The 140753-nt window shown below is 42.0% G+C and overlaps 13 protein-coding genes, 6 non-coding genes and 3 pseudogenes across 21 annotated transcripts in view; 13 read left to right on the forward strand and 9 right to left on the reverse strand.

The window, feature by feature from the left end:
• Positions 1 to 4467: 4467 nt before the first annotated feature.
• On the reverse strand, positions 4468 to 10323 carry LOC104440663 (thioredoxin 1). The gene is made up of 2 exons (XM_010053587.3): positions 9747 to 10323; positions 4468 to 5025 (listed from the first exon to the last, which is right to left on the reverse strand). The coding sequence occupies exons 1-2, from the start codon at positions 10012 to 10014 to the stop codon at positions 4712 to 4714; spliced, it is 582 nt and encodes a 193-aa protein (XP_010051889.2). The 5' UTR covers positions 10015 to 10323; the 3' UTR covers positions 4468 to 4711.
• A 1856-nt stretch (positions 10324 to 12179) lies between these two features.
• On the forward strand, positions 12180 to 16400 carry LOC104440669. Of its 2 annotated transcripts, XR_724720.3 has the most exons (9): positions 12182 to 12684; positions 13273 to 13413; positions 13536 to 13628; positions 13712 to 13838; positions 14248 to 14342; positions 14476 to 14571; positions 14821 to 14903; positions 15055 to 15327; positions 15980 to 16400. XR_724720.3 is itself a non-coding variant. In XM_010053600.3 (8 exons), exons 1-8 carry the CDS (start codon positions 12325 to 12327, stop codon positions 15272 to 15274), a joined length of 1215 nt encoding a protein of 404 aa, XP_010051902.2. In that variant the 5' UTR covers positions 12180 to 12324; the 3' UTR covers positions 15275 to 15748. The 2 variants fall into 2 exon arrangements, 1 of the variants encoding a protein (XP_010051902.2); XM_010053600.3 differs by lacking the exon at positions 15980 to 16400 and having other exon boundaries at positions 12180 to 12684; positions 15055 to 15748.
• Positions 16401 to 24647: 8247 nt separating this feature from the next.
• LOC104440680 (GPI-anchored protein LLG1) lies at positions 24648 to 27812 on the forward strand. The gene is made up of 3 exons (XM_010053613.3): positions 24648 to 25040; positions 25171 to 25227; positions 27056 to 27812. The coding sequence occupies exons 1-3, from the start codon at positions 24959 to 24961 to the stop codon at positions 27430 to 27432; spliced, it is 516 nt and encodes a 171-aa protein (XP_010051915.2). The 5' UTR covers positions 24648 to 24958; the 3' UTR covers positions 27433 to 27812.
• A 1277-nt stretch (positions 27813 to 29089) lies between these two features.
• On the reverse strand, positions 29090 to 29899 carry LOC104440686. Its single transcript, XM_010053624.3, has 2 exons — positions 29644 to 29899; positions 29090 to 29426 (listed from the first exon to the last, which is right to left on the reverse strand). The coding sequence occupies exons 1-2, from the start codon at positions 29755 to 29757 to the stop codon at positions 29307 to 29309; spliced, it is 234 nt and encodes a 77-aa protein (XP_010051926.3). The 5' UTR covers positions 29758 to 29899; the 3' UTR covers positions 29090 to 29306.
• Positions 29900 to 33090: 3191 nt separating this feature from the next.
• Positions 33091 to 33163, forward strand: TRNAE-CUC. The gene has a single exon. It is a non-coding gene; the product is annotated as a tRNA-Glu (tRNA).
• A 1085-nt stretch (positions 33164 to 34248) lies between these two features.
• LOC104440695 (callose synthase 12) lies at positions 34249 to 39823 on the reverse strand. Its single transcript, XM_010053628.3, has one exon. The coding sequence runs from the start codon at positions 39598 to 39600 to the stop codon at positions 34405 to 34407; it is 5196 nt and encodes a 1731-aa protein (XP_010051930.2). The 5' UTR covers positions 39601 to 39823; the 3' UTR covers positions 34249 to 34404.
• On the reverse strand, positions 36635 to 36704 carry LOC120289123 (annotated as a pseudogene).
• Positions 39824 to 41131: 1308 nt separating the features above from the next.
• LOC104440735 (bromodomain-containing protein 4) lies at positions 41132 to 45782 on the reverse strand. The gene is made up of 3 exons (XM_039313158.1): positions 45318 to 45782; positions 44069 to 44356; positions 41132 to 42857 (listed from the first exon to the last, which is right to left on the reverse strand). The coding sequence occupies exons 1-3, from the start codon at positions 45468 to 45470 to the stop codon at positions 41598 to 41600; spliced, it is 1701 nt and encodes a 566-aa protein (XP_039169092.1). The 5' UTR covers positions 45471 to 45782; the 3' UTR covers positions 41132 to 41597.
• A 2351-nt stretch (positions 45783 to 48133) lies between these two features.
• Positions 48134 to 53781, forward strand: LOC104440743 (callose synthase 12). Its single transcript, XM_010053705.2, has one exon. The coding sequence runs from the start codon at positions 48273 to 48275 to the stop codon at positions 53598 to 53600; it is 5328 nt and encodes a 1775-aa protein (XP_010052007.2). The 5' UTR covers positions 48134 to 48272; the 3' UTR covers positions 53601 to 53781.
• Positions 51247 to 51326, forward strand: LOC120289107. The gene has a single exon (XR_005547058.1). It is a non-coding gene; the product is annotated as a small nucleolar RNA J33 (small nucleolar RNA).
• Positions 53782 to 58450: 4669 nt separating the features above from the next.
• Positions 58451 to 62779, forward strand: LOC104456815 (annotated as a pseudogene).
• On the forward strand, positions 60405 to 60479 carry LOC120289122 (annotated as a pseudogene).
• A 1159-nt stretch (positions 62780 to 63938) lies between the features above and the next one.
• Positions 63939 to 65017, forward strand: LOC104440761. The gene has a single exon (XM_010053728.3). It carries the CDS (start codon positions 64004 to 64006, stop codon positions 64802 to 64804), a length of 801 nt encoding a protein of 266 aa, XP_010052030.1. The 5' UTR covers positions 63939 to 64003; the 3' UTR covers positions 64805 to 65017.
• Positions 65018 to 65451: 434 nt separating this feature from the next.
• On the reverse strand, positions 65452 to 70806 carry LOC104440753 (mannan endo-1,4-beta-mannosidase 2). 2 transcript variants are annotated; one of them, XM_039313160.1, is made up of 7 exons: positions 70455 to 70806; positions 70080 to 70380; positions 69130 to 69816; positions 67970 to 68167; positions 67309 to 67431; positions 66468 to 66679; positions 65739 to 66367 (listed from the first exon to the last, which is right to left on the reverse strand). In XM_039313160.1, the coding sequence occupies exons 3-7, from the start codon at positions 69496 to 69498 to the stop codon at positions 65962 to 65964; spliced, it is 1308 nt and encodes a 435-aa protein (XP_039169094.1). In that variant the 5' UTR covers positions 69499 to 69816; positions 70080 to 70380; positions 70455 to 70806; the 3' UTR covers positions 65739 to 65961. The 2 variants fall into 2 exon arrangements, with proteins under 2 accessions (XP_010052017.1, XP_039169094.1); XM_010053715.3 differs by lacking the exons at positions 70080 to 70380; positions 70455 to 70806 and having other exon boundaries at positions 65452 to 66367; positions 69130 to 70055.
• Positions 70807 to 73834: 3028 nt separating this feature from the next.
• LOC104440769 lies at positions 73835 to 74759 on the reverse strand. Its single transcript, XM_039307384.1, has one exon. It carries the CDS (start codon positions 74446 to 74448, stop codon positions 73930 to 73932), a length of 519 nt encoding a protein of 172 aa, XP_039163318.1. The 5' UTR covers positions 74449 to 74759; the 3' UTR covers positions 73835 to 73929.
• A 10590-nt stretch (positions 74760 to 85349) lies between these two features.
• On the forward strand, positions 85350 to 90878 carry LOC104456824 (callose synthase 12-like). The gene has a single exon (XM_010071685.3). The coding sequence runs from the start codon at positions 85350 to 85352 to the stop codon at positions 90696 to 90698; it is 5349 nt and encodes a 1782-aa protein (XP_010069987.2). The 3' UTR covers positions 90699 to 90878.
• Positions 88357 to 88437, forward strand: LOC120289115. Its single transcript, XR_005547061.1, has one exon. It is a non-coding gene; the product is annotated as a small nucleolar RNA J33 (small nucleolar RNA).
• Positions 90879 to 99004: 8126 nt separating the features above from the next.
• LOC104456831 lies at positions 99005 to 99571 on the reverse strand. Its single transcript, XR_005545237.1, has one exon. It is a non-coding gene; the product is annotated as an uncharacterized LOC104456831 (transcript).
• Positions 99572 to 108876: 9305 nt separating this feature from the next.
• Positions 108877 to 114503, forward strand: LOC104456837 (callose synthase 12). The gene has a single exon (XM_010071711.3). It carries the CDS (start codon positions 108963 to 108965, stop codon positions 114300 to 114302), a length of 5340 nt encoding a protein of 1779 aa, XP_010070013.2. The 5' UTR covers positions 108877 to 108962; the 3' UTR covers positions 114303 to 114503.
• Positions 111970 to 112050, forward strand: LOC120289121. Its single transcript, XR_005547062.1, has one exon. It is a non-coding gene; the product is annotated as a small nucleolar RNA J33 (small nucleolar RNA).
• A 739-nt stretch (positions 114504 to 115242) lies between the features above and the next one.
• Positions 115243 to 115323, reverse strand: LOC120289110. The gene has a single exon (XR_005547059.1). It is a non-coding gene; the product is annotated as a small nucleolar RNA J33 (small nucleolar RNA).
• A 22666-nt stretch (positions 115324 to 137989) lies between these two features.
• Positions 137990 to 140753, forward strand: part of LOC104440779 (switch 2) — a 6268-nt gene continuing 3504 nt past the window's right edge. Inside the window, exons 1-3 of the mRNA XM_010053749.3 lie at positions 137990 to 138527; positions 138907 to 139013; positions 139497 to 140424. Of these exons, the coding sequence (XP_010052051.1) occupies positions 138102 to 138527; positions 138907 to 139013; positions 139497 to 140424 (1461 nt within the window). The 5' untranslated portion in view covers positions 137990 to 138101. The remainder of the gene's footprint in view (positions 138528 to 138906; positions 139014 to 139496; positions 140425 to 140753) is intronic.

The following is a 140753-nucleotide window of genomic DNA, read 5'->3' on the forward strand; positions in this document are numbered from 1 at the left end:
ATCATTCTCTTATCTTAAACATCACAAAAAATTTGTGCCACTAAAAAATGTCTTTATAGTTTCATTAAACCCACATATGCATTGTGTTTATGGTTAACATTTCTTTATATATAACAAAACATATGAATAAGGCTAATAACCGAATGCCTTTAGCCTTCACTCAAGGTTTATATGATACCTTAAGACTTTTATCAATATATATTCAACATAATGACAACACATTCAAAAAATAATTTATTGAATGCATAAGTTGATACATATCAAACTGTTATTAATTGTAACGAACACAGAAGTAAACTTTATTACAATAAAGTCAAAATAGCTCCCATTAAACAATAACATTTCATGATGCTCTTACACTCATATTAATGACATGTCAATGAAGTCCGTCAGTAGATCTGCAACTATATAATATGTAGAAATATATTATATTATAACGTTACATTTTGTACCAATTCTTTATAGTAAAAAAATTGGCTGTCATATATTTAGACCCCCTGAGACATTTGTTGTTAATAAAAATATTATAAATTTATTATCTCAATACAATCGTATGAATTTATCCATAAAGTTAAATATGGTCAACTCCTTAATGAGGTTCCGAAGTTTAATAGCCTAAGTAACAGCCTAAAAGAATGTTACAAACTCTACTTACATAGTAGAATATGACATAGAACTTCATTTACTACACTTCCTGCTAACATAAATATGCATTACGTTATTGATCTCATGTGATCCTAATAACCAGCAAAGTTTACATCTAAATACTTTATTAACTGTAAGAATTGAACATGTCTGTAAATCGGCATATAATCTCATGTCTATTTAAGTACCTTAAAATCTTCTTGGCAACAACCTAGTAATTGTGTCCTGGATTTAACTGATATTTGCCTAAAAGTCCCGTCGCAAAGATGATATTTAGTCTAGTACAAATTTGAGCATACATTATACTTTTAAGTGTACCTGTCATTTAACTAGATTTTCTCAATTTCTAAATAAGAAAAATGTAATAGATTCAATCCATCACTCTTACTAACAAGAGCAATTCCTAGCTTCTGAGAAAAATTCAATATATATGGTGAGAATGATCCTTATGAACCTCGGTATAAAGGACAAAATATGCCTTAAGGTCACTACTTATAAGCAAAATATCATGTCCATAAAGTACGAGAAAAAAAATTCCTCCCACTGACCTCGCAATATATATGTATTGAATTACTTTGACAACATTATGAAACTTTAATAATATTATCTAAAAACTGACTTAAGACAATGAATGGTTTACTTGAATCATATGTTACAAAAACCTCCGCTTACACTATATAGATTTTGTTATTAACGTGTCCATTTGAAAAGACAGGAGACAATATCTATTTGGTGTAACTCCATGTCAAAAATAGCTATTAATGACATGTTCACTTTGAAATAATCTAATATATATATTTCTTTACTGTCTACCTCTCTTTCAAAGTAAAAACTTTGGCTACTAATTTAGCTTTAAACTTCACAATATTTTTTGAAATTCTTTAAGTATGTACATTTATTTGCAACTAATGAGCTTACAATCTTTAGTCAAATCAATAAGTTTCCAAACACTATAATATTTCATAGAAATATCAATTTCTTTTTTGAAGATGTCCATATCACGAACCGTAAATCTCCACGCTCCCTCGAAACATTCGCCACCAAGAGCCCCGAGCGAAGACGCCGAAACGAGTTGGCAAGGACGGGTAATTTTGGCGTTTTCAATTCGGAATTTTGCTTAGAGGCACGTGCATAGTAATGGAGACATCTAAATGGTGAGGAGGGGGTTAAAAAGTTAGGCGTGTTTTGGCGTTTTCCCAATTTAATTTACGAGCTTTTCTTATTAGGTTTTCATTCTTTCTTTTTGGCTTTTTGTTTTTTAGTTTTTCTACACGGGTGGCTTTGATCTCATAGGAAAAAGAGCTTATCACTTGGTAGGACCGACAGCCAAATAAGAAGTAAGGCCACCGCCCCAGGGACCAATGGCGAATTGGCAACGAGGTATCCATAATGGATGCTGGTTCTTCGTCTTTACTCTCCCACTTGTTCATAATAATTATTTTGAATATTATATATATATATATAGCTTTATCTCTATATGCTGACAAGGTGCTTATCTTGGAGGTGTGGACTTGGGCCAAAAAGGGGGTCAATATGATATATTTATGTTCTTTTTTGCTGGAGACAAATATAATATTTGGCATATGGGAAGCTTTATCTCTATTTGCTGTGCGTTAGATTAACTTTTGGCCGTGGTGACCGGGCAGATTTGAGCAAAAGCTGTCGTACAACTTGCTTGAGAGGCCATCCTGTTGCACTTGCCAATCGTTGAGGGAATCAGCAAGTTTGACCCCGAACCCTTGAAGAACGTCACTTCTCAATAAGTATATTATCAAGTCCATACGGATGACATATGCCGAGAGAGACGGAGTCGGGTGGATTGGGTGATCACGACGTTCCTTCTTCAGTCGCCTAAAAGAGTTGTGTCGAGATGATTCGGTCAGAAAAGACTAGTTAGCATCTGAAGAGTCGAGGGGATAGATCGATGGCATCGCCCTTTTTAATGATCATTCCTAATTTTGATAGATTTGTCACTTTTCGATTGAATAAGAGAATAAGTGGATTAGACTTACTTGATCATAAGCATGTCATGATATCATAATTAGATATAGTTCTACTTCACATTTTTGTCTTCCAGGCAGAGAAGCCTGATGATTTCGTTGCTATAATTTGGTATAATATCAAAAACAAGTAGGTACTCGTTACCTAACCAACAATGTACCTATCTAATTAAGAAAATTTGATTGAAGTTGTCATCCTTCTCATATGATAAGCTATAAAATGCGGATGTGCTTGCACCAAGACTCGCCTCCAATTGTGAGGAAGATGCTTTCTACTTGTATTCCCCACATTTAATTAATTCAATGTCAACCTCCTGAGATATATAGTAAAACTACCAAATTTCAATATAGTTTTCTTTTTTCCTCATTTTCCTTTTCAATTTAGCTAGAGAAGGACTAAATTATTAGTCACCGAACCGTTCATATAAAGAAATTAGAGATAAATTATATAAATTTTTTTATAGCTTTAGCAAAGAGTCAAACCCATATAACAATGTGGTGCAACTAAGTTTGAGGTTTGTTTATTAGGTAGTGGTCTAACTAATGCTTGAATTTACACTATTGAACTAAGCAATTGCTTAAAAATTGATCACGCGGTCCATGTGCGCTTATCCAGATTACAAGTGGCTTCAAGTTAGATCGTCGCCGGTGCATCATCAGAAATTATATATGCAAACCTTAAAATCAGCTAGAACATCGAAAATGCTCGGTCCAATTTCACGAGAGGAAGCCAAAAAGATCTGATGTTTTCCAAAGATCATGTCATGTGGATGGGCGCGAGGAAACAAAGCTCTGTTGGACATAAGCCATGTTGGCCTTTCGGTAATAGGAGATAAGATCGTCCAAGCTGGCAAAACACGGAATCGTTATTAATTTTAGGATAAGGGGGAGAGACTTTTCTTTGTACCTGTGAACAAACATTTTCCAAGGTTCACAAAAAAGTCAAGAGGATTTCTCTGCTGTCTTGTTCGCCCCAATCAATCTAAGGACATGGGCAGCGTCGTATCCTTGTACCTTTGCCGTCACGGATCGGCGCTGTTGAGATAAAGATCACTTTTCGTGAATGTGATGACTAGGCTCTGATGCTGCCTCCATCTCCCACCTTGTTTCGTTTCCCCTCTCCTCCTCTTCCTGTAGTTTTCAAAGCTGCACATGCACGTACACAGGTTCAGACAAGATGGGAATTGACATCGTTCGGCAATTCCCGCGGTTACTGTGCTAATTTAAGAGTGGGAAAGTGATGATGAATCCCATTGTGAGACTTTCTTTCTTTTCCAAGTCACAGTGATTCCATCCCATCACCTCTAAATATCTCGAAACCAGTAGTTTTTCTACTCATGGTTGTGCTTAATATGCAAGATCCCTTAGAATTTTGCATTTGGGAGGATGTTATAATATATGAGGATCGCAGACCGAGGCATGACTCCCCCCCGTTCCTCTAGTGTCCGCTGCTACAAAGTCCAATTTAAAATAGTTATCGCCAATTCAACTCAATATAGATGGATGTGATGACTCTGATCCGAAGAGGAGCTGGACAGATCTAAAATTCTAGATGCGGGGAAAATTGCAAAAGCAAAGTCCTAGAAGAGCCGAGCACAATGGCCCAGGAAGAGTCAACGCGGATTTGCATTCCCCGGTGACGCTAGCGGAGAAACCACTATCCCGACGTCACGCTTAAGTCACCATATAACTAAGAAACCACCATCCCAACATTACGCTTAAGTCACCATATAGCTTAGTAGGGTATTCGAACCTTGGCCTTCACCGAGGAGGGCCAAGGATCTACCATCCACGTCACCTCGGTCGGTGGTGCGGATTTGCATTATTTCAAACTGAAACTTTGACAAAAGGGCAAAGCAGTATCATTTATGCTCTTACAGTTGACAAGCAACCACCACCAAGCTATTGGTATCCTATCAACTTTCTTATTTTTCATGGCTCTATGTCGATTCCCACACCAGACAAAAACATAATTGAATTCTAGGTACACACTAACACAGACAGATGGAACTCTCCAAAATCATAAAAACGTAGCCAATTGACCTTTTACACATCACTATTTGTTTTCACAAGAACTTCTCTATGCAGGTTGTGAGGGTTGATTTGGGCACTGCACCGAGGACCGCGTCTTTCTTCTCGCCACTGCTGAAGATCATGATCGTGGGTACACTCCGGACTCCATATTGAGTTGCGATGGAAGGGCTCTCATCAGTATTCAGTTTGAAGCACTTGAGCTTCCCAGCGTACTCGTCCGCTATTTCTCCCACCACCGGATGGAGCATTCGGCAGGGCCCGCACCACGGGGCCCAAAACTCGACCAGCACAGGCCCATCAGCCTTGAGAACAAGTGACTTCCATGTAGTATCTGTCACTGGAGGAACTGCAGGAAGACAAACAAACGAGTTACCCACTGAATAAAATTAATTCTGATCAGAGCCCGACAGACCAATTTAAGCAATGAAGTCAAACTTCTTTGGAAAAAGAAAAGAAAAATGGTTTAAGCAGCTGATAAATTTCAATATCAAAGAACATTATATAGATGAGAAAAATGATTATCTTATTTTAATAAGGATCATGAACTTTTCCAGACAAAATGGGAACACAAGATTCTAGGGGAAAAGTCACTCATGCTTCTTCAAAATTCACATCTCGCCTGTACTGAAGTAATGGGCAGCCCCAGAAATGCTGGCAGCTAGATTAATGAGTTCAGACAACTACTATATCTGGCATTACTCTGCTGAATTATAAAACAAAGAAATTAAACCTCCACGAGAATAAATTGAGTGCAGATGCAGGACTTGCCAATAAAGAGGAAACCAATTAAGCTTAGATGATCGTCTGAAGGAATAGCAACTTAAAAATTTTAAAGTATATATAAACCAATATCGAAGTCAAATTTATTACTTGCTAGTATATAAAAAAATGAACACCTAAAGCAAGAAACAAAATCCATCTTTTTCTGCGCATGTGCTTGCATTGCTAAGAAGTCAGTATGTGGGTCAATGGGGCCAACAGCAAGAAAAAGTTGTCCTAGAATCTAAATGCCGAGAAATTTGATGAATAAACACGACAAATTGTATTAAACTATAATAGAACAAACTTAGGTCCTCTTTCTAGGACCCATTCTTTCCAGAATAAAGTTAAAGATCCTCGACAATTCAAAGATATGGTTGTAAAGACCCTTTGGACTAAATTCTAAACAAATGGTCCATCAACATAAAGTGCTTTGACCTTTCAGCAAGGATCACGCCAACATGTAGACTCCATTGTAGAATTCTCTAAGTATTGAAAAGCAGGAGAACAAAGTATACATATCAAGATACCAACTGAAGCAGAACTAAATCCCCATGACAAATCCTATACTTCGCTTTGCACCAAGTACAACGAAAATGATCAGATTTCCTTTCCATCACAGAACCTCTCTTATTTCAAATCTCTTTTTACTCCCTTAAGATTTTGTCTTTCCATGCTTAAGTGTCCAACAAAAAAACAGAGCATCCTAAACAACACACTAGTTACATCAATACATACCACAAGAGTAGTTGATCTATGCATGGCACAGTGTTTTCCAACATCATTCATAAGTGTTTATATAGAAGAGCATCTTGAACATGAAGTAACAGGTAGGTGGGATGAAGTGTCCACTTCTGATATTAATTTTCCATTAACCAGCTTTCTACCCTTTGATAGTCTCCATCAAGAATTGCTTCCAGTCTGACTTGCATGAGGTTTTCACGCTGCATGTGCGTCAGCTGCATGACTTTAATGATGTTGTCTTAGTCCATGAATCAAACATGAACTTGACTTCTAGATTAGGGTGATATGATGTTAAGATAGCACAATTCACTTAATTATTAATGACGACACCATGCTTTATTCTTAAGAATCTTAACACCATTACCAAGTGTCCAGGTGAAAATGAAGTGAAACAAGCAACTTGCCAATCTACCTTTTATTTTTTCAGGTAAGTATAAACCCACTCCTATCTCCGCCGAGTTTCTTAGTTCTTTCAAGATACTTCGAGATATTAACCAAGCCCAAATGCAGCTAGTACAGCAAACCTTTTCCCCATTACTTGAAGAAGAAGACAAAAATATAAAAGATGATTGCTTAAAGTGTATATTCTATGTCTAAGTGCTGTCATACTACTGTGTTCTCCAGACTACAAATGTTAATGTCACTCCAACATAATTGATCTGATCATGTTTGAAGATGAATTCTAATTATTTCAACATAATTTTGAACCGAAGTTGAAAAGAAAATTGCAAATCCTGCAGAAGACTATGAAGGCCTGAATTTAGGCTGTATTGGACATGAACTGCGGTTCATTATAAAGGAAACAGAACCAAGTCACTATCCAAACACACACTTGGAAAAGAACTTCGTGTTGCTCCTAAAAGAGACATCAAACAAACTTATGATAGGAGTGGAAGGGTGGAAAAAACCGGCCAGCAAACAATACTTTCAGCGCATAACTTAAAGTGGCAAACTTATGCATTCATATATCCTAGTCCACAGCTCCACATTCATAGAACTACCCACTACCCAGTAGCATCCTCAAAGCAGCCACAGACCCAGAAAGATGGGAACATCTTTGACATTTCAGAAGGTTGTATAGAAATGTGGTCAATGATTGCAGCACTGCAATAGCATTAGATCAACAAGTTGAACGTGGATGAGGATCACCAGAGGAATTGCTGGCTCAGGGATCAAAATCTATTTCAATGCAAGTATGCGACTTAAGGAAGAACCAGGTTGAAGGATCAGGTTCCAATAGTCCAAGAAACGTAAGGTCTCCTTCCAGCATTTCCAGCAAATTTAAGCCAAAGCTTGAAAATAATCTAGCTGAAGAGCATACTCTCAGAAAAGATTTTAAAGATGAATTCCAACAAAAGGATTTATGCTACCACACAAACCTTACACAATAGAGCAACCAAAACTAACATACACGAATATCAGAGGACTCGTGAACACACATCATTTTCTCCCTTGGAGCTGACTCGGGCAAAGAAGTTACAAATACTTTCATTTTATGATGCTACCAGATGCTTTATATTCATCAAGATCACTTGATCTAAAATTTTCCTCCATGCATCAGTGAAAGGACACGACAAAAAACTAAGACCTCATCAGTCACGCCATCCAAACCATAGACAAGAATTATTGGGATTATGCTTGAATGAAGAAAGCATAATCTAGAGAAAGTAAAAGGAGGATGGATCCACAAGTAGACAAATGTTTTCAGGACATAAACTTCCAGACCTATAACTAAGGCTAAACGACAAGACTTAAGAGCATCCAAATAACTTTTGGTGCTTAGGCTGACAAAATGATCAGATAGAAGTTCGATCTTTTACAACTCCATTACTTCCTCAATTAACAAAAACAGTAAGGAATGTGAATTTACATTAAACATTAACTGGAGGAACTGGAAAGAGCTCATTCTAATCGTGTAAAGTAAAAGTGCATACTCATACCAGCTTCAAATAAAACAGGGATTCTGCTTATCTTCTGTTTTAGCAATTAGAAAACTTAATCTAGAACATAGAAGGCTGTCATATGCTTTGAGATGGAAACAGGGTTATACTTAGGGACCAATTAATCAGACTCAGCAAACAGGATGCTTGCAGTATGAAACATAGTTATTGTAAAGTAAAACCAAAAAGGTTGAGAGAAAAACCTATCCTATATTAACTAAAGAAAGTTTACGGGAGTGTCAACGACTCAGTCAATTGTCACCAATCACCCTCATTCACATTAATAACAAGTGCTTGCAATAGCATGTTTGGGATTTAATGATCTTGAGATGCACATCTTCCATTGATGGAACAGAAGAAAAGGAACAAACTTTTAATGAACTATTGAATCGTCATCCAATATGAGTGGGCAAACACATTCGCAAACATCTAGTTGACCAACAATTATAATTCACTGTTTAAGCAGGTCAAAGGTGTTCCAAGTCTACAGGGACAATTCTTCCCTTGTCAAACATTAACTTCACGAAAATCACTAGCCAGTCTACTAGCGCATTCATTGATCCAAGTCGTGAAGATCAGTATTCATGCATTACATATATACAAAATTCTGTGGTAATGTGTTTGAAATAAGAAGATGGCGTCACTTTGTTATAATGGCAAACATATAAGTGATTAGTATCAAAGCAAATGCATCCCACTGTTGATACTATAGTTATCTTTCCATTGTGAAGAATCTGCGAAAGTTTGAGGTAACAGAGCATTTAGAGGAGACCTTAAGATAATTTGAGGTTTTGGGAGCATAGTAAATGAGTTCCTGAACCATGGCGCTGACTAATCCAAATTCTCCTCAAGACTGCTGGTCTATATCTCAAACTTGAGCATGTAATTACGTTTTTCAAAGTTCTACCCAAGCAAAAAACATGGTTATTAGCATATGTCAGCAATAAGCTGATATTCCAATGCAATCAAAATAAGGGATGGCGCGAACTATTGGACTTTCTCTAGCTACCAGCAAGGACATTATCGAAGAGAAAGAAGGACGGGACTCCGCTTCTACCTTTGATTCCTATAAGGCCAACCTATATATCTATATGGATGCGTACTCAGCTATAGCCTTCATAAAGAAATATACAGATCCAATAAATCGATCTATTCTACTTACATCAGATCATACTAAATGATGGTCGAGTATAATTCCCTAAATCATACATAGTAATTCCGAGACGTTCCATGAAAATTCAGTGCTTGGTAAAAAGTAGCGAGTTGAACAACTCGTAGACTATGAGAGAGAGCCTATCTACAGCAGGATTCTTGTAGTTAAATTTGCTTCCACAAGCCTTAGTGCTGTATATTAGCATAGACACAAGTCTCTTTGCTTCTTTTTTTTCTCGAGTCTACCGATCAAATGCACACTCGAAACAATTAAGTCTCGATGCCGAAACAACCAAACTATAGAACATATGGCATTTCCATTCAAAAGTCCCTATCAATCAGCTCAATCTAAACCACATCATTTCGCAGTCCTAAATTCGCGAGTGCACGATAAACCGTTTCGGCAAAACCCCCTACGCCAAAGTCTACAATCAACGAAATACAAAAAGGAGGGAAGAGAACGAAAACTCACGGTCGAGAGCAGTGTCCGAGGCTTCGCACACGATCCGCCCATTCCGCGAGCAGCGAGGACCTCTCGAGCTCCTGGAATTCGACGGAGCGAGCGATCGCGACTGAATCCTCAACCCCGCGAAGCCCGGCAAGGCGTCGGCTTTCGGCCGCGAGGGGAGGGAAATCGCCGCCGGGGACGAGGCCATAGCCGCCGCAGGGCGGCGGGGGGAAGGGCGAATCTTCGGCGAGGAGAGAGCGACCGACTCGAGCATTGCCGCCATCGAAGACATGAGGAACGACCGCTGCGCCTAGAGATTATCGAGAGATGATATTACGAGGAAGCGCGAGTTTATATGGGGGAGGGAGGGAGCGCGCGCGGCCGGCAGCGGAACGAGGGATGCGAGAAAGTTAGATGAGAGCGGTGCGCAAGGAGCTGAAGATAGAGAGAGAGAGAGAGATGGAGATGGAGATTCCGGTGGGGACCTGAAGATGGAAGGCGGCGAGGAAGAGGAAGAAGGAAGACGGGACAGTGTGGAAGTGCCGGAGGTTGACGAAAAAGGAGGAAAGTTAGATGGGCTGGAATGGATGTTGCCATTGCCGTCGCCTTGTCGCGCTCGTTCGTGCGATGATTCGGACCATCGACGAGGTGCAAATCATCGACGAAGTACTATGTGACCGCTCGTCTCCGAGAGAAATAAGCCGGACCGGTTCGGTATTTGACCCGCGACCTAAAAATGGCATCGCCTGGTGCGCGCGAACCAGGCGATGCCACCTGGGTCCACGCGACTTCAGGCAGCATAGCCTGGCTCGCGTGGACCCAGGAGATGCTACGCAAGCCAAGTGACATTGCCTGAGTCTACGCGACCTCAGCAACCTAGAGGCTAGATCTATCGGTCCAGCAGTTGGATCTGTCTCCGTGGCCTTAGGCCGGCAAATATAACAGTCCAGTGAATGATTTTGATCATTTTTGTTCAGAAATAAAAAAAGTTAAAAATTTTTATTTGATTTTACTTTAAAAAAAATAAAAATAGCAAAAATTTATTTCAAAAAGTTTAGAAAAATGATAATAATTTTATTAAAGTTTTTTTTTAATGTTATTTGAGATTGCAAATAAAAATTATTTATAAATTTTGGAAAATCCATTTATCTCAAAGTCATTTTTGCAAAATTGAACCAAACGGGCATGAATTTCCTTAGATTGAAGAAGGGATGGAAGATAGAATTTAACTATGTAACTTGCAAACTTGGTGAAGCCCGAATTGGTCCGCGGGTCAAACCATGGAGTGAGTTTGGTCTCGACAAGTGATCCTTGAATCCGGTAGGATCAACCTATTGGGTTCAAAAAAATCTGGCCTGGATTAATCACTTGGTTAGGTCAAAATTTGTCCCGAATTGAACTAGGGATGATTGTTCAGTCTAGGCAAGCGATCTCAATTTGACGAAATCCGCCCTCAATAAGTCTAGTGCAAGTCTAACTCAATTGCATCGTTGTAGAATTAACTAGATAATTAAGATAATTAGTATCTACTTCCCTCCATAAAGTCTCCAAACTAATCGGTACTCATCCTAGTCACCATAGAAATTTAGTCACCACAACGTGGCCTAACCCTTTTGAATCAAATTTCTCCCCATAAATTGAATCACTACTATTTTGGATTTGGTCCAGCCTAAGGACCTTAAACAAAGGCCGTGGTTATCGGAGCCCCTATTCCACGTAAATAAAATAGAAGGGTTAACTGCGGGGGGATTTGTAACCAATTTGGGAACCACCCCTGGCATGATCCTGGCTTTACTGCGCTAGTCTCTCGACGATTGCTAGCCCAATATCATGGAAATGATGGTAGAAATAGGTTACAAATTAGTCACCACAACGTGGCCCAACCCTTTTGAATCAAATTTCTCCCCATAAATTGAATCACTACTATTTTGGATCACTCACTAAAATGGGTTTTTGGATAGGTTAGCCACGTGCATTATTTGGCAATTATGCCACTTTGTTCGCCCTTTTTTCAGAGGATTCCTCGGATCGAGCCTTCAAGAGCTCCTAAATCATGCCCCATGGTCTGTGGAGATGTCTCGAGACAACAAAGAACCGCCAACAGGTCTCCGTGTCCGCAGATCTTCATCAGGGGAAAGTTGCTTCCGTTTCTGTTGGCACCATGTTTGGCTCTAGTACCCTAACGCGGTAGAACCAATCGATAAACATATTTATCTCAGGCACAGCACGTTCACATGGCAAATTATAAGTCATTAATCAAGAAAAACAAAATGCATACTTATATCTATGAAAACCGAATGAAATTCTATTTTTTTAAAAAAAGAAAAAGAAAGTAAATGCATATGTAAAGTTATAAACTGCTGTTTTCTAGAATTTTTGCCGTAACATTTTCCAAAAGGTTATTTCCGTCGGTAAACAGTAACACAGGGCAAACCTAATTCAGCTCATCATTCAGCAAGAATCCTGAAGGACCTGGCAAAAACCAAATGTCGCCTCACCGAAACGAGCGAAACGAGCGAAACGAGCCGACCTCTAATTAAAATATGCGAGAGAGGAGACCCGAAAAAGGCCCCAAATTAAAAAAAAAAAAAAAAAAAAAAAAATGCATCTTTCTCCGAGAACCTTTCCAGTCAGATGCTCGCCCTCCGCCGCAGCAGCTGCGCACTTCGCATTCTCCTGCTTCGTCCAAAGCCGCATGGATGTTAAACCCTGCGCCCTCTCCGGCGACGGCAGTGCCCCCTTGACCTCCGCCGCTCGCGCGCCTCCGCGGCACGTCCACGTGAGCGGCGAAGACGGAGACGCCGCCGCGAAGGGCGGTCCCGTCTCGCCGCAAGAATGGCGGGGGTGGGGGTGCGCGTCCCCGGTGCCCGCCGTGGTCACCGAGGTCATCGAGGACCTGAAGCTCTTGGAGGAAGACATGGACGCCCCCCTGAGCTTCGGCGGCAAGGGCGGTAAACTCCAGGTGGGCTCTCTGCTGTTTTGTTGACGGGCTCTTTCTTGATTTTGGAATGATTTATTGAAATGGGTCTCGACCGGTCGTGTTGTGCTCTGTTTCGGTAGACTTGGCTTGACTTTGATGCCGCCTGCGGTTTCTGAGGATGAGCAATTGGAAAGTAGGAAGCTTTTGTGCGGGTCTTCCCGGGAACAGTCTGGCGGATGTTGCTGTCGCTATGATAAAAAAAAAGGATGCGATTGGTCCTGCGTTGTGCCTTTACCTAGAAAAGATTTGTATGTCATTGAAAGAAGTGACTAGGGGAGGTTTTAGAGTTCGGGAAGTTTGGAACTGCATAAGAAAATCAGCCTCCTTTGGATGTCTACACTTGTATGGCGATGCTCTTGAAATCTTGTCGGGACCATTGCTCTTCGAGACTTAAAAAAGATAAAAATAAAGAAGAACCTTTGTTGTAACAAAAGTCTGCGTGAGAGCTCTAATGTGACAGTTTTTGTAAACTAAAGGATGAAATTTTGCAAATCTGATAGTTTGGATTGAGAATCAGTGTCTTTAATTGCTGTGGATGCATTCAGTTCCTCAATGTTGCTTGTTCTTCAGGGCGAGTTCAAAGTGAAAGAGGACAAGAAGCACAGAGCAAAATATCAGGCATTAGGTGACTCAGAGAAGAAACTTCAATTCTTTGCTGCCCGACAGATAGCATGCCGTTTGCTTGGAAGCAGGAACTACCTTTGCCAAAAGGTACTTGGCTACTTTGCAAGGATAGTTCTTCTACATAATATCAATTTTCATCCCTCTACCAATGCTTCAAAATGTATTCCATTTTGAGATATGTTAGAATATGTTGTCCTATTGTTTTGCAGTGCTGGCTTCCTATGGAAGATTGTATGTGTTCAAAAGTACTTCCCTGTTCTCTGTGGCATGGTATGCGTTTCTGGGTGTATATGCATCCCAAGGTATTAATACTTTGTCATTTATGGTATATCATACATTTACATTGATGCATCGGCCTCTGTTAGTGTGACTAGTCCTTTTACAGGACTTTCTGAGACAAAACAACACTGGGAAGTTGCTATGGCAATTGTTTGGAGTCCAAGCAGCAACTTTGTGCCTCTTTGGAGTTGCTGAAGACGAAGAGATCATGTGGAATACCTTCAAACTTGCAGGTTCCATCATTTTCTTTTTCTTCTGTATTTTTTTGGTGACTTTTCACTTCAGAGATTTCTCAGTCCAATATTGCAGCAACCCAATAATGTTGAAGGGTCAATGTTTGGAAATATTGCTAGTTTGATAATTTTGTTGAGTTGATCAGAGTCAATTTCATATCTTGGAAAGGCCTTTCCATTTTACAATCCAAGCGTCCCTTTGACCTTTTATGTTTGGCTTTTTGGGTGAAATAAACTGATTTTCTGTCTGAGAGAATATTTATTTATTGGGAGAGAGGCAAAGTGGCTATGGTGGCTGGGTAATTTATTCTTTATTTGGATGTGGTAATTGGAGATTAAACATCTTTAAGTCATTATATTACGTTTTATTGTATCCTTGGGACCTGACATGTAATATTATCAATATCAGGGAAGAGTAGGGTTTGGTGCCTCTATCCCAATAAGAGTGCTCTGACTGAATCTGTACAGGATACATTCAGCAGGGCACAATTCCAGTCAGAGAGGGTAGTGCTTCTTCAAAATTGACGTGACGGTCTTGTGCCAATACCAATGCTTGAATCTTTAATTCTTTATTGTTGTCCTTGTCTCCTGATTACAATGGCTTCAGATGTAAATTCCTCTTTTCTATCTTCTCCAGGCTTCCATTACTGAGAAAAATGAAGATAGAATTTTGAATTTTGTTCTAATTGATGGTACATGGAGTAATTCTGCTGCAATGTTCCAGCGTTTAAAGGTAATACTGGGTGGCAAATCCTTTTTATATTACCTTTTTATCTCCTCTGATTTACGGTTTACACTCAACAAAGCATACTTCTCTTCATTGTAGAAATATGTCTTTGTCACCTATGTGTAGTCAGTGCTGTCGGCTTTGACCCTCTGAACGGAATTTACAGTTTTGCATTATTGAGACAACCTAGTGGTTGATGCTTGGTCGCAACTAATGAGTTTATTCTGGCATGACCTTGTATTTTCCAACCTGAAGGAGCAAGCAAAGATCGTTTGGGGGGAAGATGATCTTCCTTGTATATCTCTCGCTACTGGTGCATCTGCAATGCACAAGCTCAGGTGATATGAATGGCTAGAACTTCTCTTCTCTTGATTCTTTCCACTGTTTCCTGTAATTGTATGATTTTTCCATAAAAACCTTGGACTTCTCCTGTTCGTCTTAGAGCATCTAAAACCACTCTTAAGCTTAATAAGTTTTGTCTGAGTTTAGGCCACAGCCTTCATGGGATCGTACCTGCACAGCTGCTGCAGCCATTGCCCTCATGTCTGAGCTACAAGCTGTTCCAGATTTTAGCTCCTATGGTTTGGATAAGCAGGCTGAAGCAGTGGAAGATGCCTTGCAAATGTTATTAGAAGCACTCACAGCTCGACGCCTTCGAATGGGCAGGTCCATCACTCGTAAAGTGAGGCACACCAGTGATATCTGCTAGTATCCAACTAACAAGTAATTTGGAGCAATGGGAGGAAGCTTCAAACTAATGAGGTAATCTGATGTTCAACTCATGCTTGGAAACTTAAGGCAAGGAACACAGATTGAACATATCTTTCGCATATTTTCGAATGAAATTCTATCCGGTTCCTGATTGTGGATCCATAGGCTGACAACTCATATCAGCATACTGTAGTCATGTTTTAGTTTAAGCTATGCCAGCGCCCAGCAGTACCAACCATATATTTTGTCAAACATATTAAACGGGAGTTCCTGGAAAAGCATGCCAATTTTGGCATTAAGATGTTGTCTTGAGTAATCTTCTGGTTCTTTCTTTCTATTTGTACTCTGGATGGTCTCATGGTTGTTGTGCTTAAAGTCACCTTCCCTGTTGTCACAATGGCCTAAAAAAGGCCTAAAAAGAGCTTGTATTTGTGTACAGTCCAATACAAGCTGTGTTACACCTTTATTTCAATTCTTTGTCACCTTTCTATGCTTGTATCATTTTTATTATGATAAGAGAAATGCTAGAGTTACGAAACTGGTTTATGAAATTGGTATGCTAAGTGATGTTTCATATTGTGAGTGGCATTTTAAGCAAGCGGTTCATATTTAAAAACCATTAATAGTTTTGACACATCACTTTGTAAATCAATTTTGTAAACCAGTCTCAGTAATTCTAGCATTGCTCTTACGAATGCTTCAGGGTGGGCCATCAGAGAAAAACCAGTGCAGTCACCAGGAATAGTGCCTTCACCAGGAATACCATCGTGGGTGCGAGTTCAAAATTTGACTCGCTTAGCTTCCTTGCATCAAGTAGCCACACTTTTGCTGGCGGGCAGCCTCCTAGCAGCCTTAGAGATCCTTCCGGAGACACCACAACACTTATGCTCAATTTTCCAGATTTGCTTTGAGCTCCATCAGAGAGAGAGAGAGAGATTCATTTTCTCTTAGCAGCTTTTTGTGGTAAAACTGATGCTGAACTGACCAGGTTGCATTTTTGAGGTGGCTATGCAATACCCAAAGATATACAGAATCGGACAATGTCATTCTTTTGTTCCTTAGATAATCTTCTGTCTTGGCTATTTGCTAGCCTACTCATTTACCTCCTAAGAGTTGCTTGATCATGAAACTTGGTTGAATGGGTTTTTCTTCGCATCAATCCCTCATTTGGCGAAGAGTGCTGTCTCCTACGAAAATCTAACATGTGAAACACATATTGAAGCGATAAAGATTGGATGTTGTTTCTATAATCTTGATGGGGTTGGTGGTCCCAAAACCTCCCTCAGTTGTCGCTCTTCAAATTTCATCGAAATCCCCCAAGCTGGATGATTATATACATTGCTCCTTGTAGGGTAACTTTTACTATCAAGAAAATCGAGTATATTCGTCATTTCTAAGAAAATGTTTGCCAATCTCACTGCACTGACTTCTTCCAAGTTCGATCTTTTTCCAATATTCAGAAAGGGACTGGGTCAACCGACAAAGAATTACTTGGCCGATGGTCAGAGAGTTAATCAGCCAGGACACTTCTATTGTTGACAATTGACCGATGGAGATTAAAACGATTAAGCGCCTTGTCTGTTTATATTTCTTAAAAGTAAAGTATAATTTGTAGAAAATTACGAAAAATATTATATTTAAATGATCAATATTTATATATATTACCATTTAAAAAAAAATATCCATCTTTTTTATTTATTTATTCTGTTCCATCATTCCTTAATAATTTTTTATTAAATAATAAAATATACTATTATACCTAAAATATGTAATATATAGATACTACACACACCCACACACACAAAATATATATTATAGAGTAGAAAGAAATTTAAATATATAAATAAAAATAGGAGTAAATAAAAACAAAAACTATAGTTTTTTTTTTGTTAATTTGAATTGTCTTTTTAATATTAGAATTCAAATATCATGTATATTTAATTATTTTTTTAATCTTATTATTTAAAAATATTTTTATTTGAGAAAATAGCTTTTATACCTTGAATATAAAAATTATTATTTTTCTTTTTAGTTTGGATACCCATTAAGTTTAATATCATAAAAAATCTCAAATTAGTACTAATAAATTTATCCAAAACTAATTTTTTGATCATGAAAACTGTAATAAATTTACAATTAATTTTTTCACCATTAAAAACAGTAAACTGATACACCTATAATAAATTTATTACAGTTTTTATGATCAAAAAATTAATTTGAGATAAATTTATTAGTACTAATTTGAGTAAAGGTGTGCATGGTCCGTGTGGACGGTTCCCAACCTAGAATCGGGAACCATCCGCTAAGGAAACTGGGAACTGTCCGTTAGTTGTATGGATTCACTTGAGAATCGGACTGTCGATCCAATCTGGTTCCTACGTGGATCTATGGAATTTGTCCAACCTCCATGCCTTCCCCTTTTCGCCCTCCTACATCTACTTATTTCAACTTTCTTGACCATGGTAGCTTTTAGCCTCCTCAAGTATCGGCGCTGTGGTGGCCGTGACCTTCATGTCGCTTCCGTCTTGGCGGCCATTACCATCTTCGCCAATGCCTCTACCTCTGTCATCTCTTGCTCCTCCCTTGAGACCGACGATGAGGAGGATGACAAGGACGACGAGCGGTTCTTCGACCTAGAGTTCACCCCTATCCCCAAAGATGAGGATGATGAGGAGAAGCCCGGAGACAAGGAGGAGGAAGAGGGGAGGCAGAAGCGGGATGAGCCCAACAACAATGAGGACGACAGTGAATGTAGAGGTGGCGACGAGGATGGCGACAATATGGAGAGAGAGTTTAAGTTCGAGGGGAGAAAAGAGAATTGACTTACTGTTTCATCAAGTCCGGACTAGAACTTGAATAGGGGTGAGCAAATTCGAAGGTGAATTGAAGAGGAAGAGGGAGCTAGGGGACAATTTGAACTAAGAGTGACAATATGGAGTAAGAGAGCAGTGAACTGAGACAATATAGAGATTAGAGCACTAAATTTTAGATTTACTAATTTTGAAATTATTTTTAATATTAAAAATTAATATATTATTATGAACTAATTTGTTTGGTCCGGGCGGGTGATGGACGGGCGGATCCGCCCATGGAACCGGGAACCGGATCGGCACCCACTCGGTTTTCATAAACTGGAATTGGGAACCGAATCGGTTCCCTTAAGAACCACCAGTTCCGGGCGATTCCGATTTGGTTGGGCGGTCCAAGTGAGTTTCAGTTCTTTACACACCCCAAATTTTGAGAGTTTTAACTGAAGTGGTTTTGATTAATAAGCCCATTTGTCGTGCGACCTTGAGTGGCCTGAATCTAGCTAATTCATTTGGACCGCACTTGGAAATTTGGCCCATCTCTTTGGAGGTCATTCGACCTTAATGTGGATATGAGCCAACAAAATTAGGTTGGAGGCTTTCGGGGAACGCGGATTTGGTCCATATTCGGACCGGACCCGAATCCCTATTTTCGAATTTAAAAATTATTTTAAAAATAAAAATTCAAAAATAAATATAAAAATTAGAAGAAAACTTAAAAATTAGTCTTCTTTTAAAATGTGTGAAATTGACAAAAATTGAACCAAAAATTGAATAAGCTTTTAGAGTTTTACAATAGGATTTTTGAATGTTTTCTTTTCTATAGAAGCAATGCTAGGTCATTGTTTTTTTTTTTTGGATAAAGAATGCTAGGTCATTGTTTGTGCACTTTCATTTCAATTTTACTTGATTGCACTTTTTCATACATCAATTGTTAATTTTTACTTTTAGCATGATTAGGTTAAATTATTAAGACCATAATAAACACTTATTGTTTGGACATCTTAGTAGATAAGAATCTTAGGGCTTATAATTGGTAAAAAGATTGCTTGATCACTTTAGTGAACAAATGATCGAGTTTAGGTATCAAAAGGGATATTAATTAGACAATTAATGTAATCAAGTTCCCAATTTCTAAATTTTTTATTACATAAGAAGTGAAGTATACTTACATACCTCACTTAATTTTTAAACAACTCTAATAAGCTTGTGACGACTCTTTTAAAAATCTCTATAGCATTAATTTGGCTTAACATCAAATATCCTAATGTTGTGCGAGGTAAGGTCATGGAAGAGCTTGCGTCTAATTAAGGGCTTGCTTTTTAAGCAACATTCCTAAACCAATTTGTCTTTTCCTCTTTGGATGAAAAAGATAGGTCACGACAATGGGTAGTTGCGTGACTAGGTGATCAATGTGAGAGATTGATCTGGTTACTTCTTGTGTCCCATTTGTATAAATATGGACAACCGCATAGGGGAACCATATCTAAGAGAATCCTGCCCGCTCAGACCAATTGGGAACCCCATATCTAAGAGAGTCCTGACTGCTTCGACCAAGAAGGGAACCCCATACCTAAGAGATGGATTAGCTGAACAACCCAAACCAGCCGATGCAGCCTAATCAACCATTTCAGCCGGTACATTGAGCTCAACAGCTCTAACAAATATATGATACTTTTTAGGGCAGCGATCTGGAAAGCACGAGAACCCAACATAGGCACACCGCTACATAAGTAATAATTCCTTTCATTTAGAAATTTTGTTTTTGGACTGTCATTGATGTTATTTTATGTCTTCAGGATAGCAGAGTGCCATCGCCAGACTGACACACTGAATAATCTAATTCAAGTTGTTCAATTGATTGACCAACATAAAACCATTGCTTCAAATGCAGGAGATTAAATGAGGGTATTTACCCAATTATTACCAAAGTATTTTGTTAATTGCGGTATGTTTCAAGGGGTGGAAAACGCCGCCACTGTTGGTGTTGGCAACAGCAACGAGACCAAGTGGAGGGTGCGCCACCTGCAATTACATGCGGGACTCGAGCCGAACAATGTGAGTTTCTGGTCTACCTGGTGGGTGGTCGAGAAGAGAAGCTAAGAGTCTTCCTAATTTGACTTAATTTTTTTTTCTTTTCTTAAATTTTTATGTATTCGATGTGTTCCGTTATGTCAAACCATTCAACTATTCAAGTGTGGCTAATGATAGTTGATTATGTCATGCTTGAACAATCGAATCGTCGAAAGTAACACAACACATTGAATACGTAAAAATTTAAAAAAGAAGAAAAAAGAAGAAAAAAAAGAAAATGAGGAGGACACTCTTAACTTCTCTTCTCAACCACCCACTAGGCAAAGTGGAAACTCAAGTTGTTTAGGACGAGTCCCGCATTTAACAGCAGGCAACGCATCCTCGGTCTTGTCGTCGGCGGCAACGATTTCCAACCTTTGAAGCATTCTGAGATCAACAAAATGTTCTAGTAATAATTGGGTGAAGACCTTGTTATATTTAAAACAAGAAATTCATGTTGCTTAATCAATTGGACAACTTGAATTATATTATTCAGCATTGTGGTCTGTCTGGGGGCAGCACTACGCCGTTTTATTGCCCTTAGACATGAAATAATATCGATGAGAATTAAAAAGTAATATTTCTAAATTGAATAAATTAATACTCAGTAGCAGTGCGCGTACGATGGTGCTCTCTAGATTAATGACCCGAAAAAGTATCATACTTTTATTAGCTATTGAGCCCAATCCATTGACAGAACCAATTGATTAGGCTAGGTTGACTGGGTCAAGGCATTTAGGCCATATTTGGTAACATTCTTGGAAACAACTGATTTTGTTCTTTTATTCCTAAGAACGAAAAAAGAACATAAATTTGTTTCATAAATTTTTTGTTCCGGTGACAAAAATCAATTTTTTTATTCATAAGAATAGATTTAGAATAGAATCAAGAAGTAGAAAAAAAGTTATTTATTATTCCCGAAAACAATTCCTAAAACCAATTTTAATTATTTTTTCTCCTCTTTTCTTCTCTTTTTCTTCTTCTCTTCCCTTTTCTTCTTCTTTCTTTTGGTTGGTCGGCCTCAGTCATGAGTAGTGACTAACCAGACGAGGATCGGCGACCTCATCAGAGCGTTGTCGGCCCTTAGCGATGTCCAGCCATGGCCTCGCTCTCGCCTAGATCTGGCGAGGCCAAGGCTCACTTGTGCCTAGTGAGGCTCTAGCGAGCTTGTCGAACCTTGCACCATGGCCGGCGACTGGCTACAAAGAAGAAGGAAGAAGAAGAGAAAGAAAAAAAAAAAAAAAAAAAAAAATATAATAATAATAAAAGTATTAAAAAATTTTAAAAATAAAAGAATTTAAGAATTTTATCAAGTGCATTTCTATTTAGGGAACATAAATTTTGGACAATTAACAAGCGCATTCTTTTATTTCTGGAAATAGAATTGAAAAAAATCATTACTGATCAAAAATTATTTTCGAGAGTAGAATTGTGATCAAACACGTCTTTAGTTAATCATCTCTTAAGTGTGGCATTCACCTATTGATTGCGACGGTGAGACCCTTTCAAGTATGGGGTCCGCCTTGGTCGGACGAGGTCTCATGTTTGTACAAGGGGTCATAATAAGCAACAAGATCAGGTTACCCACCTGTTATGCTGCGGAAGCAGCGAGTGCACGCATTTCCACCGTTTCATGTCCCAGGAGAGATGGATAATGAAAGGACAAGTGAAATAATGAAAGATAACTGCACGAGGGGATGGAAAAAGAGGGAAGGAAGGCGGGTTTCTAGAAAGAGAGGCTATAAAATAAATGAGAGAGATGAGATGGTAACGTGGAATAATTATTTTGTCGAGAAGAGAGAGAAAAAGGCGTGATTAGAGCTTAGAATTATGCGATTAGAGCTTAACACACGGAGGGAAACCACAACACTTGGACATCTCTTTGTACATTAATTTCAAGGGGGTGGTGCGGCTGTCTTGCTCTTCAATCGGGATTCTGTCGCTTTCTTTTTAAATCTTTTAAGCAAATAAAGGTTAATTCATTATTAACCAACTACTCGTGAATGGGGGGCCACACACATTGCTAGTTCCCTCGAACTTGTGAAGAACAAATTATTCCTAAATTTAGAAGGACAACATAATATCTCGTACATTACTTGGACATAACAAAATATATTTAAATTTAGTGAACATTCACGTGAGAAATTGTAAATATATCCTTAGCGACTATATCCTTTCCGTCGCTAATGGATCCTTTGTGTTTATAAAGATTTTCCCGTATAAGCACCCTCATGATTGGAATATCGTTTTCCTCTCTCTTCTTTTTTGTCCAATTCTTATCTAATTTTTATCTCACTATTCCTGGCAAAATGTTATCCTTGATTCTCATTTCTTATTGGCTCGAGATTAAAATTGACGGTTGTCACATGCTTTTTTGAGAAAGTAATTTTTGTGCGGACTTTTTAGGCAAAGTCAGGACATGCACTCCCGGATGGGTTTACTCCTTGGGATTCACCTGCTCCATGACCTCCATTTTGATAAATTTCTTCTAACCCGAACGTTTTACGGTTCTTTTTTTTATTTCTTTTCAAACTTTAAGAAAAGAAAGAAAATGGGTCACACTTTTTCTACTCTTTCTCAAGTTAATACACTCCCTATTATGATGTTTTGATCATATTGTCCTCCATGGATCCAACTTTCAGACAACGATTCCAGTTTAATGTGAAGCTAATTTTATATCCCACTTTCTATTTGATTTTTTCTTTTTCTTCTTGTAAACAAACAAGGCCCTCGACTCGATCGTTCTTCTTACCATCCTATTCAAGCTGCGTTACACCTCTATTTCAATTTTTTGTCAACTTCCTATGCTTGCATCATTTTTATTTTGATAAGAGAAATGCTAGACTTATGTAACTGATTTATTAAATTGGTATACTAAATGATGTGTCATGCTATGAGTGGCATTTCAAGCAAGTGATTCATATTTAAGAACCATTAATAGTCCGATGCATTATGTTGTAAATCAATTTTGTAACATGAATCTTAATAAGTCTAGCATTGCTCTTATGATGTCTCGAGGTGTGCCGTCAAACAAAAACCAGTGCCATCACCAAGAGTATCATCGTGGCTGCGAGTTCAATACTTGCCTTGGAGATCCTTCTGAAGACACCTCGACATTTATGTTCAATTTTCCATGGGGAGAGAGAGAGAGAGAGAAAGAGAGATTCATTTTCTATTAGCAGTTCTTTTGTGGAAAAACTGATGCTGAACTGACCAGGTTGTATTTGAGAGGTGGTTATACAATACCTAGATATAAACAGGACTAGGTAATGTCACTCTTCTGTTCCTCAAAATAATACTACGATTTAGCTATTTGCTGGCCTACTCATATACCTCCCAAGAGTTGCTTGATTATGAAAATTGGCCAACTTTATTTTTCTTCGGATCGTCCCCTTGTCTGGCAAGAAGAGCCGCCTGCTACGTAGATCTAATAGGCAAAACATGCATTAAAGTGATAAAGATTGGATGTTGCTTTTATAATTTTGATGGGGTTAGTGATCCCGAGACCTCCCTTAGTCGTTGTGCTTCAATTCTTCATCAAATTCCCCCTAGCTAGATGGTTATGTACATTGATTCTGGAACGAAACTACACAACTGAGACAATCGAGTATATTCGCTAATTTCTGAGAAAACGTTTGCCAATTTCACTGCACGGACATCTTTCGGATTCGATCTTTTTCCAAAATTTGAGTAAGTACCCATCACAAAAAAAACATTAAATCGTCAGGTGTATATAGTCGGGGTCAACGGTCCGGATGAATCCAAAGACAGAGATCTGGGCGACGGGCATATGAGTGGATTGGGTGTCATTTTGTTTGAAAGGGACTGGGTCAACCAACGGAGAATCCACTTGGCCAATGGTCAGACAAATGAATTAGCCAGGACGCCTGTATTGTTGACAATCGAGGGCCTTGTTCGTTTACTTCTCTACAAAATCAAGTAATGATTTTTATATTTACATTTTCTGAAAATCTTATGATGTTTTGGATTAAAAAACATTAAAAAGTAACCTTTGTCTTAAATGCAAATTGGGGATGATTGGTTCCGATCCAGTCTAATCCAATCCGGTTCAACGGAATTGTTCACTTATTTTTTTTTTCACTGCTATTTTTCTCATTACTTGGAACCGGATTAAGATAGTATTTAATTCATAATTTGTCAATTTTTTGAAGAAATAATAAAATAAAAATATATTTAATGTTTTGAATTGAAAAGAAGAATCAACCAAATACCAATTATATTTTAAGAAATTGAAAATCGAATCGCCACTTCTTAAAATCGGATCTTAAAGTCTTGTTCGGACGATTTCTTACTCGAACAATCCCCTGTGCCCACTCCTAATGCGTACTGGATGAAATATTAAAAAGCAAAATTCTATTCAATCAGAGACGACTGAAGTCACGGACCGAGGCGTCACCGATCAACGGGATGATTCGACTCGGAGTGGGCAGCCTCGAAACCAGCTTTGACAGGCTCAGACACGTACACGTCTAACGCCCCACTCACTCCCACCGCCTCCCTCAATCAACATCGTTCGACAGCCTGACAAAACGCGGCTTCTCTCTCTCTCGCTCGCTGGCTGTCCCTTCTCTCCGAGCTAAAATTAGCAAACCCCCTGTCGAAACGAGCTCGTTTCAAGAAAAACAGAAAAACCGTCGACGGACAGGAAAGGAGAGCACCCCATTTGTTCCTTGGAGATCGATCGACCGACCGACTCGATTTCGAGATTGGTCTCCGGCGAGCCCCGGCAAGAAGCACAGCAGAAGAAGAAGAAGAAGAAGAAGAAGAAGAAGAGTCTTGCGATGGCCCCCAAACCGCTCCCCTGGGGTTGCCTCCTGTTGTCTTTCCTGCTCATCGGCGTGGCTTCTTCCTCTTTCATTCACGGTAAATTATCGGCATTCTTGGTGTTTTTGCTGTTGGAGAAATTCTTTGGCTTTTCCGTTGTTTCTCTTCGCCCACCTGATCCCTCGTTTCCGTTGGGTTTTCTTGACGGTTCTTGCCTGTCTTTTTTCAGATGGCGTCTTCGAATCTCGGGAAGCTGCTGGCCGTAGCCTCCTTCAGGCCAAAAAGAGTAAAGATCTTTCTACATTCTCATTATGGTTTCTTTTTCTTTGATCTCCTTGTTTTACTAATTGCGCGATCTGGTCTTAATCAAAATCGGGAAGTCTGTAGTTTCTGGGATGTTTAGGAACACCGACATCTGTTAATGTCGTAGGGGTGCTGATTAGTGGTATTGGACATTGACCTTGCATTGCAACTACATTTTTCCAAATTGAGGCTGGGTGTGTTTAGTAATTAGATTCTGAAGCTATTTTCTATAAGCAACACGCAAGTGCTACCGAACAAATGCAATTGAGTTGGCATCTTATCCGGCATGGCCGTCTTCTTCCTCCCTCTTGAGCCCAAAAATAACAATTGTCTTCTGGAGCTGAGCGATGCTGATTCCCATCTTTGGAACAGGGAATCAGGTGATAGCTTAATGAAGCAACTCCTTTTTCAACGCCTTAATTGCGTGTAAGTTGGTGGTCGTGTGAATTTATGATATAATTGTTTCATCACATCAGTGAGTTTTCTCCTTATGGCCCTTGAGCAATAAGCTCTCTCTACTTCTTGTTGTATGATTGTTTGCAACATTACCGTATCACCATCAGGTTTTCCCGAGTCCTGGATATTATCAGCCTACGTTTCAATGTTCCATGTCAAACATAAGAAGTTACACCAGTAAGTGACGTAGAAGAAGTAGTATAGCCTGAAACAAAAAGACTTTTCAGAGAGCATGCACCAAATAACTTTGGCCGTTACTTGGTTTTGGCTTCTGAGAAGAAGCTAATAGGTAGCTGAACAAGGTGTTAGGTAGGGTTGAGTTCCACACCAATAACTAAGGTTGTGTAGTCATTCTTTTCATGATGGTCTTCAATAGTCCATTTAGAAACAGCAATGTGCTTGCAATTTGTAATCCCCTCCGTGATCTTTCATTATGAGGTATCAGTCTCTGCTTTAGTTCCTAATTTTGATAGATATATATAAAACTGAATAGAGTGATCCAAAATTAGCATTTTAAAGTTGCTATTCAGTGTTGTTTCACTGAGATTTTGCTAATGTGATAAGAGCTTTAGATTTTGTTGAATAATGCTGCTAGGACATCTCTTTGGCAGAGTTTATTGGAAGATCATTGACTGCTACTTTTCTTCAAGTCACAATGGAGCTATTTGACAGTCGCACTATAGTGTTCCCATCGGTTGATTTACTGTGGAGATGATTGCATATCATGATAATTGATGGACATCTAATTTATGTTGGATCACACTGGTACTGAATTCTAAAGGATTCATATCTTCATAGTCAGAGTAAGAAAACAAGCTGACTGTTTCTTAGAGTTAAGGAAACTCTTCATCATGTCCCCCAACATCCTGGTGCCCAGCTTTCCCACAAAAAGCTGCTATCTCATTGTCATTGTTTTCCAAAATTTGGTTGGTTATTGCACCAACGAATTAATTAGAATCTGGAATGATCCCACTTAATTTACATAAAAGTGCTTTATGCTCTTCCCTGACTAAATCAGGCAGGTTTCTACTAAATTAAAAGGAGGAAGGGAATCGGGAATACTAAGGAGTATGTGAAACATTATTTGTGCAATCCATACCTCAGTTTATAATTTTGTTGTGTTATAGAATCTCATTGCCTTCCATCCATGCCTAAATTCTATTCTGCGTATTTGAGTTGAAGAGATGTGTGAAAGCTCTGCATTTGCTACATGTCCCTCTTTGTACTTGCTACTCGATGGAACTTGTGTTTTATAGGTAGAAGACAAATGGCAGCTGTAATTATATGAGTTTTCAGTGAATGGGCAGTATTTTTAAACCTAAATCTCTTTTTTTTTTCCCTGTTTGGGCTCAAAGGTTGCTCTGTTGACTTCGAGAACCAGAACTACACAATCCTCACGAGCCAGTGCAAGGGACCCCAATACACAGCCAAGCTCTGCTGTCAAGCTTTCAAAGAATTTGCGTGTCCCTTCACGGATCAAATAAATGACCTCACAACTGATTGTGCTTCGACCATGTTCAGCTACATTAACCTCTACGGAAAATACCCTCCAGGACTCTTTGCTAATGAATGCAAAGAAGGAAAAGAAGGTCTCGACTGTAGCACGGTACCACCACCAGCTGCAGCTCTGAAGGACTCTGTCAACACGAGTGGAGGCGAGTTAGTGGCAAAACAGTCTTTGTCGTTGATGTTCTTGGGTGGGTTTGTTACGCTTCTGCTTCAGCATTTCTGAAGTAAATTGCCTGTGTAAAAAAAAATGTGAAGGTATCATCCTGCGGGCTTATATACTTTGTCCAGGTGGTGTGGCCTTTCCTCCCCAATGTCATAGAGCGCTGCTATTCTTTTATAAGAGATGTCTTAAATTATGGCTAGATCATATGACTCTGCATAGTCTCTGCCGATCGTAGTTCCATTGTTTTCACAGGGTGATTGCAGATGGCTTTGATTTCCCCTTTTTGTTTGTAATTCAAAATGTTTTGTCAAGTACCTTGTATTTTCAAGTTCATCTCACACGGGATATTCTTTGTATCTATGGGTGGCTTCTGAAACCGTTTCATTAGTTGATGGAAAGGTCCAATGAGATCTTCCTACTCGCTGAGAAGTGTGTCTGCATTTGACTGTTGTTGAGTGATGGCCTAGTGGCCTTTTTTGGGGCTCTTTCAGGAAAAACAAAATTTTTTTGGACGGCGGTAGAATAAACTATAAACATCTCTCTACTAACCGTCTTTCTTCCATGGTGAGTATGTAAATGCCTGGCCAAGTCAAGACAGACTATGCTTTGCAACTAAAGGAACCCCTTTTCTTAGTGTTATATCCCACTACTTTGATGAACTTAACGTAATTAAAATACCCAATTTCTTGTTGGCATGTATCATGTGAAAAGCTGGCTTGTCTCACGACTTCGACACTGGTTTGCGCATATGGACAAAACAGCTGGGCAAAAGTTAAAGAGAGAGAATTCGATTTGAATTGTTCCTCCACAGGCTTCAGTATCTTTTACGAGCAGAATTGTTGCTTCTGATGGAGCGTGCCACGTTTTCTAGCATAAACAATTGGAGGTGGAGATGGAAGATCGATCTGTCCCGCACGGAAGTTGCCTACCAGGTTCTCGAGCTCGGTCGTCATCACAGAAAATATTATTTGCTCTCATTATTGGAGCTGTATGCTGGTCCACCTCGTGCTGAGCTGGAGTTGTAAAGATCTGAGCTCAAGATGCATGCGCCGGTGGGAACGGAATAAACACAATAAAGAAATGAAGAACGTTTGGTGACAGTTCATGATCCCATAAAGCGTGGAAGCTGGCAGGTCGGTTGTTTGGATTGATCCTAAGAGCTCCGACTTGTTCTTGCTTTAATTAAAGGTACTGGCACGGACCTCGGCGGGATTCCTTAATCGGACGTGCGTCGGGGCACGTAATTCCTCGCACAGGCCGGAGTATAAACTCAACTTGAACCGCATCGTCATTGAGACTGCAGACCGTGGCGGGAGAAAGGGGATGGGAGTAATAGGTCTTGCACATAATGAAAAACCGACACCAAGAAATTCTCATGCCATCGGTCTTGTCTGTCTGTGCTCGAACGTGGGAACATATGGTTTTTTTGCTTCTAACTAAATATTATTCGCTCGCGACAGGATGCGCGTGCTAGGTGAGAGGGCCGCATTTAGCCGGCGCTATACTGCTCGCCGCATCGATGATTACTTCTAAACAATTGACACAGAAGTCCAGTGTCTCAATTAAAAAGAAGGCGAAGCCAAAATTCGAGTTCTTGAAGATGAAATGGCATATTCCGAGTGTCACACATTGGCCGCGAGATTCATTCTTAATGGGTTGGAACCGTCTTCCCTCCGTGCAACTGTGCGTGCGCTTACCAGAAGTTACAGTAGAAGAATTTAACAGGGTCGGAATAACAGTTGGAATCATACCATTAAGAAGTTGTCCTTACAAGAAATAACTTCCTACTCCTAACAGGCTAAAACTAAGAACCACAACTTTACTTCTCTTTCGAAATGAGAAACGCAATTAAAAGCTGCAGTCCCAGGTTGCCACCCTGCAAGAATTCGGGTAAATATCTACAGATTAAAGTCCAAGGATGAGAACTAATGGAGTCATCTGTGAGCCGTAACCAGCGTTTCGATGAAGCGCAGGCCGTCGAACCGCGGGGCGAACTTATCAGCCGAGCCCGAGTTTTGCGAAGAAGCAGCTTGTTCGGTGCTCGAGACGTGTTCCTGAAAGCAAAGTGGTAGAAAACCAATCAACCGAATGACCAAGATCAATCTCGACCGTAACCAGAGGACCAAATTTCACTGGGCAAAATTCCTTTTTTTCCATCTGGGAGCGAAGAAACTTCGCTTCTGTCGGCATAACATCACAGGACAGTCAAACAATTGCGGCTATTCTCAAGAACCAAGAAACCACTTTCTCGGCCGCCAACAGAATGCATACCTGGTTTGGAAACTGAAGCTTGGATGTGCACGAGAAGTTCAAAGAAGAAGAAGAAGAGATGGCAGTAGCAGAAGCAGCAGCCGCCGAGACTGCAAACAATCCCGACTTCTTCATTGTCGGACAAGCTTTGAACTTTCTTCTTCCCCTGTTTTTTCTTGACCCAGCGAAGGGAATGGAACCAGCGAGAGAGAGAGAGAGAGGGAAAGAGCACGAGAAGAGAAGACAAGGTGTTTTGGAGAAACAATGATGGGTTCGGTGCCTACCATCTTATTAATATGAGGTCAGGAGTCGGACAGCTTCCTGGTTAATTTGTGGTTGCAGGTGGTTCGTTTGGCACATTACATCACGTACCAACTGTCTGACCTCTTGTCTAATTTACCGTAGTGCCCCTGCGGCTCAAGTGTTTTTCTGCTCCACGAGAATCACTTGGTCAAATAGCAGTCATAGACGGAAGTTTAGGTTCAATTAGGACCTCAATTTTGGTAGTGCATGCATATCGGATAGTGCAGTGCACTTGCACCAATATATCCATCTTCAGTACGGCTTTTGCCTTAAATTAGATGCTCCTTTAAAGATTGCTGACACGAGAACGCGATTATCTAATTATGACAATACAATTTCCTTAATGTTAATTGATTCCGAATTGATTTGTTAGCTATTTGTGAAATGTCTTTTTGGTTCTTGTCAGTGCAATATGGTACTTCCAATCCCAAAAGTTTGATCACCAACTATTCAATTCCATCCATCATTCCCAAGATCAAACCTCAGGAAACAGTTCATCAAGCCCTCATTGTGATTGCCGAAGAAAAGTTGTGTTTTCCTCCAAATGGGGCTAGTGCAGCTACCTCAGCAACTTTACTGGCAGGTGAGTGTTGCAGCAGTTGGGGCTAGGAGTTGTTAGTACTTGACATTCCCCCGTTGATGTCCTAAAACCTCAAGAAGACATTACAATTCACCTTTCAGTCAAAACTGTCTTTAAGTACGTTTGATCTCCCTCCTTTAAGGTTGGAATTTCATGAGCAGTAATGGTGTAAATAACATGCGACTTACCCGGTGGCACATGTGTGGTGGCTAGCACGTGTCGCTCTTAGTGGTTTACCTCCGACTGCCGGCCGTGCGGGGTTCCTAAGTTGCAAAAAAAAAAGAAAAAATCCCTTTTGACCTAACAAAATATTTGTTAATATGTTATGATGGCGTGAATAAATATTACCTTTCCCGTGAAATTTTTATTCGTAGTCAAATATGCACTAGGTCCACAAGCATCAGGGAATTTATGATTTTTCAATGAGAAAATTCTGTAGTTAATTAATTTGGTTAAGAGGATTGAGCCGTGGCAATTTATGCTTGGTGACCCAGGAAATATTAAGACTAGTGCACTCCGCAAATGCATTAGATGATATGACGAATACTACGTGAGCATGTATATTAATGAGTTTCAACGCGTGCGCATATCACGTCTTTTAATTGAATTAATTCGGTGTCTTAATCTCAACACCTCTGACTTCTAACTTCTTATGATCCGGTTTTCCGTCTGGGCAACTTTCACGGCAACCACCGGCTGGACGACACGTGTGTGGTGGCGGCGGGACCACGTGCGACCCCAGCTGGGACTCCCAGGCTTTGCCATCGGGTGGCCAGTGGCTACTGGCCAATGCCTTAAGCGATCGGCAGGGGACGGTTCATCATGGGGGACCGACGGGTAAACCGATGGCTGACGCACGTGAACTCCCTCTTTTGCCCTCGGCCTGATCGCGTAATTACCTCCCGCCGAGAAACTCCAAAAATCACGATCGGATCCCAATCTCGCCGCCTGCTATCGATCTCCGGGTACTTTCGCAGCTCCTTCTCGCACGTGCTGCAAAAAAGTCAACCCCAACAGCGTAATCCTTAGAATAATTCAACGTTCGAATTAAGGTAATGGCGGACGGTTTCGTGATTAACAATACAATCAACTCTCACAAATTTTTTTCCTTTTTTTTATTCTTTTTTCCAATTTGTGGAATTTTGCTCCCCCCCATGTGCATCCTGGGCAAAGCCGACCAGTGCATCAGCGCGAGATGCAGAGATCAATTATGGGACGCGGCGAGTAATTTTCAATGCTGTTTTCGAGCGGGACGTGACGTCTGCGGGGTTAGGTGGAGCTCGATTTTTGCCATGCCAACTTGTGCCTGCGCGGTCCCCCAGGGAGATGGGATGAGCCGTGACCGACCCGTGCAGCACGTCAATTGCATCACGGTGCTCGTGCATTGCATCCAAAGACCCCAGCGGTCGTCCGCCTTTAAAGACCGACGCATTTGTGACATGAATCGTGCAGTTTCAACCGCTTTATAAAATCCAATCATGGCGTGCGCGCATTCAGATCAACACTCTCTTTTTACTAGTTCAAGAGGAATTATCGTCTGATTATCTTTAATTCATTATGAAAATAGTAATCTATTTCAGGTAAAAGAAATATAAATAATAAATAATTAGAGATTATTGTAGAGTTCACTCTTTCTAAAATTTATGGTTTATAATATGCCGTTACTTTTGTAATAATTCAAGAATTAGCATAGAGCCCATAATTTAATGATGCTTTAATGTTTCTGATGCAAAGAGGCCACTCGCCTTTTAGCTATATCCATAGGTATCGCAGTGATTTGCAACTTATTAATCACTCGAAGCGACCATTGTAAACACTTTATAATTAATGTCCGAGAATTGCACACTGAAAATATAAAAGTAAGACTCAGGTTAAAGTACATAATTGCTCTATGGGTCTCCATGATTGGTTTTGCTAGTGCATTACCCATCATAAACCGGATCTATATTTACGAAAAAAAGAAGATATTTTTAAATAATTTATTTTTTACAAAATAAATATGACCTTATATTAGTCAACTTTTTTTCCCGGCATAAATTTGCCATTTTGCTTCCACCCTTTTCGCATGTTCCATGAGTTTTGTCGGGTTGGCGTGGCGTTTCGTTTGTCGTCATGGCCGAAGAAGCTCCAGCCGACATTACAGCACAAAGAACAAAGAGAAATAAAAATTTAGGGAAATTTACCAATCGGCAGAGACAGGACGAGTCACGCGGAGGAGACAACATGGCATGCCAAAAGAAAAGTCATAACAATAAAAAAAATATAAATAAAAATAAAAGTTGGAAGAATAATACAGGCTGAGGAACAGGATGTTCTTGACAGTTAGAACGAGAACAGAACACGAAGTGCCAAACGTCGTTTTCGCCCGGGGGTGACCCTCATTTGTTTTTTCTTCTTCCTATTTTTTTGCTACAGTACAGTCCAAGCAGAAACGAGGCCAAAAAATTTGTAATTGGCTGAAACTCTCTCGTCCTCGTTCGTTCTTAAAAGTAGAACCCTTGCAAAGAAAACCAAAGTATGGAGGAGATCTGAAGAAACCCATTTTGTAAAATGTAAATTTTTATATTGGTGAATGAGATCCCAAATCCGTTGTAGTCTAGTTGGTTAGGATACTCGGCTCTCACCCGAGAGACCCGGGTTCAAGTCCCGGCAACGGAACATATATATATATATATATATATATATATATATATATATATATGTATTTTTTTTTTTTTGTGTGTGTCTCTTCTCTTCTTTTTCTTTTCTATTTCTTGTTCTGAATCTTCTGGTTTGTTCACTGTCGTATGGATGCAATGAGATCTTGAAGGTCACTTGAGATATTCGCTGGCCTTTCGGGTTTTTTGCCCAGGTGACCAAAAGGTCCATCAATGGTAACTCCTATGCTGAATCAGCTTTTTGTGTTTTTCTATATTGTTCCGGCTGAAGTGACGCTCTCCCGAAATTCCAGTAAATTTTTTCTTTTGACCAAATCGAGCAGGAATTGACATGGCATTTTCAGACCGTTGGAGACAAGAGAGACAAGAAACTGGTCGGAGATCTATCTGTGCAAAGCTTTGTTTTCACATCACTTGAAGGGCCTGCTAGATTATGAAGGCTCAGAGGGATGCGCAACGCTGCCTAGTGCCTACAAGAGAAGCCCCAGTCCCATTGAATCTGAAGATTTCATCTATTTCTCCACAGTCATTAAGCCGCAAAATGAAACAAGTTGGAGCAGGTAAGGTGGCAACTTGAACAGGATAAAACCAGGAGAAGCCAACTCTGCATTGCCGGTGTAAAGCCGAGATATTTTACATGAACAGGTTTCAGTTATCAACCTGGACTAACATCCCAGACTGAGCCTTAGGAAGAGGCCTTCCAAGCTAAGCTCGAGAGAGCTTGATCAAGTATCACAAATCTGTTAATGACTCCGCTTGGCTAGTTTCATTCATTCCACAATTTAACAATGCCTTTTCCAGTTAAATCAAAGCATACCATTGCCCTATAATATAGGAACCATCAGCTGCCGAAGCCACGTGAAAGGGAAACAAGAAATGGCGTGTGTGAAAGAATGTTGCCGATAGGGCAGGTCAAATGTAGCCCTTCAGCTGCAAAACACTAATGCATAAGCGTCAGTTGGTACTTATAACATCCATCGGAACTTAGTTTGCTCGATGGACCGATATTTTGTACTTTATGCAGAGCCAATCCCAAACATTAAGAGAACAAAAAGAGAGTATAACCTATCATGGGGTGCATGGAGATATACATAACTACTGCCATATCAGTAGGGGAGGCCCAATGATTGCAATTGGTCTGCATAACTTTGTTACAAAGTAGCAAGCAACGTAAATGCAGAAAGTAGGGACTGCAAACGTATCATAAGAGATTCCACATTCTAATTACCCTGGGATTACTAGTTACCCGTTTCTTATTATGTTCTTCCCAGAAAGTATTTGGGATATCTGGACTCCCCGAACAAACACCTCGTTGTAGAGAATCCTCGTTTGCATTGACTGAAACCCGGGAAGCCATGCTAATACTGCGACCGGTGCCATGACAATCACTCCAAACAAGAGATCATATAGTCGAGCCGAGGAAACAACAATGTCCCAAAGCCTAGTTCCTTGGATAGAGGACCTAAAAACCTGTGCTATTGAAATGATTCCCCAGCCAGTGGGTATGAAGGCCAGCAGAGCAGTGAAAAGATCAACCAGCTTAAAATTCGTTAACTGCAATAAGGCAACTATTGCTAGAGCCACCGAAACAGCAGTGCCCAACAGAACTTGCCGATAACAAAGGTGATTCCGGATCACGTACTTCTCTCGAGCGCAATATATCACCATACACACTGCAAAAACCCCAGCTATCCATATCCACGACAGTAAGTAAACCAGAATACTGGCACTCCCAGAGGAAATGTGAAGATAGTAAACGATCCCATATTGGAAAAAGAAGAAGCGCAATGCCAGGATTACCTCTAGAAACTTCCCCCAGAAACTTGTCGTCCGCAAATGGTCCTGCTCCTCGTACCACCATGTTTCCCAGCTCTGCGTGAACAAGCCTCCTCGGTCCCCTATCCAGCTCATGAATTCGTTGAAGTCATCAACTGTCTTCAACCAATCAAGACCATAAGGATTAAAAATGAAAGGGGAGAGCATCCACGATGCGACCAGAAACCAGCCCGCAACACTCGTGTCTATGAATAAGAATGCGCCATTAGCTAAAGGGCTATAAATTGTGTATAATGTAAGAACCAGCGCAATCTCCAGGGCCTTGACAAAATGGCTACGGGCATAGAGTCTGTAATTTTCAGCAAAACTCCTGTGCTGCACAACAAAGCCACGGCCAGTCCCCCGGTACTTTGCACCACCATGAAGAACTGTCCTGCCAAAGAAGTGGCTACGAGTTCCCATAGAGAACGTGTAAAAGACAGATGAAAGCTCAAGCTGCATTACCAAAAAATCCCACAAAGCCGATAGGATTCCATGCTCAACTGAACCGTCCACAACCGCTGGAAGGCCCGTGAACAAGATAAGTTGGATGAACTGTATATTTACAACTGGGCCGAAACAGTTCTTGCTGCTTGCTTTGTCTTGAGTTTCTAGGCCACCCAGAGCCATATACAACCTCCCCCACAACAAGCCATAGACAGTCCATATCACCATCATGTTATTGAAGTAGAACCCTACAGTGGAATGAAAGAGCGAAAGCATTCGGAAGAAATCAAGCTTACTACCCAGCCGATATATATCTCTACTGAGAGCTTGTTCCCCACTTCCACTTGCAATTTTGGCTTCGAACATTGATATTTGATTCAACCCAACGTCCCTCCCCTTGCCAATCTGGATGTACTCATGGTGTGTCACGTTGCCACCACGCAAGGTGCAATTAAAGCCCGCGAAAATATCCTCACAGATGTTAATCTTTTTGGAAGCCTTGCTGATCCCACCTCGTGTCAAGAACCAAATCCTGTCGAAAACATCTGGATGGCCATAGTGCATTCGAACCTTCAAAGGGTTGGCGAGGACACGCTGTCCCGAGGTAACGAAACTTGTTTCCTGAGCAGACATAAACCAGGCAAGCGATGAAACTGAACCAGTAAATATATGTTCCCTCAGACCTAGAATAGTGGGATTCCGGGTACCATAGAGCCTCTCAAATTCCTCCAACAAATTTGGCATCTTAAGTGCCTCCTCTATGTAGTTGTCTTGGTTCATATCGATTGTCTGGACTGCATCGCCACGTGTGAAGATAATGGCCTGATTTTGATTCTCCGGTTTACCTTCTCCTAGCTTGAAGGGACCAGGCAACTTAATTCTGTATATTTCGATTTCTTTCCGTAACTGTCTATCATACTTGACAAGAACGGAGAAATACTCCTTTTCTTTACCCTCACTCACCTCATCGACATATGCTACGCGTAGGGCTTCATTGGTTTTCATTAAATACAATATTTCTTCTGCTCGGGGATCCCTATTTGCCTTCTGAGATCCATACTCCTGACAGGCAACAACATAGGCATATTTCATGAGAGCAATACCACGCTCACAGGCACAACCTTCAGAAAGCAAGCTCGTCATGCTGAAACAATCCGCATTGTCATCTAGCATTGTGGAACCCGGGTCCTGTAGCCCTTGGGAGAAATCCATATCATGATGGTATTCAAGGAAAGCTAGCAACTTCAGGGCCTTATAATAATTCATCATTCCCCTGACAGTGCGAGCGAGCGTCTGACCTCTGTGTGATGCCCAAAGCCGGAGATCACGTAACTTGGTTGTCCAGATCTCATCAGGAGACTCCATTCCTTCCTTGCGCATCCTCTCCATGAAATTGTGCCAATCGTTGCCGTAAATTGTCTGCAGGTAAAATAAAGTGGATATCCCATCTTCATTCTTTTTCTGCAGTTCTTCCTTGCTATATAGCACTTCTTCATCATAGTAAGGGGTTAGAACACTGAAAGCTTTCATTTTCCCAACTGGAGGAGCTCGTGGAAGATCCATGACTAGAGAATTGCAGAAGAAGGCAATTCGCCTTTGAGCCTCTTCACTTGCAGGAATTTTTTGCAGCGAACCCACAGGCATTAAAATCATCTGCAGGCGTCGAATTTGCTGACTGAAAATTCCATCTCTAGAATTTGGCAACTGAACAGCATTCTCAAATAGCAACCCTGCACAAGATGAAGCCAAACCATTCTCCTTCAACTGTTGATAGCTTCTCCTTTGCTTGAAAAAGTCTAGAGTAACAACCTTATAAAGGACCTGTAAAGTACACACCACTTCATCAGGATCTACAACAGATCTGTTCAACAATTCAACGAGATGGGTTAAAGTTTCATGAATCTTTGGTAGTACAGTCATGTCAAAAATTTCACTGAATTTTCTGATTTGCAGCGAACGATCAATTTCATCAAATAAAGCAGCAACAATGGAATGCTCCTCAGAGTTGGGCCCTAATATCTTAAGTAATAAATGCTTGACACTGTCATAAGCTTCAATGACAGCACAACGCCTGTACTCATTCTTGCAGATCTTGTGCCAGATCCTAGTGGGAGAAGCATCTGCTAGTTGATACGCCTCACTCAATGCAAAGAGCAGCTCGTCGGAGAGCAGAAAATGGGGCCAGCTTATAACTCGGGATGTCCAAGAAATGTTCGGCAGCTCCAGCAACTCAACTTCTCGATCTGAGATGACATCCTCCTCCCTGAAAGTCCTAATAATCTCATTCCACATCACGGAAAACTTACGCACCCAAAGCTGGTTACATTCGAGTTTCTTAAAGTGTGGAGAAACCCAGTTCCTTGGATCTGACAACTTGATGTAATTGAATTTGTTGCTCCTCGTTGACTCCCTCTCATCCAGCATCTGGTCCTGTTGTATGAGATTAAATTTATTTGCAACTTCACTAATAATATGGTCAAACCACGACCTCAGATGCTGATTGCTTCTGATTTCACCCAACCTCGAGAACAGCCCAACTGCCACTCCAACCAGGAATGTCCAAATCGAATACCAGATTTGCAAATCCATCATATAAATCAAGACCACGGGAAACCACAACAACCCAATGGCAAGGCCATTACAGTTGACAAAAAATTGATGCCATGTATATTTTACATCCCTAAGATGCAACAGCTCTTTTGTAGGATTAATCATGGGTTGGATCTGTAGAAAGTAGCTGAAAAGGAATTTTGTCACAAGAACCAATACCCAAAACGTGGTATACTTTGCATAATCCCTCTTACTTTCCCCCAAGTCACGTCCCACAAAAGTCTGGCTCATCAGCACCTCGCACATCTTCCAATTCTTCCGAACAAGGAAGTGGCCAAAAGAGGGAACACAGGACAGAGCAAATGCTGAGAGCTTAAGAAGGAAATACACAAAAGCCAATCTGAGAAAAAGCAAAAGCCGGTTGTTAGCCTCAGCAGACCACTCCCCATCCCCATTCCTCTGAAACCAAATCCTTACATAAAACCAGCCCAAAGCGCCGGTCCACGTTGCTGCAATGACATTTGTCAGCACCATGCGCATACCGATCCACCACGTCTCTCTAGAGACCAAACCCCATTGCATGACGGAATGAAGCAGCGACTCCAGAAGGTGCAAACCACTCCAAGTCACAAATGCGCTCAAAACCCGAATTTGCACTTCCTTATTTGGCAAGGCCTGCCAAGGAAACTTGTACTCCTCCTCCCAAGCAATGATAATTGCCGCTTGAAGGAATAAAACTAACATCAGCCACAGCCTATAGAAACTCCTGAACAAGTTCCAAAACGACCTTCGTTCAACAAAACCAGTCTTGCCCGCATTCTTGGAAAATCTACTCTCCGCATCCAAAGGCCACCCCCCCTTCTCAAAGCACCTTCTGCTCCAGAAGTACTCATTGATATCATCATAATTCCTCCATTCGTTATGCGGGGCAATCCCATTACGGCCTTTTTCAACCTCCTCTTTAACAACATCATAAAGGGGCTTCACAATACCATCCAAGAATCCATTTTTCCCTGAACATTTTGGCAGCAGAGGAGCCCCAGTTTCCGGATCCATGCGATCTTCCAAGATCATATTCAACTCCCTTGCCGTGTTGTGAAATATATAACAAATGCACTCGGGCAAAAACCGCAAGTTAGCGGACTCGCCCCAGATGAGGAGATAGAGAGAGACATACAAAAGTTCATGGCAAATTGTTCCAGAGTTACCGGGACCATCAATCAGCCTTACCTCGGACTTCTCCCCCAAGAAACAGCACCATTCCTCGTAGTTCTGGAGCAGCTTCTCACGGAAACAGCGGAGAACTCTGGGGTCAAGCGAAATGACGTCGTCTTGCGGCGTTTCGGCGCTGCGCAAGTGGTGGTTGGCGAGGTGGAGGACAAGGTGCTCACGCTGATTCCGAGCGTTGTCCTCCTGGAAGCCAAAGAAGAGAGAAAGCCAGTCAAGAAGGTCGTAGTGACTCTGCCATGGTGCAAGAGGTGGTTTCTGAAGATCGACAGTGAAGGTTCGCAAGGTGGACACCAGGGTGCGGAGATCCGGCGATCGACGGCAGCGGTGATCGCCAGAGAGTTTGCTTAGTGGGACTATATTGTACACCTCTTCTAGTTCTGCTTCTGTCTGGTCCATCTTCACGTGAATGTGGAAGCAGAGAGGCAGAGAACCTGAGCAGTAGCTTGCCTGTGCATCTATATCTACTGGCAAGCAGAGTTGAGAGAGCTGGGGGAGGTCACGATCAAAATTCTAGTGGGTCGGGAAAGTGACACGGAAAGTCGTATGACATGACTTCACTCTGTAGTTTTATTATTAACTAAATCCAACCCCAGAGAAGAGCTCATCTTTTCCACATCCATCGATGAACAGTTGAAGAGAGACGCAAATTCATAAGGGGCAAGAACAAATCTATCTTCGTTTCTGCATCTGGCTGAGCAGAGCAACGCAACACTCCCCTCCAAGTCTTGAGTGAAAGGTGTCTAGACGGAGCTCATTAGCTGCAGGGAGGTACAAAGAACGCAGAACGTTGAATGCACGAATTACCGAATCTAAGTTCATAAAAAAACATGTGTGCTGCTACTACTTTATAAATTGCATATTCGAACTAATGAATAAGTTAGGTGACAACCTCTTGATTCCCATCGCATTTCATGGATTATAATATCTGAGGCATTCTTCAGCAGTCACCAGATAAGAACACAAGAAAGGGATGCCACTGTTACCTGCGAGAAACAATCTAGCACAATTTTGACCGGAGATTCCATCGTTTTCTCTTTTCCTCGACTGAGTCGCAAGGTGTAAGTGCCGTGTCCTCTTAAGAATATTTCATACTAGCTCCATGGTCTTCCTTATCACGTTTCCAGGAAACAGACGCAAAGGCTCCATTTTCAACGCGTAAAGAGCGTAGTCAAGTGCAGCTTTCTTTTTAGTTTCTGAAATTGCTCGATCCTCATTCCATGATGTCAAGTAGAATCATGACCGGCCCAAAGAAAGTGCCCCGAGTTCCTAGTGGCCGAGAAAGTGGTTTTCGGGAATATTTTTCGCGAGTCATTATGTGTAATCGGGGATTGAAAAATACTCGAGTGTTATTATCATATCCATTGTATCTTTTGTTTTATAGTGGGATTTTATATTACTCTCCCAAACATAGGTCGTAACTACTAAACTATGTCAATTTGGCATTAGACTTCATCCGGCTAATTTCATTATTATTATCCGATTTTAGGGTAGTTTCCTTAAGTCCATCAAATCATTTTTTTTTTTTATCAAAATAAGTATATTGAAAATCTTAAAACTCATTAAAAAGTACAGTTAAGTCTTATAATTTTGAGAAAGTGTAATTAAATCCTCAAATTTGTTACAAAAGCATCAAATCCTAAAATTAATCACGAAAGTGCTATTCAATCTTAAAACTTTTTCAATTTATAATCAACGAAAGGACTTGACTAAACCAATTTAACAAATTTTAAGATTTAATTATCCTTTCGTGATAAATTTTACAGCTTGATCAAATTTTTTTAAAATTATAAGACTCAATTGCATTTTCATAATAAGTTTTAAGACTTTCCATGTGCTTATCGTTAAATTAATATGGTGCAGCTATGAGACAATCAAAGCTATGACTACACAAGTACTATCGAAACACGATACTGCAGTGCAAACTTCGTGAAAGAGGAAACATCCATCTGATTGAATTTGGCGTCTACAGGAAAACCTTGCCCGATACATTGATACATTCACTCCACGCATAGACGCCAAACAGCGAGCTCGAAACATATCCTCGCAAGCTTGAACCATATCCTCGCCTGTGACCAACTTACAATACTACATGAAACAGCACATTAGAAGGAAAAAACTCATGTGCATTCTTTTGCTTACAGTGAAGCAACTTAATTGTGGGATCAAACATAAGAGGCTAATGATCCCTAGAGATAAATTGAAAATCTAATCCGTGTAAGAAAGCCATTTGCTCGGATCCCCCTTAGCAACAAAGAGGAAACAATCCACCGAGTCAAAGGTAGAGCCATCACTTCAAAAACATACGTGACGGTATGATGCACATAATTTCGCCATTTATTCGATAAAGCCTGCAACAGCAGTCCCTTTGTAGCCCGGACTCAGAACCCGGGATACTACCCGGACCATGCTCTCTGAGGATTTCCTGAAGATGGCCCACTCAACCTATCAAGCACAGAGTTGAAATCCACCGGCTGTCCACTCTCCTCCATTCTCTGAATCACACTTAAAACATGGTCAACTCGGAAACCCATGCTCACCAACCTATCAACCAACTCATTATCGGCATGTTTCCTAATAAACTGCGGATATGCCGGATTACGAACTTGAATAGGGGGTGGTGTGGGCTGCAGATTCTGATAGGAGATGTTTGTCTGAGGATACGCGCCTTGAGGTAAGGGAGGTTGTTGAGGCACATGGTGCATCCTTCCACTTTCGCCATCGTACACCATATATGTGTTCCCAGGAGACATAGAAGGGTTTGGCCCAACAGCTCCATAACCACCATTGTTCTGCATGATGAAAGTACTTCTGATAGCCTGAGGTGGAGGCTGCTGCTGGTGCTGGTGCTGGTGCTGGTGCTGCTGAGTAGTTCTACCAGGACCACCAAATCCAACGGCCATATTCTCAGGACGACCAGAAGCTGTTGCTGGAATTCTTGAATATTGAACTGGTGTATGTACACTGCTCAGAGGTGCTTCTTTAGGAGCTAGTGTTGTCGGTTGGCTCGGTGGACAATGAGGATAGACCGTTGATGGTGCTACCATCTGGGCTTGTGCGGATGACTGTTGCTGCGGTGGTGCTGGCACCTGCTGTGGTAATGGCTGAGACCACTGCTGCTGATAATGAGAGAATGATTGAGATGGCAATGTCTGATGCACTTGTGGCTGCATAGGCTGTGCCGGAACACTGGATACATTTTGCAATTGGGGAGATTGGCGAGCACAATATTGAGGATCAGAAGGCAAAAATTGTGTCTGAGTCATTTGTGTTGGGGCTGCCATAGTTTGCATCTGCACAGGAGGCAAATAGTAGGACTGTGGTTGAGATACATTTTGAGGAGGAGCCTGTGAGGTAAGTGCCCCTGGTTGTGGCTGTGGCTGTGGCTGTGGCTGTGGCTGTGGCTGTGGCTGTGGCTGTGGCTGCAGCTGCTGCTGTGGCATTATTTGATGAGGCAGTGCTAAAGCCAGTTGCTGATTCGATACATCAGACATACATTCAGTCTTTTTGGTATCAGAGGTAGGGGATTTTCCCTCATTGGTTTGAGATTGGCTTGAAGAGGAGGAATCTTTCCGCACAAAATGAAGCTTGGCCAGTTCTTTCTGAGTTTCAGCAAGTTCTTGTTTGTCTCTCAGGATCTGAACTGATCTATGAACCTGTAACGGACAATTTATTACATTAAACAGAATAGGATGGTTACAGCCACATTTCTGGAACTCAAGCATAAAGAGAGAGGACAGAGAAAATAAGATTAACACGTGGCACAATCGTGGAACCCTACATCTGACAGATCTCAGTTGACCACCATAACCATCTCGATTCACCTTGCAGTTTCAAGCAAGATGAACTTTTCCCACAAGCAGTTATCCTTAGTCAAATGACTTTATTGATGCTTAACCCATTTTCTCTGAATGTAGAGGCCTTTTATCAGGACATTGTTCACCTTGTCGCATAGTGTCTGACAGATGTATTTGAAGAATTTTACGTTGAGTATCAAGATGGACTTTAATCCAAACTCCAAACCCCATTTCCAAATATTTTATTTAGAAATTGTCCATTCTTAAATGAGCAATTGCATGATCCAATAAAATGATCCTAGATCTCACCACACAATTTAAGAAACACAACACTCAGAGCAAGGCCATAATAAAACATCTGCGCTGTCTTACTATAAAAATCCATAAGGTCACATAACACAGCCACATGCAAGATAAATGCACAGCTAATTAAAGTCTAGAGAATCCCCATCAAAACTCAACGGGGATTTTTATAGATGCTTAGTGACAATAAAGAGAAGCAGCAAAATAAGGATTGTACAAAGAAAAAAGATTGGAAACAATTAAGCATATGAGACACACTGACTCACCTAACAAGAAAAGATATTGCCAACCACAAACTCTACAAGGCCTAATATAGGTTTTTCTCCAACAATACACTGGCCCTGATGACATTCAAAGGAAAGATGTTCACTAATATCAAATCTTGCTTACAGAGATAAGGGTATGTTGTTTGCTCAGTCAGTTCTCCAAGAAGTAGAACCACTCCACTAAGAAACTTAAGCCATAACTGTGAAAAAGGGAAAAATGGGAATTTTCCTAGTGTAGGGAATTCAAAAGTCCAAATTTACCAACTAAGTCGTCAGCAAAAGTAACTGAACTTCTCACGGACTCTCCACAGGGCAAATATTTCCTGAAATTTGGCCAACAATCTGATGGACTTGCACGGCTGACCCCAAGCTATTAAGTACCACCATCTCAGACTGACTATGTTCTAAGGATTAAGTACGAATTATCTCTGACCAAGTGAACTATTGAATAAATCACAAGTCAATTATACAAGTAAAATTATATTTTTGGAAGCAACTAACCTCCTGAACATGTTTCTCGAGAGATTTGAGCTTCACATCTGCTTCATCATGATCACGGGTCAATTCAGATCGCATTTCCCCAATTGACTTGTCAAGATTGTAGCAATATAATTCCAACTGCGACAGCCGAGAACTGATTCCCTCAAGAAAGCGCATAATACTGTCTGTATTTCTTTTCATGCTTTTCTCAACTGTGGAAACCAAGTCCTGAATTAGAGAATCTTCCGGCTGGGTACAGGAAGGGGGGGCATACGTCACTGGTCGCACAAGTCTATTTTTATGGAAATCCTGCAAAAAGAGTAACATCGAAATTTCTGAGAGTATATAAGATAGAGTACAAGGCCCTTAAGGATAAATTGATTCCAAAAATGAACAGAAGATAGAAGAATCGCAACAGCAAGAATATGCAGAAGATGAATAGAAGCCACGTCTCAAATAACGAAACCAAATAAGAAAATCTCCTATATAGACTAAAGGGACAATGCCTATGCAACGAATCTAATAATTTCGTTATATTGAAGACATTCTCTTCAAGCAGACAGCTCTGAAATTGGCAAGTGATAAGGTAAAATCAAGACCAAACACTGCTCCATAACTTCCCAACCAGTAAATTTCTTGAATCCAGTGGCACACATGAGTATATAGTAAAGACAGCGACGACATCACCTCACATTATATTGATGGCTAGCGGTAAAAAAAAGAAGAAAAGAAAACCATGTTTTCAAATTCATCAAATTCTTCAGATAAAAAGTACAGAGAAGGCTACTATGTTGAAGGGAAAGTCCCTGCAAATATATTAAACTTATCTCTTCCCACCTCCAGTTTTTAAGACGATTCTAAGGAACTTTCTTAACCTCGTCCTCTCAACGACCTAATAATCCACAGATGAAGATAATGCAACAGGCGTAATTGGGGCAATAACAGCAAAAACTCTCATTTATTCACTAATCGTATTACACCACCCATACCAATTCCACAGCAAAAATTGGCATAAAGCTGAGCAAACTGTGACCGCTCCAGCTCCTCCAGACACGATAGCAATCCCCACCACACAATTCTATCGAACGAAATCATCCCCACAAGAGTCACGCCCGTTAACCCTAGAAAAAATGCATCTTTGCTTATGACCCTACATCTCCGCACAAAACTACCGCAGCAAGAAACTGACACGGACACCGAACACCGAAGGCTATCTAAAAACGAAGACTTTGAGCACCAAAAACGATGGGGGGTAGCTCGAGACGAGCACCTTGATGGCGGTGGTCGGGATCGGGGAATCGGAGTGGCTCCCGTTCAGAGATTCCTGGTTGGCGAAGTCGTCGTAAGAGCAGAGGATGTCGTCGGAGGCGAAATCGAAGTTCTTGGACCCGGAATTCGCCCGACCCGACGACCCGGTTGCCATTTTCCCCTCTCTCGATTCGATTGCAGGAACGGGGGCAAATCAGAGGACGAGAATCAGCCGATGGGGAGAGAGAGAGAGAGAGAGAAAGAGGGGTTGATAAAGGGGGTGCGAGACGAGGCGTGTGGAGAGAGAACGGACGGACGGAGGAGGGGGGGGGGAAGGTTCGCGGTGCAGCAGCTGCTCTTTGCTTGGCGAAGAGACAAGCTGAAGATATAGAAGGAAACCGGCTTCCGCGCGTGGAGAAACGTGTTCAACGTGTGGGGGGAAATCGAAGCCCAGATATTTTCTTTTTGGCCCCGTCGTTCGACGTACGAAGGTTTCGAGGATAATAGGTGGTCGGTGCCTGTCTGACGATCCCTGACGCACGAGGATATGGCAGCGGACAGAATCGGCATCCCCCCCCGATGGTTATCCTCTTCGCGGTCAACATCGTCCTCCCCTTTTCGCTTTCACATTTCTTGACTTTTCCGAATTACGCCCCCCGTTTCTCTGAAACCTCCCACCAACTCGACTGTCGGAATTGCGGCCGAATTTGCTCATTCGCCGCCGTCGGATCGCCTCCGTCGGCTTCGTGATCTCCCGTCGTTACGTCGCTGCTCTTGATGAGATGGAGGATGTCTCACGACTTGTAGATAATGATGTTGACAGTATTGGCCTCGCCAACAAGGAGCACCAAAAACAAGCCGCTGTCGTATGTCAAGTCGTCCGAGTCGTGTCTAAGCCATTAGCCGCGCAAGCACGAAACCGCGTCCTTGCGAATCCCGAGGGAAGATGCCAATCAAATGGGTAGCCGTGATCTGGGCCGAGCACCAGCAACCCAATGCTTGTGAATTGTATTGCGGGCCTAGTCCGTGCAATTTCAAATGCGATTTAAGCTCAGCCTCGCCATAACAATTTTGAAAGGGGGAGAGAGAGAGAGAGGGGTGATCCCTATCTGACCAATGAGCATCGAGATTTGCCTAACTCGACCCTCCAATTTCTGCCTTTTTAAGGAAGAGACATCAAAGAGAGACATTAATTTAATCGTCCTCGCGATTCGTCCCCCTCTTAAACTAATATTACGTGGTGGGGGGGCGCCTTTTCAGGACCAGCACATGCCTTCTCTCTATCTCGAGTCTTTTACTCCTTCCAATCTCGTTCATGCATTTGGGGATTCCCCTCTTTTCTTCCATGAAATCTGCTTCTGCTTCTTCTATGGAATCAAATCGGGTGATCTCAAATCCTCACGGAGATTTCTCTTCCCTAAAAAAAAGGAGAAGAAAAACCATCGATCCCTTTTAGTATTTCCGGCGATATTGTTACACGATGACGAATCTTTGAAAGAGTGTAGTGGTCGCATGATGTACTGATATGAATACATGGATATGGAATGCACAATTGATGCGAGTGTATCTGCTCATGTCTTCTTCCGCACTCGATCCTCCTTGTATGGTTTCTTTCTCAAAGAGTTGACTTTGGGGCGATGGGAGCAAATGGATCTAAAGCACATGTTTGGCCTATTCAAGATCAGGACTCTCTCTTTTATCTTTTTTTTTAATCTTTTTTTATGCTGAGATATAAAATCAATCCAACCTTAAGGTTTTTATTTTTATTTCTTTATTTCTTTGATTTGGTCCTAACTTGAAAGGTTCACACACTGTGAAACCGGACACGAGAAAACGTGGTGTTTGTTCCTTTGCCTTTGACCCTTATGATTTTCGTACGTCGACGATGGAAACATCGAGTCATTTTCCGGTTGTGATCTGATCTCGCAATGTCAAAGGGTAAACAACAAAGTAACTTTCGCATTTACTAAGCAACAATTATTATGGATAATTCAAATGTTCGATGAGAAGTGCTAGCTTTCATGTATGAAATAAATACCGTTGCGACGAAAACTGCGTTATTTGACTAGCTTTGAGCTGTTATATTATATTGTTTTATAAGTTAAAGTCCACTTGAAGTTTTCGTTTTTTGAAAATGTCAATTTTTTACATTTTTTTTTCTGCAAATTGATATCATGTCACGGTTATTTATATCGGTGTTAGGTCAAAACATATGAGGTATAAACTAGACATATTTGAATGATATGGCATGGACTTATGGAAGATATTGAATATGTTCAACTCTTGTTCAAGTTATATGGTCTTGAGGAAAATTGTTCAAAAAATCATAAATTTATTGTCAACCGAGTGCTAAACCTTTTCACATTTTGCCAATTGAGTTAATATAACCAAAACTTGGTTGGTAAAAATACGATAAGTTTGTGATTTTTTTGGACAATTTCCTCCTGTATTTGTAAAGGACAATTACAGGGAACTTTGATAACTATTAAAAAAAACAATGTCTTCTGTCTGCATTTTGTTGCCCCATATCGCCCTGTCCGAATTGCAAACTGGTGGAAATCATAAACAAAATGCAAAAGAATTCCTGATGAAACAAATGGAGCCATGCTATATGGCTAGATGCTTTGATTTCTGCGTTTCCACCCTCTTTCTTCATGATCTATCTGGTACGGCAGGCATCGATCTTCAAATAAAATAAAACGAGGAATCGAATCTAAGCAAATTACTTTATTAACTTCGTCCTAAAAAATCAGAATTTTAAAAAAAAAAAAAAAAAGCTCCAAGTACTTTGCGTAGAACATTACATTCAAGAGGTTGAACCCGCAAAAATCGCGCCTCTCTCTCTCTGCCATGGCGTCACACCATTGATCATGCTTGCCATCTTCAGTCCAAAAGCTTCACAAAAACCGACTCGCCACCGCAAAACCTGCTCAAAGCCTCAAACGACGGCCGGTCCCCCCGCCGGAACCCCGACCCAATGAGCCACCGTCGCAGCCCGAATCCACCCTTCAACCCGGCCGGCCGAGCCCGGCCCGGCCAGCCCCCGCCCGGCGGTGGCAACCAAGAACCCACGTACAACATCATCCCGGTCCACAACGTCCGCGCCGACCACCCCTCCCTCCGCTTCCCCGAGGTCCGTGCTGCCTGCGCTGCCCTGCGCTCCGTCGGCGACCTCCGCCGGCCGCCGGGTACCCCGTGGCGCCCTGAGTATGACCTCCTCGACTGGCTCCGCCTCTTCTTTGGCTTCCAGGAGGACAACGTCCGGAACCAGCGGGAGCACCTCGTCCTCCACCTGGCCAACCTCCAAATGCGGCTCGCCTCGCAGCCCGACAACATGGAGGCCCTGGAAGTGACCCTCGTCCGCCGCTTCCGCAAGAAGCTCCTCCGGAACTACACCCTCTGGTGCTCTTACTTGGGCAGGAAGTCGAACGTCTGGATCTCCGACCGCCGCGAGGCCGTCTCGTACCTACAGCGCGAGCTCCTCTATGTCTCGCTCTATCTCCTTGTGTGGGGCGAGTCGGCGAACCTGCGGTTCATGCCGGAGTGCATATGTTACATCTTCCACAACATGGCGATGGAAATGAACAAGATCTTGGAGGATTACATCGACCCCAACACCGGACAGCCCGTGTTGCCTTCGGTCTCCGGAGAGAATACCTTTCTAAAGCAAGTGGTGGAGCCTATCTACAAGACGATTCGGAAAGAGGTCAATGAGAGCAAGAATGGCACTGCGCCGCACAGTGCATGGAGGAACTATGATGATATCAATGAGTACTTCTGGTCTGGAAGGTGCTTCAAAAAGTTGGGATGGCCGATTGATCGTGGAAGTAGCTTCTTTGCGAGCGACGAGAGGAGATATCGAGTTGGCAAGACAGGGTTTGTGGAGAAGAGGACGTTTTGGAACTTGTTCCGGAGCTTCGATCGATTGTGGGTGATGTTGGTTCTGTTTCTGCAAGCTGCTATCATTGTGGCTTGGGACACCGATAAGAAGTATCCATGGGAGGCATTGAAGAGCAGGGATCTTCAAGTCAAGGTCTTGACTATTTTCATGACTTGGAGTGGGATGAGGTTCCTGCAGTCCCTGCTTGATGCCGGGATGCAGCACCGCTTGGTGTCGAGAGAAACGATGTTGTTAGGAGTGAGGATGGTGATGAAGACTGTCGTCGCAGGTGCTTGGGTAATTGCTTTTGGGGTGTTCTATGGACGGATTTGGTCAAAAAGAAATGCTGATAAGAGGTGGTCGCAAGAGGCGAACCGGAGATTGGTGAATTTTCTTGAGCTGGCCGGCGTCTTTGTTCTTCCGGAGCTGTTGGGATTGGCCCTGATGATCATTCCATGGATTCAAAATTTCCTAGAGGAAACAAACTGGAGGATCTTCCACCTGTTTACATGGTGGTTCCAGAGCCGCATCTTCGTGGGTCGGGGCCTTAGAGAAGGTGTGGTCGATAATGTGAAGTACTCTCTATTTTGGCTACTTGTAATAGCCACCAAATTTTTATTCAGCTACTTCCTTCAAATTAAGCCCATGATCCAACCCACGAAACAGCTCCTGGAACTGCGAAATGTGAAATACGAATGGCACCAGTTCTTCGGCAACAGCAACAGGTTCGCAGTTGGGCTGTTGTGGCTCCCCGTGGTGCTTATTTATCTTATGGATCTGCAGATTTGGTACTCGATCTATTCGTCCTTTGTTGGAGCAGCAGTTGGGTTGTTAGATCACTTGGGTGAGATCCGAAATCTCGAGCAGTTGAGATTGCGGTTCCAATTCTTTGCGAGCGCCGTTCAGTTTAATCTGATGCCTGAGGAGCAGCTTTTGCGGACGATAGGAAACAAGTTTGAGGATTTTCTTCACCGACTGAAGCTGAGGTATGGGCTTGGCAAGCCATACCAGAAGTTCGAACCTAACCAGATCGAAGCGCTGAGGTTCGCTTTGCTTTGGAATGAGATCATAACCATATTAAGGGAAGAGGATATAGTATCTGATCGGGAAGTTGAGCTCTTGGAGATACCGAGGAGTGCTTGGAGTGTAAGAGTTATTTCCTGGCCCTGTTTTCTCCTTTGCAATGAGCTGTTGATTGCTTTGGGACAGGCCAAGGAGCTAGCCGATGCTCCTGACAGGTGGCTCTGGCATAAGATCTGCAAGAACGAGTACAGGCGCTGTGCTGTGATCGAAGCATATGACAGTGTCAAGCACTTGCTGCTCGAAATTGTTAAAGTCAACTCAAAGGAGCACTCCATCCTCACTGTTTTGTTCCAAGAGATGGATCACTCCATCGAGGTTGAGAAATTTACTAAGCTTTTCAAGTTGTCCGTGTTGCCTAAGATTCACGACCAGCTATCAAAATTGGCTGAGGTATTGAAAGATTCAAAGAAAGATCTGGACAAAATTGTACACACTCTGCAGGCCCTTTATGAGATTGCTATTAGAGATTTTTTCATAGAGAGGCGGAACAATGAGCAGTTGAAGGAGGATGGCTTGGCTTCTGGCGGTGGATTACTTTTTGTGGATGCAGTTGGATTGCCCGACCCGAGTAATAAGAAGTTCTATAGGCAAGTTCGGCGGTTGCACACCATTCTTACCTCGAGGGACTCTATGCACAATGTTCCTTCAAATGTGGAGGCAAGACGGCGAATTTCCTTTTTCAGTAATTCGTTATTTATGAAAATGCCCCATGCACCCCAAGTGGAGAAAATGCTGGGTTTCAGTGTTCTGACTCCTTACTACAACGAAGAGGTAGTGTACAGCAAAGAACAGCTTCTCAAAAGGAACGAAGACGGAGTTTGCACTTTGTTCTATTTGAAGACTGTATATCCTGACGAGTGGAAGTATTTCATAGAAAGAATGCTCCGAGAAGGAAAGGTGAAGAAGGCCGATGAGGACGATGAAACAATGGCGAAGTTGAGAGATCTTAGGCTTTGGGCATCATACAGAGGCCAGACACTTGCTCGAACAGTCAGAGGAATGATGTATTACTATCGAGCGCTTAGGATGCTGGCTTTTCTTGATTCTGCATCGGAGGTGGAAATTCGGGAATTGGTAAAAAGACTGGACTTAGCGGGCCACAATGGTAGCGAGAACAGTTCTGGCGCAGAAGATTACCCTTCTTTCCAAAGTTTTAGTACTAGTATTAGTCCAGTCAATCTTTTGTCCGAAGACCATATAGCCGGTACTGCTGCGATGAAGTACATATACGTGGTTGCTTGCCAGATTTATGGGTCTCAAAAGGCAGACAAAGATAACCGTGCAGAGGAAATATTGAACCTGATGAAAAACAATGAAGCGCTCCGAGTTGCTTATGTGGATGAAGTCTCCACTGGGAGGGATGAAAAGGAATACTACTCTGTTTTGGTCAAGTACGATCGGCAACGCCAGAAGGAAGTAGAACTATACAGGGTCCAATTGCCTGGTCCCTTGAAGCTTGGAGAGGGAAAACCGGAAAATCAGAACCATGCGCTCATATTCACTCGTGGTGATGCTGTGCAGACTATTGATATGAACCAAGACAACTATTTCGAGGAGGCACTCAAGATGCGGAATCTGCTGGAAGAATTCAAGACTTACTATGGCATTCGGAAGCCTACCATCTTGGGGGTTAGAGAACACATCTTCACTGGTTCAGTTTCATCGCTTGCTTGGTTCATGTCAGCTCAAGAGACGAGTTTTGTCACGCTGGGGCAACGGGTCTTAGCAAATCCTTTAAAAGTTCGAATGCATTACGGCCATCCAGATGTCTTCGACAGGTTTTGGTTCCTAAGCAGGGGCGGTATCAGTAAAGCATCCAGAGTGATCAACATCAGTGAAGATATCTTTGCTGGATTTAATTGCACGCTGAGGGGAGGCAATGTCACACACCATGAGTACATACAAGTGGGTAAGGGAAGGGATGTTGGATTGAATCAGATATCGATGTTTGAGGCCAAGGTTTCTGGTGGCAATGGTGAACAGGTCCTTAGTAGAGATGTCTATAGGTTGGGGCATCGGCTTGACTTCTTCCGGATGCTATCCTTCTTTTACACCACCGTCGGATTCTTCTTTAACACAATGATGGTCATCTTGACAGTCTATGCATTTTTATGGGGCCGGCTCTATCTTTGCCTAAGTGGGCTTGAAGGTGCCGCTGCAAGCAACAGCAATAACAATAAAGCACTTGGTGCAATTCTAAATCAGCAATTTATCATCCAACTCGGTCTATTCACTGCACTCCCTATGATAGTCGAAAATTCCCTTGAGCATGGATTTCTTCAAGCCATATGGGATTTCTTGACCATGCAGCTCCAGTTATCATCTGTTTTCTACACGTTTTCTATGGGAACCCGTGCCCACTACTTTGGCCGGACTGTTCTTCACGGCGGTGCGAAATATCGTCCCACAGGACGTGGATTTGTTGTGGAGCACAAAAGTTTCGCAGAGAACTACAGGCTCTATGCACGTAGTCACTTTGTGAAGGCAATTGAACTCGGCCTAATACTCACAGTTTATGCATTACAAAGCACTATCGCGAAAAACACCTTCACTTACATAGCCCTGACCATCTCAAGTTGGTTCCTTGTTGTTTCATGGGTTATGGCTCCTTTTTTGTTCAACCCTCTGGGTTTCGATTGGTTGAAGACCGTGTATGACTTCGATGATTTCATGAACTGGATATGGTTCCGCGGTGGTGTGTTTACTAAAGCTGAAGAGAGTTGGGAAGTCTGGTGGAATGAGGAGCAAGATCATCTAAGAACAACAGGTCTTTGGGGAAAACTAGTAGAGGTAATCTTGGATCTCCGCTTCTTTTTTTTCCAGTATGGGGTTGTATACCAACTCGGAATCTCAGCTGGAAGTAAAAGTATTGCAGTTTACTTGCTCTCTTGGATTTGCATTTTCGTAGCTTTTGGGGTCCAAGTGCTTATATCACATGCGAGGAACAAATACGCGGCAAGAGAACACATCTATTATCGACTTGTGCAGTTCCTCGTAATTACACTAGGAATACTTGTGTTAGTTGCTTTGCTGAAGTTTACGCAGTTCAAGTTAGTTGACATTTTTACCAGTTTGTTGGCATTTCTCCCCACTGGATGGGGCCTCATATTGCTAGCACAAGTTCTTCGACCAATTCTGCAGCGTACTAGGATCTGGGACAGTGTTGTTTCCGTGGCTCGACTGTATGACATAATGTTTGGAGTAATTGTCATGGCTCCAGTAGCTGTGTTGTCATGGATGCCTGGGTCTATGCAGACACAGATTCTATTTAACCAAGCATTTAGTCGAGGACTCCGGATTTCACAGATTGTCACTGCAAAACAATCGAAGGTTCACTTATGATTTTGAGGAGATTTTGTTGCCAGACAATTCAGAAAGACTGATTAGGCTTGCTTAATAGTCTGTTCCCTTGTTTCTCTTGTTTATTAATAGAAATCCATTTATCTGTACTGTAGCATGTATGAGATGTGGCTCTGTTGATAACCCTTTGACATGATGATGGTGCACACATTTCCTTTTTGCCCTTCTTGTTTTTAATTTCTCCCAACTGTCCCTGGCTTCTTGCTGTCCTAGGATGAACTCACTTTTTAGAGTAAAACTTTTTAAGCACCTAAGGTCAAACAAGGTGGGCAAGTGAAGCTTTTTAAGTCCTCTTTTCTTAAATGGGTAGTGAGTTCTGGAATGGTAAAACTGCTGGAATGAAAGATTCGAAACTCAAACACGAGCACAGAGATTTTCAGAGCATTGATTAAGCTAGGCCCTTGAACTAGTTGAGTTGGGGTAAAGTAGCTTCTGATTAGAGAATATATGCAGTTTCTGCTGTTCTCAAGTGTTTCCCTTAGCTTAGACTTTTAAAGAACATGAACTACTGAGGGCTTTCCTGCTATGTAAGTTCCGGATGGAATATAATCCTTGCACGAACTTTGATTTTGTCGATGAGCGACCGATTCCTTTTCCGTACCACATCTTCTACATCCATGGAATGCGCCATCCCATTCCCTTCCTTTCACGGGGTTCGCTGTAGAAATGGTTTACACCTTGTTAGAAACGCTGAACATGACAGCAAGTAAAAGATCAATAAAATAACGCCATCTTCAGTGTTTTACTTGTGACGTCAATGAAGTGGGAAAAAGATACTATAAGTGCTATAATTTTTTTATTACATTGCTTTAGTGTGCAGGCTTAAATCACTTGAGTGTCACTTTTTTTCAGACGGTAGCTTCATATCATCGTCAGTTTGGGACGTTAGAAATTCAACGTGATCATATTTTATAAACTTTTCTAGCCGACATGGCTTGTCGGCACTCCAAGTCAGCATTAATAGCCTTAGATGATGTCATTAAACATTTTTTTTTCCAAATATAAATCCTAATTTGGACAAATCAAGCAATTGCTCCATTCGTCAAACCCTAATTCAAACAAATTAAGTAATTTTCCCAAATTCTTCAAAACCCCCAAAATTCTTCAAGCCCTAATTTGAAAGGCAATTTGGCCGGAATATAGAGAGCACAATTTAGCCAACACACGGCCATCCTTGGTGTTGTCGAGCATGAAGCAGGCCCACTCCGACAACGCTCGTCCGGGGACATGAACCAATGGCAAAAATTGAGCTCATGAGGACACCAATTGGGGGCCATGAGGCCAAAAACCTAAGAGGCGAAGTCCAAGTTGTTGGAGTCAAGGACGGTGTCAATCCAGCCATGGTAGGGAGAGGAAGTGGGATTATCGCCGAAGTCGAAAAGCTTGCGGATAAGAGAAGGAAAGGAGAGGGACAAGAAGCGATAGAGAGATTTGTCTATTTTGAGAGAGAGAGAGAGATTCAATTTAAAGAGGATACGACGCGGTTTAAGTATAGAAATATCACGTCATAATCCACGTTGGACTAATTTTTATTTATTTATTATTTTTAAAGAACCAAGTGTGAATTAACATTTAATTGTAAAAATGTAAAACTTCTCATTGGAATTCATTGTCGGGAGTATTTAGGTGATCGTATTTTTGCAATTTGGCTCTTAAGTGATATGATGAAAAGTTTTAGCACCAAAACAAGTGTCATATGAAAGTCATGGCGTTATTAATGTACTTTTCTCCAAAGAAGTTTCTTGAAAACACTCTCCAAGGTTAAAATCTAAAGGAATTGAACAATAAACTGACAACAGACAAATGTTACATATAGTGACTTGCTGTAATATCACTAAACTAGAAATATCCATGCCTCTGTTGGTGTCTGAGTCTCTACATATGCAGAGATGATCTCCACATTAACTGAATTCATTTGCTATTACACGCGGAATTTATAAAATACTTGAACCAAACCAAGAAGAGCAAGAAACATACACGAATGAAACAAAGCAAAGTGAAAACTGATGTTGGCTGGCAGTATCACCTACAAGGAGGGTAAGTAGGCGATTGCAAGAAAACTCAACAAAATATTATAGAATTAAACTACAAGCTAAACCAAGTGAGACATAGTATAGATATATGCACAAACTAGTTATATCAAACAATGTAACGTGGTGCTTCTATCGGGCAATAAGTAAATATGAGTAGGGAGATAGAGAATAATGCACTTAGAGCTTATAGTGGTTTGGCTTGGTGTAAGCTTATATCCACATTAACGACATGCTGGTTAGAATCCATGAAAAATCTTCGTGAAGTTATAGTAGTAAGTAGTAAATGATGTTTATATTCAAACATTTCTCCATGAAACCAGTGTTGCTTATATCCAAGTTAATAGATCTCACTATCTTACACCCAAGCACAAGCTCTCACACTGCCAACACATCTCAATAAATTACAATATGAGGCTCTTAAACGGTAATGTAAAGAATGTAAAAGCTCTATCAAAATTTGGAATTATGAACTCTCCATCTCTTATTCTTTTTTGACGTCTTGATTTCCTTTCATACTCCTCGCCATCCAAACTTCTCGTTGGACAATCTTGAAGAGGATCAATCTCCAAACTAGTCATTGGACAATTATTGAGAAGATCAATTAGCAGTTGAAGTTGATTAATTAAAATTCCCGTAGATTTGGTTGTCCATCCAATCAAATCTTGGTTCCAAAAAATGGAGCGCTTTAGCTATGAAAAATATCTTGCCCTCGGGATGATTGTTAATCAACACAAAGACATCTCAGGTGATTTAATATTTCACATAGATAATCTTTGTTAAGCAATATATTCTAAATTAGGAATTCATATTAGATTACAAGATATCAAGAAATGAAATAAAATATCTTAAGACAATAATCTTGAAGTTTGTGATAAGATTGTTGTCATTAGGGATGTCAAAAAGCGAACCGAAAAATTCGATTTTTTTTTTCAATTCGGTTCTCATTAAAAATTGAAACATTTTTAACTGGTTCGATTAACCAAACAAAATCGATAAAATCTAAAAAATTTTCCTTTTTTATTTTTTTGAAAATTGTTTCTTTTTCTTTTTCTTCTTATTCATTGGACGGCTGTCAGCCACAGTGGCGGTCGACGATCGGCCAAAGGTGAGCTCGAGCCTCACCACAAGCCGATGAGGTCGAGCTCGCTTGACGCTAGCAAGCTCGAGCCCCACCGAGATCCAACCACCTAAGCGGGGCTCGAGCCTTGTCAAAGGTCACCAAATGTTGGCGAGGCTCTGGCGACCTCCGGTAAGGTTCGAGTCTCACCCAGCTCGGCCTCACCAAATTAGGCAAGGCTCAACCTCGCCAGAAGCCGGAGAGCTCAAGCCTTGCTAGGCTGTGGTGAGGCTCGAGCTTGCCTTTGGCCGGTCGCCAACAACCATCGTGGTCGGCAACCGGCCAATGAAGAAGAAGAAGAAAGAAAAAGAAAAAGAATAAAAAATAATTAAAAAGTCATTTTTTTAAACAAAAAGATCTATAGAAATGGGTGTATGTAGGAAAAAAACAAATACAAAAGTACAAATTGAAAAATCGAACTGGGATTTCGGTTTGGATCGGATTTGGTTCGGTTCAATAAATTTCCTTATTGGATTAGTTTGGTTCGGTTTTCCAAAAAAATCGAATCGAATCAAACCATTTACATCCCTAATTGTTAGAGGTAGTTTGAGTGTTTTGCTTATATTGATAGTTTTGGTTACATCTAGCTTTTAGTTTTATGATGATATCAAACTTTCACCTGACTTCTGCTTATATGTGGCTTTCATTGCAATTACTAATATCCACTCACCGTGTCGTTGATATCCGCACAGTACCTTATTAATATTCATGCAATACGCTATTTATATTCAGCTTCCACAATATTATGCTAATATCCATCTTATGTAGACCTTTGGTTATATCAATCCTTATACGAATATTCAACTCCACTCTAACTTCTATTTTTTGGTCCTTCCAAGTATATTAGCACTTGTGGCTCTACCTCACTATTCACCTATCCATGGTATCTTCAAGCTTCACCAAACTTTCCATTCTAGGCTTGTTCACCTTCTACTCAAGTAATTGAAGCTTATAGACAACTCTACATCCAATTCCTTGTTCATCATTGATATTATGGTGTACTCCTCATCTTTAGACAATCTTGTTAGGAGATCATTTCATAACAACCTATGCTTTTTTCACTTAATTACTAGGGGTGATCGGTTTCAAGGGGACAGTTTCAACCCTTAAATTGTAAATCACCCACTAAGGATCAGTTCCATAAAATGGAAATTAGGACCTACTCTAGAGAATTGGACTACTAGTCTAGTCCAGTTTTGGATGGATCCATGCAACTATTCTAAAATATTCCAAGAAACTCCTATTAAATTTAGGAAATTGTAAAATCCAATACCATCTCAACAGAAAAAAATACTAAAAAAAAAAAACAGAAAAAAATGCAGCACAACAAAGGCATCCGCACATTAACACTAGAGAGTAAAAAATGTCAAAGAATAACGAGCGGTAAACAACGAAGGAACCATCTCCTCAGAGGAAAGAGAGGAGGAAAGCAACACCTCAAAAAGCAATCGGGAAGGAGTAACAGCAACCCACGGCTTACGGGGGAGTGACATGATTAGGGCCCAGGGGGGCCATAAAAAACGAAACATTACAGCTTTTAAGAGCCTGGGCCGAACGGCAATCGCGAGACGAAGGCCCAAATCCCGAGGCCCAGGCCCAGGCCAGAAACAAAAGCCCGAGCTCAAGCCCGCGATCTGGAAATCCACTGGCGCCAACATCTTCCCTTCGTCACTTCCCGCCAGATGAACAACACCAAACTACATGCCAAGATCGCCACGGTGATCTATCTAGGGCCGGGCAAGTTACACGGCAGCAGCCTCCCCCAGCCGTGCTTCCACGAGGACGACGCTGGCAGGGCGAGCCCGCTGGTCCCTGTCCTCCCCGGTCGACCGGTGGCCTCAACTTCCAGCGCCTCCACCTCCAGGGCAGCGTCAAGAAGCTTCTATCCGAGGGCAAGATCTCAAAGCCTCGAAACTCCAGATTGATTCTAGGAGTTGACTTTTGGACAATACAAGTGGAATGGAATCTTGAACACGTGTTTTTGGCCTCCGTACAAGACTCTCTCTTCATTCCATGGATTCAAAATTTCCTATAGGAAACAAACTGGAGGATCTTCCACCTGTTTACATGGTGGTTCCAGAGCCGCATCTTCGTGGGTCGGGGCCTTAGAGAAGGTGTGGTCGATAATGTGAAGTACTCTCTATTTTGGCTACTTGTAATAGCCACCAAATTTTTATTCAGCTACTTCCTTCAAATTAAGCCCATGATCCAACCCACGAAACAGCTCCTGGAACTGCGAAATGTGAAATACGAATGGCACCAGTTCTTCGGCAACAGCAACAGGTTCGCAGTTGGGCTGTTGTGGCTCCCCGTGGTGCTTATTTATCTTATGGATCTGCAGATTTGGTACTCGATCTATTCGTCCTTTGTTGGAGCAGCAGTTGGGTTGTTAGATCACTTGGGTGAGATCCGAAATCTCGAGCAGTTGAGATTGCGGTTCCCGTTCTTTGCGAGCGCTGTTCAGTTTAATCTGATGCCTGAGGAGAAGCTTTTGCAAGGAAACGAGTTCGAGGATTTTCTTCACCGGCTTCTTCACCGGCTGAAGTTGAGGTATGGGCTTGGCAAGCCGTACCAGAAATTCGAATCTAATCAGATCGAAGCGCTGAGGTTCGCTTTGCTTTGGAATGAGATCATAACCATATATAGGGAAGAAGATATAATATCTGACCAGGAAGTTGAGCTCTTGGAGCTACCAAGGAGTAATTGGAGTGTTAGAGTTATTTCCTGGCCCTGTTTTCTTCTTTGCAATGAGCTGTTGCTTGCTTTGGGACAGGCCATGGAGCTAGTGGATGCTCCTGACTGGTTGCTCTGGTATAAGATCTGCAAGATTGAGTACAGGCGCTGTGCTGTGATCGAAGCATACGACAGTGTCAAGCACTTGCTGCTCAAAATTGTTGAAGTCAACTTGAAGGAGCATTCCATCCTCACTGCTTCGTTCCAATATATCGATCACTCCATTGAGGTTGAGAAATTTACGAAGCTTTTCAAGTTGTCTGTGTTGCCTAAGATTCATGACAAGTTATCTAGGTTGGTGTAGCTATTGAAAGATTCGGAGAAAGATCTGGACAAAATTGTGTACACTCTGCAGGCCCTCTATGAGATTGCTATTAAAGATTTTTTCACTGAGAGGCAGAACGATGAGCAGCTGGAGGAGGATGGCTTGGCTTCTGGCAATGGATTGCTTTTCGTGGATGCAGTTGCATTGCCCGACCCAAGTTATAAGAAGTTCTATAGGCAAGTTCGGGGCTTGCACACCATTCTCACTTCGAGGGACTCTATGCACAACGTTCCTTCAAATGTTGAGGCGAGACGGAGAATTTCCTTTTTCAGTAATTCGCTATTTATGAAAATTCCCCGTGCAGCCCAAGTGGAGAAAATGTTGGGTTTCAGCGTTCTGACTCCTTACTACAACGAAGTGGTAGTGTACAGCAAAGAACAGCTTCTCAAAAAGAACGAAGACGGAGTTTGCATTTTGTTTTATTTGAAGACTATATCCTGACGAGTGGAAGTATTTTATAGAGAGAATGCTCAGAGAAGGAAAGGTGGAGAAGGCCGATGGGGACGATGAAACAATGGTCAAGTTGAGAGATCTTAGGCTTTGGGCGTCATACAGAGGCCAGACACTTGCTCGAACAGTCAGAGGGATGTATTACTATCGAGCACTTAAGATGTTGGCCTTTCTTGATGCTGCATCGGAGGTGGAAATTCGGGAATTGGTAAAAAACCTGGACTCAGAGGAGCACGATGGCAGCAGGAACAGTTCTAGCGCAGAAGTGTACCCTTCTTTCCAAAGTTTTAGTCCTAGTATTAGTCCAGTCAATCTTTTGTCCGAAGACCATATATCCAGCACCGCTGTGATGAAATACACATACGTAGTCGCTTGCCAGATTTATGGGTCTCAAAAGGCAAACAAAGATAACCGTGCAGAGGAAATATTGAACCTGATGAAAGACAATGAAGCGCTCCGTGTAGCTTATGTGGATGAAGTCGCCATTGGAAGGGATGAAGAGGAATATTACTCTGTTCTGGTCAAGTACGATCGGCAACGCCAGAAGGAAGTAGAACTGTATAGGGTCCAATTGCTTGGTCCCTTGAAGCTTGGAGAGGGAAAACCGGAAAATCAGAACCATGCGCTCATTTTCACGCGTGGTGATGCTGTCCAAACTATCGATATGAACCAAGACAACTACTTGGAGGAGGCACTCAAGATGCAGAATCTGCTGGAAGAATTCATTACGGCCATCCAGATGTTTTCGACAGGTTTTGGTTCCTAAGCAGGGGCGGTATTAGCAAAGCATCCAGGGTGATCAACATCAGTGAGGATATTTTTGCTGGATTTATTGCACGTTGAGGGGAGGCAATGTCACACACCATGAGTACATACAAGTGGGTAAGGGAAGGGACGTTGGATTGAATCAGATATCGATGTTTGAAGCCAAGGTTGCTGGTGGCAGTGGTGAACAGGTCCTTAGCAGAGATGTCCATCGGTTGGGGCATCGGCTTGACTTCTTCCGGATGCTATCCTTCTTTTATACCACTGTCGGATTCTTCTTTAACACAATGGTGGTCGTCTTGACAGTCTGCATTTTTATGGGGCCGGCTCTATTTTTGCCTAAGTGGGCTTGAAGGTGCCGTTGCAAGCAGCAGCAGTGACAATAAAGCACTCGTTACACCAACTCGGTCTATTCACCGCACTCCCTATGATAATCGAGAATTCCCTTGAGCATGGATTTCTTGGAGCTATATGGGATTTCTGGACCGTGCAGCTCCAGTCGTCATCTGTTTTCTACACTTTTTCTATGGGAACTCGTGCCCACTACTTTGGCCGGACCATTCTTCATGGCGGTGCGAAATATCTTCCCACAGGACGTGGATTTGTCGTGGAGCACAAACGTTTCGTAGAGAACTACAGGCTCTATGCGCGTAGTCACTTTGTGAAGGCAATTGCACTTGGGCTAATACTCACAGTTTATGCATCACACAGCCCTACTGCGAAAAACGCCTTCACTTACATAGCCCTGACCATCTCAAGTTGGTTCCTTGTTGTTTCGTGGGTCATGTCTCCTTTTTCTGTTCAACCCTTTTGGTTTTGATTGGTTGAAGACGGTGCATGACTTTGACAATTTCATGAACTGGATATGGTTCCGCGGTGGAGCGTTTACTAAAGCTGAAGAGAGTTGGGAAGTCTGGTGGTATGAAGAGCAAGATCATCTAAGAACAACAGGTATTTGGGGAAAACTAGCAGAGGTAATCTTGGATCTCCGCTTCTTCTTTTTCCAGTATGGGGTTGTATACCAACTCGGAATCACAGCTGGAAGTAGAAGTATTGCCGTTTACTTTCTCTCCTGGATTTGCATTTTCGTAGCTTTTGGGGTCCATGTGCTTATATCACATGCCAGGGACAAGTACGCGGCAAGAGAACACATCTATTATTGACTTGTGCAGTTTATCGTCGTTACACTAGGAACACTTGTGTTGGTCGCATTGCTGAAGTTTACACAGTTTAAATTTATTGACATTTTTACCAGTTTGTTGGCATTTCTCCCACTGGATGGGGCCTCATATTGATAGCGCAGGTTCTTCGACCAATTCTGCAGCATACTAGGATCTGGGATAGTATTGTTTCTGTAGCTCGACTGTATGACATAACGTTTGGAGTAATTGTCATGGCTCCTGTAGCTGTGTTATCTTGGATGCCCGGGTCTATGCAGACACAGATCTTATTTAACCAAGCGTTTAGTCGAGGGCTCCGAATTTCTCAGATTGTCACCGCGAACAAACTGAAAGTTCACTTATGATTTCGAGGAGATTTTTTTGCCAGACATTTCAGAAAGACTGATTTGGCTTGCCTAATGATTTCTTCCAGTGTTTCTCTTGTTTAGTATGTGATTCATAAGGGATCCATTTATCTGTAGCCTGTGAGGAAAGGAGACGTAACTCTGTTGATAATGATGATCCACTGATTTCTTTTCGGTCCTTCCTGCTTTTAATTCCTTTTGACTGTCACTGGCTTGCCGGTGTCCTAGGATGAACTTTCACTTTTGGACTCGGTGCTCGAACTCTGGCTATAACTTATCAAGAAGAAATACTTTCCAAGCACCTAAGGCCAAACCAGGTGGGCAAGCAAAGCTTATTTAGTTTTTTTTTTTCCTTTTATTTTTATATGATGCCCATTGAAGTTTCTAGTTCTGGAATTGTAAATCCGCTGGAATGAGGGATTGGTAACTCAAACACGAGCTCGGAGATATTCTGATTATTGAATGAGCTAAGTCCTTGAACTAGTTGGGTTTTCGGTGGGTTGGGGTAAAGTGGCTTCTTGTTTGAGAATGTATGCTGTTTTCTGCTATTCTCAAGTTTTTCTGTTAGCTCAAACTTCTAAAAACATGAACCAGTGAAGGGTTTTCCTGCTATTTAAGAGTGAATTAATCCTAGCACAAACTTTGATATTGTCCACGACCAAGTGATTCCTTTTCCGTACCACATTCACTACATCCTTGGAATACGCGACACCATTTCCTCAGTTCTCTCTAGAAATGGTTCACACATTCTGTTAGCCAGTCAGCCACTTTCCTCTTGGTTGAAACACTGAACATCTTCCCCGCAAGGGGATGATAGCAAGTGAAAGATCAATAAAATAATTGCATCTTTGGCGTTGCCTTTAGCCGGTTCTTGACATCAATGGAATTGCTTGAGATAACGCTGGAGAGGTTGAAATCCACACGAACTGGACATATAAGTAGAGTTCGTAATTGGATCGCACATTAAACTAACAACAGCCAGAGGTTGCATAAAGAGAATTTGCTCTCGTATCGTTAAAGTAGAAATATCCGCGCCCTTGTTGGTATCTGAATCTCTGCATATGCTGCGTGGACCTGCACATCGACTGAATTCCTTTGCCATCACACGCAATAAGCTGTCGGAATTCAGACAATACCTGGAATGGAAAGCAAGGTGAAAACGTGAATGAAGAGGTTGAAAAAACAAAACTTTACATCTCAGGAAAAAAAAAAAAGCTCAGGCCCAAGCCCAAGCCCAAGACCAAGACCAAGCCCGCGATCTTGTAATCCATTTGGCGCCAACTCTTCCCGCCCTCGCTTCCCGCCAGGCGACCCCCGCGGCGGCCCCTCCTCCTCCTCTATAAACGAAACGCTCCGCCGCGCATCTCGTCATTTCTCGCAGCCACCGCCGCAGATCTCTCTCTCTCTCTCTCTCTCTCTCTACATACCAAGATCGCCATGGTGGTCCCTCTAGGCCCCGGCAAGTTCTACGGCAGCAGCCTCCCGCGGCCGCGCTTCCACAAGGACGGCGCCGACCGGGTCTGCCCGCCCGTCCCCGTCCTCGACCCGCTCCTCTCCTGGGCCAACGAGGCTCACTGGTCGATGGGCGGCCTCAGCTTCCAGCGCCTCCGCCTCCAGGGCCGCATCGAGGGCAGCATCCAGAAGCTCCGCGCCGAGCGGGAGAGGTCGGTCCGGGCCATGGCCAAGATCTCCAAGGCCAAATCCAAGGCTTCAGATCTCAAACCCTCGAAACCCCCGGTCGACGACGGCGGCAGGAAGAGGGCCGGTTCCGTCTCCCCGCCTCCGGCGCCTGTGGCGGCGAAGAGGAGGAGGTACGTGGCTTTGGTCGACGACAGCGAGGAAGAAGACGAGGAAGACGAGGCGGAGCGGAAGGGGGAGGAGAGCGAAGTTCGCGAGGAGAAGAAGAGGCCCGCGAGGAAGCTCTACGAGGAGTTCGATCGGGTGGCCAAGGAGAGCGAGAAGGCTAAGGGTAAGGGTTCCGATGCCGCTTCGCCGAGGACGCCGAGGACGCGGGCGAAGAGAGGCGGAGGCGGCATCGGTGATGAGGTGATGAGGGTGGTTGAGGACGTGAACAGAGAGGTCGTGGAGGAGGGCATTGGCAAGAAGAAAAAGATGCAGAAGAAGAGCGGCGGCGAGGGCGTGAAGAGGGTTTCTCCGAGATCGGCGAAGGGCGTGGAGACTAGTCCCGGCGGCGCGACTGCGATCAGAACTTCTCCGAGATTGGCCAAACGTGGATAGATTATGTGAATTTGTGCTCGTGTGATTTGATCTGTCTTTGCTGATGTTTGAGCCCGGTGTAATAGGATTTCTCTTATGTTTCTTGTTTTTCCCCTATTTTGGGTTTCTTAGTTTCTTGTTTTCATTTTTTTTTCCCCGTTTTAGGTTTTTAAGCAGCTTGATGACTAACCCATCTAAATAAAAGACTGTGGAAACAAGTTTCTTTGTGGATGCTGATCTGTAGTCTTACCTACTCTGCATTTAAGTTATGTGCTTAACCGGGTTTCTTCTTCAACTGATAATTCTAAATCATCAGTGAAGGATTACTGCGATGTGATTACGGCCGGCGAAAGGGATGTAGTTTCTACTGCAGAAATGATGAACTTGAATCCCCCACCTTAAACCTCGTCTGATTTAGAATCTGAGCAAGTGTCGCAACGCCCTCGTTTCGGCTCAGATCTATACCCTCGAGCTTATGTTCTGATGGGGACCCATAACTGCCAAGATGTTTTGCAGTTGGGGGTTTTGCAAGGGATCCTCAGATTATAACAAAGTATGAAAAGTTCTTTGCTTTTGCGACAAAATTTCTAAAACAGAAGTTGATTTTTTAAAGTTAAAATTTTAACTTCTGATTTCTTTTTTGGAATAAAAATTTGTTCCAAATCAAATTGCGTTACCAATCGGATTTTTATTTCAAACTTGTTTCGGGGAACAGAGAGATATAGAAATTTTATCGCGCCTGCGCCTTTAGTCTCTACCCTTAGGATACAGCATCGGCCACAACTCAGGATGATGCTGATCCACTTTGCCTATGAATTAGTCTAGCAGTTGGCAAAACATGCCTGAAGTTTCAGAACAATAGTTCAAGCCAGCTATTATCATTACCTTTGCACAAAACATATGAATTCAAACCTATCCCCGGAAAGGGTAGTCTCTTTATGCCAGACTTTGCTTCTTGGGTTGGGCGCCGGTTCTGTCATTCATGAACAGCTCAACATACCTACATTCTCTACCAGATCCTGTAGCTGATTGTGCTGTTTATATTCATATAGTTCACTTACTGTGAACCCCATAGCAAACAAGGAGAGCATGGAGCAATGCATCGACTTCACATTCTATAGGGACCCAAACCCATGTCATTCCCACTAGATGGATTTTGCTATGCTATTATGTTGTCTTCATTTGTCCTGCAGGCACAGTTCTCTCAAGCTTCCCTTCAGTTGGTTTAATCCACGAAGAGCAGCCAATCTGCATGAATGTTCTGTGATCAGTTGATATGTAGATGATCTTTGCCATGGAACAATCCCGAAATCGTCGTTGTATTCTTCCATCCCTCCGACAAAGAACTGCCACACAAAAGAACCTGCCCCTGCCCCGTTCTTCCTGGCAGATGCATAGATTTCGTCGAAGATTGTCTTGAAAAACCGATCCCGCTGAGATGGATGGAAGTTTGGGTTCTGGTTTGAGTATCCAAATTCAGTGAACATGACTGGCTTTTTCAGTTCCCTGTCGCCATCATCAATGTGGGAACGCACCCATTTTGAGACGAACTTTACTGACTCCTCGAATTCTATCTCATGAAACCTACCAAAAAGAGATGAAACCACATAACTTGCCACTTAATTTTCCATTTGAATGAAGATACAACTGTTCATTATTGAATTGATTCTGATGGAATTTGTACCAGTGGTCAGGGTAGATATGAGCTGAAGCGAAATCAATATTCGGGAGATTGGAATTATGAACAAAATCTGACCCGTAAAGGGCTGCCCAGTCTGCTGGGTTCACAGTTAAACTTTTGGGGTTTTTAGGACCATAAAATCCTTCAAGGCCTACGGTCAGTAGATGCTTCTTGTCAATTGATCTTACAAATGTTGACATTTCCTCTAACCAGTCCTGCAATTAAGATCATTAAATAAATGGATATCCTCCTAACAACCAGTAATTCAAGGAGTTTACAACAATACAGATCGCCCCAATGAAGCTATATAAGAAAAGAAAACCAAATGTTTGTATAGTTAGAAGATCCCAACCTCGAGCAATCATTTTGTCAACCTAAACTGGTCAGCTAAACCAAAACAAGCGTATATCCATAGTTCAAACATTTCTTTTAGTTGTTTAAGGTTATCATTAAATGTTATAGAGTATTAACAATATGGATTCAACTTGAAGCTTTTTTTTTTCCATCCAAAAATTCTAGAGGTTGGCAAATACAAGTAAAACAGATGCACCGCCAGCATCCCTTCAACATCTGCATAGTTCCAGCAAAACAGTGCACAACACCGTGATCCAGAAACACATACGTTGTAGCATTCGCACCAATGATGAATTTTGCACAAGTCCAATTACCATTATGCTGTTTATTGAATAAAACAAAGTACAATACTGTGATTAAGAACCTCTCATTTTGAAGTAGCATTCACCCCAATGAGAAATTTGCACCAGTCTAATTACCATTGCGCTGTCAATTGAAAAAGTGACGCTAGATGGTAGCAAAGAAAGGGCTTTTAAAGTGGGAGCCTTACCTGAAGGGTGTCCCCTGCAGGATCTGTCATACAACGGGGTTCGTTCATCAACTCCCATCCAAATATGGTTGGATCATCTCTATATTCGATGCCGGTAATGGTATTCTTCCTGGTTAACACAGCCTACAGAAAATAGAGACCTTCACTTTTGCTCCATAATTGCAAAACTACTATGCATGCAGTATCAAGGGCAGGGAAAAAGGGTTGTATCTAAAGCAACAGAAAGATGAGCCTGTCTTAATAGTAAATTAAGCACTGCAGACACACACCAAGCAAAAAACGTGGTGCTTAGTTTTTTTTTTTTCCTTTTTTTTGGGTGTGGATGGTGCTTAGTTTATTCAATCATACTAGCTACGATTTCTAGAAGCATTTATTGCTTAGAATAACCGTTCTCTATGTAAAACTCAACATCCACTAGCTTGACTTCAGTAAGAAAGGAATCAGAAAAGCCATATTCCTATTTATGTGTAAAATCCTGAAGTACTTTTTACTCTGACAAGTGGACTCTTCTATGCTGTCAGGGCAATTCCATAGATATCTTGCTTTTTCTCTGAAAAAAAAAATGCCATGGGATAGGAAAAACAGAACATCTTGATTATTCAGATAGAGGCAATCAAAGCATTCTTGTCAGATGAAGCAGAAATTACCAGCAAGTAACTACCTTGACATAATTTTTGTAGTACTGACGAATAGAAGGATCATAGAAAAAGGAATCATTGGACGAGCTCAATCCAATGCCTTCTTCCCACGCCCACTTGACATATTGAGTCTTTCCGCCAAATGCTTGCAAGTTATTAACTAAACTGAGAAGCAACCTGATTCCATGTTGATTTGCTTCTGCAATTACAAGATCCAAAGCCTGCCGCACAATGCCAACATTAAATCAGAAATCAATGGCAAGTACTAAAAACAGAATATAGCTGGACGGCTGCAATTAAAAAAATCTGAGAACCGAATCTTTCATGGAGTTAATTTAAAATTTATCTTTGCTATGCTGACCATTTTTGTATCAGCAATTTAGTAGTCATCGCACTGTTAAAGAGGTAGCTGTTTCCACCCATGAATAGAATTTTTCACCTTCAGGATATCTTAATTTAGATTGTTCCTCCAATGCATGTAGCATTCCACTAGAGATGATGTTATATGAAGTGACTCAAGCTGCAAAAAGCATACCACTGCAAATAATAATGGAAGTCTGCGATTTTAGTGCTGAAAACACGGCAATGGGTTTTGCCTCACTCAAGAAGATATTAAAGGGAAAGAAAACTACATAGAATTGGAATAGATATAGTAATTAATTTGGACTGTGCTTCTCTAAATAAAGACGATAACTCTCCAGAATTACTTTACTACTCTTCATGAGGGGAAAAGAATCACTTGAACAAGAGAATGCATTGGGTGCCATGGCTCATATTGGTGGATTTGCTTTATTCAAAAAGTCAATTTTAGATGTTAAGCAATCTCCATCGGTCCTCCAGTATGACCTCATGGATTACCTTCTCAGTCCTTAAGCTGCTAATCTTCTTCTTTCCCCTCGTTTGGGTAGCAAGCACCTTGACTGACATTTAATCTAGTTCACTCCAAACCATTTCACTTTATTTCTAAGACCTACTTACATAGAGTGCCATCAAAACTTAAAGCCTAAACATAACTGAAGAAGATCGCAGCAGCAAATAAAAAGGAATCCTGGATCTCACTGACATGTTAGCATTACAGATATTATAATGACTTGACGAATAGAATAATGGATAAGGAATTAAGAATAACCATGATTGTTTAATCAACGGATGCCAATCGGCACAATTTAAGAAATATTCTTACCTGAAACACTCCCTCATCAAACTGACCAGGGGCAATCTGGAGAGCATGATAAGTGTTATCATTGAAGGCCCAGGTCCTGCAAACCGTGAGACCCATCCGCGCACCAGCTTGCAGCACCGTCCTAACCCTAGGCCTGCTGTATTCGTCAACCGCCTGATCCATCAACCAGTAAGAATTCCACCCGTTCACGTAGAAAACTTTACCATCGACCACAAACTGTGTCCCATTTCTTCCCACGAAGTCCATCCTCTTCCCCACATAGAAATTGAGCCTGAAGTCACCAAAAGACAAGTAAATGAATGCCACGCAGGATGCAAACCCCACAATCGGGTAGAACAACCCATTCCTCGCAACAGTTCTTGATGTCATAGTGCTGGCAGCTTCAAGAAGATGTCGATCGATGCAGAATTTCACAAATTGGGAGGGTTTTGAGGTACCCTTTTGGCTCTACGTCAAGAAAGAGTCCGAATCATGAACAGCCAAAGGAGATTTCCACCTGCCAAGACTGAAAATTTGACGGTACGTGGACAAGAAGCCAATTTCAGGAGACCAAGATCCCTTTCGGCACTGAATTCCCCACAAAGGCGACGCTTGGACGATAGAAAACGCCGCGACGGGGCTGAAGATCACGTCGGATGGGCGCTTATAACGGCCCAATTTGAGGACTTCCTGAGAATGCCGAGGAGTCTGAAATGAGGAGAAGCCAGAATTCAGTAGCGTGAAGTCAAGACTCACGCTCCTCACATTTCCCGTCACTCCTCGCTGCGAGAGAGGGGGAGAGAGATCGCATGAACCGGTTTTCGTGTAGGACAATTTTATAGGGGAAGTGGGTAAAAGGTGTTCTATGCAAGGAACTACTGAATGGACAGAAAAGGAAAGTGAAAGACAGCACATCGAACAGAGCCAACGCGTAGAGAGAGAGAGAGAGAGAGGGAGAGAGAGAGGTTCACTTTTGATTCAAGAACCGTCAGAGAGACTCAGTAGAGAGAGAAACAAGGAGATGGGAGGTTGCTGGGGAAACAAGTATGGTGGCGCGTTATCTTCAAGCCCTTCTCCGGTTAATTGAGATGATGGATCTGGAGCACCTGTTTCTACACCTCTTTCCCCTTCTCTCTTTTTGCTTGAGTTACAATGTTTTGGACTGACCGAAGCAGCCGAAGGCTGTTGTCGTTCAACAGCGTCGGACCGTGGATGGGGGGGGAGCATTTGGGGCCATGGTCATGGGTGGATGTGGACCTCTCGTTCTCCTCTCTTACCAAATCAAAAGCAACAAATTAGCCATTAAATCCAGAAAGAAAAACCAGGCCAAAGAAAGGATACTGTACCTCTTTTCCTTATCGCACTGAGATTTTGGTTCTGGTGTGACGCAAGCCAAGGCGAAAGTAACTGCTGGCCGTGGCCTTTTTTGCTCTTCCGCTGGTGGTTTCGCTCTGGTGCTATTGACAGAGCTAAATCGCCAAGATGGTTTCGCGTGATGACCAAGATCTCACAATTTTTCCTTTTCCAGAGTCTGATTCCCACAGTCCAATTCAATCTTCTCTTTTTTCCTCTTTCTGCACTCTTTTTCCACTCGACGTGTTCTGCATTCCCGGATTTACTTTCTGGGGTGACATTTTCTTTGTGGGTTTCTTCTGGAAACCAGCCCTGAATTTCCTGGAAAATTTCCTGGACCACACGCTATGCGCTGCGCGTAATTAAGCGGGCTTAGCTCTTAGCAGCATAAATTCGTCGGCATTCAAATTAATTCGATGCTAGAGATGCTACATTTCAAAGAAAAGCAGCTCAATGATGAGCGCTCCCAGCCCCACCAAAAAACAAAATGGAAAGCAGCTTGATACCATGTACCGACAGCCAATCAAGCCGCAGGTCTTGGGAAGAAAATTCACGTATTTTGCCGGCTCGGGCAAGAGAAACAAAACAAAAAAGAAGGCGGAAAAGGAGCACTGTTTCCATCGCTGTGAAAAGGGATGTTAACCACACAAAGACCAGCAGTCATCGTCAGTCAGTCGCTCCCCTGGATTAGCAACGACCGGACATTTGCCATCCATCCTCCTTCACCAGTCTTTGACGGCTAATCTAGTCAATATCTTAAATGGATCGCACGTTAATTTATTTGTGAATTACTTAAACCTCTAACCCGCTAACTACTCCAACTTAACGGCCTGATTATCATCATCATCATCATCATTTTTTTTAATTACATGTGAGTTCGTTTAGTTTGAATGACTTTAGCATAGCTTCAGAAATCCGAGTTTTGGGGCTAGATTTAGATTTCCCTTTGACAATTCATATTTTGTATCGTTCAGATTAAACAGTAAATTATGGTGAAGAACAAATAGAGGACTTCCAAAGTTAAATGAATTTTTACAATTTTGCAAATTTTCTATTTTTCTTCGTCTTTTAACATGTGGAGGGTGATTAGTGATTTTCGTTCTGTTGTGGATTTCAATTATGCGCAATGACTCAATTGCTCTATTGGGGGGAATGGTCATGCCTATAAAGTGAATTTTTTCCGTAATCTCATGATAAGTAGCATCAAGAAAACAATCATAAAGAGGATGATAAATAGTTTTTGCTCTCAATCATGAATTATGATTGTAGGCAAGGACTCGATTGCTCCAATGGCGAGGATGGTCATGCCTACAAAGTGATTTTTTTTTTCCGTAATCTAATAATAGGTTGCATCAAGAAGATAATCATAATCAATAAAAATTGCAAATAATGGGTTGAAAAAGCGCTTCCCTTTTTTTCTTTCTTGACCAACAACAACAAACATGTTATTGGTTGGTGTTAAAACAGATGAAGCAACAGATCCAGTTACAAAAGGTAATCATGAACAAAATGATATAATTATGTATCGTAAGTCTTATTAGAAGGTGTCAGGGGACACTAGTTAAGCTTATTGAATTTGATAAAAGCAAATTCAACGTATTTTATATATTGAAAAAGAATGCACTTCTAAAAAATTGACATGTTTTAAATGAAGGCGATAATCTCCATAAACAATGTTGGTGCACTATAAAATTTGGAATCTTATGTAAGTTCATTTTACCGAGAGGGATATATATATACATATATACACACATATATATATATATATATATATATATATATGTATATAAAATTCATTTTTAGCAAAATAAATCCTAAGTATGGTTGATTATATTATTTTATTAGATGAATCTCACATGAAATCTATAAAAATCGATGACTTTAGTTACCCGTTATTTTATAGGCACGGTCCATGTATATCTGCATATGTCAACGCCACGCCTTGAAGCCTGCAGGAGTTTGGTCACCAAATATGCATCTGCAGAGGGAGAGATTTTGGTGGTGCGATCGCTTTTATTCCTTTTGCCAGAATTCTGTTTAGTATGACATGATTCCTAGCGTTTTCATTTGGGATTTCTGAGATCGATAACGTCTTCTCCAAGTCAATATTTTAACCACGGCATGCAAATGTCGGCACCCGACAGGCTTTTCCCAAGAACAGAGCCACTACATTCGCTGTCCTTGTGCAAGACAAGAGTATCAGATCCGATATCCAAGTAGAAGCAAAGAATCAAACGGGTGAGCTGACTTTTCCATTAATATAAGCTTTGCCACGTTCCTAAGCTAAGTATACGAGTTCCACACCAGGCAAAGAATGCCAGCCATGCTGCCGAAAGAAGTAACATCAGTTGCCAGCACATGTTAATCGGCGCTGATTTAGTATCGCTGAGTTAATTTTCTTTCATTTTTAGGATGTGAATTTCTAGATAAGTTCGACTGATAGAATTTTCGCTTGGTTACGCTATGGTAGTTTTTGTATCTTCCCCTATTCATGACGCACCCGATTGATCACCGTAAGAAATGACATGTTAAACAATCTCATTGCAATAGATGAAGTTAATCACCTACAGAAACTATATCACTCTGTAATTGTGTTGGACCTCGCTGAGAAGTGATTCCATACCACAAGGCGTCAAGCCAACCTAAAGCACCTTTCTTTTTTCACCTGTCAAAAACGTGGATGCCGCGCATAAGCTTTCTATGGAGCATGGCACCGTTCTAGGTGCGAGTTGCTGACCTGAAAATTTTCCATTGCCCTGCCTTAACATTGACTTTACCTTGTTCAGAGAGAAATCAATCATCCAAAAGACCAACTCAGGACCTTCAGATTCTATTGGTGAGCTACTCCTTTTGCAGTATCTATCCTCTCTGTGCACTGTCTTTGAACTTCTACTGACCAAACTCATTCCCCAAAACATGAATAAAAAGTGAGGACTCACTGGTATGCATCCCATATGCGAACAATGCAGAAGTGAACACAGAACTCGGAAAGCCGTCTGGTTTTCGCTAAAATTGGTGACTGGGGCACAAGAGACGACAATGAACAACTCCTCTGCAGCTTCACTGGCCAGGTTGTATGAAATGGGAAACGAAGACAACAATTTTGGAAACATAATGATTCGAGTACACACCAGAGAAACATCATCAAGATACAGCATTCAGCAAAGTAAGATCATGATAGTGGCAAGAATTTACAAGAGCTAGCCAATCAAAAGTTACAGAGAGTCCGTCCCTCGCTTCCGAGCATACCCATTTCAAGAACCTCCCCCACCCCAAAAGAAAGAAAAAGAAATTCAAGAACAAGAACTCGTCACAAAGAAGACCCACCCCACACACACCCCCCAACCAAAAATAAAAAAGTGAACTTTCCCAATTTTTTCTCACCAAGAACCCCCAAATCCCTAATCTCTTCCCAAGAAAATGAAAAATTTGCCGACCTGAATCTGTCACAAATCGAATTCTATGCCGTCAGTCACCCTCAGCGTTCCTCTTGACGAGGGCGAAGTACCCAACAACAGCACAAACCGCGGCCACGACATTCCCTTCCTTGAGCAGAACCTTGCCCACCATCCCAACGATCTCCTTCGTCATTTTGCTCCCTTCGTGGACCAGCGTCCTCTTGGGCTTCCCGAAGAAGGCCAGCAGCACCACGACCGTGATCCACGTCACCAGCGTCGCCGGGATGGCGACGGCGAGGGCAGCGACCATGGAGAGGACCCCGAAGACGGCGCCGAGGAGCACCGACGCGTAGAGCGCGGGCCACCCGGACGACGGGTGCTGGTTGGCCTGCGACTGGTACCAGGCGAGGATGGACTTGAGGGAGTTCCAAGTGGAGGACAGGAGGACGGCGTACACGAGCACGAAGAGGCACGCCCACGTCCGCCGCTTGCTCATGATCCTGAGGATCAGAGGGTACGTGGACGGCGCCGCCACCGCCGCAGCCGCCGAGGCGGGGGACGCCGGCGGCTCTTCTTCCCTGTCGGCCATGGCGAGAAGAGGCCCCGACAAGAACGGCCGGAGGGAAAAAAGAAGAAGAGGGGTTCGATCTCGACGACGATTCTGCAGGTGGGCTGCTTCTCTTCTGGGCGTTCGGTGAATCTAGGCTGTTGGGTTCTTTCGGGGGAGGAGGTTTTCTTGATCCGCCGCGACTGCTTTCGCCCTTTATGCTGTCGTTCTTTCTGCGTTCTGCGCCTGCGTGGTCTCTGAGACGATGCTCGAAGCAGATATGGTGTAAGAAAGAGGGAGAGGCGGGGTGGGGTGGGGCCCACGCGCCTCCGGAGGCGCGTGGCCAGGGCTTCCCCAGCTTAGTCAATTTGGAATTGACTTGGGTATGATGGGGAATTCGGGTTCAGTGAACAGATTCTATAATCAGTCGGTCATTAATAAAATTCACCACATTTTCAAGTTAGATTGCTTTTTTGAGAATTTCACGGGACCAATTGGAGGGTTACAACCGGGCAGATTCCTTGGAAGTAGCCAATCGCCATCTTTTTCGACATAAAAATAAAATAAAAACAAACCATATGCCTAATTATGTCGCAAACCGGATGAGCAAATCGCATTGGCACCAAATTTTATCAGGTCCATCATGTGTATAAGAAGTGATGTAGATTTTCTTCCAAACAAGATTTTATTCGCAGTTCCATAATTTTATCGTATGTAGATTTTCTTCCAAACAAGATTTACTCATTTATTGAAGAACTTACTAGTTTAACGTCAACACAAGCTTGCTTTTCTAATAGTAAGAAGAATTACGTGCCAAAGCAAAGAGGAAAATTGTATTTTCTAAAATATTTTCTAGTTTAGTGTCGACACAAGCTTGCTTTTCTATAGTTGACAAAACATGGGGCTAAATTCTCAATAATTGCCAAGAAAAAAGGTACCTTAGAAGTTTCACGGACTCCTAAATTATTTTCTCAATTTAGATAATCAATTCGAAAACGTTTTACCAAATTATATATATATATATATATATATATATATTTATATATATGAAATCGACAATCAATTTTATATATGAAATCGACAATCAATTTCAGGTGCTTCGGGGAAGATGAAGAATGATGATATGAAATCGACAATCAATTTGTCTTTTTTTTTTTTTTTTTTCTTTGGAGGAACCGAACTTGCACGGCCCAAACAGTCGCGCTGTAAATTCCTAGCTGACACTTAAACAGGAGGACCCACCACCCCTGAGTCACACTTAATATGCCTAGCGCCTCCCCTGGGATGATACCCAAATTTGTTCATCCTTCTTTAATTTCAAAATTTTATTATCGATTTAATTTCTTTTACATTGGTTGCAAATGTAACAATGAATTTGATGCTTCTCAACATAATTCTCCCATTGATATAATTCTTTGGGTTGATGAACAATTCTTTATTACATTGGCCAAACACCAACATCATTCAAAATTGAAACTGTTGGGAGCAATTTCATCGCTATGCTCTCACGAGTCACAATCACTTGAGGAAACTCTTAAAATCTCCCGTTCGAACAAAAAAAGAAAAAAAAAAGATCATGATCCACAGTCAATATACTTCATGCTTATACAAATGAAAAAGTCACATTAGATTAAAAATGAGGGATGTGATAGGGCAAAAAAAAATTGTTTCTACATACAAGGGTTGCTCGTGGTTTTGGCCCAATATCATTGGTATGAACTTCAACGTGTTTGCCCATCATTTCACTTAAAATGGCATTTGTTAAGGAGTAGCCCGGCATTTCTAAAACCAAACGGTATAACAAATACCTAAAGGAAAGGATAATAAAAAGCTGTCTTGTGAATATCTTCTTTAGTTAGATCTGTTTTTGTATTCTAAGCATCTGTCCATGAAGGTTAATAGCTCATTGTCAACTTCATTATCAAATATTCATTCTGCCACAGGCCTGGGGTATTCATTTTTCGGATTTGCTTTGTGTGAATCCCTAAAGTTGATACGCATGAACTTTTTCGTTCTTTTTTATAACTGATATAAGGTCAGAGATCCAATCAACGTAGTCTGGCAATCTGCAATTCGAATAAAGTGAGCCTTGAACAGGGATTAAAACAATACGAGTGCGATAACTTTTGTATGTCATTCATTTGAATATCATCACATTGGTATAATATTTATCATTTGAGTGTCCTTTCCGATAAATCGTTCTACATGGATTTTTTCACTTAATCTTTCACTCCGATTTGGAGTTTTTAAAAATAAACGGAAGTCTATTGTGGAAGTGAGAACAATCTAAACACAATTTGAAGCATACTAATAATACAAACTAGTCATTCCAGCTCCATCATCAATCACCAAAAAAGAATAGCCACAGTAAAGGGCTCGCAACCAAATGAGTGTCAATTGAAGAATGAGACCTTTCCATCTACCAGCATCTGATCCCCAATTCCGCGAATTTCAGGAACAAAAAGAGGGTTGTGCTTGAATCTGGAATGAGGCGCGGCTGAGAGACGTGGATGGAGAAGGTTCTGGGTATCCTCTTTTCATCGCCCACTACAGCGAAACGACGAAAAGAATTGAGTATGTGGTATTTTCTGGTTCGACTTTTTACAGGTGAAGGTACGGTCGGAGAAGCAAGAAAAGAACAGGGACTGCAGGACGAATTGGCTTCCGAGTGAGAGCGAACAACGACGACGATTCGCCCGGAGCCGAATCGGAGACGGTGCTGCAACAGGGAAAGCGACAAGAAATTCATGTTGGACTTCACGGCCCACAATAGTAAAAGTATTGACTTATATCTTGATTTTATTCCTAAAACCGAGAGCCGCTACTCTTGCTTCGGCTCTCAATTGTGAATTTGGTGAGATGATACTTCGAATTGGGATTACGGTTCTCAAAAATGAAAATTGAATTTCGCTCAATGTCATTTAGCCTCCCGATTGATGACTTTAGCTTGTCAACACGCTACTTCGGATGGTTTGTCGTAAATTAATGCCACCTTCGGTGAGAAAAATCGCCGATGACACTTGATGGATTTTAAATTTATTGCCAAATGAGAGAAAAAAAGTTATGATCCTTAAGTGAGTACTATACATACAAAAATTATGACACTCCTGCTGTTCTTATCCCGTCTTGAACTAACTCCCTTATATCATTAGGACTCACTTTCTATTATCTGGACTGACATTCTTCGTGGGAGTTGTTTAACAGGCCTTGCTTCAGGTAAGGTTGGCAGTTTGTGCTCGACCAAGCCTCAATCTAGTCCTGGCATGTCTTTGTGTATTCCCATACAAAGCAATCTTTGAACCTTTGAAGGATTTCAACTTAATTCTTTGGCCATCGATGGCTCTTTATCAGTTTCCAGATTTACTTCGACCAGAGGATCGCCGGATACAATCATTTCCTCTGTTCAGACCCCTTCTTTGGCCAATTCCTCCTCGTAGTCCTTTACGAAGGTCTGGGTGTCCGGTAAGTTCTTTTTGGCCGCGAAAGTGGCTGCCCTTGGAATGGTATCCTGGACTTCTTTCATGCGAAGTGTCGACCCATCTAAGTCACTCACCACTGGGGGGTCTTTGGACTCTGCTGCCCATTCACTCAAAGCATAAGCGGTGGTGAGAAGGGGTTTGCAACCAGGTCAGTTCACACAGGTTCACCCAGGGATCGATTCGATCCCCAGGTAAAAAATTTGGGAATCAGCCTTGACTGACCCAATTCCCCACCTTGAACAAGTTGATTCTACCTAAGGTTGGTTTTCATTAGAACCGGTTTCAAGACTGGTTTTCGGGTAGGGCTGGCTTAAAATCAAATCCTAGAAGTCTTTTATCTTTTATGTCGTATTCAAATAAAAACAAGAGATCCAGCTGCTCATCCTCGAATTTTTTCCATGGTGGCATTTTTAACAAAGCATGGAAATTAGAAGCCGGCGGCTGTGTTGTTCTCTGGAAATCGAAAAGACCAAAGCTAGCCTAATACCATCGATTCATTAATAAGCAACACAAATGACTTGCTAAAAAGGTTAGACACCACAATCTGATTGCATATTTCACCCGGAAATTCCTCATGAATGTGCATATATATGCAACATTAGCTCCGAGTGAGTATAAAGTGTAACATCCCGGGTCTCCACTGTATACATATTGTCCACTTTGAACATTAAGTCTTCATGATTTTATTTCTCTCGGGGCAGCCCATACTACCCCAAGAAAACGCGTATGTACAGTTAGAGAGACTATGACGGCCCGAGCGGCAGTCCTCGGACGTGCACAAGGAAGGGGTCCCTCTCTTGTCCCACATCGCTTAGGGATGAAGTCATTGGCTAACTTATAAGACTTGGGTCCTTCTAACTGTACATACGCATTTTCTTAGGATAGTATGGGCTGCCCCGAGAGAAACAAAATCGTGAGGACTTAGTGTCCAAAGCGGATAATATGTATACAGTGGAGACCCGGGATGTTACAAGTGGTATCAGAGCTGACTCTTGACCACGTGGCGAGGACGCTCTTTTGTTAAGAGGTGGAGAGTGTGATGGTTCAAGTGGCGGTCCTCAGACGTGCGCAAGGAATGGGTCCCTCTCTTGTTCCACATCGCCTAGGGAGGAAGTCATGGGCTAACTTATAAGACTTGGGTCATTCTAATTGTACATACGCGTTTTCTTGGGGTAGTATCGGCTGCCCCGAGAGAAACAAAACTATGAGGACTTAGTGTCCAAAGCGGACAATATGTGTACAGTGGACGAGGTCAAGAGTCAGAATAGCATTCTTGTTGTGGCCCCACATGCAGTCGTGAGTCGACTCTGATACCACTTGTAATATCCCGGGTCTTCACTGTACATATATTGTTTGATTTGGACAATAAGTCCTCACGGTTTTGTTCCTCTCGGGGCAGCCCATACCACCCTAAGAAAATGTATATGTACAGCTAGAGGGACCCAAGCCTTATAAGTTAGCCTATGACTCTTTCCCTAAGTGATGTGGGACAAGAGAAGAGAGGGACCCATTCCTTGCGCACGTTCGAGGACTGCCGCGGGCCGTCACATTCTTCACTTCTTAACAGAACAGCGTCCTCACTGTCGCCCCACACGAGGTCGCCGCCGTGGGCCGTCACATTCTCCACCTCTTAACAGAACAGCGTCCTCGCTGTGGCCCCACATGAGGTCGGGAGTCAGAACAACATTCTTGCTGTGGCCCCACATGTAGTTGGGAGTCAGTCAGAACAGCATTCTTGCTGTGGCCCCACATGCAGTTGGGAGTCAGCTCTGATAACACTTGTAACATCCCAGGTCTCCACTGTACACATATTGTCTGCTTTGGATACTAAGTCCTCACGGTTTTGTTCCTCTCGGGCAGCCCATACTACCCCATGAAAACGCGTATGTACAGTTAGAGGAACCCGAGCCTTATAAGCTAGCTTAGGATTCCCTCCCTAGGTGATGTGGGACAAGAGAGGGACCCCTTCCTTGCACACGTCCGAGGACTGCCGCTCGGGCCGTCACACTCTCCACCTCTTAACAGAAGAGCGTCCTCGTTGTGGCCCCACACGAGGTCGGGAGTCAGAACATCATTCTTGCTATGGCCCCATGCGCGGTTGGGAGTCAACTTTGATAACACTTGTAACATCCCGGGTCTCCACTGTACACATATTGTCCACTTTGGACACTAAGTCCTCATGGTTTTGTTCCTCTCGGGGTAGCCCGTACTACCCCAAGAAAACACGTATATACAGTTAGAGGAACCCAAGCCTTATAAGCTAGCCCAGGACTCCCTCCCTAGGTAATGTGGGACAAGAGAGGGACTCTTTCCTTGCGCACGTCCGAGGACCGCTGCTCGGGCCATCACACTCTCCACCTCTTAATAGAACATTGTCCTTGCTATAGCCCCACATGAGGTCAGGAGTTAGAATAGCATTCTTGCTGTGGCATCACACGCGGTCGGGAGTCGGCTCTGATACCACTTGTAACATCTCGGGTCCCAAGCCTTATAAGCAAGCCCATGACTCCCTCCCTAGGTGATGTGGGATAAGAGAGGGACCCATTCCTTGCGCACGTACGAAAATCGCCGCTCGGGTCGTCACACTCTCCACCTCTTAACAAAATAGCTTCCTTGCTGTGGCCCCACACGCGGTCGGGAGTCGGCTTTAATACCACTTGAAACATCCTGGGTCTCCACTGTACACATATTGTCCGCTTTGGATACTAAGTCCTCATGATTTTATTTCTCTCGGGGCAGCCCATACTACCCCAAGAAAACGCGTATGTACAGTTAGAGGGACCCAAGCCTTATAAGCTAGCCTAGGAACTCCCTCCCTAGGTGATGTGGGACAAGAGAATGACCCCTTCCTTGCGCACGTTCAAGGACCGCCGCTCGGACCGCGGCGGTTGTGTTTACCTTGAAGATATGGCGACACTATTTGTATGGTGAAAAATGTGAAGTTTTTACCGATCACAAGAATCTGAAGTATATCTTCACTCAGAAAGAACTGAACATGAGGCAAAGAAGATGGCTAGAACTTTTGAAGGATTATGACTGATCCATTAATTACCATCCGAGTAAGGCTAATGTGGTAGTGGATGATTTGAGTCGTAAATCCTTTGGAAAGATATGATAGCTTTGCTCACTTCTCAGAAACCCATTCTTGAAGATATGAGGAAGTTAGACTTGGAGGTGTTGGTGCAGTAACTTGGTGCTCAATTAGCTAATCTTCAAGTACAACCTATGTTGATTGACAGAATTAAGGCTAAACAGAATGAAGATCCACAATTACAAAAAATTAGAGAAGGTGTGGAAGTTGGAAGACAAGCGGATTTTAGTTTACATGTAGATGGATCCTTGAGGTTTCGTGGTCGACTATGTGTTCCTGAGGACTCAAAGCTAAAAATAGAGATACTGCAAGAAGCTCATAGTACTAGATTTTCAATTCATCCCGGAAGCACTAAAATGTATAGGGACTTGAGAGAAAAATTTTGGTGGGTCAACATGAAAAAGGATATAATAAAATTTGTTGATCAATGTTTAGTTTGCCAGCAAGTGAAAATTGAGCATCAGAAACCAGGTGGACAGTTGCAACCTCTAGAGATACCTAAATGGAAGTGGGAGCATATTGCCATGGACTTTGTAGTCGGTCTACCGAGGATGCCAAGTAATAAGAATGCTATATGGGTGATTGTTGATCGATTGACTAAGTCCGCTCACTTTTTGTCATATCGATCTGGCCTTTCAATGGAAGATATGGAAAAGCGATATGTTAATGAGATAGTGAAGCTTCATGGAGTTCCAGTAAGCATTGTTTCTGATAGAGATCCTAGGTTCGTGTCTAACTTTTGGAAGAGTTTGCAAGGAGCATTGGGCACTAAACTCAACTTGAGTACGGCTTTTCATCCACAAACAGATGGACGGTCAGAGAGAACGATTCAAACATTAGAGGATATGTTGAGATCATGCATCATTGACTTCGGTGGTTCTTGGGATGAACATCTACATTTGGCAGAATTTTCTTATAATAACAGTTATCACTCCAGCATTAAGATGGCACCCTTTGAAGCTTTATATGGCCAAAAATGCAGAAGTCCTATTTGTTGGGATGACATTGGTGAGAAAAGACTAATTGGCCTCGAGTTCATTCAACAGTTAAAAGAGAAAGTTAGGTTGGTTCGGGAACGTCTCAGAACGGTTCAAAGTCGTTAGAAAAGTTATGCGGATCTGAAAAGACGCAAGTTAGAATTTAATGTGGGGGATCACGTGTTCTTAAAAGTTTCTCCTACGAAGGGTGTAATGAGATTTGACACATGTGGGAAGTTAAGTCCAAGGTACGTGAGACCATTCTTGATCTTAGAGAAAATTGGTGAAGTCGCTTATAAATTGGCTTTGCCACTGGCACTATTAGGTGTCCATAATCTGTTCCATGTCTCTTTGTTGCAAAAATAAATGCCAAATCCTGAACATGTGCTAGACTTTACTCCATTGAGATTAGGGGAGAACTTGACATATGAGGAGCAACCTATTCATATTGTCGATAAGAAGGATCAAGTGTTGCAGCGACGAACCATTCCTTATGTGAAAATACAATGGCAAAACCACACTAAGAGAGAGGCTACTTGGGAACTCAAGGAGGAGGCAAGACACAAATACCCTCACTTGTTTCATGATTGAAGTACATGTTTGAGGACGAAATTTTTTTAAGGAGGGTAGAATGTAATATTAGGTTAGTAGGCCCCAAAAGAAGAAAAAGAAAAAAAAGAAAAGAAGAAGTTGTATGCCAAATTTAGTAAGTGTGATTTATGGCTTGATCATATAGAATTCTTGGGTCATGTGATCTTGAAGGATGGCATATTAGTGGATCCAAAGAAGGTTGAAGCAGTTGTTAAGTGGAATCATCCAACAAATGTTACAGAAGTGAGAAGTTTTCTTGGGCTAGCCGGCTACTATAGGCGATTTGTAGAGGGATTTTCAAAGATTGCTAGTCCACTTACCTGTCTAACTTAGAAGAAATTAAATTTGAATAGTCAGACTAATGTGAACGCAGTTTTCAAGAGTTGAAGAGACGGCTGGTGTCGGCTCCTATTCTAACTTTATTTCTGGAAGTGGTGGCTTCGAAATCTACTGTGACGCATCCAAAGAAGGTTTAGGTTGTGTTCTTATGCAAGATAGCAAAGTTGTTGCTTACGCTTCTAGACAATTGAAATTACATGAGAAGAACTACCCCACTCATGATTTGGAGTTAGTGGCGAATAGAGTGAGTGCGCCGTCGGTGGGAAACTTTTGGGGAGTTCTATTTTGTTTTTTGGTATGGTTTAAGGAAGTGGTGCACATGATCCTTACTAGTAGTTGGATTGTCTGAGTTTTAAACGTATATCTCTTTTTGGTGGATTGTAGAAACTCTGATATTACAACCAATTTGTTGGTTTATCTAATATGTATATATATATATGGTTTGAGATATATATATATAAGTTGATATCAGTTTATTGGTTGTGATTGACGCTGTGTTTTTCGTAAGGAAGGACGGCCGTGTCAGCCCCATTCTTTGTAGTTTTGGGGTGTGACATAAAGAGAACTAACAAATAAATAAAAAAGAGAGAAGAAAGAGAGGTAAAAGAACAGTCGATGACACATGGACAAAAAATAAGGTGGGCCGGCTCCTAGATCAATCATGGACCCAGCCTAGAATTGGTCGGTTCGGTTATGTGGTGTGGCAATTTGATTTATGGTCCCAACAATTGGGAATTGCTTTAATAAGATAGGTTTCGGGTTTTTGATTCGGAATATATCTATCTTGAGATTTGATCACTTCTAATAACGAGATCTTCATCGACAAGGCATCATTGCCCTATGTCTCCGAATTCAATTCTTGAACCGGGATCTGTTGGTTCACTTCTGCAGCAGCCGGATCAGGGAATGCCTCCTTTTTTAACGGCCACCGACCATGACTAGCTTTCCCAGGTCAAGAGAGAAAGGCTACCAAATTCTACGGGAGAAAACGTGTTGAAAAGGCGGGGGAATCTAATGCCCAGATTCTCCTTTCCTTCGAGCACGAAAGTTCGAGGAACATTAGCTTAATCATCCTCATGATTTTTCCCCTTCAAATAATCAAGGGACGGTAGCGCCTTTCTCAGGACCAGCACATGCCTTGCTTTACTCCTTTTAATCTGAACCTCTCATGTTCATGCACTTTGGCGATTCCGTTACCTTCTTTCTTAAGTTAGCCTTCTTTTCTCCAATGAACTTGGGTGACGTCAATCCATGTTCGAGATTCTTCTTCACAGAAGAAATTATCGATCACTTCTTAGTATTTCTCGTTAAGAATCTGACAATACTGCCACTGCGATGAATTTTTGAAGTGAGATTTATGCAAGTACATTATTATGATAATCACGTGCTGTACTGATATAATTATGTGGATTAGTTATATTCATGTTACATTTGATGCAATATAAACATGTGCTTGGCCTATTCAAAGGTCTCTCTCTCTTTTTAATCTTTTTTTGTGAAATAAAATTAATTCAACGTGGTGAGGGAGCAGTTCAAATTCGATCGAAAGTTCACATACTGCAAAAACCGAAATGAGGGCACGGGGGAGTTCATTCGTTGTCTTGACCTTACGATTTTTGTGCCTCCACAGTAGTAAAATATCATGCATGTGATTTTCACATTATAAGTTGGAACTTTGCAAAAAAGAGAGGAAAAAGATAAAACATACACCTTTATTGAGAAACAATTCTTTTCAATAACTAAAACTCATGCGAGACATGTCATATTGGAAGATGCTCTATAAAAAGCACTTTAGGCTTGAGTAACTTTAAGTACATTCACATTGAAAATTGCATCATTTGAGTAACTTAAGCTTTGTGTTATGGCATATTAAACGTTAAAGTTTGCATGAAACTCTTTTTTGAAACTTCAAGGTTTCTTCCTTTGTTTTTCACGCACGGTTAATTTTTTTGGTGAAGACAATTTGTGAAATTCTCGATCCAGTTGATGCTGGGTCAAATCCCATGAGGTATAAACTAGACACCTACTGAATCGATGCAGCATAAATATACAATAGTTGTTGAATATATGAAACTTTGGTTCAAATTACTATCTATGCATGCATGAATTTTTTTGTGAACTCAATAACTACAATTAACGGGTCTTTTGCCACAGCAAAAGGATCTATGGTACGTACGGTTTCTTAATAACAAAGAAATTCAAGAGTGCAAAATATGGGGTTACTTGTCAGCTTTTTGTCGCACTATCTTTATATAAAATGAAAAGGAGGTATCGCATTAGAGTAGCTACTTTAAAAGTAAGTTCGTCCTAAAAGCTAAAGTGAAACAACTCAAAGCTCGTGCACAGCGCAAAACAATCGAATCCCGCAAAAACGCGCCACTCTCTCTGTCTCTGCCATGGCGTGACCATTGATCATGCTTTGCCATCTTCAGTCCAAAAGCTTCACCAAAGCCGATTCACCACCGCATGACCGACTCACATAGTCGAACCACCGAGATCCCCCGCAGAAACCCCGACCCAATGAGCCACCTTCGCAGCCCGAATATACCCGGCAACCTGAGGGGTCGATCCTGGCCCGGCCAGACCCTGCCTGGTGGCGATGATCAAGAACCACCGTACAACATCATCCCAGTTGCTGCCGTCCCAGCTGACCACCCCTCCCTCCGTGTCCTGGAGGTCCGTGCTGCCTGCGCTGCCCTGCGCTCCGTTGGTGACCTCCGCTGGCCGCCATGGTCCCCGTGGCGCCCTGACTACGACCTCCTCGACTGGCTCCGCCTCTTCTTTGGCTTCCAGGAGGATAATGTCCGGAACCAACGGGAGCACCTCGTCCTCCACCTCGCCAACCTCCAGATGAGGCTCGCGTCAAGGCCAGACAACATTGAGGCCCTTGACGTCGCCGTCCTCTGCTGCTTCCGGAAAAAGCTTCTCCGGAACTACACCCTCTGGTGCTCTTACTTGGGCAGGAAGTCAAACATCTGGATCTCCGACTGCCATGATGTTGTCTCGGACCCACGGCGTGAGCTCCTCTATGTCTCGCTCTATCTCCTTGTCTGGGGCGAGTCGGCGAACCTGCGGCTTATGCCAGAGTGCATTTGCTACATCTTCCACAACTTGGCGATGGAAATGAACAGGATCTTAGAGAATTACATTGACCCGAACACTGGACAGCTCGTTTTGCCTTCGGTCTCAGGAGAGAAGGCCTTTTTAAAAGAAATTGTGAAGCCAATATACGACACGATTAGGAAAGAGGTCAACAGGAGCAAGAATGGGACTGCGCCCCCCGGTGCATGGAGTAACTATGATGATATCAATGAGTACTTCTGGTCTGGAAGGTGCTTTGCAAAGTTGAGATGGCCGATCGATAGTGGAAGTAGCTTTTCCACGGGGGATGGGAACAGATATCGAGTTGGCAAGATGGGGTTCGTAGAGACGAGGACGTTTTTGAACTTGTTCCGGAGCTTTGATCGATTGTGGGTGATGTTGGTTCTGTTTCTGCAAGCTGCAATCATTGTGGCTTGGCACGATGATAAGGAGTATCCATGGCAGGCATTGAAGAGCAGGGACCTTCAAGTCAAGGTCTTGACTATTTTCATGACTTGGAGTGGGATGAGGTTCTTGCAGTCCTTGCTTGATGCTGGAACGCAGTACCTCTTGGTGTCAAGAGAAACGATGTTTTTAGGAGTGAGGATGGTGATGAAGATTGTCGTGGCAAGTCTTTGGATGATTGCTTTTTGGGTGTTCTATGGACGGATTTGGTCGCAAAGAAATGCCGATGAGAGATGGTCACAAGAGGCAAACAGGAGATTGGTGCATTTTCTCGAGCTGGCCTTCGTCTTTGATCTTCCTGAGCTGTTGGGATTAACCCTGATGATCATTCCATGGATTCAAAATTTCCTAGAGGAAAGAAACTGGAGGATCTTCCACCTGTTCACGTGGTGGTTCCAGAGCCGTATCTTCGTGGGTCGTGGCCTTAGAGAAGGTCTGGTCGATAGTGTGAAGTACTCTCTATTTTGGATACATGTACTAGCCACCAAATTTTTATTCAGCTACTTCCTGCAAATTAAGCCCATGATCCAACCCACGAAACAGCTCTTGGAGCTGCTAGATGTGAAATACGAGTGGCACCAGTTCTACGGGGACAGCAACAGGTTTGCTGTTGGGCTGTTGTGGCTCCCCGTGGTGCTTATTTACCTTATGGATCTGCAGATTTGGTACTCGATCTATTCATCCTTGGTTGGAGCAGCAGTAGGGTTGTTAGATCACTTGGGTGAGATCCGAAATCTGGGGCAGGTGAGATTGCGGTTCCAGTACTTTGCGAGCGCTGTTCAGTTTAATCTAATGCCTGAGGGGCAGCTTTTGCAAACGATAGGAAACAAGTTCAAGGATTTGCTTCACCGGCTGAAGCTGAGGTATGGACTGGGCAAGCCGTACCAGAAGTTTGAACCTAATCAGATCGAAGCGCTGAGGTTTGCTTTGCTTTGGAATGAGATCATAGCCATATTTAGGGAAGAGGATATAGTATCTGACCAGGAAGTTGAGCTCTTGGAGCTACGGAGGAGTGCTTGGAGTGATAGAGTTATTTCCTGGCCATGTTTTCTCCTGTTCAATGAGCTGTTGCTTGCTTTAAGACAGGCCAAGGAGCTAGTTGATGCTACTGACAAGAGGCTCTGGTATAAGATCTGCAAGAACGAGTACAGGCGCTGCGCTGTGATCGAAGCATACGACAGTGTCAAGCACTTGCTGCTTGAAATAGTCAAAATTGACTCGAAGGAGCATTCCGTGATCACTGATTTGTTCGAAATGATTGATCGCTCCATCGAGGATGGGAAATTTACAAAGCAGTTCAACTTGTCCATGTTGCCCAAGATACACAAATATATATCAAAGTTGGCTAAGCTATTGAAAGATTCCAATAAAGACGTGGGTAAAATTGTGCTCGCTCTGCAGGCCCTTTATCGGATTGTTATTAGGGAGTTCTCCATAGATGGGGAGGATCAGTTGGCATCTGGTGGTCGATTGCCTTTCATGGATGCAGTTGAATTGCCCGATCCAAGTAATAACCAGTTCCATTGGCAAGTTCGTCGCTTGCACATTATTCTGACCTCGAGGGACTCTACGCACAATGTTCCTTCAAATGTTGAGGCGAGACGGCGAATTTGCTTTTTCAGTAATTCGCTATTTATGAACATGCCCCACGCACCTAAAGTGGAGAAAATGTTTGGTTTCAGTGTTCTGACTCCTTACCACAATGAAGAGGTACTGTACAGCAAAGAACAGCTTCTCAAAAAGAACGAAGATGGAGTTTGCATATTGTTTTATTTGAAGACCGTATATCCTGATGAGTGGAAATATTTCATAGAGAGAATGCTTAGAGAAGGAAAGGTGGTGAAGACTGATGAGGACGATGAAAAAATGGCCAAGTTGAGAGATCTTAGGCTTTGGGCGTCATACAGAGGCCTGACACTTGCTCGAGCAGTCAGAGGAATGATGTATTACCATCGAGCACTTAAGGTGATGGCTTTTCTTGATTCTGCCTCAGAGGTGGAAATTCAGGAATTAGCAAAAAGACTGGACTCAGGGGGGCAAGATGGCAGCACGAACAGTTCTAGGTTGGAGGAGTTGTCTTCTTTTCTGAGTTTTAATACCAGTATTAGTTCAACCAATCTTTCGTCAGAAGACCATATATCTGCGATGAAATGCACATTCGTGGTCGCTTGCCAGATTTATGGGTCTCAAAAGGCAGAGAAAGATAATCGTGCAGAGGAAATATTGTACCTGATGAAAACTAATGAAGCGCTCCGAGTAGCTTATGTAAAAGAAGTCCCTGCCGGGAGGGATGAAAATGAATACTACTCTGTTCTGGTCAAGTACGATAGGCAACGCCAGGAGGAAGTAGAACTATACAGGGTCCAATTGCCTGGTCCTTTGAAGCTTGGAGAGGGAAAATCGGAAAACCAGAACCATGCGCTCATTTTCACTCGTGGCGATGCTGTCCAGACTATCGATATGAACCAAGACAACTATTTCGAGGAGGCACTCAAGATGCGGAATCTGCTGGAAGAATTCAAGACTTACTATGGCATACGGAAGCCTACCGTCTTGGGGGTTAGAGAACACATCTTCACTGGTTCAGTTTCATCGCTTGCTTGGTTTATGTCAGCTCAAGAGACGAGTTTAGTCACGTTGGGGCAACGCGTCTTGGCTAATCCTTTGAAAGTTCGAATGAATTACAGCCATTCAGATGTTTTCGACAGGTTTTGGTTCCTAAGCAGGGGCGGTATTAGCAAAGCATCCAGAATGATCAACATTAGTGAAGATATTTCTGCCGGATTTAATTGCACATTGAGAGGAGGCAAGGTCACACACCATGAGTACATACAAGTGGGAAAGGGAAGGGATGTTGGATTGAATCAGATATCGATGGTTGAAGCCAAGGTTGCTGCTGGAAATGGTGAACAGGTCTTTAGCAGAGATGTCTATCGGTTGGGGCATCGGCTTGACTTCTTCCGGATGTTATCCTTCTTTTACACCACTGTGGGATACTTCTTTAACACAACGATGGTCATCCTGACAGCCTATGCATTTTTATGGGGCCGGCTCTATCTTTGCCCAAAGGGGCTTGAAGGTGCCGCTGCAAGCAGCAGTAATGACAATAAAGCACTCGGTACAATTCTAAATCTATTTGTCATCCAACTCTGTCTATTCACGGCAATCCCTATGATAGTGGAGAGTACCCTTCAGCATGGATTTCTTCAAGCTATGTGGGATTTCATGACCAAACAGCTCCAGTTATCATCTGTTTTCTACACGTTTTCTATGGGAACTCGTGCCCACTACTTCGGCCGGACCGTTCTTCACGGTAGTGCGAAATATCGTCCCACAGGACATGGGTTTGTCGCAGACCACAAAAGTTTCGCAGAGAACTACAGGCTCTATGCACGTAGTCACTTTGTGAAGGCGATTGAACTAGGCCTATTACTCACATTCTATGCTTCACGCAGCCATGCTGACAAAAATACCTTCACTTACAAAGCCTTGACCATATCAAGTTGGTTCCTTGTTGTTTCATGGATAATGGCTCCTTTTCTGTTCAATCCTCTGGGTTTCGATTCGTTGAAGACGGTGCATGACTTCGATGATTTCAGGAACTGGATATGGTTCCCTGGTGGTGTATTTACTAAAGCTGAAGAGAGTTGGGAAGTCTGGTGGTATGAGGAGCAGGATCATCTAAGAACAACAGGTCTTTGGGGAAAACTGGTAGAGGTAATATTGGATCTCCGCTTCTTCCTTTTCCAGTATGGGGTTGTATACCAACTCGGAATCCCAGCTGGAAGTAGAAGTATTTCTGTTTACTTGCGCTCTTTGATTTGCTTTTTCGTAATTCTGGGGGTCCATGCGCTTATATCATATGCCTGGGACAAGTACGCGGCAAGAGAACACATGTACTATCGACTCGTGCAGTTCCTCATCATCATACTAGGAGCACTCGCGTTAGTTGCATTGGTGGAGTATCGGCAGCTCAAATTAATAGAGATTTTCACCAGTTTGTTGGCGTTCATCCCCACCGGATGGGGCCTCATATCGATAGCGCAAGTTCTTCGACCGATTCTGAAGCCCACTTGGGTCTGGGGCAGGGTTGTTTCTTTAGCTCGTCTTTATGATATAATGTTCGGAGTGATTGTCATGGCTCCGATAGCTGTGTTTTCTTGGATGCCGGGGTCTATGCAGACACAGATTCTATTTAACCAAGCATTTAGCGAAGGACTCTGGATTTCACGGATTGTCTCCACAAAAAGGTTGAAGGTTCACTTATGATTTCGAGGAGATTCTTTTTGCCGGACATTTCGGGAATACTGATTTGGCTTGGTTAATACTTTCTTCCCATGTTCCTCTTGTTTAACAAATGATTCATAAGGAATCTACTTATCTGCAGCTTGTGGGGATCTTTTCCTCTTTATGAGATTTAACTCTATTGATGACCCTTTGATATGACAATGATGCTGCTTGCAAAATTTGTTTTCTTTCCTTCTAGATTTTAATTCATTTTTAACTGTCACTCGGTTTGTGACGACCTGAATTTTTAGATTTCGTTTTCAATTAATTAAATCGGGCCTTTCGTCGACGCGTCAATGGTGCTATTCTTTTAGCTAATCACTCACGAGATAACTTGACTATCTGGGAAAGCAATTAAAGAATCTAAATGCAATGGACTTAAGAATTTGACTAGGAATTGATCTCTCAGCCGTTTTGATCTATAATGGTCATTACGGTACTGTTGAAATCGATCAGAGACCAAAGATAGGTTGATTTGACTGAGATATGTGATGAGAGTGTGGATGATTCCACTTGATTGCAAAGTACTCGTCGATCAGCACTAGACCGATTTTTCTATCATTTTGGTACCTGGTGCCCGTAATTAAAACCTCGAGATTTTCACGATAACCGAGAGTCGGCAATGTGTCAAAGATGTACATTGTGATTCGCGGGTCAATTGCACAAAAAATTCCTAAAATTACCCGGTATACTAGGTGATGCTAAAAGTACACCAGATTGAAATTAACCACGAATTTGAACCCGATTTCAGAAATTGAAAGTTTTGTCATGTCACGATCTATTTTAGGAACGTTGACTTATCCTCTAAAGATTTTTCAGAGATTCCGAGATTTTTACGAAAATTGATACGGACGTTGTGGAAAAATAATAGAAATTCGGATGGGCTTAATTGAAGGAAATTTGGACTTCCAAGTGGAGCCTTTGAGTGTCAGGGACTTGCAAAAAATTGTTTGAGCTTTTTCCTTGGCAAAATTGGACGTCAATTTGAAGAAATCGTGAAGAAATTGAAGTCCCGAAATTGTGAAATTCGGATCTAGGCTTGAGGCTGAAAATTTTGGCATCAAATTGGATGATTTTGTGAGGATTTGTTTCGAGAAAGAATTAGGGGGAGACAAGCAATTAATAGAAGATATAGCATTGACTTTCTTCTTCCTTAGCTTCTCAATTACATTTTTACCAGCTGCTCAGCCCATCTCACACGCCTCTCTTTCCCTTATCCGATCATCATTTGCTCCTGCTTTGCTTTTATTTTTCGTTCCTTCGAAGCTTCGTCCAATTCCTTCTGCCAATTGCCCTACTGCCAGCGTTTGCGTCTTATTGTTTGGTCAACAGCCCCGCAGCGGCGTCGAGACTTCTTCTTCTCTGCTGCCCCGCATCAGCAATTCAACTCCACCGCTTTGCTCCCCATACTTGTCGCCAGCGAAGCCCCCTTAAATGGAGTCAACAAGCTGGTGAAATCCTCCCCAAAGTTGACCACAATCTCCACTTGTCCAGCAACCGAAGCTCTCTACCCCCTCTCACGCTGCCAGCTCACCACTGCTCCTCCACCTTGCATCTCCATCAATCAAGACCGCCAGCAGAACGCCTCAACGTAGACCGAAGCAACCAAGCATTCCATTCCCTTCGTCCGCTTCTCCATTGCCTCGCATGACCGTGCCTTCGGCCAGGTTCAGCAGCCCACGGATCCAGCGGATTTCACGGCCCAGTTTCTTCAGTCTCACGGACCTAGCATTTCCATCAAGCTTAGCCCATTTCCAATTGGATCCAAGCCTGCAGCAAGCTTGCTTCGTTCAACCTAGCAAAGCCCACGAATTCAACTCAGTAGCCCATCCTCGGCCCAATTCCAGCTCACTTGAGGCCCGCGCAGTCAAGCCTAATTCCGAGCCCGAGCTCACAAAGCAAGCCCAGCCCAACTCAAGAATAAACCTCAGCTTGGGTTGAGATTTGTTAGGGCCGATTTTGTGGCCCAGTCAGAGTGTCCGCCGATGCCGCTGAAAATTTGGATTTCGGCCATCGTCGTGCCGCCGTCGCGGTAAACTGGTTTCCGCAATAAACCGGTGAGTTTATGCACTAAACTCTTCTTAGTAGGCTAATGATGTTTAAGGGGTGTTTAGACTTATTTAAGTTTAGATTAGTGTAGTTTTAATTTATTTAATTAATTTAGGTTAGTTAGATTAGTGAATTAGGTGGTTAGAGCTTAAATTTATTTAGCCCGTTAGGTAGCTCTATAGTTAGAATAGTTAGGATAATTTAATTAGTTCAATAGGTGGTTAGATTAGAATTATTTAGCCTAAGTTAGCATTTTTAATATTTAATGCATTTATTTAATTAATTTTAGAAATTAATTAATATTAAATATTTTCCGGAAATTAGGCCGAGATAGCCGGTGACCGGAATTTTGTGTTGATTGCAATGATGTGGTCAATCTCTACAATCGAGTGTTAAATTGTGAAAATTGGGTGTTGATTGGAAATTGGGTCAATTATTCCAAAAATTGTAAATTTTGATATTTATTCAAAAAATCCCGGGTGTTGAGTTTAAACGTCGAAAATGTTTTTATATACTATATAAACCAGTGGGATTTTGAAAAGAAGGTTATGAATTTTCCGAGTCCAATCTGACCGTGCATTCACACACGACTATTTTCACCGAGTGTTTTTTATATGACAAAAATAGGTCAAGATCACAATTTTAATTAAGGCATTTGAGTGTAATATACAATATCCTGAGCCGAGATTGAGTGGTCGTGTGTTGGTTAAAAAAACCTGTCCCCAAACTGTGTTGGATGGACGTTACCCTATATGGGATACTCATTTAATGAGATTTGGGTCGCAGTAGAGGCTGGACCTATACTCTTTCGGGAAAGTCGTCTTTGAGAGACCTATACTAGTAGACCGCCGAACTTCTAGTAGGCTATACCCTAGAGTAGGTGTAATTATAAATTGGAACGCATGTTGAGTGAAGTAGATGCGCCGGATTATGGGATAAAATTGTGTGGCACGGTATTAGACATATCTTAACAATTTGGCCCTATAATCAGTTATCATGTACTGATTTGAGAATTGAGTGTAACATTCCAGTTATTGGAGCTTAATTGTTGCTCATATTGGTATGGTTGTCTGTGATATAAACTGTACTGACCAGCAGGGTGGATCTGAGGTGAGGTAAGTCCCTGTGATTGAGTAATTTAGTGGTTAGGATGCCTCTAGGCATATTTCCCTCATAATCGGGGTTTAGAGCGTGAACTCGCTGAGATTTATATCTCACCCCGTTGTGGGCTAAATTTTCAGGGTCGTCGAGTGGAGGACCAGGAGCCGAAAGGAGGTGATCGGGAGTATAGGTCAGTTAGGACCGCTTCTTTTTGGAAAGCCAGTCTTTGTAGTTTTTTTTGTCATAGACCTTGTACATGACTCTATGTGAATAAAAAAGCATGTTTGTTTGTGAACCTGTTGTCCTGCTTTTTTATCCCGATATGATTACTGTCAGAGGATTTATTTTCACTTCTGCATGTGTAATAAAATGAAAGGGTTGGTGACTCGCTTTAGGAAGTCGCAAAATATTATCGACCAGAGAGGGATGGGCACGCGCTCGGGGTTCGGAGCGTGACATCCTCATTTAGTGGTATCAGAGCAAAGTTTGTGTTCGGAGTGATAAGGTGCGATGAGTTCATAGGATAGTTAGTAGGAACGACCTTTAATTTTATGCTAATGCATGTGAGTGATAGCTGTTTGGTAGATTAGTTGTGGGATCACTTGGTTTCTAATTATGTATTGAATTAGGAATATGTCTTGTAGAAAGTCTACAACATAAGTGATCAGGAGCCGAGAACTCCGAGGCAGAGGACCTTATTTTCAGTGACTTGGGCTAGGACGCTGACAAGGATCAGTGCCCGAAGTGGCCGAGGTAGAGCGCAAGTTGAGGCTAGTGTGAGTGGAGTAGCGCCACCCCCAGGCGACAGAGGGAATATTGGGATTGCGCAAGCATTGGATGCTATGAGGGAAATGATGGGGCAGCAGGTCTAGAACCAAGTAGTCGCCTTTACCGCCGTTGTAATCGCTGCTACTACCACTACCAATGTTGTTGTTGTAGCCGCACCTGCTGAAGTTCTGCCAGGAATCGTGGTCACTAGGAGACCGATTCATAAGCTAGTGGAACAATTCTTGAAGTTGAATCCACCTAAGTTTATTGGGGCAGGAGACCCCGAAGCTACTGCTTTATGGATCCAAGGTTGGAAACGACCTTTGCACTACTGATATGTAATGAGACCGAGAAAGTTGTTCTTGCAACCTACCAGTTGGAGGGAGTTGCAAATACCTGGTGGAGAACTACCCAAGGAGTAGTATTTTTGGAAGGTGTCGTCCCGGAATGGAATACCTTCCTTGAGACTTTCAACAGTAAATACTTCTCAGAGATTACCAAAGAGATGAAGATGGTAGACTTTTAGCGCCTTCACCAAAGCTCCATGACTATAGACCAGTATGAGGCGAAGTTTGTTGAACTATGGCAATATGCTCCTGAGCTGGTTGAGAATCCAGCAAATCGAGTGCGAAGATTCAAGGACGGATTCAAGCCATACTCGAGAAGTATACTGATTTCGCTGAATTTGAGAAATTACAATGACCTGTACTAGAGAGCCTAGATGATTGAGAGAGACCAGAATGAACGAGCCACCACATTTGGGTTGCAGTTTAGTTCGAACCAGGATGGAAATCGGTTTGGGAAAAGACTGATGACTGGAGGAAGATTTCCGATACCACCCAACAGAAATGGTGGGATATGAAAGTCATCAAGCCAGAATGGAGTGTGCCGTTCTTGCGGGAGATGACATGGGCCAGCCCCATGTCTCGCTAGGACGGGTGCTTATTTTGTGTGTGGCTAGGAATTGTCCCAGGAGACAGATGGGACCGCCGCAGTTGCCGCCACCGCCACAGATGAATCAAAACCGAGGACTTCCGCCACTGAATGCACAGCAAGGTGGACAACTCAGACCTCCAGCTCAAGGAAGGACATATGCCATCACTAGAGGACAGGCGAAGGACGCACCTAATGTGATTACAAGTACTGTTTCGCTTAACGACCATGCTACTTATACTTTATTTGACCTTAGTGCAACTCACTCGTTTATAGCTGAGCAGTATGTTAAGTTGGTAAGATTAATTCCTGAGTTGTTGGAATCGGTGAGTAGTATATCAACACTATTAAATGATAATGTGTTAGCTATAATGGGTTGTCTTGATTGCACGTTAGCAATTGGTGAGCGAGAGGAGAAGATAGACTTGATAGTCCTACCCATGTATGATTTTGATGCGATAATCTGCATGGACTGACTCACCAAGCAACGAACTAAGATGGACTATTATCGCAAGGCGATTCGATTTAACCCATTAGTAGGTGAAAATTTTGAGTTTATTAGGAGTTGAGGAGGACCCTCGATTTCCCTAATCTCGTCACTAGAGGCAATCCGATTGTTAGACGGGGGTTGTCAAGGTTACCTGGCAACTGTCGTGGATACAACATTTGAGGAGTTGAAGATAGAAGATATTGCAGTGGTTCAAGAATTTCCAGATATATTCCTAAAAGAATTGTTAGGTCTGTCGCTAGAAAGAGAGATTGAATTCGTGATTGAGTTAGCCTTCGGGATAGAGCCAATTTCTAAGGCTTTTTACCATATGGCTTTATTAGAGTTGAAAAAATTGAAGGTGCAGATGCAAGAATTATTGGATAAGGGATTCATATTTCCCAGTGCATCACCTTAGGAGGACCAGTTCTATTCGTGAAGAAGAAGGATGGTTCGTTGTGCCTGTACATCGATTATCGTCAACTCAATTAGGTGACGATCAAAAACAAGTATTCACTACCAATGATTGATGATTTGTTTCATTAGTTGCAAGGAGCATCTATATTTTCTAAAATCGACTTGAGAACATGATATCATCAGCTGAGGATCAGAAAAGAGGATATACCTAAGTCAGTGTTTCGTACTTGGTATGGTCATTATGAATTCATGGTAATGTCGTTTGGATTAACAAACACCCCAATTGCTTTTATGGATTTGATGAACCGAGTTTTCAAAGAATACCTAGATTAGTTCGTGATTATGTTCATCAATGATATCCTGGTGTACTCGAGAAGTCCAGAGGAACATGAAGGGCACTTAAGATTGGTACTACAGACACAAAGGACTCATGAGTTGTACGCCAAGTTCAGCAAGTGCGAGTTTTGGTTGACTCGTGTTGCTTTCCTAGGTCACGTGATTTCAAGAGAATGAATTTCCGTGGACCCATCCAAGATTGAAGCAATTATCAACTGGCCAAGACCAAAGATAGTGATAGAGATCAGAAGCTTTCTGGGTTTAGTAGGGTATTACAGACGGTTTGTTAAAGGGTTTTCAACGTTAGTATCGTTGTTGACTCAACTCTTGAAGAAAGAAGAGAAGTTCGTGTGGACAGACAAGTGCGAGAGTAGTTTTCAAGAGCTTAAGAAAAAGTTGACTACCGCACCTATGCTGACCATACCATCTGGTCCTGGAGGATATGAAATCTACAGTGATACGTCATTCAGAAGATTGGGCTACGTGCTAATGCAGCATGGTAGAGTTGTTGCATACGCGTTCCATCAATTGAGACCCATGAGTAGAACTACCCGACGCATGACTTAGAACTCGTAGAAATTATTTTCACTTTGAAGATTTGGAGACATTATTTGTGGAGAAATATTTCAGATCTTCACTAACCATCGAAGTCTCAAGTATCTATTCTCTCAAAAGAAGTTGAATATGAGATAGCGTCGTTGGATGAAACTCTTGAAGGACTATGATTATGGTATCTTGTATCACCCTGGAAAAGCGAATAAAGTCGCAGATGCACTGAGTCGAAAGCCCGCAGTTGCTTAGATGGTACTCAAGGAATGGACTTTGATCGAGAAGGCTCGAAATTCGGTTTTCAAGTTTGAGGTAGGCCACCTTTCAAATCTTATGGCCACTCTCAGAATTGAGCCAGAAGTGCAGAATAGAATCAAGACGTTTCAGTCAATAGATCCAAAGATTAAGAAGATCTTGCAAGAGGATATTGAAAAGAGGAAAGCTGACTTTCAGATTTATGAAGACGGAACACTAAGGTTCCGAAGATGATTGTGTGAACCTGATGATGCAGCACTCAAGGAAGAGATCTTATCAAAAGCTCATCGTAGCAGTTACAACATTCATCTGGATAGTACTAAGATGTATCAGAATCTGTGTCGATACTATAGGTGGTCTAGTATGAAGGCGGATATCGCCAAGCATGTCGCCAAGTGTCTAACGTGTCAACAAGTAAAAGCACAGCACTATAAGCCGGGAGGATTTCTGTAACCTCTTGAGATTCCCGAATGGAAATGGGAACATATCATGATGAACTTCATGACGGGTTTACCGAGGAGTCGGAGAGGAAATGACTTTATTTGGGTAGTGGTCGATAGACTAACAAAGTCGGCCCACTTCATTGCAGTACGAAAGAACCTTGATTTGGACAGGCACGAACAGCTGTACGTGTGCCAAATAGTTCATTTGTATGGAGTGTTGGTGACGATTACATCAGACCAAGACCCGAGGTTTACAGCTGCCTTTTGGAAAAGCTTGCAAAGTGCTTTGGAAACAAAGTTGTAGTACAGTACGGGGTATCATCCTCAGACGGATGGCTAGTCTGAGAGGACAATTCAAATCTTCGAAGACATACTGCGAGCTTGCGTATTGGATTTCAAGGAAAGTTGGGTAGAACAGCTTCATCTTATCGAGTTCGCTTACAACAACAGCTACCAGCAGAGCATTCAAATGGCTCATTTTGAAGTGTTGTATGGCAGAGCATGCAGATTGCCAATATGTTGGGATAAAGTCGGGGAATGGAAAATCATAGGCCCAGAGTTGATTCAGCAGTCAGTGGATGTAGTTGTCATCATCAGAGACAGACTAAAGACCGCTCAGAGTCGCCAAAAAAGCTACGTCGATAAGCGTCAAAGACCATGGAAATTTCAAGTTGGTGATCTTGTTTTTCTGAAAGTGTCACCAATGAGAGGTACTTCGTGCTTTTGGAAGAAAGGAAAGTTGAGTCCGAGGTACGTAAGTCCATTTGAGATTCTTGAAAGAATCGGGATCCTAGAGAGTCCAGTCCCTAGCTTCCGAGCATACCCATTTCAAGAACCTCCCCCACCCCCAAAGAAAAAAAAAGAAATTCAAGAACTAGTCACAAAGAAGACCCCCAAAAAGAAGTGAACTTTCCCAATTTTTTCTCACCAAGAACCCTCAAATTCTAATCTCTTCCCAATAAAATGAAAAATTTGCCGATCTGAATCTGTCACAACTTGAATTCTATCCCATCAGTTACCCTCAGCGTTCCTCTTGATGAGAGCGAAGTACCCAACTACAGCACAAACCGTGGCCACGACATTCCCTTCCTTGAGCAAAACCTTGCCCACCAGCCCAACGATCTCCTTTGTTATCTTGCTCCCTTCGTGGACCAGCGTCCTCTTGGGCTTCCTGAAGAAGGCCAGCAGCACCACGACCGTGATCCACGTCACTAGTGTCACCAGGATGGCGACGGCGAGGGTGGCGACCATGGAGAGGACCCCAAAGACGATGTCGAGGAGCACCGACGCGTAGAGGGTGGGCCACCTGGACGACGAGTGTTGGTTGGCCTGTGACTAGTACTAGGCGAGGATGGACTTGAGGGAGTTCCATGTGGAGGACAGGAGGGCGGCGTACATGCGAAGAAGCACACCCACATCCGCCGCTTGCTCATGATCCTGGGGATCAAAGGGTACAAGGACGGTGCCACCACTGCCAAGGCGGGGGACGCCGGCGGCTCTTCTTCCCTGTTAGCCATGGTGAGAGGAGGCCCTGACAAGAACGCCCGGAGGAAAAAAGAAGAAGAGGGGTTCGATCTTGACGACGATTCTGCAGGTGGGCTGCTTCTCTTCTGAGCATTTGATGAATCTAGACTGTTGGGTTCTTTCGGGGGAGGAGGTTTTCTTGATCTGCCGCAATTGTTTTCGCCCTTTATGCTATTGTCCTTTCTGCGTTCTGCACCTGTGTGGTCTTTGAGACGGAGACAATGCCCGAAGCAGATATGGTGTAAGAAAGGGGGAGAGGCGAGGTGGGACACACGAGCCTTCGGTGGGGCGCCTAGCTTAGGGTGGGTTTGGTTAGACTTTAGCGAAAAGTCATTGGGAAAATGTAAAGGACTTTAAGTCACATAGGTTTTTCAAAATGCAAATTGCGTTTGGTAAATCGTAACCTAAAAGTTCCTTGTGAAATACATTTAACCAAAATTGCATTTGGATAAGTTATCATTACAAAAGTCTTTATTATTAGAAAAAAAAACTCACCGGTGAAGGCTAGTCACCAGCGGCCATCGTTTGAGGTTGCCGGACCTCAGGTGGCCCCTAGAGACCACCGGTGAGGGCCGCCTAGAGTTGGGCGATCGATGGCGACCTAGGCGAGACCCTCACCTGAGGTCGCGTGGCCTTGGCGAGAGTCGCCTGCGGTCGGGTGACCCTTGGCAAGGGTCGCGAGATACCGGCTAAAACCCTAGCCGAGGTCGCCGACCATAGGCGAGACCCTTGCTTGAGGTCGCACAGCCTCGGTGAGCTCGCCTGTGGTCGACAACCTCAGCGACGTCTCGGTTGAGGTTGTGCAATCCCTGGCGTAGCGGCTCGAGGGCTGCCTAGCACGTGACCTCAAGCAATGATCTCGCTGGGGATCGCGAGACCCAAGCGAGACCTTCGGTGAGGGCCGCTACACCGAGGGTCACGCGAACCCAATGACCTCAGGCGAGGGTCTGGGCATGGGTCGCGCTACCAGATCGCACGGTCCATATACCGCCGGAGGTCGCATGACCCACCGACGACTGTCACTTGGGTCGCCGTGATTGTTGCCAGCCTCTCTCTGCTCTGTCGCCAGCCATTCACGACCTTGCTTAGCCCGAACGTCTGCCTCAACGAAGGAGATGAATAGTGTCTCGCAAGTTTTTCCCAAAGGCTAAAAGCTCAAGGCGCCCCCACACCAACGTTGGGCTTTTAGCCTTCAGAAAGCCAACCTTCCCCAAATGGGGTTTGTAAAACCTTTCCCAAACACTCAATATTTGGCCAAAAGGCCTTTAGGTGGCCAAAGCCCATTTGCAAAGCAAGTCCCAAACGCACCCTTATTAGTCAATTTGGAATTGACTTGGGTATGATGGGCAATTCGGGTTCAGTGAACAGATTCTATAATTAGTCGGTCATTAAAAAAATTCACCTCATTTTCAAGTTAGATCCCTTTTAGAGAATTTCACGGGACCAATTGGAGGGTTACAACCGTGCAGATTCCTTGGAAGTAGCCAATTGCCATCTTTTTCGACAAAAACTAAAAATAAAAATAAACCATATGCCTAATTATGTCACAAACCGGATGAGCAAATCGCATTGGCACCAAATTTTTATCAGGTCCATCATCTGTATAAGAAGTGATGTATACTTTCGCAGTTCGATAATTTTATCGTATATAGATTTTCTTCCGAACAAGATTTACTAATCTATTGAAGAACTTACTAGCTTAGCGTCAACACAAGCTTGCTTTTCTAATAGTAAGAAGAGTTACGTGCCAAAGCAAAGAGGAAAGTCGTATTTTCTAAAATATTTTCTAGTTTAGCGTCGACACAAGCTTGCTTTTCTAATAGTTGATGAAACATGGGGCTAAATTCTCAATAATTACCAAGCAAAAAGGTACCTCAAAAGTTTCACGGGCTCCTAAATTATTTTCTCAATTTAGATAATCAATTCGAAAACGTTTAACCAAATTCAAAAATATGAAAATGAAATAGACAATCAATTTTCACAGGAGATTCATAGAAGATGAAGAATGATGATACCCAAATTTGTTCGTCCTTCTTTAATTTTCAAAATTTTATTGTCGATTTCATTTCTTTTACCTTGGTTGCAAATGTAACAATGAATTTGATGCTTCTCAACATAATTCTCCCATTGATATAATTCTTTGGGTCGATGAACAATTCCTTTTTACTTTGGGCCAAACACCAACATCATTCGAAATTGAAACTGTTGGGAGCAATTTCATCGCTATGCTCTCAAGAGTCACAATCACTTGAGGAAACTCTTAAAATCTCCAATTAGAACAAAAAAAAGAAAAAAAGAAAAAAAGATCATGATCCACAGTCAATATATTTCATGCTTATACAAATGAAAAAGTCACATTAGATTAAAAATGAGGGATGTGATAGGGACAAAAAAAAAAATTTGTTTCTACATACAAGGCTTGCTCGTGGTTTTGGCCCCAATATCATCGGTATGAACTTCAATGTGTTTGTCCCTCATTTCACTTAAAATGGCATTTATTAAGGAGTAGCCCGGCATTTTTAAAACCAAATGGCATAACAAATACCTAAAGGAAAGGACAATAAAAAGCTGTCTTTTGAAATCTTCTTTAGTTAGATCTGTTTTTGTATCCTAAGCATCTGTCCATGAAGGTTAATAGCTCATTGTCGACTTCATTATCAAATATTCATTCTGCCACAGGCATGGGGTATTCATTTTTAGGATTTGCTTTGTGTGAATCCCTAAAGTTGATACGTACAAACTTTTTCGTTCTTTTTTTATAATGGATACAAGGTCAGAGATCCAGTCAACGTAGTCTGGCAATCTGCAATTTGAATAAAGTGAGCCTTGAACGGGGATTAAAACAATACGAGTTCGATAACTTTTGTATGGCATTCATTTGAGTATCATCACATTGATATGATATTTATCATTTGAGTGTCATTTCCGATAAATCGTCCCACATGGATTTTTTTACTTAATTTTTCACTCCGATGTGGAGTTCTTAAAAATAAATGGAAGTCTAATGTGGAGGTGAGAACAATCTAAAGACAATCTGAAGCATACTAATAATACAAACTAGTCATTCCAGCTCCATCATCAATCACCAAAAAAGAATAGCCACAGTAAAGGGCTCGCAACCAAATGAGTGTCAACTGAAGAATGAGACCTTTCCATCTACCAGCATCTGATCCCCAATTCCGCGAATTTCAGGAACAAAAAGAGAAGTGCGACAAAAGATAAAAAGAATCAAAGCCACGCAGCAAAAGAACTATTCATTCAGGGTTGTGCTTGAATCTGGAATGAGGCGCGGTTGAGAGACGTGGATGGAGAAGGTTCTAAGTATCCTCTTTTCATCGCCCACTACAGCGAAACGACGAAAAGAATTGAGTATGTGGTATTTTCTGGTTCGACTTTTTACAGGCGAAGGCACGGTCGGAGAAACAAGAAAAGAACAGGGACTGCAGGACGAATTGGCTTCCGAGTGAGAGCGAACAACGACGACGATTCGCCCGGAGCCGAAGCGGAGACGGTGCTGCAGCAGGGAAAGCGACAAGAAATTCTTGTTGGACCTCACGGCCCACAATAGTAAAAGTATTGACTTATATCTTGATTTTATTCCTAAAACCGAGAGCCGCTACTCTTGCTTCGGCTCTCAATTGTGAATTTGATGAGATGATACTTCGAATTGGGATTACGGTTCTCGAAAATGAAAATTGAATTTTGCTCAACGTCATTTAGCCTCCCGATTGCTGACTTTAGCTTGTCAACACGCTACTTTGGATGGTTTGTCATAAATTAATGCCACGTCCGGTGAAACAAATCGCCGATGACACTTGATTGATTTAAATTTGTTGCCAAATGAGAGAAAAAAAGTTATGATCGATTTTAAATTTGTTACCAAATGAGAGAAAAAAAGTTATGATTCTTAAGTGAGTACTATACATACGAAAATTATGACACTCCTGTTGTTCTTATCTCATTTTGAACTAACTCCCTAATATCATTAGGACTCACTTTCTATTATCTGGACTGACACTCTTCGTGGGAGTTGTTTAACAGGCCTTGCTTCAGGTAAGGTTGGCAGTTTGTGCTCGACCAAGCTTCAATCTAGTCCTGGCATGTCTTTGTGTATTCCTATACAAAGCAATCTTTGAACCTTTGAAGGATTTCAACTTAATTCTTTGGCCATCGATGGCTCTTTATCAGTTTCCAGATTTACTTCGACCGGAGGATCGCCGGATACGATCATTTCCTCTGTTCAGACCCCTTCTTTGGCCAATTCCTCCTCGTAGTCCTTTACGAAGGTCTGGGTGTCCAGTAAGTTCTCTTCGGCCGCGAAAGTGGCTGCCCTTCGAATGGTATCCTGGACTTCTTTCATGCGAAGTGTCGGCCCATCTAAGTCACCACTGGGGGGTTTTTGGAAACACCCTGCTGCCCATTCACTCAAAGCATAAGCGGTGGTGAGAAGGGGTTTGCAACCAGGTCAGTTCACACAGGTTCACCCAGGGATCGATTCGATCCCCAGGTAAAAAAATTGGGAATCGGCCTCGACTGACCCAATTCCCCACCTTGAACAAGTTGATTTTACCTAAAGTTGGTTTTCATTAGAACCGGTTTCAAGACTGGTTTTCGGGTAGGACTGGCTTAAAATCACATCCTAGAAGTCTTTTATCTTTTATGTTGTATTCAAATAAAAACAAGAGATCCAGCTGCTCATCCTCGAATTTTTTTCCATTGTGGCATTTTTACCAAAGCATGGAAATTAGAAGCCGGCAGCTGTGTTGTTCTCTGGAAATCGAAAAGACCAAAGCTAGCCTAATCCCATCGATTCATTAATAAGCAACAGAAATGACTTGCTATAAAGGTTAGACACCACAATATGATTGCATATTTCACCCGGAAATTCCTCCCGAAGGTGCATATTTATGCAACATTAGCTTCGAGTGAGTATAAAGAGAAATAACAAATAAAAGAAAAGAGACAAGAAAGAGAGGCAAAAGAAGAGTCGATGAAACATGGATAAAAAATAAGATGGGCCAGCTCCAAGATCAATCATGGACCTAGCCTAGAATTGGTCAGTTCGGTTATGTGGATGGGCAATTTGATTTTTGATCCCAATAATTGGGATTTATTTTAATAAGATAGGTTTCGGATTTTTGATTTGGAATATATCTATCTTGAGATCGATCACTGAGACCTTCATTGACAAGGCAGCATTGCCCTATGCGTCCGAACTCAATTCTTGAACCGGGATCTGTTGGTACACTTCTACAGCAGCCGGATCAGGGAATCTCCTTTTTTAACGGCCGCCAACCATGACTAGCTTTCCCAGGTCAAGAGAGAAATTCTACGGGAGAAAACGTGTTTAAAAGGCGGGGGAATCTAATGCCCGGATTCTCCTTTCCTTCGAGAACGAAAGTTCGAGGAACATTAGCTTAATCATCCTCATGATTTTTCCCCTAAAAATAATCAAGGGACGGTAGCGCCTTTCTCAGGACCAGCACATGCCTTGCTTTACTCCTTTCAATCTGAACCCCTCATGTTCACGCACTTTGGCGATTCCGTTACCTTCTTTCTTTAGTTAGCCTTCTTTTCTCCAATGAACTTGGGTGATGTCAATCCATGTTTGAGTTTCTTCTTCACAGAAGAAATTATCGATCACTTCTTAGTATTTCTCGTTAAGAATCTGACAATACTGCCGCTGTGATGAATTTTTGAAGTGAGATTTATGCAAGTACAATATTATGATAATCACGTGCTATACCAATATAATTATGTGGATTAGTTATATTCATGTTACATTTGATGCGATATAAACATGTGCTTGGCCTATTCAGAGGTCTCTCTCTTTTTAATCTTTTTTTTTTGTGAAATAAAATTAATTCAACGTGGTGAGGGAGCAGTTCAAATTCGATCGAAAGTTCACATACTGCAAAAACCGAAATGAGGGCACGGGGGAGTTCATTCGTTGTCTTGACCTTACGATTTTTGTACCTCCACAGTAGTAAAATATCATGCATGTGATTTTCACATTATAAGTTGGAACTTTGCAAAAAAGAGAAGAAAAAGATAAAACATGCACCTTTATTGAGAAACGATTCCTCTCAATTACAAAAACTCATGCGAGACACCATATTAGAAGATGCTCTATAAAGAGCACTTTAGGTTTGAATAACTCAAAGTATATTCACATTGAAAATTGCATCATTTGAGTAACTTTAAGCTTTATGTTGTAGCATATTAAACGTTAAAGTCTGCATGAAATTCTTTTTTGAAACTTCTAGGTTTCTTCCTTTGTTTTTCACGAACGGTTAATTTTTTTGGTGAAGACAGTTTGTGAAATTCTCGATCCAATTGATGTTGGGTCAAATCCCATGAGGTATAAACTAGACACCTACTGAACCGATGCAGCATAAATATACGATAGTTGTTGAATAAATGAAACTTTGGTTCGAATTACTATCTATGCATGTGTCACGGGTCGATCGATTGGGATCGTGATCGTGCGGCGACTTGGGCAACTTTGGATCACCCAAGCAAGTCTTGCTTGATCAGACGCTTACCCGCTTGCTTACCCGGATCGTTTACCCGCTCGCTTACCCGGATCGTTGAGAGAGAAAGTTAGAGAGAGGAGCTTTGAAAGAAAAGGAAAGCTTTAATATTACTGAAAAATGGATTTGATGATTACAAATGAAGGAGGACACCCCTTTTATAGTTGAGGGCCTCGGATTACATCCGTTGATCTACTTTTCATCCGACAGGCGAGATCGCACCGCCTCAACTATCGACATAAATACTCAACTACTGTCTACCGACATTAATGAAAGGAAAACTTCTAGAATCAGGCGAAATGACGGTGTTGCTCGCCCTTGGAAACTTCGGGGAGCAGGTTTGGTGGAAACCGAGTGAGAGCAGGAGGTCCACGGGTGAGTCGTGATCGCCCCTTGGGAACCTCTCGGGTCGACTCTCTTTAGGCCCGTGACATTCTCCCCCACTCATTCGAGCAACGCCCTCGTTGCTCTTAGCTTGACGGGCAGCCTTCTTGGCACGAGCACGGGCTTTGGCACAGGCTCTCTTGTTCTTCTTTTGCTTCGCTCAGACGCTCACAAACGAAGGGCCGCAACCTTCTATGATGGAGTCGGACTTGGTACGCGGCTCGGTCTTCGGCTTGGACGGAGCACGCAGCGCGCACTCAACCTCGGGGAAGAGCGCTTGGATGGGCATGGCGTGTGTTGGAGTAGGATCCAACTTGACCTTTGACTTCACCTAGGACAGCTTGTTGATGCGCATCACGGCCTTCAAGCTCTTGTCGAGGCGTCGAATCGACGCGATCGTCTTAGTGTCGACCACCCCTATGATCATGGGGATCATCGACGGACACTTTTGGTCGAGGATCATCATGCACTTGGTCCTCATGTCGATCATCGCTCCCATACTTTCAAAGAATTGCATGCTAAGAATGAGATCGCAATCGTCAAGAGGGATTACCTCGAACGCCATCTTGCCCGTGGGAGTGGTGTTAAGATGGTTGGTGTTAGGAGTTCTGGGATAGAAGGATTACATCACTTAGGAGCTCTGAAGGCTCTGAAGACGGGGTAGGCCTCCCGTGCACAAACTGATCGGGGGCTAATGCCACTCTCTTGACGAGGCCATGGCAGGTTGAAACTAGTTATTGTGCCTAAAGAGAACTGCTGCCTTACTCGATGGACTAGACGCCCGAGCAAAGCTAGGCGTGGTAGGATCTCGCACGAAGAATCATTCACCGTATCATTCGTGAAACAGCTATAGAAAGAAGGCCGGCCTTGTGAATTCCACTCGCCAGGCGCCCGCGGGTCGTTCCGAGGCCAAGGAAGCTCTTGGCCCGTGACAAGTGGTATCTGAGCAAGAATCCCTCCAGTAAGCGAGTGAGCAAGTCGGAGAATCGAACTCCTCGCTCAAGTGCGGGTCGACCAAATAAGTCCTAATGGATGGGTGCTAGGACGAGTCAGCTTCTCGCCGAGCGGAATGCGAGTTAGAGAAGAACCGAACCCTTGCTGAATGGGGATAACGTTCCTGGATTGATCGGTAAATACGAAGAAGAGGTCTACTATCACGTTTTCAACAAGAAAAGAACCTCCATTGGTCTGCTAGGGTCAAGATGTTGGTTAGGCTGAAAGGGTGCTGCCAAAATATGCGATTGGCGAAAAATGCCACACTTGCCAAAAAGCGCAGGTGACTGAGAAGGGCTGAGCGGCTGAGATCAAAAGAGACCATCAATGGAGCAAAACCTGTTTTGTTGGGCGAGCGTGACCGTTCGATGTGAATTCCCAAAAGTGGCACATCAATGGTTAATTTACGCAAGGAAGCGACAGAGCAAAGATCGCAACGAGGGCGTTGCAAATTGAGTGAGGGAGAATGTCACGGTCCGTGAATCCTCCTGTACTCGTGACACTTGTGAGTAGCGCTTGAGATTATCTAGTGAAAAGTGTGAGGCAGAAGGGTAGAACACAACTGGTCCGTGGGAGTGGCATCAGGACGGTTGGTGCTAGGAGTTCTGGGATAAAAGGATTACATCACTTAGGAGCTCTGAAGATGGGGTAGGCCTTCCATGCACAAACTGGTCGGGGGCTGATGCCGCTCTCCTGACGAGGTCATGGCAAGCCGAAACTAGTTGTTGTGCCTAAAAAGAACTGCCGCCTTACTCGATGGACTAGACGCCCGAGCGAAGCTAGGCGTGGTAGGATCTCGCACGAAGAATCATTCACCGTATCGTTCGTGGAACAGCTATAGAAAGGAGGCTGGCCTGGCGAATTCCGCTCGCCAAGCGCTTGCGGGTCGTTCCGAGGCCAAGGAAGCTCTCGGCCCGTGACACATGCATGAATTTTTTTGTGAACTCAGATAACTATAATTAACGGGTCTTTTGCCACAGCAAAAGGATCTATGGTACGTACTGCTTCTTAATAACAAAGAAATTCAAGAGTGCAAAATATGGGATTACTTGTCTGCTTTTTGTCGCACTATGACATCCTGTCCGAATTGCTATTTGATTGGTGTATGAAATTAGCAAAAAACCATGACAACTTGCGAAAATCCAAGACAAAACAAATGGAGCCGATCGTTGGTCCGATGATTTTTCTCTTCTTTTCTTTTCCCTCTTAGTCTTTCTTAATGATCTTCGGACCGCATCTATCTGTATACAAAATGAAAAGGAGGTATCGCATTAAAATACCTGCTTAAAAGTCAGCTCGTCCTAAAAGCTAAAGTGAAACAACTCAAAGCTCGTGCACAGCACAAAACAATCGAATCCCGCAAAAACGCGCCTCTCTCTCTCTCTCTCTCTCTCTCTCTCTGCCATGGCGTGACCATTGATCATGCTTTGCAATCTTCAGTCCAAAAGCTTCACCAAAGCCGATTCACCACCGCATGACCGACTCACAGAGTCGAACCACTGAGCTCCCCCGCAGAAACCCCGACCCAATGAGCCACCTTCGCAGCCCGAATATACCCGGCAACCTGAGGGGTCGATCCTGGCCCGGCCAGACCCTGCCTGGTGGCGATGATCAAGAACCACCGTACAACATCATCCCAGTTGCTGCCGTCCCAGCTGACCACCCCTCCCTCCGTGTCCTGGAGGTCCGTGCTGCCTGCGCCGCCCTGCGCTCCGTTGGTGACCTCCGCTGGCCGCCATGGTCCCCGTGGCGCCCTGACTACGACCTCCTCGACTGGCTCCGCCTCTTCTTTGGCTTCCAGGAGGATAATGTCCGGAACCAACGGGAGCACCTCGTCCTCCACCTCGCCAACCTCCAGATGCGGCTCGCATCAAGGCCAGACAACATTGAGGTCCTTGACGTCGCCGTCCTCTGCTGCTTCCGGAAAAAGCTTCTCCGGAACTACACCCTCTGGTGCTCCTACTTGGGCAGGAAGTCAAACATCTGGATCTCCGACTGCCATGATGTTATCTCGGACCCACGGCGTGAGCTCCTCTATGTCTCGCTCTATCTCCTTGTCTGGGGCGAGTCAGCGAACCTGCGGCTTATGCCAGAGTGCATTTGCTACATCTTCCACAACTTGGCGATGGAAATGAACAGGATCTTAGAGAATTACATTGACCCGAACACTGGACAGCCCGTTTTGCCTTCGGTCTCAGGAGAGAAGGCCTTTTTAAAAGAAGTTGTGAAGCCAATATACGACACGATTAGGAAAGAGGTCAACAGGAGCAAGAATGGGACTGCGCCCCCCGGTGCATGGAGTAACTATGATGATATCAATGAGTACTTCTGGTCTGGAAGGTGCTTTGCAAAGTTGAGATGGCCGATCGATAGTGGAAGTAGCTTTTCCACGAGGGATGGGAACAGATATCGAGTTGGCAAGATGGGGTTCGTAGAGACGAGGACGTTTTTGAACTTGTTCCGGAGCTTCGATCGATTGTGGGTGATGTTGGTTCTGTTTCTGCAAGCTGCAATCATTGTGGCTTGGCACGATGATAAGGAGTATCCATGGCAGGCATTGAAGAGCAGGGACCTTCAAGTCAAGGTCTTGACTATTTTCATGACTTGGAGTGGGATGAGGTTCTTGCAGTCCTTGCTTGATGCTGGAACGCAGTACCTCTTGGTGTCAAGAGAAACGATGTTTTTAGGAGTGAGGATGGTGATGAAGATTGTCGTGGCAAGTCTTTGGATGATTGCTTTTTGGGTGTTCTATGGACGGATTTGGTCGCAAAGAAATGCCGATGAGAGATGGTCACAAGAGGCAAACAGGAGATTGGTGCATTTTCTCGAGCTGGCCTTCGTCTTTGATCTTCCTGAGCTGTTGGGATTAACCCTGATGATCATTCCATGGATTCAAAATTTCCTAGAGGAAAGAAACTGGAGGATCTTCCACCTGTTCACGTGGTGGTTCCAGAGCCGTATCTTCGTGGGTCGTGGCCTTAGAGAAGGTCTGGTCGATAGTGTGAAGTACTCTCTATTTTGGATACATGTACTAGCCACCAAATTTTTATTCAGCTACTTCCTGCAAATTAAGCCCATGATCCAACCCACGAAACAGCTCTTGAAGCTGGTAGATGTGAAATACGAGTGGCACCAGTTCTTTGGCGACAGCAACAGGTTTGCTGTTGGGCTGTTGTGGCTCCCCGTGGTGCTTATTTACCTTATGGATCTGCAGATTTGGTACTCGATCTATTCATCCTTGGTTGGAGCAGCAGTGGGGTTGTTAGATCACTTGGGCGAGATCCGAAATCTGGAGCAGGTGAGATTGCGGTTCCAGTTCTTTGCGAGCGCTGTTCAGTTTAATCTAATGCCTGAGGGGCAGCTTTTGCAAACGATAGGAAACAAGTTCAAGGATTTGCTTCACCGGCTGAAGCTGAGGTATGGACTGGGCACGCCGTACCAGAAGTTTGAACCTAATCAGATCGAAGCGCTGAGGTTTGCTTTGCTTTGGAATGAGATCATAGCCATATTTAGGGAAGAGGATATAGTATCTGACCAGGAAGTTGAGCTTTTGGAGCTACGGAGGAGTGCTTGGAGTGATAGAGTTATTTCCTGGCCATGTTTTCTCCTGTTCAATGAGCTGTTGCTTGCTTTAAGACAGGCCAAGGAGCTAGTTGATGCTACTGACAAAAGGCTCTGGTATAAGATCTGCAAGAACGAGTACAGGCGCTGTGCTGTGATCGAAGCATATGACAGTGTCAAGCACTTGCTGCTTGAAATAGTCAAAATTGACTCGAAGGAGCATTCTGTGATCACTGATTTGTTCGAAAAGATTGATCGCTCCATCGAGGATGGGAAATTTACGAAGCAGTTCAACTTGTCCATGTTGCCTGAGATACACAAACATATATCAAAGTTGGCTAAGCTATTGAAAGATTCCAAGAAAGACGTGGGTAAAATTGTGCTCGCTCTGCAGGCCCTTTATCGGATTGTTATTAGGGAGTTCTCCATAGATGGGGAGGATCAGTTGGCATCTGGTGGTCGATTGCCTTTCATGGATGCTGTTGAATTGCCCGATCCAAGTAATAGCCAGTTCCATTGGCAAGTTCGTCGCTTGCACATTATTCTGACCTCGAGGGACTCTACGCACAATGTTCCTTCAAATGTTGAGGCGAGACGGCGAATTTGCTTTTTCAGTAATTCGCTATTTATGAACATGCCCCACGCACCTAAAGTGGAGAAAATGTTTGGTTTCAGTGTTCTGACTCCTTACCACAATGAAGAGGTACTGTACAGCAAAGAACAGCTTCTCAAAAAGAACGAAGATGGAGTTTGCATATTGTTTTATTTGAAGACCGTATATCCTGATGAGTGGAAATATTTCATAGAGAGAATGCTTAGAGAAGGAAAGGTGGTAAAGGCTGATGAGGACGATGAAACAATGGCCAAGTTGAGAGATCTTAGGCTTTGGGCGTCATACAGAGGCCTGACACTTGCTCGAGCAGTCAGAGGAATGATGTATTACCATCGAGCACTTAAGGTGATGGCTTTTCTTGATTCTGCATCAGAGGTGCAAATTCAGGAATTAGCAAAAAGACTGGACTCAGGGGGGCAAGATGGCAGCACGAACAGTTCTAGGTTGGAGGAGTTGTCTTCTTCTCTGAGTTTTAATACCAGTATTAGTTCAACCAATCTTTCGTTAGAAGACCATATATCTGCGATGAAATGCACATTCGTGGTCGCTTGCCAGATTTATGGGTCTCAAAAGGCAGAGAAAGATAATCGTGCAGAGGAAATATTGTCCCTGATGAAAAATAATGAAGCGCTCCGAGTAGCTTATGTAGAAGAAGTCCCCGCCGGGAGGGATGAAAAGGATGAAAAGGAATACTACTCTGTTCTGGTCAAGTACGATGGGCAACGCCAGAAGGAAGTAGAACTATACAGGGTCCAATTGCCTGGTCCTTTGAAGCTTGGAGAGGGAAAATCAGAAAACCAGAACCATGCGCTCATTTTCACTCGTGGTGATGCTGTCCAGACTATCGATATGAACCAAGACAACTATTTCGAGGAGGCACTCAAGATTCGGAATCTGCTGGAAGAATTCAAGACTTACTATGGCATACGGAAGCCTACCGTCTTGGGGGTTAGAGAACACATCTTCACTGGTTCAGTTTCATCGCTTGCTTGGTTTATGTCAGCTCAAGAGATGAGTTTAGTCACGTTGGGGCAACGCGTCTTGGCTAGTCCTTTGAAAGTTCGAATGAATTACAGCCATTCAGATGTTTTCGACAGGTTTTGGTTCTTAAGCAGGGGTGGTATTAGCAGAGCATCCAGAATAATCAACATTAGTGAAGATATTTCTGCCGGATTTAATTGCACATTGAGAGGAGGCAAGGTCACACACCATGAGTACATACAAGTGGGAAAGGGAAGGGATGTTGGATTGAATCAGATATCAATGGTTGAAGCCAAGGTTGCTGCTGGAAATGGTGAACAGGTCCTTAGCAGAGATGTCTATCGGTTGGGGCATCGGCTTGACTTCTTCCGGATGCTATCCTTCTTTTACACCACTGTGGGATACTTCTTTAACACAACGATGGTCATCCTGACAGCCTATGCATTTTTATGGGGCCGGCTCTATCTTTGTCCCGCTGCAAGCAGCAGCAACGACAATAAAGCACTCGGTACAATTCTAAATCTATTTGTCATCCAACTCTGTCTATTCACGGCAATCCCTATGATAGTGGAGAGCACCCTTCAGCATGGATTTCTTCAAGCTATGTGGGATTTCATGACCAAGCAGCTCCAGTTATCATCTGTTTTCTACACGTTTTCTATGGGAACTCGTGCCCACTACTTCGGCCGGACCATTCTTCACGGTAGTGCGAAATATCGTCCCACAGGACATGGGTTTGTCGTGGACCACAAAAGTTTCGCAGAGAACTACAGGCTCTATGCACGTAGTCATTTTGTGAAGGCGATTGAACTAGGCGTATTACTCACATTCTATGCGTCACGCAGCCATGCTGACAAAAATACCTTCACTTACAAAGCCTTGACCATATCAAGTTGGTTCCTTGTTGCTTCATGGATAATGGCTCCTTTTCTGTTCAATCCTCTGGGTTTCGATTGGTTGAAGACAGTGCATGACTTCGACGATTTCATGAACTGGATATGGTTCCGTGCTGGTGTGTTTACTAAAGCTGAAGAGAGTTGGGAAGTCTGGTGGTATGAGGAGCAGGATCATCTAAGAACAACAGGTCTTTGGGGAAAACTGGTAGAGGTAATATTGGATCTCCGCTTCTTCCTTTTCCAGTATGGGGTTGTATACCAACTCGGAATCCCAGCTGGAAGTAGAAGTATTTCTGTTTACTTGCTCTCTTTGATTTGCTTTTTTGTAATTCTGGGGGTCCATGCGCTTATATCATATGCCTGGGACAAGTACGCGGCAAGAGAACACATGTACTATCGACTCGTGCAGTTCCTCATCATCATACTAGGAGCACTCGCGTTAGTTGCATTGGTGGAGTATCGACAGCTCAAAGTAAAAGAGATTTGCACCAGTTTGTTGGCGTTCATCCCCACCGGATGGGGCCTCATATCGATAGCGCAAGTTCTTCGACCGATTCTGAAGCCCACTTGGATCTGGGGCAGGGTTGTTTCTTTAGCTCGTCTTTATGATATAATGTTCGGAGTGATTGTCATGGCTCCAATAGCTGTGTTTTCTTGGATGCCGGGGTCTATGCAGACACGGATTCTATTTAACCAAGCATTTAGCGAAGGACTCTGGATTTCACGGATTGTCTCCGCAAAAAGGCCGAAGGTTCACTTATGATTTCGAGGAGATTCTTTTTGCTGGACATTTCGGGAATACTGATTTGGCTTGGTTAATACTTTCTTCCCATGTTTTTAACAAGTGATTCATAAGGAATCTACTTATCTACACTTGTGGGGATCTTTTCCTTTTTATGAGATGTAACTCTATTGATGACCCTTTGATATGACAATGATGCTGCTTGGAAAGTTGTTTTCTTTCCTTCTAGATTTTAATTCATTTTTAACTGTCACTCGGTTCTTGCTGTCCTAGGATGCACTTTCACTTTTTAGACTGGTGCTTGAACTTTAGTTCTGATTGGTTTAGGGCAAATGCTTTCCAAGCCTGCAAAGGTGAAAGAAGCTGGGCAAGCGAAGCTTTTCACATATATACTCTGCTAAAATGAAGGATTGGAAACTCAAGCACGAGTTCTGAAATACTGAGCTTTGAATAAGCCAAGTCCTTGAACTGGTTGGGCCCTTGGTAGATTGGGGTGAAGTAGCTTCTAACTGGAGAATTTTATATGCATTTTCTGATACATCGAACGTTTCTGTTGGCTCACGTGTGATTAACAGTCGAGCGAATGATACAAAACCATTGTTATTTACTCTGCATTTGTTTCACTTTTCATGGTACTTCATGTATATTTAAATTAGAGTGGTATGCTTAGTCACATATGATGGAAATATGTCATTCTGAACTCAATGAACTCAAGCTAGCAAATGGGCATCATCATCTCGATGAACAGTTTCGACTAGGATAATTTTCTATCAAGCTCAAATTAATATGGATGAATTCAAAAAAAATCAGTTCGTTATTTGAAACCACACATGATTTTAAATTGATTTCAAAAAAGCAATTTGAAGAATCCCGAGTAAATAAATAAAATTTTCGACCAAGAAATTAAAAAGACTGTCCGTGCTGCCATCTTGCCCCCATGAGTCCAGTTTTTTTGCTAATTCCTGAATTTCCACCTCTGATGCAGAATCAAGAAAAGCCATCACCTTAAGTGCTCGATGGTAATACATCATTCCTCTGACTGCTCGAGCAAGTGTCAGGCCTCTGTATGACGCCCAAAGCCTAAGATCTCTCAACTTGGCCATTGTTTCATCGTCCTCATCAGCCTTCACCACCTTTCCTTCTCTAAGCATTCTTTCTCTCGTTGTTTTTTTTTTTCGAAATTCTCGAAAACTTAACACATGGCTCTCATTTAAATATTACATAAATACTGTGAAAAGTAAATAAATGCATGGTAAGTAATGGTTCATTATTAATCACTCCTATCAAGAAAAGAGAACGTCGATTTTGACTGGAATTTTGACCAATAACATCCCTAATTGAAGCTACACCACTTGCTACGAGTAGAATTAGTGAAATAGCGGAAAGTTGCAATCCTCAAATGAATTAATGATGTACAGAATCACATGTGGAAATATTTTTAAAATATCAAATCTGACAACACTTGGAATCGAATTATAAGCACGCTGTATTATCAATGCAAGCAAACAAATGTCGAAGCCTGTCATCCAAATTTTTTAACTCAATTATGCGCATGTGGAAGCACACAAAATAGGTTGAAAGAGAGAGACAGCAACGTTGCACGTCACTCTCTATGTAGCGTGTGAAAGCATATTATGTCGCTCTCTCATTAAGGCACGCTCCTCTGGTCATTATGAGGGAGTGGTGTAATGACCAGAGTGTTACTTGGTTGAGTATCATGGACAAGGACTGATTTCCTGGCAGAAAATAGCCATCCTACAAGCTTTGTACTTGCGAAAGCTATGATCTGCTTTCTTGTTAACTAATTTTATTGCTCTTGGTTGAGATTTTGTATGTATTTTTAGGTTTGTAAGAGGACCTTAGATGGGTCTGAGGTGATTGCTTGACAAGTTAACTCAACTCGCGAAAGCATGATTAAGAGTGTAAGGAGACAATTAGAAGGAAAAAAAGGGAAGAAAATAACTGCACTATAAGCTCTGTGCCTATGAAAGCTATGATCTTTGTCATTGTTAAAGCTACTAATTTTGTTACTCTCGGGCGAGATTTGGGTATATTTTTAGGTTCATGCACATTTTAGGTAAAACCCACCCATCTTACTTCTATTGTTTTGCCCAGATTTCCTGCTCCGTCTTTCAGATATTTAGCAATAATGGCATAGCGATAATGGCATGGCGCATGAGAGACGAACAGTGGTGGCATGAAGAAGCCACTGCAGGGTGGTTGCGTGAAATGCAGGAGATGTGATCTTGGTGCCAGAGATGCGATCCTCTCTCTCTTGTTCAGTACTCTTGCCACCAGAGCTGTGATCCCGGTGCTTGATGCTCGTTGCGCCTCTCTCATTTGCTCTCTACATATAAGACTTCTCTTCTTCTGTAACCACCACTCCACCGCCACCCCCATCTCTCGAACACCTCCGACTCCAATGGCGGCTAGTAGCAGTAGTAGTGATGCTGCCACCCTCCTCCAATGCTATGATGCTTTACAAAAGGCCGAAAAGAAGCTGATCAGACTCAAAGGGAACCCAAAAAGGCAAGTGATAAAATTGATTTGATCTTATATCTTCTGTTTTTTTTTTTTTTGGGCTTTAATGTTTTTCTTTTAATGTTCTTCCACAGCAAGAAAGATGCCCAAGCTCAAAGAAATGCAGCTCAAGATGCCCTCGCTCAGATCATCGACTCCATCAATAACAAGGAAGTCCTCGTCCTCAACACGGTTGCGGAAGCAAAGGCCTTCACATGCTTGCTTAAATATTTTGAAGAGGGTAAGCGTGTTTCCCTGAGAAAGGTGGAGATACCTTGCCAGGTGGGGAGTGATGCCACGAGGAAGATGTGGAGGATCTTGGAATTGGCCGGACTGATATCAGCAGACCCCGAGCTGATGTTCAAGTTTCCTTAATATCAGAAGACCCCTAATCTTCGAGTTTCCTTAAGGATCTTTTTCTTTTCTTTTGAGTTCTTCCACTGATCTCTCATATTCTGTTTTTCAGTTATTCCATCGATGTCTTATTCCACTCATCTGTTTTTTAAGCACGTATGTAGTTATTCCACTACTTTAGTTATATTCCACTGCCTTAGTCATGTATTTCACTTCATGCACTACCAACCTAGACTTTATTCTCCTAGACTTTAGCATACTAATGATTCTGAGATAGGGGCTCTGCCCTAGCAGGTTACAGACGCACGATAAATTTTATTTTTTGAAACTTGGGTAAGGATAAGATAGCTCAATCGTCCACTGGAAATTAGCAAGTGAATCAGAAGCGAAGACTCCTCGCGAGAAAACTGAAATTTAGTCCGAATTGTTCTCTCTCGCTGTCTACGAAAACATGAAGATCTTAACAGCGATGGAATCTCATTATAGAAAGAGAGCACTGTCGCGAAGTTCTATTAGTTAAGTAGAAACAATCTCAGATCGATCTATGCACCTTGCATCCGTTCCAAACCCCTCAGGCCAACTGACTCAGTAATTTCCAAATAAGCCTCTTAGGCTTTGTAATCCAGTTTCTCTATCTGATTTAAATGAAACATAAGAAAAAAGGACTTGATTCAGCAAGCAGTGACCTTCTCAAATTTATACTGCATAAAGACCATTCAGGTACTCACGCCCATTGAGATGCCAATCACAAAGAAAAGAATTTAGATCTCTATAATGACCTTAATACGCAAAAATTCAATGGTAAGCTATCACATGCACTCGGAGAGACTTTAAAGGGTGTTGAGCTAGGGAATAAAAAAAGCGATGACAGTGCAATATCGTGGTTAGAAAGTTGAGATGTACTTTTGTTGCAAGAAGGCCAAGGTACGAGAGAAGTGGAGGACGGCCACGGCACATGAAGCTTACTCCTGACTTGGTCAATGTTGTATTTGGAGGTAAGCTTGGTCGAAGACAGCCAGATTCCGGAAAAATCAATGGAGTTTTCAATTACTCAAGAAAGAGATACACAACAGCCATGGAGTCCAGTAAGTACACATGATACTTTATGTGAATGCTTTGAAACTTGTGAATTTAGCCTACCAAGGCAAGGTTGTTGTCGAGGTTGTTTAGCAGTGAATATCTTGAACCAAGATGTCAAATGAAATCAGAGATAGCACGAATTGCATCGATTGAGATTGTTTTATTCTCGAAGGCCATGTTATACTGGGTAATGGACAAGTATATATGAGCCTAACCCTTTTACTTCATGCTTATAATATATATGTATATATATATTATTGTAAAATCAAAAACCTCGCAACCCTTTCTATCTAGATGCTTCACCAAAGAACCAAGCAGGAATCAGACATTAGATTTGAGATGAAATTTTGTCACTTGAAGGACAAAATAAGCCACCGCATAATCTTAGTATTTAGGATAGAAGGCAATCATAAGATTAGGGTGTTATCTCGCGATAAAGCTGAAGCATCCTTGCAAGCTGGTTAGGAAGCTCTGCTCCTGTAAGTAGGAAACGTAGCTCCCCATTGCTTCAAAGCAATCTGTTTGGTCATTTATCAGTCAGTCCCTCACATTCTTTTGAAATTACAGTCATGTTTGGGAATATCAGTGGACAAACGCTGTCAGATAAACAGCACACTAGAATATCAGAATTGGGATTAAGATAGTTCCAGGAATTTCCTGAAAGCTCTCAATGACGAGCGGGACCAAACAGAATGCGATTCCAAAAAAGTGATCAACCGTGCACATGATTAATGTATACCTATGTTTTCTGATACATGCTTTACCTTTGTTTGTATTGTAATTGGAGGGACCTCTGCAGAAACTGTTAGCGGAGGAATCCAGTTAGCTTGCCAACCATCGCAGTACAATATCCTTACAATCATCAGCGCATTTGAGTGCTCAGGTGAGATCGGAATCCCAACATGCCGTTCAAGGATAGTTTCTGGGCCGCATCTAAAATTGCGTTTTGGCAAGTTTGTTCACAGCACTCCTTGAAAGGATCATTTTTTTCACAACCAGCTAAGAAGTCTTGAGGTGTCCACGCTGCTCTCGAACTCACCGACATCAATGATAGGGCAGGAGGCTGCAGTGAGTTTCGCAAAAGAAACAGAGCGTATGCTTTGAAGAGTTCCATAGGCACCTTGAGCCTCTAGGTTCGTTTTACAATGTGAGAGGTAGTGGTTGGAATGAGTTGCATTTAAAGCAAGCATCCCAGAGATTTTGCTGGACCGCCCCATGAGAATGACCAGCGTGGCATCAAACTGAGGACAACATGCCACATTTAGATAAATATGGCGCAAATGAAGCCCAACAGCCCGTCACTGTTATACTCATGATGCTTTGTGCCGCTAAAAAACTCAAGCTGCAGAGTCTTGATGATCCAAAACCGAAAGAAACAGAAAATTAGGCACTGCCTTCCACATAGTTCTACTCCGGTCAAGGAAGTCAAGAAGTATCGGCCTTAATTGACCAAAATCTGTGTGGACACAAGGAAATGCTGGATAATTCAGACTCTCGGGGTTTAAGTAATGCCAAGAGTAACCGTCACATGTTCACACCAGTTTGCAATCATGGATGCAGTTGTCCAGCGTCATAGCGCGAAATCCCGTCATGTGTCCATGGAAAAGCCCACTGATGTATGTGATTCGAGAAGAAGTGATGCAAATAGGAGCTTCAATGTTCAGGTCAAGGACAACTAAAAGAAAAGGGTGTGCTACAAGCATGATCATTGGGAAGCTTTCCACAATAGTCATACTCAGGAAACTCAGAGTAGTTTGCTCCAAGCACATCCAGAATACTTTTGGCCAAGTGTGAGCGACATTGCTCAGGCAAACCTTTGTTCGTATGGTATTTGAGCAAGTGAGTCACACCTGATAATTTTGGCGCAGGGGCATTCGTGAATGACTTCAACGGTGAAGGAGCTAAACTAGGGAGAGAAGGTTGAGGTTCTGTACTGGGCGAGATATACGGAGTCCCGGCACTTCTCTTTGTTGAATCTAAAGCATTGTGTTTATCACCAAGGATTGAGCCGCAATAGGAGGCATCTAAATCTGCAGGGACAAATAGCCTGTCATACACGCAAAGGAAGACATGGATATTGCTGATAAGCATACAGTCCCCAGCTCGTACAGATTTGTTGCGCGATAAAATTAAAAATACTAAAGTTCTCACTTTTAAACAGTAAATGGGTTCTAAAGCAATGCAACGTAACTTAGAAATCACAAATTTTGGTCCAAGCTAACCCCATAAGTAGAAGTGTTGCTATTTACTTGCTCTCTTTGTTTTGTTGTTTCATAATTTTGGGGGTCCATGTACTTATATCATACGCGGCTGGGACAAGTACGCAGCAAGAGAACACATCTATCGTCGACTCGGGCAGTTCCTCGTCATTGTACTAGGAGCACTTGGGTTAGTTGCATTGGTGAAGTTTTGGCAGCTCGAGCTAATGGAGATTTTCACCAGTTTGTTGGCATTCATCCCCAGCGGATGGGACCTCATATCGATCGCGCAAGTCCTTCAACCGTTTCTGAAGCCACATGGATCTGGGCCGCGGTTGTTTCTTTAGCTTGTCTTTACGATATAATGTTTGGAGTGATTGTCATGGCTCCGATAGCCGTGTTATCTTGGATGCCGGGGTCTATGTAGACACAGATTCTATTTAACCAAGCATTTAGCCAAGGACTATATTTCGAGGATTGTCTCCGTGGAAAAACCGCAGGTTCGCTTATGATTTCGAGGAGATTCTTTTTCCAGATATTTCAGGAATACTGATTTGGCTTGGTTAATAGTTTTATGTGATTCATAAGGGATCCACTTATCTGCAGCTTGTGGGGATCTTTTCCTCTTTATGAGATGTAACTCTGTTGATGACCCTTGATATGATGATGATTCTCCATGGATGTTTGTTTTCGTCCTTCTTGATTTTATTTCCTTTTTTAACTGTCACTCGGTTCTTGCTGTCCTAGGATGAACTTTCACTTTTTAGACTTGGTGCTTGAACTTTAGTTCTGATTTGTTCAGGGCAAATGCTTTCCAAGCCTGTAAAGGTGAAAGAAGCTGGGCAAGCGAAGCTTTTCACATATATGCTCTGTTCATATGAAGGATTAGAAACTCAAGCACGAACTCTGAAATTTTCAGCATTGAACAAGCCAAGCCCTTGAACTGGTTGGGTTTTGGGTAGATTGGGGCGAAGTAGCTTTTAATTGGAGAATTTTATATGTAGTTTCTGATATATTGAGTATTTTTGTTGGTTCAAATCCTATAGAGCGTGATTATTGAGATATGACAATTCTTTTTTTTTTTTTATATAGTAAAAAATGGTATAGAATCCATTTAGTGTAGCGAATGATACAAAACCATTGTCGTTTGCTCTGCATTTATTTTAATTTTCAAGGTACTTCATGTATAATTAAATTAAAGTCGTATGCTTAGTCACATATGATGGAAACATTTCATTCTAGCCAGCAAATGCGCATCATCATCCTATTGAACAGTTTCAACCAGAAAAATTTTCTATAGAAGCTCAAATTAAAATGGAGGAATTAAAAAAAAAAAAATCAGTTTGTTATTTGAAACCACACAAGATTTAAAATTAATTTTAAAAAAGCAATTTGAAAGATTTAATTTAAATAAATGAAATTTTTGACCAAGAAATTGAAAACACTTCGATCCTTTATCCAAATAGGAGGTTTGTTTTTAACATATCTAACTCAAAGTAAAATTAACTAGCTCTGTTTGGATGACTTCTATTTTTTACCTTCTGTGATTTTTACAACATTACAGTTTTTACTTTCATTAATGTGTAATTTTGTATGTGATTTGCCATAATTTTTCGGGACATAAACTTTTTTTTTCAAAGAAAGAATTTCAAGAAAAATTCTAAGTAGAAACTCTAAATACAAAAAGTTAATCACAAAATATATAGGCTACAGTAGTAGATCCCTGAAAATTGCCCTAGGCAACAATAATTTAGGAGATAACAAGGGTCACCGGCCTCCCTTTGATCCGTTGTTAACTTGTTTATTCTTTTCAAAAATATTTTAAGACTCCGTGCTTCCACTTTGATTGGGCGGAACGCCATATAATGCTCGAGCATATAAATATTACTCATACCTTTACCCACCCTTGGGACTCAGCTTAACACATTTTCCTTCGTAGATTTCTAAAGAAATATAGGTTTTGAAATATATATAAAAAGAAAATAATGTTTAGCTAATTCCTATAATGTCCCACAACTGCCAGCACCCCTTTCATTTCTAAAAATTACCTCAGAACTTTAATTGGACATTTTAATTGTCCCACAATTACTTTGGTCTTCTTGATTTCGTGATATAATTTTTACTTAATTCAAAAACTATCGCGTAACTAGACCATACCTAATATGTGTAATTTTGATCATTTATGCGCATTCGTTGAACTATGATAAGGTTAAAAGCATTTATGCATGTATTAATAAAGAAAAAAAATGCCTCAATAGCTTGTGAAACAAAATTGCATTTTGTTTGTTAACTAATATGAAATTGTTCCAGCGAAACCGAATCAATATAAAACTAGAAAGTTCATGTTTCTGCCCACATAAGAAAGAAAAGACTTGAGCGGTTCCCCTATTGCACACTCACTGTAGCTTGTGAAACGAAACTGCACTTTGTTTATTAACTAAAATAAAAAATTTCCAGCAAAACCAAATTAATATAAAACTAGAAAATTCACGCTGCCCACAAAAGGAAGAAAAGATTTGAGCGGTTCCCCCAATGCAAACTCACTATTCTTTTGCCTTTCGACAGAGAAATATAGAAATAAGAAATTCATTTTTGAGTTTTTATTTTCCAAAACCCATTGAATAAGTCATCCGATTATAAGCAAATTGTTTTTAGACCGTCCATTTCGTTTTTTGTTTAATGAGCAATTGAATATAAATTTTCCGTGGGAAACCATTTATTTTGCATGTACACATAGTATTGCAAAAACAAATCCAAAGGAGAAATTCATGAGGAATTGACTTTCAATTTTGGACGGTGCATATTGGTCCAAAATTTTTAGAAATTTACTACGTGTGTCTACACACACATGGCTCTCATTTAAATAATACATGAATAGAATACCATAAAAAGTAAATAATGCAGAGCAAACAATGATTTACTGTATCGCAGGCTCATGACTGGCCCCTTTTAGGTAAAAAATGTCGGGGGTTTGACCACTAACATCGTTGATTGAAACTACACCACTTACCAAACCCCACGCAACTCCCCACTCTAGTTGCCTGAGACTTTGGGAGATTAGTGAGAAAATAAAAAATTACGATTCCGGAATTAATTGGTGACGGGTAAAATCACATGCGAAATAATTTTTAAAATTTTTGCCCCTTGAAAAGCTTGTGTGTGTATATATATATATATTATGATCGGACAAACCTTGCAATCAAATCATAGATACACTGTGTTTTTACACCATTGAGGCTACCAATGCAAACAAATAATGTCGACGTCCATCGTCCAAATTTTTAAACTCTATCACATGCATGTAAGTACACAGATAAAAGGTTAAAAGAGAGAGACAGAAGCGATTTACGTCATTGTCTGTGTAGCTCGTGGTGGAAGCATTGCTCCCTTTCTCATTGTGTCGCACTCCTCTGGTCATTACGAGGGAGTGACGTAATGACCAGAGAGTGACGCACTTGGGTATCATCATCGAGGTCATGTGGACTGGCTTCGTGACAGAAGAAAAGTTGCCCTATTATAGGCTTTGTACTCAAGAAAGCTATGATCTCTTCTTTTTTTTCCCTAATTTTATTGCTCTTGGTTGAGACTGTGTAATTTTTGGTTTGTGGAGAAGAGAACTTAGATGGTTCTGAGGTGAATGCTTGACAAGTTAACTCTCGAAAAGCGTGATTAGAAGAAAAAGAAGGTAGAAAATAACTGCACTAGAAGCTCTGTACTACAAAAGCTATGATTTCTTTTTTGGTTCTTAAGCTACTAATTTTATTGCTCTCGGGTGAGACTTGCGTGCCTTTTTAGGTTTATGCACGTTTGAAGTAAAGCCCAACTGTCGTACTTCAATTGTCTAGCACTAACTTCCTGCTCCACCTTTCGGATCTTTAGCAATAATGGCATGGGGCATGCAAAATGACCTGCATTGGCATGAAGAAGCCACTGCGGGTAGTTGCGTGAAACGCCAGGAATGTGATCCTGGCACCAGAGATGCGATCCTCCCTCGTTCTGGACTCTCGCTCACCAGAGGTTTAATCTTGGTGCTTGGTGCTTGTTGCACCTCTCTCATTTACTCTCTATGTTTCCTCTCTATATATAGACAGTCTCTTCTTCTCTAACCACCACCCCATCTCTCGAACACCTCCAGCTCCAATGGCGGCCAGCAGTAGCAGTGATGCTGCCACCCTCCTCCAACGCTATAATGCTGTGCAAGAGGCGAAAAAGAGGCGAGTAATCTAGTTTATCTAGTCTTGTTTCTTCTTGTCATTTTTACTTTGGCTCTCATGTTTTTCTTTCATCTTCTCTTACAGCAAGGAAGATGCCCAAGCAGCTCAAGATGCTCTCGCTCAGACCATACACTCCATCAATGACAAGGGAGTCCTCATCCTCCACACCGTTGCGGAAGCGAAGGCCTTCACATGCCTGCTTGCAGAATACTTTGAAGAGGGCAAGCGCCTTTCACCAACGAAGGTGGAAATAAGTCGCGAGGTGGGGGACGATGCATGGAGAAAGATGAGGACGATGCTGGAGTCGGCCGGACTGACACTAATCTATGAGTTACCTAAATGATCTTCTTCTTTTTCCGGTTGTTCCACTAGTCTCTTTGGAGTTGTCATATTATTCCGCTTATGTTTTTTTATTATTCCACTTATCTTCTTTTTTTACCACATATGTACTTATTCCACTGCTTTAATCAGGTATATTTCGCTTCATGCACTATTCTCCGAGACTTTAGAATAGTCACGTGTAAATTGAACTTTAGTCCGAATTGTTCTCTCTCCCTGTCTTAGAAAACATGAAGATCTTACTAGTGATGGAATTTCGTTATGGAAAGAGAACACCGTTGCGAAGTTCTACTAATTGAGTAGAAACGATCTCACATCAATCTATGCACCTTGCATCCATTCCAAACCCCTCGAACCAACAGACTCGATAATTTCCAAATAAGCCTCTTAGGCTTTGTAATTGAGTTCCTTTATTTAATTTAAATGGATAATAAGAAAAGGGCTTGACTCAGCAAGCAGTGACCTTCTCAAATGTATACTGCATAAAGACCATTCAGGTACTCACGCCCGTTGAGATGGCAATCAAGAAGAAAAGGATGTGGATCTCTATAATGACCTTAATATACGAAAATTCACCCGTAAGCTATCACATGCTCTCAGAGAATTTAATGTGTGTTGAACTGGGGAAAATGGGTTAAAAAAGTAATGACAGTGCAATATCTGGTTAGAAATGGGTGCGAAATTTCCTCAACCGCAATGCGCAGACGATGCTTTGGGGAATGCTGGAATTTGCCAGCTGCAATGCCGAGAAAGAGAAAATGTGTCGGGAATAGAATTGCCGAAAACAAAGTAGCAAAGGCGAAATGCCGACGTACATAAGAGAGAGAGAGAGAGAGAGAGTTGAGATGTACTTTCGTTGCAAGATGGCAAAGGTACGAGAGAAGTGGACGACGGCCCACGGAGCTGCAATGTTATCGTTGAGATCACATATGAAGCTTATTAAGCTTGGTGGAAGACAGCCAGATTCTGGAAAAATTAACGGAGTTTTCAATTACTCAGGAAAAAAAAACAGCAACAATGGAGTCCAATAGGTTCACATAGTACTCATGTGAATGCTTTGAGCTCGTGAATTTAGCCTACCAAGGCAAGGTTGTTGTTGAGGTTGTTTAGCACCGAATATCTTGAACCAAGATCTTACATGAAATCAGATATGGCGTAAATTGCACCCATTCGGATTGTTTTATTCTCGAAGGCCACGTCATACTGGGAAATAGACGAGTAACTATGAGCCAAACCTTTTTACTTCATGCTTCGAAAAAAAATTAAGATTTTATTGTAAAATCAGAAACCTCGCAACCCTTTTTATCTAGTGATGCTTCACCAAAGAACCCAGCAAAAATCAGACATTAGACTAGAGATTGAACTTTGTCACCTAAAAGACAAAATAAGCCACCGCATAATCTTAGTAATTAGGATAGAAGGCAATCATAAGATTAGGATGTTGCCGTGCGGTAAAGCTGAAGCAGCCCGTTCGGAAAGCACAAACGGTAATTTGCTCGCACAGCCACAAGAAGGGAAGAAAAGGGAAAGAAAAAGAATTCGCTGTCCTTGAAGAGAGAAATCCTTGAGGTCTATATGACAAAGATGATAGGGATCCTTTGAGACATTGGCTTTCTGCAATTTCATTCCAAGATACGTAGCACAATTTAATGCTTGCAAGTTGGTTAGGAAGCTATGCTCCTATAAGTAGGAAACATAGCTCTCCATTGTTTCAAAGCAATGTGTTTGGTCATTTATCAGTCCCTCACATTTGAAACTGTCGTTATGTTTGGGAATATCAGTGGACAAACGGTATCAGATAAGCAACACACAAGAATATCAGAATTGGGATTAAGATGGTTTCAGGAATTGCGTGAAAGCTCTCGATGACAAGCAGTACCAAAGAGAATGCGATTCCAAAAAAGTGATCGACCATGCACATGATGCACGTGTACCTACGTTTTTTGATACATGCTTACCTTTGTTTGTATTGTATTGGAGAGGCCTCTACGACACTGTTAGTGGATTAGGAATGCAGTTTACTTGCCAACCATCGCAGGACATTATCCTTACAATCATCAACCCATTTTGCCAGCTCTACGTCGAGGAGAGTGGAGGAGAAGGAGGGCTTGTCTCGTCTGTCGCGATAGCGGGTACTAGGGGTGTGCAACGGAAACCGCCCGAACCGGACCGGACCGGACCGGACCGGCCGGTTTTGGGCGGTTCCACGGTCGGCGGTCCGGTTCCAGTTCCTAATCTTGGAACCGGCGGCCGGTTGGTCCGGTTCCCGGTTCCAAGGTGGGAACCAGACCGACCGAACCGACCGGACCGGACCAATTTTTTTTATATTAATATATAAATATTATATATGAAACTTATTACAATTACAATTGCAATTGAGGTAACAATCTTCTATGTGGCCAAGAGACCACCAAAGCTTTGTTGTTACTCTTTATTTATAGAGAAAACTTACTTGTTAGTTTCATTTTCTACTCGATGTGAGACAAGGCTCTAGGAGTTCCTCGTGCTCACACTCTCTCTCTTGCTCCCCTCACTTGCAAACAACAAGGCACTTCAAGCCTCAAAGAGTTTGATATCGACTAAACATTCAAAGCATAGAAGAGAGACTGTCTATAAAACCTAAACTAAGCACAACCTTTAATCAAATTGTTCATGGCTTTTATGCTTAAAATTAAGCGTGAAACACATAAACTGTGATTGATATTCACGCAAGTGAAGTGTGAATATTTTGCACGTGGTGCATAGAAACATGTGTGAGTAGTTTTTAGAACACCCGGAAACTGAATTGGATTGATCGGTCCAGAGTATGGTTTTTCTTTAGTGAAAAAGGAAAATGCCAATTTGTTGGACCGGATCCGGTCCGGTCCACGGTTCCCAAAATTGGGAACCGGTTCTCCCGGTCCGGTTCCCGGTTCCACCTTGGAACCAGACCGAACCAGGAACCGATCACCCCTAGCGGGTACGGTGGGATCCATCACAGAAAAGTGAAGTGGCGCGGAGCTTGCTTATGGCCGTCACCGGTTAGTAAGAGGGGAGGAAGGGAGAAAAAGAAAAAGAAAGAAAAGAAAAAGGAAAATAAAAAATTATTAAAAAATAATTAAAATTCCATTTTAACAAAGAAAATAAAATAATTAAAAAATCAAATTTTTAAATTCAAACTTTTTGGCATGAAATAAAGTCATGAAATAGAGATTATTAAGCATAGGAAAATTAATCATATTCCTAAAAATATTTACTATAAAGTATTTTCTATATCATTGAATTTTATGTGAAATGAACGTACTCTTCAAGCACTGTGTTTGTCACCAAGAATTGAGCTGCATTACGAGGCATCTAAACCTGCAGGGACAAAGGAACTAAATGATTGATAGCCTGTCATGCACGCGAAGGAAGACCTGGATATTGCTGATAAGCATACCGTCCCCAGCTCGTATAAATTTGTTGCGCGATAAAATAAAAAACTGTCAAGTTCTCACTTTTAAATAGTAAATGGGTTCTAAAGCAATGCAACCCAACTTAGAAATCACAAATTTGGTGTTTTTCGTAATTTTGGGGGTCCATGTGCTTATATCATTGCCTGGGACATGTACGCGGCAAAAATACTCATCCACCATCGACTCGTGCAGTTCCTTGTCATTGTACTGGGGGCACTTGCGTTAGTTGCATTGGCGAAGTTTCGGCAGCTCAAGCTAATGGAGATTTTCACCAGTTTGTTGGCGTTCATCCCCACCGAATGGGGCCTCATATCGATAGCGTAAGTTCTTCGACCGGTTTTGAAGCCCACTTGGATCTGAGGCAAGGTTGTTTCTTTAGCTCGTCTTTACGATATAATGTTTGGAGTGATTGTCTTGACTGCGATAGCTGTGTTATCTTGCATGTTAGGATCAATGCAAACACAAATTCTGTTTAAAGTAATGAATATTTTCATACAATTCATGGATTACAATTCATGGATTATATTGAACATGTACAAAAAGTTCATGGATTACATTGAATAAATTAAAAGTTGATTAACCATATTGAATAAATTAAAAATTCAGAGACCAAAGTTTGGAGGCGGTTTGTGTCATTATTTCAAATATATACGAAGGGGATCCAATTGAGTTGGTGCTAATACAACGTGAATTTTTTAATGCCTATCCTTTATTTATTTTCCTTGACTTGTTTTTATCATATCTACCCCTAAGTAAAATTAACTAATTCTATTTATTTATTTTTTGGTCAAATAACTAATTCTATTTGGATGACATCTATTTTTTACTTTTTGTAACTTTCACAACATTACACTCTGGACTTTTATTAATGTGTAATTTTGTACATCATTTTCCGTAATTTTTCGAAACATAAACATTTTTTCTTGTTTCAAGGAAGGATTTAGAGATTAATTCTAAGTTATAAGTAGAAACTATAAATACAAAAAAGTTTATCGCAAACTATACATGCTACAATTGTTGATCCCTAAAAATTACACTAGGCAACAAATAATTAGGAGATAACGATTCTCACTGGCCTCCCTTCAATATTTGAATCACCCAGGATTTAAAATTTAATTGAAAAAAAAAAGGCAATTTGGACAATCCAAATTAAATAAATGAAATTTTCGACTCAGATATTTAAAAGAATTCAATCATTTACCCAAAAGGAGGGTTTGTCGTTATATTGCCTCTCTTCACAGCATCGTTACCATAACATGATGCCCACAAAAAGGAGGATTTCACTTTATTTTCAACACGGCTTTATCATTTCCTTTGTGCATATCTTTTTTAAGCCATTTGAAGAAATGGTCGATTCTAACCGAGTTTGATCGGTCTAACCCACGCAAAATCTGTTGTTCCACTACAGGGTAATTATTCGATACGAAGAGATGCAATCTTTTTGCACGCTTCTCAAGTTTTCTCTCTATATATACGTGAATCATTTCCCTTCCACCCCTCCATCTACTCCATTTGTTTTACTTCTTGAACAAACTCAAATGGCTACCAAGGATGATGCTCACCTTCTCGGAACGCTACGACGAATTTGTGAAGCTGCAAAAGAAGTTTCACAAATTGCAAGACAATACCAAAAAAAGTTTCGCAAATTGCAAGACAATAACAAAAAGAGGTGAGTAATAGAATTTATTATTATTATTATTATTATTATTATTATTTTGGTTCTCATATTTTCTTCTCTTATGTTCTCAGCAAGGAAGAAAAGATATATGCGCAGATCAAAAAAGACGGAAGCGGAAAAAAGCTAATTGACGTGGTAAATTCCATAAAAAATGAGACAGTTCTTGTACTCAATAATGAAGATCAAGCGAAGGTCTTGATAGATATTCCGGACAGCATAATCGTAGTTCACTTGAAAAGATAAAAATTGACAATATGGGGAAAGAAACAAAGAGAATCATATGGAATAAGTTAGTAAAGGCCGATATGGAGCTAAAAAACCCTACCCTATCATTCAAGTTCCATTAGATGGTTTTTTAGGATAGTAGTTTCTTAGTCTGCTTCTCTCAATTTGCAACTTCTTAGTACTACTTTACTTTTCAAGTTCCCCTAGATGATTTCTTAGTAGTTCATTAGTCTGCTTCTCAGTTCCCAACTTCCCATTACTACTTTCATTGACTCGATATCCTAGTCTACTTCTAGATGGGCCACGAGAGATTGAAGGTGCTCCACTATTTCATAGATTAGCAATTTTTACTTTTTAGCAATGAAATAACGGGTGTTACCTCATATAACATTTACTCTTTTACTCATTAATGATGCATATGCACTCTCACAATTTCCTCTTTTTCATTCTTCGGTTAATAATTAAAAATTTATGACAAAAAAGAAAAAAAATGAGAAACTGCAAAGTATAACTAAAGCAACATTAGCTTGATAATATTACAACTCTAGAAGTAGACTAGATTATCGGGCCAATTAAAGTAGTATTGAGAAGTTGGGAACTGAGAGAAGCAAGACTAAGAAACTACTAAGAAACCATCTAGGGAAACTTGAAAAGGAAAGTAGTACTGGGAAGTTGCGAACTAAGAGAAGCAAATTAAGGAACTATTATTCTAAGAAACCATCTAAGGGAACTTGAATGATAGGGTAGGGTTATTTAGCTCTATATCGGCATTTACTAACTTATTCCATATAATTCTCTTTGTTTCTTTCCCCACATCACCAATTTCTACCTTTTCAAGTGAACCACGATTGCACTATCCAAAATATATATCATTTATAGTTGTGAAGAACTTCGCTTGATCTTCATCATTGAGTATAATAACTATCTTATTTTTTATGAAATTTATCACGTCAATTAGTTTTTGTTCTATTTCTGTCTTTTTTGATTTGCACATATATCTTTTTTTCCTTACTGAGAACGCAAAGGGAAGAAAACGAGAGCCAAAATAATAATAATAATAATAATAACAAATTCTATTACTCGCATCTTTTGGTATTGTCTTGTAATTTGCAAAACTTTGCTTCACAAATTCATCGTAGCGTTCCACGAGGAGGTGAGCATCATCCCTGGCGGCCATTTTGAGATGTTCAAGAAATAAAAGACAAATGGAGTAGATAGAGTGGTGGAAGGGAAAGGATTCACGTGTATATATATAGAAAAAAAAAACATGAGAAACGTGCAAGAAGATTGCACCTCTCCGTATCAAATAACTACCTTGCAATGGAAACTACCCTGCAATGGAACAATGGATTTTACGTGGTTTAGACCGGTTAAACTTGGTCAAAATCGACCATTTCTTCAAATGGCTTAAAAAAGATATACACGAAGGAAATGATGAAGCCTTGTGGAAAATAAAGTGAAATCTCCCCTTTTTTGTGAGCCCCATGTTATGGTAATGATGCTGTGAAAAGAGTCAATATAACAACAAACTCCATTTTGGGTAAATGATTGAATTTTTTCAATATCTAGGTCGAAAATTTCATTTATTTGGATTTTTTTTCAATTAAATTTTAAATCCTTGGTGATTCAAATATCGAACCAACTCACTTCCGAAATCCTCCAAATAAACATAAGAGAGAAAAGTAATTTAAATGGAGAGTAAACAACAATTGTTTTGTAATCGCGACTGTTAATTGCACAACTTGAATGGCTAGAAAAAAGATCGGATCTTGGCTGATCTCTCTGACCCCATTCCTTTCAACATGCTGCTTGAAGGTACCACTTGCCAACCCCCGCTTCTCCTGCAAAAGATGCTCTCTCGCTCTCATCGTCTGCTTCTACAACAACCTACTAGAAAAGGACAACCCCTTCTTTTCTTTTTGGACCGCAATTGATCTTTTTCTTACTTCGTCTATCATTTATTTCTTGCGTTTCTCTTTTTTGTTTACGGTGAAATTCTCGTAAACTCACAGCACGAAAAATGGGTTGGTTTGGTTTCTTGGCAATCCAGCTTTTCGTGTGGAAAACATATTCCATGTGGATTTCAATCTTCAAAGTTCAAAGACTCTTCCGAACGGAGTTGAGTTAGGGGATTAAAGTTATCCATTTCATAGACAGGCAATGAGTGAGAAGCAAAGAATGATAGTCGAGAGTAAAACAAAGTCATTAAGTAACCGTGAGTAAAGGAATTCTTCAAGCTGAAAGAAATCGAGATGAACAAAAGCAGTGTATGTGATCTGAATTTTTACAATAGATGTCAGAACAATATTTGTTTGCATTGCTTAGCCTTATTGTTCAGGAATATGGCATGCTTATGATTGGATAAAACTTTTTCATAGAATTATACCTTGAGTTTTTAAAATATTTCCTACTAGTGATTCCATCTATCATTAATTTGCTTATGGTGACTTTTCATTATCTCCCTAGTACTCCTCATTCTAATACTCCTCATTGACGGAAGTCGGTAAGTGAATGAGACCGCTTGTGAAATCCTTTTTACAACAATGACATTTGCTCTAATTTTCCCATTTTTATTCCACCTTGGTAAACGTGATTTTTTAAACAGGGAATTCCAATTTTCTTTACTTATCTAATTTATAAGTAATAATTCAGAGTTTTCACGGGCTTATTTTAGGTCTTATTTAATTAACTCAAGACACTTCACTAATTAACTTCATGGGTTGCAATTAAATTATTGAGCTCAATGCGGCCCATTTTCCCCATAGAGAGTGAATGAGAGAGGCACGGCGCGACAAGCACCAAGTGTTGCGACCGGGAGGAGGGAATATGTATTGGGGTATTACATAAAGAATGGACCTAATACTCAAGATTAGACATGGGCTCTCCCAAGCCTATATCTCAAGTGACATTAGGGTATTTTTAAGAATTTTATAATGAGAAGTCGCCACTAGCCTATTGGGGTCGGCTAAAAACTAAGTGAAGTATGCGAATATACTTCACTTCTTACGTAACCAGAGAATTTAGGGTGGGGAACTTGATTATGCTAATTAATCAATTAGTGCCATTTCAGTACCTAGTCTTATTCATTATAAAAGTAAAGATTTTTTTCATATAATTTAGATTGATTTTACACCTATCTACTAACATGTGAAGCGATTATGCGAGTATACAATCATTAAAGTAACAATCAATAATCAAGAAAGTATTGAATAAATTACAAGGAAAAGCAATAATCTAACATTAAAAAAAAAAATTGACATTCCTAGCTAGGTTAAAGGGAAATCACAATCAATATATTGAAAGTGCACCATCATTTGATGATTTGTCTCAAGAAGGGAAATATTAGAACCCTATTGCAAGGCCCTAAGACTTTGTTCAATTTTGAGCCCTATTTTGGTCGATTATTTGCCCACACTTTAAGAGAAGCCTGTTCAAAAACTAAATCATTTTTTTTTTTTTTTAGAATTTTCTTTTAGAATTTTTTAAAATTTTTTAAAATTTTTATTTTTAAAATTTTAAAAAATTAAATTTTTTATTTAAAAAACAAATAAAAAATTCGAATTATATATATTGCAATTTTTTATTCCGAAAATAGTAACTCGGGCCGGGCCCTCGGCCCGATTCAAATGTGGGTCGGGTAAGGATTCATAGGTTTGGGCTATGAATACTAAAAGCCAAATTGAAGAAGTGGGTTCAATGACTTAACACACATTCGGAAAAGGGCCAAGATCAAGCCCAATTTTATCAAAGGAAAACACTTAAGCCCACTTACACTAAGATCACTTGAAAACAACTTCCAGCACGTCCTAAATAAGCCCAGCTCCGAAATTAGCCCACTCACTTGACCTATCCACAAACTCCTTCTCAGGCACCAAAATAACCTTAAACCCAATAAACTAACCTAAGCCCAACAACAAGATTCAGCCCAAACCAAACACGAGACCCCCCCCCACGTCTTGAGTCCAGGTTGGTCTCATCCCATCCCCTGAACAGCAGCTTCTCTTTCTGCGACTCCTCCTTCCCGAAGTCATTTTTTTACCTTTTCATAGTTTTCTATTTTTTTTTTTTGTTTTGCTTTTTTCCTCTCTTTTTTCTTTTTTCACTTCATCCCTTCCCTGCACCTATCTTCTTCCTCGACGACTCCCGTCCGAAATGGGTTCCCTTGCCGAACCATAACCAAAATAAAACCACGTCCGACGAGCCCTCACCAACGTTTGGGATCGCCGCCAGACCACCATCCGGCGTCGGTCGTTCAGTCCGACCGATGCCGGCCACGGCCGTTGGCCGAGACACGGCTCGGCCCCCACCGAGGTTAGCGGAGGGACAAAACTCGGCCTGAACGACCGGGTACCATTCGAGATAGCCCTGATACCGACATCCTCCAATACCTAACGGTGCCACCACCGGTCAGTGGTCACCTTCCCTTTCCCGGCACCATTCACGACCAACCCATAAAAAGAACAAAGAAAATATATGCAGACCTAGCCTAGACAAAATGTCGAGCACCTGGGGTGCGCCGACTGAAAAGCCAACGAAAACTCAACTGGGAGATGAATCAACAGTCAAGGCAGAAGCAACAACCAAGCAAAGTCTGAGACAACAACATCGCAGTTCACCGGGATCGGAGACTCGCGCAGGCCAGAGAACCGCGAGCTCCGGTCTGGTGAACTAAAAAAATCCGAATAAAAGGAGGTGCTCGGGTGACGGCGGCCTGCAAGCAGGTTCGAGATGGCACGAACCGTGGCCGACCACCCTAGTGTCGTCAAGACGAGGTCATCGGGTTAAAGGGGACTGAACTCGAAAGGAGACTTACCGGAAGAATGGATGCCGAGAGGCGAGGTCACAGTCGCAGCCGAGCTTCTTTACCGCTCTCTTCTCTCAATTTCTCGCTTTGCTCTCACTCACGATGCTCTGTCTCTCCGACTTTCTCCTGGTTCGGTCTCTCTCAATTTCCCTGGTCTCGGTTCTCTTTGTTCCGTTTTCCACCGCCCCCCCCAAGCTTTTTAAGGCCAACGGCAGGCGTGCCTGGCTCCTGCCTCGCCAGTTTGTCGACTAGCCTGCTCCCCGACCCCGCGGATCGCGCCGGAGCTGCTCCCCCGATCCTCCTGCAATTGTACTTCGCTTTTTCTTCTTCCCTTGCAGAAGACCGTTCTGTATGAAGGAGAATAAGGAAGAAGGGGCGGGCTGGGCCGAGAAAGGAAACAGAAGAAAAACGGGCCAAGCCCGTGCAGAAGGGAAAGAAGAAAAGAAAGGGGCCGGGCAACGGGCCGGGAAGCCCGCCCTGGCCCGGACCCGCTATTTTTTTTTTTTAATTCCTTAACTTTTAATGCTATTAAGTCTTAAGTAAAATGGTGAAATTTAGGTGTCAACACCAAGCATCACCAATATCACATCCCTAACGCCAAGATCATGCCTCTCGCGAGTAAGAGTACTGAACGACAAAAAGGATCGCATCTTTGGCACAAACATTCGATCTCCTGCGTTTCACGTAACTACCCTGCACTGACTTCTCCTTCTTCATGCCACCGCTCTTCATCTTAAATGCCCCATGCCATTTTCACTCTGCCATTATTTCTAAAGATCCAAAAGATGGAGCAAGAAGTCAAGACAAAACAATTAAAGTAAAATGGGTGGGTTTTATTTAAAACGTGCATGAACCTAAAAATACACAAGTCTCACCCAAGATCAATAAAATTAGTAACTTTAACAACAACAAAGATCATAAATTTTGTATACAGAGCTTATCATGCAATTATTTTCTTCCATTTTTTTTCCTTCTAATTGTCTTGTTACACTCTTAATCATGCTTTTTGAGAGTTGAATTAACTTGTCAAGCAATCGCCTCAAACTGGTCCTCTTATAAACCTAAAAAAAATACACAAAAAATCTCAACCAATTAGTTGACAAAAAAAGAGATCATAGCTTTCGCAAGTACAAGGCTTATAGGATGGCTATTCTCTGCCACGAAATCAGTCCATGTCAGCAATACTCATGCAACTCTCGGGTCATTACATCACTCCCTCATAATATGCTTCCACATGCTACACAACGAGTGATGTGAAACGCTGCTTTCTCTCTCTCTCTCTTCCAACCTATTTCTCATGTGCTTCCACATGCACGTAATCAAGTTTAAAAATTTGGACGATGGACATCAACATTTATTTGTTTGCATTGATAATCCTTTCGTGCTTTTTATTTGTTTCCAAGTTTTGTCGGATCCGATATTTCCAAAATATTTCCACATATTATTCTATACATCATTAATTTATTTGATGATTGTAACTTTTCGCTATCTCACTAATTCTCCTCTAGCAAGCACTATAGCGGGATGTTATTGGTGAAAATTCCAGTCAAAATCGACATATTATTTTCTTGATAGGAGCAACTAAAAATAAACCATTATTTACTTTTCATTTATTTACTTTTCACAGTATTCATGAAATATTTAAATGAGAGCCATGTGTAAATAGATGCGTACATGTGATATCATTTTTTTTTTCAATTTGGACGAATATCCACCATCAAAAATTAGAATTGGAAGTCAATTCCTTGTGAGTTTCTCCCTAAGATTCATTTTCATGCAAACTTAATTCCTTTTCACAATCAAATTTATTTTTGATTGCCCATTAAACAAAAATGAAATGAATGGCGTAAAAACAATGGATGACTTATTCATATGATCTTAGAAAATGAAAATTTATATATCAAACGAAATGCAATTTTATTTCACGGGCTATTGAGGTATTTTTTCTTTATTAATGCATCTATAGATACTTTTGACTTTATCACTCTTCAAAGAAGGCACGTAAATTATCAAAACTACACATATTAGGTATGGTCTTACTGCGCAATACTATTTAAGTTAAGTAAAAATTACATCATGAAATCAAGGAGACCAAAGTAATTGTAGGACAGTTAAAATGGCTCGAGAAATGATTGAGGTCCTAGCGTGGGTTGAACGGGGACAACATTATGATGGTCATGAATGGGGTCGTGACTAGAATCAATTGAAGCCGAACTCGATCCATTTAGAAAGAGAGGGAGGGTGATGAGGTGAAAAAGGGATTGAAGTGGAAGATGGTTGAGTTTTGAATTTTGATCTTTTTGGAATTGGATTTTGGGAGAGAATAATTTGGTGCTCAATGAAATTCGATTGTTGTGGTGATTCAACTTCTCTTGCGATTCTCTAGCAAGGAATAGGAAAAGAAAAATCCATTTTATTTTGGATTTCGCACTACATTTGTCTTGCAGTTCATGTGACATTTGTCTTAGGACGGTCAGTCTAGAATTCCTACCTAAAATTTATCGTTTGATAAATTTTCAGATTAAAGGAACTTGCTTCGTAAATTAACTAGCCTCCCAATTTTGTCCAGCATTGACAACTAATAGATATTTGAGTGCTTCTCTCGTGTAAGCAGCAATTACTAATTACACGCGTAAATCGATAAATTCATAACTTTTGGTTCTTCCTAATTCCTCATTCCTCATTCTGAAATTAGAGTTAAAAAAAAAAAAAAAAGGGCACGACTGAACGAGCGGCTTTGGAAGTGTGGGCCCGACGGTCCCAAATGGGCCGCAAGGCCCGTAACTTGGGTTGCCAAACCCGAACCGCCATAAAGAACCGACCCACCCGCCCTACCGTTTTGTTTTCCAAATCCCGAGTCTCTCTCCTCTGTCTTGATTTCAGCGGGGTGCGGAAATACAAGCTGAAACCGAATCAATTGAGGGAGTATTCTCTGTGATTCCTGAAACTGCCTGCACTTGTCTCTCTCTCTCGAATGTCGCTGCACGCGTGGAAGGAGACGCTCAAGCCCTGCTCGACCCTCCCTTCCTCGTCCTTCCTCACCACCGCCGACTCAACCTCCCCGTCGAAGCCCTCGCTGTCCCAACAATTCGAGCCCGGAAATCTCAGGAAGCCTCCCAAGTCGTCCCTCTCGCAGCAGCTCCTGCGCCTCCAGGGCTCCTTCCCTTCGGAGGACCGTCCCCCGCATGTACGCGCTAAGGAGGACAGTGACCGCGCTGGATTGAAGGAAGGAGGTGCGGAGGGCGAGGAGGAGGCGGAGGAGGAGGAGGAGGAGGAGGAGGAGGAGGAGGAAGTGAGGGTGCTGTTCGGGAGGCCGAAGTCGGCGAGCTTCCAGTTTGATCACACCGGGCCGTTCGAACCGCTGGTCTTGTCTTCCGAAAGAGAATCTCCCGTCGTTCAGGTGAAGTGTTTGCGTTTGACGTCGTTTGGGGAAAATATAAACGTTCGAGTAATTGTGACTTCTGAAAGGAAAGCGAGGATGATTGAACCGTCGGGCTGGATTGATTTGAGGACTAGTGATTGCTTAAGCATTAAAGAATTTATCTTGTTCTATAGAATTTAGGCAAAATAGCGAAAAATGGTCGATTGGCAGCTCTGTTTACGCGATTCTCCGGCTTGTGAAGTATGCAAGCAGAGCGTACCTATTTACTTGCTTCTTTTTTTCATTTGAAAGGAAGAAATGAAGCAGTTAACGGTTAGGAATTAGCTCCAAACAAACACCCCCACCCCCAACCTAACAAAAGAAAAGAAAGTTGACGTTGACGTGGATGAACTTGCAGGTTCCCTCATCCATCAATTGCAGATTGCTCGAGCATCAAAGGGAGGGCGTCAAGTTTTTGTATGGTTTGTACAAGAACAACCATGGAGGTGTTCTTGGTGATGACATGTAAGTGGCTTCTCTTATCTGTGTTGCTTATTTGGAGAAAATAATTCCTTGCTTCTCATTCTTGGTCGCATTGTGTGAACAAAAGGGGTATATTGAGTTGATAGTCTTTAAAGTGAATTGTTTTGACAGATCCAATTAAGGGTCTCATAGCTCTCCAAGATGATGTGATGGATTGTAGATTGTTTAAATCTTGATAATTCCCACATTGATGGGATGACATACAAATCTCCTGTGTGCACGCTTGCACTAAATCATGCAAACCAGAAGAGCTTTGTTTTTATTTTGAACTCTGAAATAGTTTCTGGTCCTGCCAGATGTCAGCAATTTTGTGAGCTTAGGCATGCCTTTTATAGTAGATTTGTGCTTGTGCGCATGAGCAACTTTCTAAAAAATTTGGCCATAATTTTTTTTTGCCTGCAATACCAACCTAGGCAAGATAGCAAGTTTACATTTATTTTCATGTGCTTTTTTTTTTTGGTGCAGGGGGCTTGGGAAAACCATTCAAACAATTGCATTTTTGGCTGCTATTTTTGGAAAAGATGCAGAATCTGATATTCTTAAGGGTTCAAGGGAAGGTCATTTACAGAAGAAGCGACCTGTTTTAATAATTTGCCCCACCTCTGTAATCCATAATTGGGAAAGTGAGTTTTCTAAGTGGGCAACTTTTGCTATATCCTTTTATCATGGTGCGAACCGTGAACTTATTCTTGAGAAGTTAGATGCTCATGCTATTGAGGTACTAATAACCAGTTTTGACACGTACAGAATTCATGGTAGCATTTTGTCCGATGTTAAATGGGAAGTTGTGATAATTGATGAGGCACATAAGCTCAAAAACGAGAAATCAAAGCTCTATGCATCGTGTTTAGATATCAAGACCCCCCATCGTATTGGTCTAACGGGAACAATAATGCAGAATAAGATCATGGAACTGTTTAATTTATTCGATTTGGTCGCACCGGGATCCTTGGGGACGAGGGAGCATTTTCGGGATTTCTACGATGAACCTCTCAAGCATGGTCAGCGATCCACTGCTCCAGAAAAATTTGTGCAGATTGCTGATAAGCGAAAACAACACCTAGTGGGAGTTCTTCATAAATATATGCTGAGAAGGACGAAAGAGGAGACTATTGGGCATCTTATGATGGGTAAGGAAGATAATGTCGTGTTCTGCGCAATGAGTGAATTACAAAAAAGAGTGTATAGGAGAATGTTACAGTTGCCTGATATCCAGTGCCTTATTAATAAGGACATCCCTTGTAGTTGTGGAAGCCCACTTAGTCAAGTTGAATGTTGCAAGAGGACTGTACCAGATGGGATCATTTGGCCTCACCTTCACAGGGATAACCCTGAGGGTTGTGATTCATGTCCATTTTGCCTTGTCCTGCCTTGCCTTATCAAGCTTCAGCAGGTGAATGAGCTTGCAAATTTTTGTCTATTTCTCAAGTGAATTGGTTTAACCCCCATAATTAATCATATGAGCCATTCAATCCTGTTTGATAGCTGGTTGTGTTTTTCTTGGATGAAAACAAAATGAGGTTTTAAATGGGAATGTAGGATTTGGGTTGATAGTGGATAATCTATGGTCATTCATTGCAACATTGAATATAGATTGGAAGATCCAATTTTGGATATTGACTAGAGGCGTCCTCTTCTATATAAGTTCACCATCTTTGGAAGTATGAATGGATTTTATCTCATAGAACATGCATACACTGGTAGACAATGATTCATGTGTGT

Source organism: Eucalyptus grandis, chromosome 1 (genome assembly GCF_016545825.1).
Source record: "Eucalyptus grandis isolate ANBG69807.140 chromosome 1, ASM1654582v1, whole genome shotgun sequence".
Taxonomy (NCBI): domain Eukaryota; kingdom Viridiplantae; phylum Streptophyta; class Magnoliopsida; order Myrtales; family Myrtaceae; genus Eucalyptus; species Eucalyptus grandis.

Excerpts from the sequence above, each read along its gene's own strand:
- LOC104440695 (XM_010053628.3), bottom strand. The coding sequence starts at position 39,600 with ATGGACCAGACAGAAGCAGAACTAGAAGAGGTGTACAATATAGTCCCA.
- LOC104440769 (XM_039307384.1), bottom strand. The coding sequence starts at position 74,448 with ATGGCCGACAGGGAAGAAGAGCCGCCGGCGTCCCCCGCCTCGGCGGCT.
- LOC104440743 (XM_010053705.2), top strand. The coding sequence starts at position 48,273 with ATGAGCCACCGTCGCAGCCCGAATCCACCCTTCAACCCGGCCGGCCGA.
- LOC104456824 (XM_010071685.3), top strand. The coding sequence starts at position 85,350 with ATGACCGACTCACATAGTCGAACCACCGAGATCCCCCGCAGAAACCCC.
- LOC104440735 (XM_039313158.1), bottom strand. The coding sequence starts at position 45,470 with ATGGCAACCGGGTCGTCGGGTCGGGCGAATTCCGGGTCCAAGAACTTC. Across the intron at positions 44,357-45,317 it reads TCCCGACCACCGCCATCAAG|GATTTCCATAAAAATAGACT; the intron begins GTGCTCGTCTCG and ends CTCTTTTTGCAG. Across the intron at positions 42,858-44,068 it reads TCGAGAAACATGTTCAGGAG|GTTCATAGATCAGTTCAGAT; the intron begins GTTAGTTGCTTC and ends TGTCCGTTACAG.
- LOC104440686 (XM_010053624.3), bottom strand. The coding sequence starts at position 29,757 with ATGAAGAAGTCGGGATTGTTTGCAGTCTCGGCGGCTGCTGCTTCTGCT. Across the intron at positions 29,427-29,643 it reads AGCTTCAGTTTCCAAACCAG|GAACACGTCTCGAGCACCGA; the intron begins GTATGCATTCTG and ends CTTTGCTTTCAG.
- LOC104456837 (XM_010071711.3), top strand. The coding sequence starts at position 108,963 with ATGACCGACTCACAGAGTCGAACCACTGAGCTCCCCCGCAGAAACCCC.
- LOC104440753 (XM_010053715.3), bottom strand. The coding sequence starts at position 69,498 with ATGACATCAAGAACTGTTGCGAGGAATGGGTTGTTCTACCCGATTGTG. Across the intron at positions 67,432-67,969 it reads ACTACAAAAATTATGTCAAG|GCTGTGTTAACCAGGAAGAA; the intron begins GTAGTTACTTGC and ends TATTTTCTGTAG. Across the intron at positions 66,680-67,308 it reads CTGCAGGGGACACCCTTCAG|GACTGGTTAGAGGAAATGTC; the intron begins GTAAGGCTCCCA and ends TCTTAATTGCAG.
- LOC104440761 (XM_010053728.3), top strand. The coding sequence starts at position 64,004 with ATGGTGGTCCCTCTAGGCCCCGGCAAGTTCTACGGCAGCAGCCTCCCG.
- LOC104440669 (XM_010053600.3), top strand. The coding sequence starts at position 12,325 with ATGCATCTTTCTCCGAGAACCTTTCCAGTCAGATGCTCGCCCTCCGCC. Across the intron at positions 12,685-13,272 it reads GCAAGGGCGGTAAACTCCAG|GGCGAGTTCAAAGTGAAAGA; the intron begins GTGGGCTCTCTG and ends CTTGTTCTTCAG. Across the intron at positions 14,904-15,054 it reads TCTGCAATGCACAAGCTCAG|GCCACAGCCTTCATGGGATC; the intron begins GTGATATGAATG and ends GTCTGAGTTTAG.
- LOC104440680 (XM_010053613.3), top strand. The coding sequence starts at position 24,959 with ATGGCCCCCAAACCGCTCCCCTGGGGTTGCCTCCTGTTGTCTTTCCTG. Across the intron at positions 25,041-25,170 it reads TTCTTCCTCTTTCATTCACG|ATGGCGTCTTCGAATCTCGG; the intron begins GTAAATTATCGG and ends GTCTTTTTTCAG. Across the intron at positions 25,228-27,055 it reads CCTCCTTCAGGCCAAAAAGA|GTTGCTCTGTTGACTTCGAG; the intron begins GTAAAGATCTTT and ends TTGGGCTCAAAG.
- LOC104440663 (XM_010053587.3), bottom strand. The coding sequence starts at position 10,014 with ATGTCTTCGATGGCGGCAATGCTCGAGTCGGTCGCTCTCTCCTCGCCG. Across the intron at positions 5,026-9,746 it reads CTCGGACACTGCTCTCGACC|TTCCTCCAGTGACAGATACT; the intron begins GTGAGTTTTCGT and ends GTCTTCCTGCAG.